At 44.3% G+C, this 144179-nt stretch overlaps 2 protein-coding genes across 4 annotated transcripts; one reads left to right on the top strand and one right to left on the bottom strand.

Annotated features, from left to right (window-relative positions):
* The first annotated feature begins 3953 nt into the window (after window positions 1-3953).
* On the top strand, window positions 3954-49188 carry ZNF395 (zinc finger protein 395). 2 transcript variants are annotated; one of them, XM_047717494.1, is made up of 10 exons: window positions 3954-4050; window positions 33450-33696; window positions 35280-35512; window positions 37364-37473; window positions 41034-41269; window positions 41732-41832; window positions 42535-42814; window positions 44360-44452; window positions 45283-45386; window positions 45617-49188. In XM_047717494.1, exons 2-10 carry the CDS (start codon window positions 33463-33465, stop codon window positions 45726-45728), a joined length of 1503 nt encoding a protein of 500 aa, XP_047573450.1. In that variant the 5' UTR covers window positions 3954-4050; window positions 33450-33462; the 3' UTR covers window positions 45729-49188. The 2 variants fall into 2 exon arrangements, with proteins under 2 accessions (XP_047573450.1, XP_047573449.1); XM_047717493.1 differs by lacking the exon at window positions 3954-4050 and adding an exon at window positions 4058-4213.
* Window positions 49189-50831: 1643 nt separating this feature from the next.
* PNOC (prepronociceptin) lies at window positions 50832-72744 on the bottom strand. Of its 2 annotated transcripts, none has more exons than XM_047719887.1 (4): window positions 72582-72744; window positions 62632-62781; window positions 53995-54444; window positions 50832-51211 (listed from the first exon to the last, which is right to left on the bottom strand). In XM_047719887.1, the coding sequence occupies exons 2-3, from the start codon at window positions 62755-62757 to the stop codon at window positions 54043-54045; spliced, it is 528 nt and encodes a 175-aa protein (XP_047575843.1). In that variant the 5' UTR covers window positions 62758-62781; window positions 72582-72744; the 3' UTR covers window positions 50832-51211; window positions 53995-54042. The 2 variants fall into 2 exon arrangements, with proteins under 2 accessions (XP_047575843.1, XP_047575842.1); XM_047719886.1 differs by lacking the exon at window positions 72582-72744 and adding an exon at window positions 72312-72407.
* Window positions 72745-144179: the final 71435 nt, after the last annotated feature.

Consider the following 144179-nt stretch of genomic DNA (forward strand, 5'->3'; position numbering starts at 1 on the left):
GTTAAGGATGACTTCAAGTTTTTGTGTGTTTGTTTCCTGAGCGACGGACAAAAATGGAATTGGCATTTACTGAGATGGGGAGAAGGAGATTTTGGAGGGAAATCAGAAGTCTGGTTTTGGACATGGTACATTTGAGATATGAGTAGACACCCAAATGGAGATGTCATGTAGGTAATTAATTGGTGACAAGAGTCTGGAGCTCAGGAGGCCGAGTTATTTATAAAATTGGGCTCTGGTGGGAGTGGCACCTGAGGACTCAGTTCATTCCATAGGCCTCATCCTGTTCTAAATAAATGGTTACAAAGTCTTCACCAGCCCTGGAATCTATAAGCATCTGGGGCACGCTTTGAACCAGGGATTGCCCAGACCATGGATGGAATAGATCATGTCAGTCCCCCAGTCCAACTAGCAATTCACTATTAATCAATGTTTAGCAAGTGCCTACTACATGCCAGGCACTGTGCCAAATGTTGGGTATTCAATGGAGAACAAGACTTGGTCTTTGGCCTCATAGAATGTTGAGTCTGATAGGGTATTAGGACAAGAGAAAGGAGATCTCAGTAGAGTGCAATGGGGGTAAGTATAGGGTGCTATTGGACAGAAAGGGGAGACAACTGTTTCTGTCTTGGAGGCTTGAGAAAGGGGTATCTAGGTTGATTCCTGAAGAATGAGTAGGGATAGGTAAAGAGGTGAGAGAGGAGGGCGGAGAGTGGTCTAGGCAGAGAAAAGAGTTTGTATCAAGTAAAGAAAAAGTCTGTTCAGGCAGAGGACCAAAGTTCTGTGTAGCATGTTTGGAGTGTAGAATGAACGGGGTAGAAACATCAGGCGGGGCAGGTAGTGGCTGGAGAATTAATAAGGAGGCTCACCATGAAGGATCTGAATGAGAATTGCTGGGACTTTATTATAAAAGCTATGGGAAGCCTTTGAAGAGTTTCAAACAGAGGAAAGAGGCCACAGTAAAGAATGAAACGGGGTGGGGGGGTGGCAGCCAGAATGGGAGCAGTTACACCAGGGGATTGGGGATAGTGACAATCTCAGACTCAAACTGCCCTAAAAATCACCTATAAACGTGTCCATATAGTAGGAGGCAGAGCCTGGGTCTGCTTTGCTTAACCTCAGCTAATGGGAGATGCTTTCCAAGAAGCTAATGATTTAATGGGAAAGAGGTACAAGATGCCTGCATTGTAATAGGAGGCTAGAGTATGGGAGGAAGCAAGGTGAAGGGCAGTTCTAGGATGGAACAGCCTCCAGAAAGGGCAAGCTCTAGTCATAGGGGAGCCAAGACAGCAAACCAACAAGTCAGTCTTTCTACAATTTGCTTTGTGTAATGTGTGTGCTATTCAGGGTGTCTTTAGGACAAAAGGCCTGGATTCTTTGTGAGGGTGCTGAGTGCTGGATGTGTGTTTGGTAATGGCTGTTTGTGATGGGAAATTCTCTCCGAGTCTGTGTTAATGCGAGAAACTCTGGAATGCATACTGTGCAAGTATGTACCTGTAGTGGCAAGGAGTATGCGTGCAGTTCACGCTGTGAGAGGGCTCATGCCTTCTGCTGGCCTGGGTTCATAAGCTTGTCTCAAACAGCATAAGCAGCGGGTTCTGTTCAAACTTAAAGATTCTTTTGGTTCACTTTGCACACAGCAGGAACTCACATATTTGTCAAATAAATGATTGTTTCCGTTTTATTAAAGCTCAGTCATCTGGGGAAATATAGAGGTTTGGTTACAAGTTTGAACTAGATGTTTTAAGAAAAATAAACAGCCCAGCACCAACATCTCTTTACAAAACCTAGCAGTTTAAGCACTGTCATGGAGTTTATATGCTAGCTGGAGTCCTACCTAGCGTAAAAAGCTTTCACTATTTCATATTATTCAATAAACATCACCAAACACCTCAGCCACGTAGGCAGTGTTGGGCTGTTGCTGCTGAACTCACTTCCCTTTCATCTGAACCACCTTAGTCTGGGTCCTGCAATTAAAGCTTAATTATGTGCTATCTCGTATTGTTCCTTAATTGTTTCATGTGCCTGAATCCACTTTCAACCAGGCTAGCTATATGTTCCTTGAGGGCAGGGACTATATTACAAACGTCAGGGTAGGTGAGGAACTTAGCAGAGAGGTGAATATACAGTGAGCGAACACCCACTGTTGGAGGGAAAAGGGAAAAAAGAACATTAAGCTATTTATAAACCACAGTAATACGTAATATATAAAATACCTTAAGAATAAGGGAGTATACATTCTTGTTAATTAACTAAACTACTCTTTTAATAATTAAATGTAAAATTCGAATCTGCATTTTCATGTTAAGGAAAGGTTTTCAGAGCCTTAATGGAATTGCTGTGATCCCCACCGTGGCTTCATTCTTGTTCTTTTAAATGCAAAACAAGAATGTCTCCTTGAGGATGAGAGTTGAAAGGTAGAATCTGTCTTTGGCGAACTGTTGGAGAGCAGAACTCTCCTACAGCAGGATTTCTCAACAGTGGCACTCCTGACATCTTAGACCAGGTAATTCTTTGTTGTGTGGGGGCTCTCCTGTGTTCAGGGTACTTAGCAGCACAGTTGGCCTGTACCTATCAAGTAGCACTCCTCCCCTCCTCTGGGCCTGCCCCCTCATCCCCCAGCCCAATAGTATCCAAACCTTGCTAATGTGTCCTGGGGACAGAATCGCCCCCAGTTGGAAATGTATGTCCTATAAGAATTTGATCCTACTTAGATATTTTTTTCTATGTAGTTGGTGGGAGAAGGGGGAAAGGAAACAATATTTATTGCTTATTTGGTATGAGCTAGGCACTATACCTATGCTTTCTATTTCAACTTACGCATAAAGAAGCTGAGGTTCAGAGAGATAAAAATCTGCTATCATAAAGATAAGGCAGTAAAATCAGGACTGCAAACCAGGCTTGTCTGACTGCAAAGTTTAGTCCTTTCCAGCACACACCCCATTGCCTCTCTGCAAGAAAAACAGCATACCTCAAGTTGAAGAAGTGCAACAAGTATGTTCAAAACTATTTAAAACTTTTTGGGGGAGGGGAATTATTTCTTCTATTCTTTACATTTACTTGAATATAAACGTATATTACCCGTACCTATAGACTCTGGGGCCCCTCACTACCGTGGTAAAGCTGTGGTCTTATCTCTGAAAAACATAGAGCAACACAATGGAACAGCTTCAATTCTCCTCGTTACAAATTATACAAAAGCCAGAGCCTAACGGTGCCAAAAGCAACTGGTATCGTTTACATAAGGGCTGAAAGCTAATAGTTAACTTTTTTCATTTAATTCCAGAAAGAGTAAATAACACCTCATTTTACAACTACGAACGGGTAAAAATCGAATAAAATGCCATAAAATGGAGAGGAAACCATTAACCCAAAAAGAAAATGAAAAGGTTGGCTCCAGCGCTCCCTCCCTCTCGCGCTTTCGCTTGCGCTGGGAGCGGGTGCCGGCTGCACGGCCTGGGTCTCTATCGCCCTCGCCAAACTCCCGTACTTGGTGCCCAGAGCTCTCTGATTTCCTTTCCCGCCCTGGGGCCGAGCTCGGCCTCTCTCGGAGAAGCCCATTCCAGAGCCAGGCCTGGAGAAACAACAGCAAAAAAAAACTTTGGCTCGGTTTGCGGTTCACTGAAAAAAGGCAAACATTCAAGTTTGGTTTGGGGCTGTAGCCGCCGGTTCCGATTTTGGGGTGGGGGTGGGGGGGGTGTCACAAGTCGGTCAGGTTCAAGTGCGCATGTGCAGAAGGAGTCTCTCGGGCACTTATTGAGCGCCCACTGTCTACCGGCGGCCGGGGGTGTATATCCCCGGCGCGCGGTGGGTGTGTGGGGAGGCCGCGGGCGCGCGTGGCGGGCGGGGGCGCGCAGGCCGCGTGCGCGCGCGGCGCCTGTGGCTGGGGAAGGGGGCGGGCGGGAGGGGGGGGTGTGTCCCCGAGGCTCGCTTGTTCGCTAGCTGGCTGGCGCGCTCCTCCGCTCCCTTCCCGGGCGGGGAATCCGGGCCGGGTTGTGGCCGCGGCCGCGTACGTGAGCGCAGTGTCCTGGAGAAGGAGGGCAGGCCGGCCAGGTGGGCGCGAACGGAGCCTCGGCGGGCGGGCGGCCGGAGCGGAGCGGGGCTGTGGGCCGCGCCGGGTGGGCGGGCGGGTGCCGCGGCAGCTGCAGCCCCGAGCCGAGCCGAGCTGTCCGAGCGGGAGCTGCCCGGCCCGCGCTGCTGCTCGTGGCGGGGCGAGGTGAGCTGCGCGGGGACCTCGCGGAGCTGCAGCCCGGGGACGGGGGCGGCCCGGGAACTTCCCACGCTCTGCACGCCCGCGGGGGCCGGGCTGGCGGCCTGAGGGCACGGGAGGCTGGCGCCGCCGGGTTAGCGGCCGGTCGGGACGCGGGGGCGCTGCGGCAGTGCAAGTGCCCGCGCCGGCTGGGTGGGGGGGGGGGGGGCGCCCGCCCTCCCGTGCGCCGCCTTGTTTTTCTCGCCCGCCGCGGGCGCTCGCAGAGGAACCCCCTCCCCAACTTTGAGCGCTTGTCCGGAGTCGCCTCTCCGACGGAGACGGACCTGCCCCCTCCCTGACCCTTTCCGGCTGGGCCGCCAGCCCAGCCCTCCCGACGCCCCGCGCGTGCCTGCCCACTCCACGGAGCGAGAGAGCGCCGGGCTCCGGGACGCGCGGCGCGACACACCCTCCAGCTCGGGGGTTGCCCCCCACCCTTTCTGTCCCCTTTTGTCCACCCCCACTTCCTTCCAGGCGGTTTAACCTTGCCTTTCCTCACCGGTGGCCCCTGGCGCCCCTTGGAAGGGGCACTGTGGGCATGTGGGGTGCTCGGGTGGGGGCCTGGCCCTGGAGTTTGTCATATGCAAACAATTCCAAAGACAGAATTTTCTTCCCTGTCTGGGAGTTCAGGGCTCAGCGCCTTCACTTTAGCATTGACTCAGAAATCTAAAGAAGCCCACCTGCCAGCCGGTGGGGTGGCACTGCCTCCTTGAGTTCCGGCAATCCTGGGCAGTCCTCGGTGGCTTTGGAACGTTTCCCTCAGGCGGGCGTTTCCGTGATGTCAGGCCGCCACTATCTTCTTTACACTCCTCTTTTTACAAAAGTGTCCCTGCTGCAGTTTGCCTGAAAGTGAGTGAGCAACAGGTATTGAAGGCTTTTTTGACACCCTCCTGAGGTGTTGTGTAAACAGAGGTTCTGGGTCTCAAGGAACTTGAAACACAGGGAAACAGCAATTAAGTTCAACTCCACAGGTACTTTTGAGGGGCTGCTGTGTTCTCAGCAGTGCCAGGCTCTCAGGGAGAGATGGTAAGAGGCACACAAGAAATCTAAGGCCTCAGAAATCCTTCTGACCAGGTGGAAGTGATTTCAGAACTAAAGTTCAAATTAATGGGCTATGGCTGCCTAAATTACTCTAAATGCTGGGGGGAGGAGGAGTATCAAAGGACAGTTAGAGTTGGGGGGCTGGATTAAGGGTACTGAGTTATGAAATAAGTTGGGCAGTTGGAGGATAACTCACTGGCCAAGGCCCAAAGGCAGGAGAGGGAGAGGTAACAGGTGCCAGAAGAGAGTAGGTTCAAATAGTTTATCTCGGTGAGGGAGGATACAAAAGATAGATGAGATGATTCCTTCCAGAGTTTATAATCTTGACGAGGAGACAGAAACCCTTGAGCATGTGTAATAAGACCTTAAGATAAGGCACAATTAGCTGTCAAAATGTGAAGTGTGGAAGAGATGCTGTTGGAGCTCAGAGAAGAGGGCTGTGGGCAGGAATCACCAGCACTGTGTTCCTGGAGGACAAGACCCTTAAGGTGGGTCATGAGGTGCGATTGAACATGGCTTTCCTGAGAGACAGGAGATGGGCTTGGCCAGCCAAGGGAACGTTTCCTGAGCAGGAGATAAAGATGGAGAGGAACAATGGTTAAGATTGTGAAAGTCCTAGAAAGTCAGACTGGGGAATTGCACTTTACCCTGTGTGTACTGGGGAGACATGAAAGGTTTTTGAGCCCGAGAGTGACGTAATGAAAGGGTGTTTGGAAAGGTTTTTAAAATAATGTTCAGAGTTGAATCAGTAGACTGTTACAGTTGTGGAGTGCTCAGAGTTTGGACCAGGATAACTGGAGATGGAAAAGAGGGTGGATTTTAGAAAAGCATTACTGTTGAAATAATCTGTTGATAGGGGCAGGGTGAAGGAAGGAGATGAATGGAAATTAATTCTTTGTGGAAATTGATTACACGCCAGGGCCTTGGAACTGCTGTCGTTGGTAACTGGAGAAATCGGAAATGTGTGTTTTGGAGAGAAGCAATTGACAGGCTGCAGAGGTTTCTCGTATTTGCCAAGACGTCCAAACACAGGTGTCCTGCAAGCAACCAAAGCTCTGAGATTGGTGGGAAACCACGCTGCCAAAGCTGGGAGAGGGAAGGCACTCTGAGTGGGATGTTGTCTTGGCCAGAGGTCATAGGTCCTACTAGTGGAGGATGCTCGTGAGTGAATTGGAAGACTCTGTTCTGTATTGCCATTCAAATGACATTGCCAGGTCCTGAACCTGAAGCTGGCAGAGCAACTTGGGATTGGAGATGGGAGGGAAGAATGGAATTTGCTAAACACAGAAATTGTCGGGCTTTGAAACAAGTTGAATAATGCTCTCTGCCGAGACCTTCAGGCTAGTCCTGGTGTCCCTTCGTAGGAGTGTGCAGGGGGAAGCCATAAGATGGGGGAGCAGCAAGGTGACCAGCAAGGAGGGAATCTGGGGCCTAGGGAGGCTGCCTCTCCCAGGGCCAGGTCTGTCCTAACCTGTGCCATTGCTGGTTCCCAGGAACCTGCAGTGAGGAGCTGGCACCGGTTTTTTCTTGAGCTCTGAATTCCTCTTTCTTGTTGCAAGGGTGGCTTAGGGTGATTTGACGAGCAAATTCCCCAAGCCTCAACTTGCAACATCTGAGGGCTGGCGAATTTGGAGGATGATTGCAAAAAGTTGCAGAATGGAGCGGAGAATGTACTTTAGAGTTCCTGAGCCTCCTTGTTTTTCTGAGATGCAGGATCAGTGAGCTAGCAGGGGAAGCTGCCTTGTGTGGGCAGAGGCGTCCATCAGATATTTTTCTTTATCAGGAATATATGACTGTCAAAAAGGATTTCATGGAGCAGTGGTTGAGCTAATTTACTCTTTAAAAAGTAGTGGGTTTTTTTTTTTTTCTTCACTGTTTTATCTGTGACCTACATTAAGAAATAAAATTTACATCATGACCTAGGCACAGTAAATCATGTATGTAAAAATCTAATTTAAGTTCCTGAAGTACTCCTTTTTTTTGCCTGGTGCGATCTCCTTTGGTACTTTTATTTTCCATTCTTTTCTTTAAAGATTTTTATTTATTTATTTGACAGGCAGAGATCACAAGTAGGCAGAAAGGCAGGCAGAGAGAGAGGGAGAAGCAGGCTCCCTGCTGAGTAGAGAGCCTGTTGTAGGGATCGATCCCAGGACCCTGGGATCATGACCCGAGGCTTTAACCCACTGAGCCACCTAGGCGCCCCCATTCTTTTCTTTTTCATTGAAAAATGCTTGCTGTCTCCCACTCAGTTGACTTAGCCACTCTGTCATGGATATAACCCAGTTTGGAAAACACAGTTATAGAGAATTTTCACATCTAGTAAGTGTTTATTAAGCTGCTCGTGTGCAGGGCTCCTGTTAGTAGTGCAAGTGGAGGGAAGCATGAGGAAGAGATTGAACATTTACAGGCTAGTTGGAGAGAGAAGGTATACCTATGATTAAGGAGCAAGGCAAGATGATTAAATGCCAAAGTGAAAAATAAGTCCCTGGAGGGTTCATAGGAGGGGGCAAGCAGCTTGGGCTGGAGTGGCTTGGTAACACTTTTGGGGATCGGGAAGTCTGGGATGAACTCTTGGTGTGTCACATGATGCCGCACAGTTCGGGGGCTCTGTAACATGGACAAAGGCTTGGAGTTAGGATGTGCACAGTGTGTGTAAGAGTGAATAAAAGAGGGTTCTTATTAGAGGGTGGGGAGATGCCGGTCTGGAAAGGTGGGTTAGGATCAATGTGTAGGGGTTATAAACCAGTGACCCAGAGAATGTGTTCCGCCTACAGAAGGGTTATAATTTGGAGTACACAAAGGTTTTAAAAAATTGGGAACGATCCAGAAAACCTCTGGATTGGGGACTCAAAGAATCAGAACAGGCAGTGAGTAGTGGTAGCCTCCAATGGACAGGAGACAGGCCTGGTAGTTCCCCGTTATCATATTCCCAGCACCCCCTTCTGCTTGAGTGTGGTCTCTTTACATTCCCTATTTAGTCTGTAGGCCTTTGGGTTTGTGACCTGATCTTTCAAAAGACTTAAATGCCAACCTAGGGAATTTGGGATGGCTGTCCTGGCTCTGGGTGGCCACTGGGTGATTTGGGTAGGAGTGTGACATGATGGAATCTGAGATATTTGTGTGCGAGTGATTTGTTTTAGGCAAATCAACAGCACTTGCCGAGTTGCTGCTGGCTAGGACTTTGAAATCTTTTTCTGATGATTGGAATGGTACTAATTAGGGCTTTGGGCTATATTGTGTATTGTGAGGCCAACTTCTAGTGACCCCAAGATCTCTCAAGCCCTCTACTTTTCTGCTTCTGGCTGGCATGGGTAGATGGTGGCTCCTGGCACGTATCTTCCGAGAATGATGTTGGGGTAATAATTTGGTGAGATGTGAGTCACCACTGTCAAATGCCATATGACATTAGATTCTCAGGATCTTTGGTTATATGAGTCAGTAATAAAAGAACAGTAAAGAGAGGGGCTGTGTCATTTCTTATTTCCCTATTCCTAGGATACCTCTGGGGGCAGGCCTCTGTGGTCCAGAGATTGATAATCCAGGATTCAGAATGACTACGGAATTATTGTTTCAAACCCAGATGTTAGTGCCGATGACCCCTGGAAAACTAGGCTTTTTGGAGACCAGCTGAAGTTGAGTAAATTCAGGTCTCTGTGGTCTGGGGACAGTTGGGGCACCCTGGAAGTTCATAACCACCAGTGATTCTGAGCATTTCCCCAGGTGACAGGGACGGACCAGTGTTCGCCCTGCTTTATGCAGCTTTGCACAATCTGATTACTTAAAATGTCGCTGTTGTGACATTAACAGAAGCCAAAGGTGACGTGCTCTTTGCTTAAAAATGTGAGGCTGTCTGATGTCGGGGTAACCAGAAGTCAGCCTAACAGTATCAAATTGAACCCGTTTCTTTTTTTACACGGTGGTTTGCTGCTAGGACAGAAATGAGGGAATAGCTCTGGCGCACTCTGGCTTTAGTAAAGTGTTGAACAGTTTCTTAAGATATGTCCATATTAAATAAGCAGTGGAATGTGGGCTGGATGGTGTTATTAATTTGACCGTCATATGCAAAAACTGTTAATTAGTGGCGCTGAGTCAGCCTGGAAGGGGGTCTGAAGAGGATCGTCACAGGGTTCTATTCTTGGCCGTGAGCTGTTCAACATTGTTTCCAGTGTCGTGGATGGGGATACAGAAGTTGTTTGTCAGCTTTGTTGACAGCGCAGAGGTGGGACGGGTTGCTTATTTAGGAGGTAGATCAAGGTTCATAGGAATCCAGAATGAAGTTCAAATTAAAAAAGAAATTGAGTGAGGGATAAATATAAAGTGTGATGTAGTTTTTAAAATTTGAATTGTTGATATGTTCTGGTAAGTTAATTCTACTTCTGGAAGCACAGTGAAAACTATATCCAAAATGTGGATGATGTTTATGCACAGGGATTATTCACAGTCTTTTTCTTTTTTTTTTTTTTTAACTCTAGGGAAAATTAGAAACAGGCTAAATGTCCAATGGTTTGACTGGACTGGAAGTAACCTATAAATGATTCTGATGGATATGTCTTTATAATAGAATATGATGAAGCCATTAAAAGTAACGTTAAGGGGATGCCTGGGTGGTGGGTGGCTCAGTTGGTTAAGTGACTGATTTTTGGTTTTGGCATCAGGTTATGATTTCAGGGTCATGAGATGGAGTCCAAGGTCCAGAGTCTTCTTGAGAGTCTCTCTCCCTCTCCTTCTTCCCCTCCCACTCACATGCTCTGTCTAAAAATAAATAAATCTTCAAAAAAACAATGTTTAGGAATAGCTTTAAATTAACATGGGCAAATGTTTCTGCTAAAAGTTAAGGTGCCTCTACAATATGATTTCAAATCCTAAAGAAAGTGCATAGAAAATGGATGGAAGTAAATATACTAATTCTAAGAGCAAATTACCAATACTGAAAGGGTGGATGGAGCTGAGTGACTTTTTTTGCATTTTTAAATTTATTATTTGTATTTTCTATAATGTGTATTTATAGCACAGTGGGGAGAAAACACTGCTATATATTTTTAATGTATTTTTTAGAGCAGGTTTGGGTTTATAGCAAAGTTGAGAAGGTATAGAGATTTCCCATTTACCCCCTGCCCCCCCAACCATGCATAACCTCCCCCACTATGGACATCCCACCAGAGTGGTACATTGTTGAAATTAATGAACTCATATTGACATGTCTAATCACCCAAGGACCATAGTTTACATTAGGGTTTACTGTTGTACATTCTGTGAGTTTGGACAAATATATTAAAGACAAGTATCTACCACTGAGTATCATATAGAGTACTTTTATTCCCTAAAATCCTCTGTGCTTTGCCCATTTATCTCTCCCTCCCCCCAACCCTTGGCAACCACATTTACTTCTTACTGTGGACAGTTTCTCTTTTCCCAAGAGGTCATATAGTTGGAATCATACAGCATATAGTCTTTTCAGACAGGCTAGTTTTGCTTAGTAACGTGCACTTAAACTTCCTCCATATCTTTGAATGGTTTGCTAGCTCATTTCTTTATGGCACTGAAGACTACTCCATTGTCTGGATGAGCCACAGTTACTATGTATCTATTCACCTCCTGAAGAGCATCTTGGTTGCTTCCAAGTTTCGGCACTTCTTATGAACAGAGCTGCTATAGACGTCTGCAGCTGCTGTAGGTTTTCATGGGGATGTATGTTTTGAGCTCCTTTGGATAAATACCAAGGAGTGTGATTGCCAGATCTTAGGATAAGGGCGTGTTTAGTTTTGTAAGGAACTTCCAAACTGCCCTCTAAAGTGGCTGTACCATTTTTCATTTTCCCTGGCAATGAATGAGAGTTCCTATCGCTCCACACCTCACCAGCCTTTGGTAGCATCATGGCTCTGGATTTTGGGCATTCTCATAGGTGTATGGTGGTATCTCATTTTAATTTGCATTTACTTAATGACTGTGATGACGTCTTTTCATGTGCTTTTTTGCCATCTGTGTATCTTCTTTGGTGAGGTGTCTGTTAAGCTCCTTGGCCCATTTGCTAATCGAATTGTTGGTTCTCTTATTGTTGAGTTTTAGGATTTCTTTGTATATTATGGATAACAGTCCTTAGCAGATGTATCTTTTGCAACTATCCCCCCCCCCATTTATCTTTTCATTATCTTGATCACTGCTATTAAAACAAAACATGTTATTGTTCAAGGACAGGATAGGGTAAAGGTAGATGGTTTATTCAGTGACTGATCTTGAGTACCTCCCTACTATATGTCAGGCCCTGGTTTAGGCGCTGGAGTCAACAAAGTAAGACTCAGCCCCTGACCTGAAGCTGGTGATCTAATTGAAAGAGGGAGATGAACAGATGAGTAGACAAGCATACTGTAGCTCTCTTGGTACTCCAGACATGCAGAAGAGGGGCAGATCATGTGGGGGGAAGAAAGTTTTGAGATTGTTCTATTGTTCATGGCTTGATGTGAGCCCAGAGTGGGGTGAGGCTTTTAGAAAATTGAATCTAGTTAATAACTGGATCAGAAATTCATTGATCACAGGATCTGTTTTTAATGACTTCCCTGGTCATTTGACCTTTGGGCCATGATAGGTTTGGGGAGGCATGATTTGAAGGAAACACGAGCAAGCAAGACTTTATCCTCAGGAGGGACCCTAGGATGATGTAGGGTCAGGAATGACTGGAGTGAGGACCCTCATGGGTGGGTACACAATAGTGCTTTCATGTACTTTCATGGTTATCAGGTGTAGGAAAGAGTAGATTTACTCAGTTTTGCTTCCGGTGTTGGAATATGACCAGTGGAGAGAACAATTACTTTATTTTCTCCAGTTTCTAATCTCTCATCTCTGGAATGATTATACATTACAGGCTTCCTTATCTGTACAATGATTACACCGAAGTTGATGAGCTTTAAGTTTCCATTTAACCCTAAATAAGGGGAGAACCATCGTCAGTTCACTATGAAAATGGGTTTGGTAGCTGGCAGAGCTGTCCAACAAGGGAAATGTCTGCCCATGGAGTAGTGAACTTCCCATTGTCCGAGGTATTCAATTTGGGCTGAATGCTGTTGATTAGGGATGCAGTAGAAGAGAAGGACAGGAATTAGGCTGACCTCTGAAATCCTTTCCAGTTCTTAGGGTTATTATATGACTTGTCAATGCTGAAAGATAATGTGGAATAGGGGATACACCTCTGCTTGCATAGTATTTGGGTGAATGTAAGCTCTTTTAAAAATGTTTATAAGTGAATCCCCACACTTTTGGGAGACCCTTCTGGGGTCATTCTAGAGAGGATGAGGAGAACCATTTCACGGTTGGTCAGGGTTGTGGTTGCTGAAAACTGAATTTGGTCTTTCAGAAACATAGGGTGAGGGTGGGCTGGAAGTGGCAAATGATAAAAAGATGACGGTGTTGGGGCACCTGGGTGGCTCAGTGGTTAAGCCTCTGCCTTCAGCTCAGGTCATGATCTCAGGGTCCTGGGATCGAGTCCCACATCGGGCTCTCTGCTCTGCAGGGAGCCTGCTTCCTCCTCTCTCTCTCTCTGCTTGCCTGTCTGCCCACTTGTGATCTCTCTCTGTCAGATAAATAAAATCTTAAAAAAAAAAAAAAAAGATGACGGTGTTGAAGACCAGTGTGTTTATTGGGCAGTTTTATTCAGTATACTTAGTGACTGAAGGTGGGGCCCTTTAACTGAATGATGGCTTGTCCACCTGGCTGTGGTGGACCTGGGAGTGCCCTTGATCATCTCCTTCCTGTTTCATCTCCCACACTGCAGATTTCTATCACCAGCTGTAACGCATTAAAAACTGTCCTGACACCAGGGATCAGGCTGAGCTCCATGATGGCTCTCTAGGTTTAGGGACAAAGAGAACAAAGGGACAAATTTAAAGAAATCTGGAGTGAGGTTTTCCAGGAATGCGCATTTTTGGTTTATAACAGACAATAATGTTTGTGGTTCGAGTTAAAAATATTTACTTTTTCAGTTTATTAATAGCTTACACATAGAAAATACAATGTCCGGGGGCGCCTGGGTGGCTCAGTGGGTTAAGCCGCTGCCTTCGGCTCAGGTCATGATCTCAGGGTCCTGGGATCGAGCCCCGCATTGGGCTCTCTGCTCGGCAGGGAGCCTGCTTCCTCCTCTCTCTCTACCTGCCTCTCTGCCTGCTTGTGATCTCTCTCTGTCAAATAAATAAATAAAATCTTAAAAAAAAAAAAAAAAGAAAATACAATGTCCGTTTCTATAAAATTTTAGTTTAATTTTGCCTAAATTTTACTTAGAGGGCATATTTAGAATCTGCTATGATGATTTAAAAATTTTAGGTTCTCTTCCTGATATTTTTGGGTTACTTTTTGTTGGGGGGGGGGCAGTGCTAGGGGTAAATCCCATAACAAAATTTCTTAGACAGCTCTGCAGAGAGAATGGAGGCTTATCTCATCTTTGGAGAATATCACAAGATGATTTCTGTGTCCCTGTGATCCAGCCTCATATTTTGGCACTTGAAAAATCAGTATTTGGCAAGAAAGTGCTCTCTTTACATGGAGTGAAGCAATTTGGGGGTGCAGGAAGTAGGGGATGACAGCTTTGGGTATATGTAAAAAATACAAGCAGGACGTGGTTTTTTAGAACTGAAGTTGAAAATGTTTTGCCCTTAATGATAAAGGTCTGCTTTATCTCAGTATCATTGGGGCCTCACAGAGTATGGACCATCAGCTGGGTTTGTTGAATCGCTCGGAACTGGTTCCTTGGGCCGCTTACTGGAGGTATGGGAAACACTTAGACTATCATATGCTTTTTTTTTTTTTTTAAAGCAAAGTATGATAAGAAATAACCGTTCACAGCCTTTTTTGTCATTTGAGTGTAGGGAAGCCATAAAACTCTTTTAGTAAAAACAACCACTTTCGGTGGCTGGTTTTTTTTTTTTTTTTTTTTTTTGGTGCTTGCGGAATGAAAAACTCCCTCTCCTCTTTCTATTTTTCTTCTGCTGGAAATGAATTGCTCTTGGTGTGCCGTTCTTAAATTCATGTGTCCTCTATCCATTTTAATCTTGTTATCTATTTTTATGGTGACTGTCGCCATGGTACTCGAGCTCTTTACATAGCACAACAGAGATTTCAGATGTCTGATAGGACAGCTCAAAGTTCTGCTGCAGCCAGCAGAGAAACAGTGTCTGAGGAGCTTTTTTTTTTTTTTTTTTTAATTGAGGTATAATTTGCATACAGTGGAATGCTTAGATCTTAAGTATGCTGTTTAATCAGTTTTGACAAATGCGTTTTGAGACAGAACATTTCTATCACTGCAGACATGTTCCCTGTGACCATTTCCAGATTACTGCCGCCGCCCCCCCAGAAGTACCACAGCTCTGATCTCAATCACCCTGGTTAGTTTTGCCTCCTAGATTCTTAATATTAAAATGTTGGCTTTCTGAGTAGGGCTTTGAAGAGGTGGAAGAGTGTGTTTTTAAAATCAGTATTTTATATGGTTAGGTGGCCCTGGTAAGTAAATAATTTTTGGCGCTCGTGTGCTCATGCATACAGATTCGTCGTCCTCATAAGTCCACGGGATCCAGATTAATGGTAGGAATTCTGATAAGAGTCTGAGGCACAGACAACCAGGCCTAGGGTGGAATGTGTGCGGTTGGGCAGAGGCTGCCATTATTGGCAAGTGTGTGTTAGTTGCCTGTGTTGGAGAGGCAGAATGCTCAGCTAGAACTGCAGTTGCTCCTAGGACATCCCGGTGGGTTTCCAGAAGGCCCCCTGACATGCTTTCTCTCTTTCCCTGCCTCTTCCTTGAACTAACATATAAATTTAATGATCCACGGAGTTACACTGTTGGGCTTGTAATAGTGTAACAAGGTCTGTGTTGCAAAGCCCACTCCCTGCACTGCTGAGCTCTCAGCCTCCTGGAAAGCATGTGTCAGATTCAGATACAAATTGCCCTCAACACTTTACTGAAATGTATTGAAAAGGGTCAGTTTCTTCCTCCCTCCCCACCCCTTCCCCCTTAAAAAAACCTTCAGCTGTTAAATGCAGTTTTCATTACAGAGAATGCATGAATACATTCTCTGTAGAAAACAAAACAAAACAAAACAAAAACAAATGCAGGGACGCCTGGGTGGCTCAGTTGGTTAAGCGGCTGCTTTCGGCTCAGGTCGTGATCCCGGAGTCCTGGGATCGAGTCCCACATCGGGCTCCTTGCTCAGCGGGGTGCCTGCTTCTCCCTCTGCCTCTGCCTGCCACTCTATCTGCCTGTGCTCACTCTTGCTCTCTCTCTCTCTCTGACAAATAAATAAAATCTTTAAAAAAAAAAAAAAAAAACAAAAAAACAAAAAAAACAAATGCAGACTTCCCAGAGGAAACCGAATCTTCTTGACAACCACTCCTAATCGGAGGCCTTCTCCAGAGGTTAACCTCTGTTAGAGGAGTTTGTTGGTACCTAGATGCTTTATGTACTTGTGTTTATATCTATAGAACTTAAAACAAGTTCAGCGCCTTGGCTCCCCTGTCCCCCACGGCAGGACATCTTGGTGATTGCTTCCTGTCCGCCCATCTAGGACTTCCTGATTTTGTCTAACTCCTGCCTCGCAGTCTTGAGAACCTTCCCCTAGTTGATGGGCATTTAAGTTATTTCCAGACTCTCCTGTTACAAAGCTGTTACAGTAAACTTGGCTGCACATGCCTCTCTTTGTTCATCTAGGGTAGATACTAAGAGAAAGCAGTCGCTGGGTAATAGGGTGCTCTGATTTGAAATCTTAAGGAAGATACATTGCAAGGTCAGTTCCTAGCTTAGACCTGATTGTAGGCCAGGACATACTTGAAGTGCGCTCAGATATGAAGTGATTGTTCCCTCCCTCCCTCCCTCCCAGGAGCTTGCTCCTGTTCTCCTCTTCCCTTCCTGTTGACACACAATGTTATATTAGTTTCAGGTATAAAACGTAGTGATTCAATAACCCTGTACTGCAACTGTAGCTACTGTCTGTCACCACACAATGCCATTACAATACATTGACTTCATTCCCTTTGCCGTACCTTTCATCCCCCGACTTACTCGGTCCATAGCTGGAAGACTGTATCTCTCATTCCCCTTCACTCATTTTGCCTGTCCCCCTGTCCCTGTCCCCTTGGCACCCATCAGTTGTATGTTTTTATGAATCTGATTCTGCTTTTTGTTTATTTGCTTTGTTTCTTAGATTCCACAGAGGAGTGAAATCATATGGTATTTGTCTCACATAGCATAATACCATTTAGGTCTATCCCTGTTGTCGCAAATGGCAAGATCTCATTTTTTTTTAAAGATGTTGTTTATTTATTTGTCAGAGAGAGAGCGCTCAAGCAGGGGGGACGGCAGGCAGAGGGGGCAGATGGAGAAGCCCAGATGTGGGACTTGATCCATGGACACTGGGATCATGACCTGAGCCAAAGGCAGCCACTCAGCCAACTGAGACACCCAGGTGTCCCTCATTTTTTTTTTTTTTTTTATGGCTGAGTAATACTCCCTGTATATGTACTCTGCATCTTCTTTATCCATCTGTGGACACGTGGGCTGCGTCCATATGTTGACTACTGTAAATAATGCTGCAGTAAACGTGGGGTGCGTATATATTTTCGAATTAGTGTTTTCATTTTCTTTGGGTAAATACCCAGTAGCAGAATCAGATGGTATTTCTATTTTTAATTTTTTGAGGAAACTCCATACTGTTCACAGCGGCTGCACCAGTTTGCATTCCTGCCAACAGTGCTTGAGAGTTCCTTTTTCTCTATGTCCTCACCAACGCGTGTGATTTTTTACTTGATATTTTAAACATTTTTTGAAAATTTCTTTCTGATTTTAGCCATTCTGACAGATGTGAGGTGATAGTTCATGATGGTTTTGATTTGCATTTCCCTGATGATGAGTGACGTTGAGCATCTTTTCGTGTATCTGTTGGTCAGCTGTATGTCTTCTTGGAGAAATATCGATTCAGTTTCTCTGCCCAATTTTAATCAGATTATTTATTTTGGGGGTGTTGAGTTGTACAAATTCTTCATGTATTTTGGATACTAACCCCTAATTGGATATGTCATTTGCAAATATCTTCTCCCATTCAGTAGAGTTGCCTTCTTATTTTGTTGGTTTCCATCATTGTGCAGAAACGTTTATTTTGATGTTGTCCCAGTAGTTTGTTTTAGCTTTTGTTTCCTTTGCCTTAGGAGGCAAATCTAGAAGAATATTGCCGAGGCCAGTGTCAAATAAATTACTTCCCATGTTCTCTTCTAGGATTTTTATGGCTTCAGGTCTCATATTAAGGTCTTTAATGCATTTTGAGTGTCTGCATTTGGTGTAAGCCAGTGGTCATTCTTTTACAGGTAGCTGTCCCTTCCTCCCAGCACCATTTATTGAAGAGCTCTCTTTTCCCTATTGTGTATTATTATTTTTTAAATTTTTATTTATATTTTAAATTTCTTCTCAGTGTCCACCCTATTGTGTATTCTTGCCTCCGTTGTTGTAGATGAATTGACCATACAAGCCTGGATTTGCTTCTGGCCTCTTTTCTGTTCTGTTGATCTAGGTGTCTGTTTCTGTGTCAGTACCATACTATTTTGTTTATTGCAGCTTTGTAGCATATCTTGAAATCTGGGATTATGATACATCCAGCTTTGTTCTTTCTCAAGATGGCTTTGGTGTTCACAGCCTTTTATGTCTCCATACAAATTTTAGTATTGTTTGTTTTAGGTCTGTGAAAAATGCTGTTGGTGTTTTGATAGGGTTTGCATCAAATCTGCAGATTGCTTTGGGTAGTATGGGCATTTTAACAGTATTAATTCTTCCCATCCATGAGCATGAAATATCTTTCCATTTGTTTGTGTCATCTTCATAGTTTTCAGTGTGCGGGTCTTTCACTCCTTGGTTGAGTTTCTACCTAGGTATTTTACTCTTTTTTAATGTGGACATAAACAGAATTGTTTTCTTAATTTTTCTCTGTGCTACTTTATTCTTAGTGTGTAGAAATACACCTGATTTCTGGGTATTAATTTTGTATCCTGCAACTGTATTGAATTCATTCATAATTTCTAATAGTTTTGATAGAGTTCTAAGGGTTTTCTGTGTATAGTATTAGGTCATCTGCAGATAGTCACAGTTTAACTTCTCACCAATATGGGTGCCTTTTTTCCCCTCTCATGTCTGATTGCTACGGCTAGTATGAAGCAGTTGTTTCCTAAGACTAGGGCAGGGTTTAACTTGTGCTAGGTGGATGGCTCCCTGGCCACCCGTCTGCCCCCGCCGGCTGTAAGTCAGGGCTGCTTGGCTACAACAGGTGGTGTTGGGAAGAGCCCGTCTGAGCCCCATCATTCATTCTTTCCGGTCTCCCTGAGGACTTTGGTCTGCATGTTGGTCGTGGTGTGTGAGAGGAATCACAGGTTGGATGCGTAGCACATTGAGGACTCTGGATGGCAAATTCTCAGTCCAGTTCATTTCCAAACTGGAGACCTTCAGTGCATCTGTAATTCTTCTCGGTGACATCTTTAGAATTCCAAGTGTGGCTTAAATGCTCAAGCCAAGGGCGAGGCACATTTGGAAGCAGTTTAGCGTTCTTAAAAAAATCTAGAACTCTGTCATATTACATTTATTAACAGTTTCATTTTATTTGGAGAAGGATGATGTGTGTCTCTCTGTATTTACATTTCTTGCCAGGATCTCTGGATTTCCGAGAACTCCCTAGAAATCATGAAAATTCATCATGTCAGGCCACATCCATGCCTTTAGGAGGCAGTGTGTCGAGGGAGGACTTGGCTGTGTCTCTCTTGAAGGCACCTGTGTGCTGGTGCTGCTGGTCACCTCATTGGTGAGAGGCAGGGCCCTTTGCAGCTGTAAGTATTACACAGGGATTTGCCTTCAGATCCTTCATGCAGATGTTAATGCAAATGGTTCTGGTTCTGACCCGAGGGGGACCCCCCTGTTGCATTAAAACTCCTGTCCAAACCCAGTGATGCATTTACATAGTCTTCTTTTGGGGTGTTGAGGCATACCCTCCTCTGGTCTCCCTTCAGCATCAGCAGATGGTACCTCTTCTGTCATCTCAGGATTTGTTGACAAAGTTGGCACCCTACCTTATCTCAGGGCCCTCCTGGCCTTGGTCTTTCTGGCCTCCTTAGCATGTCTGCCCCATCACACAACCCATTTAGGTGACTGTCCTCTGGTCTTACAGGTTGTCTTTTTTGGTGGGCAGCAGCCAGTGTTCTCAGTATGGATGAGTCTCTAATTTTATGGGGAAGGGGTAGGTGGGTAGTATGTTTTTAGTACTCTTGCCGTACAAAATGGTTTGTCCGTCTGTCTTTTGGCCTTGGTGATCATAGTAGTATGACAGTCTGATCTACCGTTACATCGAGGTCCTTTTATGAGGTTCTGACGATTACCCTAGAGCTTTGACATGGCCTTGAGTGTTTTTTCCTTATATGTATTACATTGCCCTTGTCATTGTTATAATTTACTGGCTGCTTTTACTCCTATTTGTTCAAAGTTTCCCTTGTAATCTTCCCATAAGTTTGGCTTAGCGCTACTCAGAGTTTAGTGTCTTTTTTCTTCTCTTTTTTTTCTGCCTATCATGTATCAGGTACTCTGCAAGGAAGGGACGGTGCTTAGTACCTGATGTGCATTTTTTCACTTTTTTTCCTAGGCTGCTTTGTCAGACCCAGTGAATCCGAATCTCCAGGAAGAGGAGCTTGGGGACCCTTTAAAACCGAGAGACTGTTGAAAACAAAGCTGCATTGCTTCCCCAAAGCCCCAAATTATCTTTGGAGTAGGAGCCAGCATTTTCCTCCTTTTATAGTGAGGAAACAGACATAGCGAGGCAGGTGATTTGCCCAAGGTCACACATTGGGAAGTTCGAGTTCGTTTGCAACCCTGACTCTTTCGCTCTGCATTCTCTTGGGGGTATTTATAATAAGTATTAGATAATAATTTTAGTCCAGACCCTGAGTGAGCCCCATGCTTGACACTTTGCTCTCACAATGCCCATTTCATTTCCTCTTCCGCGGACTGAACCACCACCACCACATTAACCTCTCAGTGACTCAAGTTTTTCTTAACAAGGAGCCTGTAAGAGGTCATGTAGTCTAGCCTCTTCCTTCTCTCCTCGATGCATAGGTCTTCCGTATAATACAGTAGAAAGCAGAATCTGAATCAGACATATCTGAGCCCCCTTGGTTCAGTCACTTTGTGCTCTGTGGCCTCGGGCACATGACTCAACGTGTGTAAGCCTCAGTATCCTTACCTGTAAAATGGAGAAGACAGTGGTCTTTCTCTCATGAGATTATTCGAAGGGTGAAATGTGATGCAGTACATGAAATGCTCAGCAAGTGATTGGCACATAAGCCTTTGGCAAATAATGGCTATTGGAACCTTCCAGAAGGAGCATCAGTCTTCAAAAAGCTGTTTATTATAGAGAAGATCCCCCTGTTTTTCTCTTTCCGGTTTATTCTGGAACAGTTCTAATGATGTAGTTAGACGCAGTTTTGTTTCTTGTGTACATGGAAGTGCCTTTTTCCTCAAAGGCTCTAGTCCTCTGGTGGCCCCCAACTAAGTGTAGTCTACCTGTCAGCCCGCTACGTGGGCGGCCTCCTTGATCGTCCTTGAAGCAGGCAGGAGCTCAGCAGTGCCATGTAACCATGGCTTGTGTGTCTTGGCCTACCGAGTGCTGATTTCATTCTTCACTTCCCTCGAAACTCATGAGTGTGAGCCATCTGGTCTCTGTGATTGATCCACATTTATTTTGTCACTTTGGCTTAGACCATCCTCACCAGTGAGCACTCTGCCTGATGCCATTAGCCTGTCCATTTCAGGGAAGACATTCACAAGTGGACACCCTGATGTCCTGAGCCAAGACTGGGGTGAAGCCGTATTCAGCCAGTTTCTCCGTCTCTGTTTTGTCTTTGAACCCAGCCTCAGCCGCACAATTTTTGGGGCATGAAGACTCCCGAAATAGCCATTCTCTGGAGAAGGGTACTCCCTGAGTGGTTGTGCTCTGGGCAAGCCCCTCCCCCACGATGTTCATTTTTCACCGTGTATTTAAACAGTCTTCTTGACAGTGTCTCTACTTGCTTCACTTAGACTGACTTTCTGTTTTCTGGAGGAGTGTGTCTGTCTCCCTCACCCTCCAGTCACCCAGCAGACTTTTTTTTTAAATATTCATAGCATACTTTCTTTCGGCTTAATTAACTTATGTCAAACACTTAAAATTTTAACATGCACATTCATTTAACTTTTTGAGCTTCATCCTTTTTTTTTTTTTTTTTTTTTATCAGACTTCCATGTCAGAGAGTGCTGGATGTTTTTTGCCTTTTCCTGAAATAAGCAAATTCTGATGCATTCGTCTAATTATACAGCACAAAGATGTGAGCGTTGCTCTGGAGCATACTAAGTGTTTGTAGAAACTCCTTGTGCTGGAGGTGTGGTCCAGGTGGGAGCTCCATTCGCCCAACATTCTTTAAAGGCAGGGGCTGACGCTTGGGCTTCTTGGTTGTTCTGGGCAGTTCGTCGGTTCAGAGTTGGCACCTGTGTGGAGCATCAGCATGTTTTTATAAACGCTGTTTGTGTTCTGGGGTGCCCCTCTCCCTCTGTCTCTGGGCAGTCGGTGCTGAGTTGTTTCCCCTGCGGGTCTGCCCTGGCGTGGGCAGAGTCTGGATCTTGGACAGCTGGAATCCGAGACTGAAGTGTCTGTGGGTGGGGTACAGATTGGGGAGGCTGCCGCTGGAGGGTGCTCGGGGAGGCCGGTGGGGTTCCGCCTTAGGGAGCTTTGGCAGCAGGCCCAGGGCACCAAGAGAGATTTTGGCTTGGGGGAGGAGGAATGGAGCGGGATTTGGGCTTGTGTGTGAGCGGGTGGGGTGGGGGTGGGAGCAGGTCACGTGGGCGACGGGTAGTGGCCTGGGTCCTGACTTGGAACTGTAGGGGCAGAGCTGTCTGGCTGGGTGTTGAACTCTAAGCCCTGATCCCTGGGGTTGTTCACTGGAGCCAGCAGGCCTCCAGATAGAACCTTTTGGACTTCTGGGTTCCCCTGATCCTGCTGAAATCAGTTTTGTTGTGATTTCCGTTAGTCAGTGGCTCACCCATGGTTTACTTTTGGATTTCCTTTGGAGTCAGTAGTTGTATTACTGGTTCTGGTTGAATATCCTTTGCTGAGTGCGATTCCCAGCTGCCAGTGCCACAGTGACCACTGAGCCTTCTGAGCTGCCTATTGTGTAATGAACGTGGCTAATCTAACACCATCTAGAGTAAGGGAATAGGGCAAGGGAACGCATCTGTCAAGTGCTGGGTACTTCCAGATTCTGGGTATGTTTCTCATTGTCTACAGGTGAGGCAGGAAACGAGGCTCCAGAATGGTGGCTGAGTGTCGCAGGTCACACAGGTGGAGGTGACTGGCTCACATCCCTGTCTACCATCTGTTCTTTCCCTGGAGAAGTGCCCTTGCAGCGAATGCTCCTCTGCGGGCTGGCTGTCCATTTTGGTGAGGCGTGTTCAGCCCCTCAGCATCCTGCAGCCTTTCCCCCTCTGCCATGGCACCCCTGGGGGGATAGGAAGCGTTCCTGCTGGTTTTGGAGGGTGCTCCCCTCTCAGAGCAGAGCAGAGTCTCCCAGGAGAAGATAATAGAACCACAGGGCGAGGGAATGACCCCCCCTCCCCCCCGCCGCTGTCTGGAAACAGAAAACTTGATAGTTCATGGGGGAATGGGAATATAGGGAAAAGTTGGATTAAAAGTTGGTCTGTAGAAGCCTGGCACCCCCCTACTGCTCAGACAGATCTGTAGCCGTTGGCCAGCCAGCCATTCTGGTCTTAGGTTCTGGTGTTTAGCTCCTATTTCAGGATTTAAGTGCTTCCAGCTACTACAATATTCTTTCGTGCCAACATTACATGTTTCTTGTGATTTATAATTTCTGAGATTACAGTTTACTTCCCATTAGCTTACATTTTAGACTGGTGCCTCCCATATGACCCTTGGGTTCCTGAGAGGTATTTGGGTAGGTATTCCCGGTCCCTTTCCTTACCTATTAACCTTTCTTGGTTAGGTGTCTCTGAGTTGACCAATCTTGTCTGCATGTGCATGGTTTCTTATCTTTAATTTGGGGTCTCACACTGGTGGTGTACCCGCCAGATCAGGTGGCACCTTTCTTGGGCACCTGAAGCCCTGTGTGCTCTGATTAGCCCTCACAGGAAAGGGCTACTGCCCTTTTATTAACATGCTGGTTCTAGCCAGGCAAGTCAGCAGGTGGCTGTCACCCTCCTTACAAGCTCCACTGTTGTGACGAGTATTTTTTCCAGTTTTATTGAGGATCAGCTGAGATACATCACTGCATAAGTATACAGTGTGATGGGTTGCTTTACACGGATTCAGCTAACATTTGTCTTAATGTTGATTCAGTGAAAAGAAAGAAGGAAGGGAGAAAAGTGTTCTTTTTTTTTTTTTTTTTTAAAGATTTTATTTATTTATTTGAGAGAGAGGTAGTGAGAGAGAGCATGAGCGAGGAGGTCAGAGGGAGAAGGAGACTCCCCGTGGAGCTGGGAGCCCGATGCAGGACTCGATCCCCGGACTCCGGGACCATGACCTGAGCCGAAGGCAGTCGTCCAACCAACGGAGCCACCCAGGCATCCCGAAAAGTGTTCTTGTGATGAGTACTCTCAGGCGTTACTCTCTTAGCACCTTTGCTGTAGATCACATAGCAGTGGTAGCTCTAGCCTTTGCGTGGGATGTCACATCCCCCGTACTTATTTATCTTATCACTAGGACCTTGTGTCTCTTGGCTACCTTCCTCTGATGCCCTGCCCCACCATCCCCCTGCCTCTGATAACCAAGGGTCTGATCTCTTTTTCTCTGAGTTCTTGTTTGCTTGCTTGTTTTGCTCTTGTTTTTATTTTAGATTCCACATGGAAGTGAGATCATACCGTATATGTCTTTCTCTGACTTATTTCACTTAACACAATGCCTTCAGGGTCTGTCCGTGTTACTGCAAATGGTGGGATTTCCTCATTTTTCATGGCTGAATAATAGCCCACAGTAGACACATACATCTTCTTTATTCATCTGTCGATGAACATTTAGGTTGTTTCCATGTCTTAGCTACTATAAGATAATGCTGTTGTGAACACAAGGGTGCAGATATCTGTTTGAGTTATTTATTTTTTTTTTAACTTTTGGATAAATTCCTAACAGTGGAATTCCTGGATCATAGGGTAGGTCTGTTTTTATTTGTGAGGAACCTCCATACTGTCTTCCCTAGTGGCTGTACTGTTTACATTCCCGCCAACAGTGCACGAGGGCTCCCTTTTCTCCCCATCCTTGCCAGCATTGGTTACCTCTAGTCTTTTGGAAGATGACTCTTCAGACAGGTGTGAGGTGATACCTCATTGTGGTTTTACTTTGTGTTTTCCTGATGATGAGCAACGTTGACCATCTTTCTATCTTTTCATGGCCCTCCATATGTCGTCTTTTTTTTTTTTAAAGATTTTATTTCTTATTTGACAACAGAGATCACAAGTAGGCAGAGAGGCAGGCAGAGAGAGAGAAGGGGTAGCAGGCTCCCTGTTGAGCACAGAGCCCGATGCGGGGCTTGATCCTAGGACCCTGTGACCATGACCTGAGCCAAAGGCAGAGGCTTAACCCGCTGAGCCACTCCTCCATATATCTTCTTTGGAGAAGTGTCTGTTTGGGTCCTTTACTCATTTTTGATTGGGTGATTTGAGGATTTTGTTTGCTCACTCTTGAGTTATATGAGTTCTTTATATGTTTTAGATATTAACCCCATATCAGATAATATGGTTTGCAAATATATATATATATATTTTCCCTCTTCTGTAGGTTGTCCTTAGGGAATGTGATTATTCATTCAAATGACTATTGAAATCCAAATAGTTCCTACTTCAACCACTTAAATGAAAAAAGAAATATAGAGAGAGTGTATTTCTCTGCCTTCCTAAAGGAGAACATCAGAAAGCCTTTTTTTTTTTTTTTTTTTTTTGTCTCGGGATTGGCACCTTGGGCATCATTACTGCACAAACTTCCCTTTCTGGCATGTGTGCTACTCAGGGCCTTATGCTAATGGATTGTTAGGCTTTTTAAATTCTCACCTCCATGTTTCATATTTTTGGAGGTGGTTGTTTTGTTGCCAGCTTGTGCTTTTTGTTACCGTAAGTGCTTCTAATAGGTCCTTTCTTCCCAGTGAAACTCACACTTTCCTCTTCACAGTCTTAGGAGGATCAGACAAGGCCATGGGAAGGTATGGGGGTTGTGAACTCCAGAGCCCTCCATCCTGAGCCCCCATCCTGCTGCTGGGTCTCTGCTTGTGGAAAAAACAGAACTACTTCAGAGAGGATCCAGGAAAGCTGCAGATGTCACAGCTTGTTAGCTTGGACAAATAACATGACCTTGAGGAATCTCAGTTTTCTGAGCTGTAAAATGGGGATTGTATTGTCCCTTTGTATTTTCTTGAGTTTCCGGGAGGTCAGGAGGCAAAGGAAGTCTGCCAATGTGTGTGTTAAAGGGAGTGTAAACCCAAGAGCCATTCAGACAACCCCTAGTGGTTTGAGTTAATGAGCAGGTCTCTTGTATGCTTCCTTTAAAAACTGCTGGAGAGAATGGTTAGTTCTCTAGGAGATATTCAGTTCCTGGTTTCCTTCCTCCTACTAGGCTCTGGGTAAAATGCCGAGTCAGCAATCACTCCTCTCCCCACCTCCTTCTGGAACGCTCACATAGTTTTAGCATAGTTCAGATCAGGTTTAACCACAGTGCACGCACACACGTACACATGTGTGCTCTCCCTCCCCCCATGCATGTATAAAAACAGTGCTACACAAACACTCTGCCTCACACAGCATATTCGCAAGCACGTTTTTACCTGTGCCTTCTTCCTTACATAGAATTCTCTGCCTGTTTTCAAGAAAACACAACAGTCTCAGAACTGAGTTCTAACAGTAAACCTCCACCTTTGCTTTTGATAATCTGTCGTCATTTTAGGGCAAGCAGCAGGTATATTTCTTAGGGCACATTATTTTTGGAATCTGGGGCTTTCCTTACCCATAGGGATATCACCCACTTAAAATCCTAAACCTAAAAAAGAAAGAAAGAAAGAAAAAATCCTCAATCTGATGGATAAGCAAGATTTTTGTCTGTGTCCTCAAAGGGCTTACAGTCTAAGGGAGATGCAGTCCTCCTGGCACTAGTAGACATTGTTACAGATTACTGATTACCAGCACCCGTGTGCTGGGTACTGGCCTAAGAATGTGTTTTAATACCCAGCAGTGTATGCAGGAGACAGCAGTGCATGATAGGCACCTCGGTGGTTTTGAAAGCAAATGGGGAGCTAGGTGTGAAGGAAGGGGAAGTGCACTTGTTTCTGGGTAGGACTGTGAAAACAGCTTTCTTTCCCTGCTTGTCGTGCAAACAGAATGATCTCCTTGACTTGGACCGAATGATGGTTGTGCAGTCAGACCAACAAAAGTGTTTGCTGATCATGGTCATTTAGCATTTGCTGGGGAAAATTCAGTGTAACCAGATCAGATGACCTATTTCTATGGCCCATCTGCTGGAATATGAAAATAGCACTGCTATTTGGGACTTTTACTTTTTCCTTCCATTTTTCTATTACATCTATTACTAACAATAATGGGAAGGCTGGGTGCTCACTTAGAGGGGATGCTGTGGGGAGGATTCCAGCCCTGAATGGGAGCTGAGCAACCTTTAAGGTCCCTGTCAGTCTTGCTGGTCTGTAATTTTTAATTTTGCTGATGGTCTAAACCATCATACACAGATGGATTGTAATCTAGCTTTTAAAAACCTACAGTAAAAGATGATAATTAGAATGCCCTGAGAATCCGGAGAGTCATTTTTCTTTCTTTTTTTTTTTTTTTTTAAAGATTTTATTTATTTATTTGAAACAGAGAGAGAGAGATCACAAGGATGCTGAGAGGCAGGCAGAGAGAGAGAGGAGAAAGCAGGCTCCCCGCTGAGCAGAGAGCCCGATGCGGGCCTCGATCCCAGGACCCTGAGATCATGACCCGAGCCGAAGGCAGAGGCCCAACCCACTGAGCCACCCAGGCGCCCCGGAGAGTCATTTTTCAAACAGCTGATTTAGAAAAGTTGTCAGTCACTAACATGCTCAGTGCGTTATATCTTAAACTTGTATTGTGAAAAATCGAAAATTTTGGAATGGTGTAATAACCTAACTTGAGGGGTCTAAAAGTTTTAGCTGAGGCCCTTGACTATTCTCAAAGGGGTTTCTGTGAAAAGCCAGGCTGCGTAGAAGCTTCTGGAAAGAAAGGTCAGTGTATGCCCAGTGAAGTGAGTATTTTTTTCCTTTTTCTGGAGTAGGCATTCGGGGGGGAGGGGGGTGGAAATTAAGTCTGAGAACCACCAGGCAGCATTTGGGTAGTGATAACATAGGGTATGGCAACTTATTTTGCCAGGGCTGAAGGTGACCAGAAGACTAAGAGGACCATAGATGTATTTGCATATGATCATAAATATGTTGTAAATGCACATGGCATCTCTCAGCAGGGGTCATCCCTGGCTAAGCATTGCTGAAAAATGAATTGTTTGGGAATCCTATATCCTGATAAGTTCTGTTGTAAAATGAAAGCTGTGGTTTGCTACAATATTTTGACCTTTGGATGAGCTTAGATAGTCACTTGAAGAAAATTTTCAAGTTAAAACTTTGTAGATTTACGGGACTCCTGGGTGGCTCAGCCAATTGGGCGGCTGCCTTCGCTCAGGTCATGATCTTGAGGTCCTGGGATTGAGTCCCACATCAGGCTCCTTGCTTAGCAAGGATCCTGCTTCTCCCTCTGCCTGCTGCTCCCCTGCTTGTGCTCACTCTCTGATTAAAAAAGAAAAATAAACCTGGCGATTCACAGACCTGTACCCCTGGGGATAAAAATATATGTTTATAAAAAATAAAAAAAAAACTTTATAGCTTTAAAAGAAAAAAAAATTAGCTTTCTGATAAGATACTAAGAAGGAAACACAAAATATTAGCCAAAGAACGAAAAACTCAAACTGTCGTTCTGTGTAGTAGTTACCAGTGGAGATCATAAAATGGAAAGCTGAGGTTTAGTAGGGAACCCAAAACTCCTGGCAGAGGGTTGGTGTCCCTCCCCATGTTCATTAGACAGGCAGCAAGCACCCGAGATTTAACAAATGGGAGTCTTATTCCAAGCTTCATTCTCCTTCAGCAACAACAGCACCCCCCAAGAAACCTCATTAGGTGTGTGTTGAATCACCTTGACTTATGACCTGCCTCCTGGAAGTGCAGCTAGGTGATGCCTGGCTTGCTGCAGTGTCCTTGGGTAGGAGGAGAGAGCAGCCATTGTGCATGAGCACGTGTACACACACACACACACACACACACACACACACACACACACACACACGCACGTGCTGAGACAGGTGGTTGTCCAGCAACAGTCACATGTCAGATAGCAATTTGCAACTCCGAACCACAGAAAGGGGTTGTTTTCCTATTCTGTCTGTTCCAGTCATTTAACTGATGGCAGATGTCCTCAGGGCTATTAGTATATCAGAAGTGTTTTGCTGAGGTTAACCCCTTTTGGACATTGACCAAAATACAAGGGCAGCCCCCCTGTGTGTTAATGACAGCAGCAGGGATGAGAAGCACAGGAAGGCTCAGGATCCCTTTAAAACTGTCCGTCAGGGTCGCCTGGGTGGCTCAGTGGGTTAAGCCTCTGCCTTTGGCTCAGGTCATGATCCTGGGGTCCTGGGATCGAGCCCCGAGTGGGGCTCTCTGCTCAGCGGGGAGCCTGCTTCCTCCTCTCTCTCTCTGCCTGCCTCTCTGCCTACTGTGATCTCTCTCTGTCTGTCAAATAAATAAATAAAATCTTAAAAAAAAAAAAACTGTCAGCTGGGAAGGCGTTTTTAGCATAGGTTTATGCTTCCATCAAGGAATTCCATCACTAACTTCATAAAGTGGGATTGGGGTATGTGTTGAAACACTGTTACTGTTACCCTGAAATAGTGGTTTCTTGGGTTTCTCTTTGCTACATTAGAATCCTATAGCAAATTAGGGCATGGCTGTTTATATGGACTGATTGCTCCCTAGAAAAAAACCAAAAGGAGTGAATAGAAGTAGAGATGAGGAAAGAGGGGTTTGAAGGAGGCTGTAGTTAGACGGATAGAAGTGTGCTGGGAGGGAAGGTGGGACCCATTTCCCTGGAGATGGAAATTCACAAGTGATCCTGGCAGGTCAGTGTAGATCCAGAGCTACCTTGGTCCCCTCACTCACCTGCGTGACAAACCCCTGTAGGTGCTACAGGTCATTTCTGAATCCTTGAGGGACTGTGTTGATTATGGTGTGCATAAAGCCATGTCCATAAAATAATGAGAATAACGATGAACCCAAGAGAGGCATCCGTTCACCCCTGGCGATGCTGCCCGGTTTGTATTTAGTCTAGATTTGTATTCTTCAGGTCCATGCTGTCCATCCCCAGTATAAACTCAGCTAAAATGTTCCTTAACTTTTGGGATAGTCATGTTATCTCTTTGTGCCCTCCGAGAGGCAGTATATGTGTAAAGGTCTTCCTGAACCACTAAATGATTAACAGTGGCTTGGACTGTTTAACAGGGTCACGCTAAAGCATTGACCTTTATTTCGTAGGTCAGAGGCTAAGTGGAGAAGAGATTTTCAAGGAAAGAAAGTGCACAAAGAAATGGAAAAGAGAAACTTGTAGGAATGGGAGCTAATTTTTTTTTCTATTGAGGTTCATTGACATAGGAAAAAAAATACTGTGTAGGTAAAAAGCAGCTTAATTGACTTGTATTTTAAGAGATCCCACACGTACTAGAAATACCCCACCCAGAGCACTGGTTCCTATTTGTGTAGCCTCCCCAAGCTAACCTCCCTGGTGCTCAGTTTCCTCATCAGAAATAGAAGACTGTTGTTGCTATCAAGTCATTTCTGAGGATTTAATTAAGTACAGTCTGTGAAAGCTAGTACTTAAAAAAGGCAGTTTCCCTTCCCTTTTTCTCTTCTGCTTTTAAAAATTAAGATGTGGGCATCCTATAAATAAATCAAATAATAAAATGCATTTCAGTGGAATTGGGCCAGTTAAAGGAGAAAGGCCAGGGAATGCAAGCAGATGCACGTGAGGATGAGCTGGGAGTGGACAAGTTCACCAGTTTGCACAGATCCAGCAAAGGGTTCACAAACCAAGGGAAAAGTATTCTTTAAATTTAAAAAGAAAAAGGCTTAGAAAAACATCGTCAGAGTCTGTTAGCCAAATATTTCAGTCCCCATCTGAAGACTGGAAGCCCAGGAATTTTGGAAATACTATCCTTTCTTCATTTTCAGTGGTAGAAACCTCAAACTTCCTGCTGTGGAAAGTGGGGGGTGGCCACTGTATTTTTTTTTTTTGTTAAGGAAAGGGTTGGGTATTTTTTTTTTTTTTCCCCTTCTCGAATGGGTGCTGCCATCTGATGTCTTCAAGTGGCATTGCAGTTTCGCCTCTAGCTTTTAGGAGCCCTCTGAAATTAACCTGAAAGTGACAGGTTCTTGTTTTTGGCTTGAGGCTCCAAGGATGAAGGTGGGTGACTGCTCTCTGAAACTGAGTTAGCTTGGATATATCATTTTTTTTAAGTGGTAAAGAATTTATTCCTTAAATTTTTCTTCCTTTTATGTGTTAAAGCTTCCCAATAGTGTTCTGGATGTGAAGTCACCAGACAGCTAAATAGGAACTCTATAGGATGCTGGTGACTCTAGACTTTTATTATCTGTACTTTGCTTTCTAGGGAAATCATGGCGATAATACCATGCTATCTGATTCCATCTGATTCTGATACCATGCTCTCTGAAGCTTGGAATAAAATATATTTCTAAAAACGAGCCAAACATTTTCCCTCAGTATTTACATTAAAGATTTTACTTATCTATTTATTTAGAGCATGAGTAGGGGAAGGGACAGAGGGAGGGAGAGAATCAAAGCAGACCCTGTGCTCAGTGCTAAGCCCGAAGTGCTTGTCTGCATTAGGTGTGAAAGTAATGTCTTATGTATGTACAAGAGGTGTTCAGAGATGAGCTGTCCAGATGACCTGGGAGTTGGACTTGTTACCCCCAGTGGGAAAAAAACGGGACCATTTGTCATCTTTTTAAGAATATGAAAGTTAGGGGCGCCTGGGTGGCTCAGTGGGTTAAAGCCTCTGCCCTCAGCTCAGGTCATGATCCCAGGGTCCTGGGATCGAGCCCCGCATTGGGCTCTGCTCAGTGGGGAGCCTGCTTCCTCCTCTCTCTCTGCCTGCCTCTCTGCCTACTTGTGATTTCTGTCAAGTAAATAAATAAAGTCTTTAAAAAAAAATGAAAGTTAAGTCTCTTATAGAATTATGTGGAAGTCTATGTCCACAATGTTCATTTCGGGGCGCCTGGGTGGCTCAGTGGGTTAGGCCTCTGCCTTCGGCTCAGGTCACAATCTCAGGGTCCTGGGATGGAGCCCTGCGTTGGGCTCTCTGTTCATCGGGGAGCCTGCTTCCCCCCCACCCAGCCTGCCTCTCTACCTACTTGTGATCTCTATCAAATAAATAAAATCTTTAAAAAACAAAAACAAAATGTTCATTTCCCTGAATCTGGAACTAGAGTGGACTTTGTCCTAATAACATTACTTTGTATTTCTGTCCCACTTGGCAGGTTGTAAAGAGCTTGTACAGCAATGTTCTCATGTGCTCCTCCAAGGTGCTGGTGAGGGGAACATTAGTGTTGTGACTCTTGGGTGAGGACCCACAGGCTCCGAGTGGGTCCTGCCCAGGTGGCCTGAGGGCAGCTCTGTGTTTTCCCTGCATCTTACTTAGCAGGGAGGCTGCAGGTCAGGGGAAGGATTTCCCGAGTCAGCTTGTTGACTGATAACAGATCACTGAGGGATCTGGAAGCTAGAGTTCTTGTTTTCTGGAATGGTGTAGATGCAACAAGGTCAAGGAGTGGCCAGCCCAAAGAACTCCTGAGGGTCCCACCCAGCCCTGGGGCTTACTGAGTGCCTGGATGTTTAGAACCCCTCCTCTCAGGCAGGATGGTGTTGGCTAATGAAACATCGATTCAATCTCCTTCCTAGCTTTTCCCTCTCTAGAGTGTGGAAGGCAAGTGCTACCCAGTTCCCCGCTTTCTGCAGTATGATAATTGGGGGTACAGAGATGCCTCAGAGTATCTTGAAATGACACGTGCTATTTTTCACAACAGCTCCTGTTTATCGTGGGATGAACCCACCAAGGCCTGGAATAGTCTTCCTTGGTCTGGATCTGGGCTGTGGTCCTGCGATTCTGTCACCCCTTAGTGCATTAGTAGCCCGATGCCAGGTGCTGTTGGAGAGAGTCTTCCGGCCACTCTGATTCAGTGAGGAGAGCCAGATTGGAGTCGGGAAACCAGATCTCTTTCAGGCTGTAGCACCAACCACTTTTCTTGCTGCGAACAAGTCTCTTAAGCTCTCGGCGTTAGTTTCTTCAAGTGTAAAAGGAGGAGAGGAGAGTTAGCGTCTCATTTCTGTGGCTCTTCACAACTTTGAAGCCAGCTAAGCTGGAGAGTCTGCAAGTCTCTGACAGATGTCCTTGTGCTCTGACTTAGCGATGCCATATATAGGAACCTGACCTAAGGAAGCATCCTTGGTGTGTGTGTGCAGAGGTTGAGCTCAGACGATGCTCCCTGCAGGCAGAGCAGATGAGACAGCAGCAAAGGGGACCCAGCCCTCAGGGACAATAAAGGGTTTGTTAAGTTAGCAGTGATGCACCTGCTTAAGAAAATACGGTGTGGTTTTGTTTTTGTTGTTTTTATTGAATAACGTTCAGTGATAGGGTAAAACCTACAGAAGCTTTTTAGTGAGAATTCAGTTTACCTAACCATGATCCCCTTTTTGTAGAAATAGAAGAATGTAAATGTATATATTGAAGAAGGCGTGGAACGTTCCGTAGGAAGATTGGGGATCTCTGGGAGGCGGCATCTTGAGTAATTTGTTTTTCTTTGTGCTTATTAGTATTTTCTAAATGTCCTGCTGGGAATGGCTGTTACTTGTGTAAAAAGAAAAGGAACTGTAGAAGCTGCTTTAAACTGTTTCATTTACTTTAACAGATGCCTGCAGATGCCTGCTGCATGCAAGGGGTTATACGGAGAGCTTCCTGATTCCTCCAGATAATGAATAAAGGACCCTCTGTCTCCTTTGCCTCCCCAGGAAAGGCAGCAGAATGGCCAGCGTGCTGTCCCGGCGCCTTGGGAAGCGGTCCCTCCTGGGAGCCCGAGTGTTGGGGCCCCCCGGGGCCGCCCCACCCTCAGAGCCTCAGACTGAGCTGCTGGAAGGGGCGGCTCCCCAGCCCTTCCTGGCCTCCAAGGACACTTCCTGCCAGGAGCAGGCCAAGGAAATCCTCAAGGCTCCCAGCACCTCAGGCCTCCAGCAAGTGGCCTTTCAGCCTGGGCAGAAGGTAGGTTGAACCCCCAGGTGGACAGTTGTGTGATCTTCTTGGGGCTGCCAGCAGTACCCTGAGTGGCAGACCAGAAACTCCCAGGCACCAGTTTGTGTACAGACATTTTACTTGCAGCCCTGTGGGCCCCTGGAGAATGAGCCATCTTTTTTTTTTTTTTTTTTAAAGATTTTATTTATTTATTTGACAGGCAGAGACCACAAGTAGGCAGAGAGGCCGGCAGAGAGAGAGAGAGAGAAAGAGAGAGAGGAGGAGGAAGCTGGCTCCCTGCTGAGCAGAGCGCCTGATGTGGGGCTTGATCCCAGGATCTTGGGATCATGACCTGAGCCGAAGGCAGAGGCTTTAACCCACTGAGCCACCCAGGTGCCCCAGAATGGGCCATCATTAGTAGACCCAGGGCTCCTCCATGACAGTGCTGTCCGGCATCTGTTATTTTGGAGTTAGGCCTACTCAAAGCCTCAATTCAGAGCACAGCAAGGGCTCTGTTTCTCAGTCTCCCTCCATTTCCAGCTTGACAAAACAAGAAGCTTAGGCTTGTAAGAGACAGATAATACTGCATCTTTGAATTCCCTTTAGACATTTTCAAGAGGCAAATGTGTTTAGTCAGAACGATGTTTGTGTTTCCTTTTCCGCTGGTCCCTCTCCTTGTGGCAGGGCCCAGTCATCCCCTGTACCTGATGTAATCACTAGGTCCAAGTGCATTACCTTCTCAAGGGCCCAGAAATAGAGACTCTACCTTCTCTCTCCTGCTGATGCTTGTGTTGTCCAGGGCTCTCTTCCCATGATAGAAGGTGACCTGCCAACTGCTAGGCATCCTTGAGAGTGTGGTTGGCCCACTTCTCCACCCCTACCAACTTGTCCTCAGGTAGACTTAGAATTCTTTGAAGGGAAAAATGCAGGGTTGATCAGTTCAAGGTCATAGTTGGGGAAACATACAGGCAGCAGATCCATAGGACTTCAAGGGCAAGCCAGAGCAAGTCATCAGGAGGATGGATACATATTCCAAAAGTTCATTTGGTTAAGAATTTAATTCATTTACATTTAAAGTAATTATCAATTGGTAAGGACTTCCTCTTTTGTTATTTGTTCTCTGATTGTTTTGTAGTTCCATTGTTCTTTCTTCCTTTCTTGCTGCCTTCCCTTGTGAGTTATTGATTTTGTTTGTTTTTTTGTAGTCTGTGCTTTGATCCTTTTCTCTTTCTCTTTTGTGTATCTACTAGAGGTTTTTTCTCTCTGGTTACCATGGAACTTAACAGAAAACATCTTATAATTGTAAGAGTCTATTTCGAGATGTTAATATCTTAACTTTAATTGTAAACATATTCCAAGATCAGAGAAAAGTCCAGAAACTGGAATGTTTGCTCTCCCTAGAGAGTTTATATAAGGATCCTTTTGGGGAGAAACTGATCACTGTGGCTCATTTGGGTGCTCAGGTGGGAAGCAGGCACCTGGGAACAGCTGCTTGCATTAAAAATGAGTCAGAGACACAGTCTGTAGCCGTGGATCCTGGCTCTTAGCACTGGGGGCGAGCGTGGCAGAACCACTGCATACTGACTGCCGGTTGCTCTTTTTCTCCCCTGCAGGTTTATGTGTGGTATGGGGGTCAAGAGTGCACAGGACTGGTGGAGCAGCATAGTTGGGCAGAGGATAAGGTGACGGTCTGGCTTTCGGATCAGAAGCTACAAATCTGCTGTAAGGCGGAGGAGGTGTGGCTGGCCGAGGCCCAGAGCTGTGTGCCCCAGGCACCTCCTCTGGAGCCGGGAACCCCAGTACCAGCCTACAGGCCTGTCTCCAGAAACATTGATGTCCCAAAGAGGTTTGTGTGGGAGCACCTGGGCTCTGGGCTCTGAAAGTTACATGGGTGGTGGGGTATGGGGTTGTGGGCTCGCTTGTGATGGAGAAGGAATGTGAAAGTCCTGGGTGTCTAGTTGTCAAGATACTGGACAAATGGGATACAGAGAGGGGGGCATCCTTTAAAAAACAACAACCCCAGAACAGCATCTTTTCTTCTGTAACTCTAGTATGGGTGGTACATCTTTGGTTGTGGCTAAGGGCTTTTATGGCCCCTTTCATCCTTAAATTAAAGTTAGTAGTTTTTCATGATGAAAGACAGGAAAAAATGGCTTCGGTCAGGAGTCTGCAGACTTGTTCTGAGTGGGCCAGGCAGAAAATCATGTTGCTTTATGAGCTAAATAGTCTTGGTCCCGCCTGCTCTGCTCTGCTGTGGCCGTGCCAGTACAGCCATAGATGATACATAAACATGAGGCATGGTCATGCCCCAATAAAGCGTCACTTAATGGACACTCAAGAGTGTCATTTTATGTAATTTCCATGTGTCACATATCAAGAGAATTCTTTTGATTTTTAAAACTATATAAAAATTGTGCCATTCTTCGCTTGCGAGCCACATAAAAACAGGCAGTGGAGCATTTGGCCCACAGCCCACAGATTGCTGACCCCTGGCTTAGATATTCAAAACCATTGATGAGTGAAGAATGTATATATTACTTTAGGATTGTATGATACAGTTTTCCCTGAGACTATATATATAGCTTCTGATTTCTGTATTAGGTACTCAAGTGTACATTGATCTTCTAAGACCAAGAAGGAAAATCTGCCAGTGGAGATTGCCTTCTCTAGAGGTTGTGCAAGCAGTTAGGTCCCGTTCCACCCCTCCTTCTGTGTTTGTTTGTGGCTACTGCTGATACCATACATCCGGGTCCTCAGACCAGACCAGAGCAGTAGTTGTTGATTGTGAATTCAGCTGACAAAGAAATTGTTTTGCTCTTCTTCTATGGAAATAAATATTCAGAGATCACACAAAAAGGGGACACTAATTTGTTTAATCTATTACTAGTCCTGGTTTAACTGCTTCAGACCCAGTCGCATACTTCAGTGGATCTCAACAGTCAAGAAGGAATTCATACAATCCTTTGAAATAGTTGAGCCACCTAGAAATTTATTTCAGAGTAACTTTTCATACTTTAGCAGTAACCTATAGACAACTCTGAGTTTACCCACATAATGTAACTTTATATGGATTTTGAAAAAATTGTATGTAGAATTTTACAGAACTCCACTGGCAAAAGCATTGAGATTTGCACCAGGAGATTTATTTTAGTGTTTCCGGTGTACTTGCTCATTGGCTTGTGTACTAGGTTCAGAAGCTGTCAGAATACGTCATCATTTTTCTCAGGGGAGGGGAAAGGAACTGGTTAGTATAATTGCTCCCTCTTTAATTTAAATAGAAAAAAAAATAAATAGAAGATGGGGAAAGGAAGGTAGTTTTGGTGCTTTTGAATTCCAGCAGGCATCTTTTATGCCCGTGGTTGATTTTATGGTGTCTGCTCTTTTTTCCCCTAAATGAAGTTCCCAACTTTAAGTCCCAGTGAGAGGTCTGACATGAATTTAGGGGAGAATGCAGACGCCTCCCGGTGTCCACAGTGGCCTGGGACCGACCTGCTTGCACCGGGGTTGACTGACTGTAGATACGCAATTCTGCATGGGTATTTTTCATGAAGAATGAGGAGAGACCTTCATGCTTTATTTAGCACGCACACTGGCTGATTGGAGTGGGGGCATGGGGGGGACAGTCCAGAAGTGTGAACCCATCACGTGCCCCGCTGTGTCAGGAAGTAACCTTTGGCACTCACCCACTTGAATCCAGGAAGTCAGACGCGGTGGAAATGGATGAGATGATGGCGGCCATGGTGCTGACGTCCCTGTCCTGCAGCCCCGTTGTGCAGAGCCCTCCCGGGGCCGAGGCCAACTTCTCAGGTGAGGAAGGGGGCCCCTGTGGCGGCTACTGGGTGTGGCGCAAGCCCACCCCTCGCTGCCTCTGCTTGGACCAGCCCATTGCCTGGTAGTAGGATTGCCGGGGTGTCTCCTCACTGGCTCCTCAGACTGGCTGAGTGACATTGAGTTAGCTGCTTCCATTCTTTTTCTTCAGCTTCCTCAGCTGGGGAGGAGTTTCCTGGTGCATTGTGAAGATGATTGAGCCCGAGGCTGAGCCACACTGGCCGCTCGAGTAAGTTCTTCTATGGGAGTAAGTGAGCGAGGCACTTTGGTGGGGGCCTGAACAAGGCCAGTCGAGGAATATTTAGTTCACGAAGGGGAAGCTTACCAAATGGTCCCCTAGTGGCCTCAGAAGATTCACGCCCCTGTTCCAAGTGCCTACTTCAGCCTTGTAAATCAGTGCGGGCCTATAGGCCAAGGACCCGGAATGCACGTGCTGAAGTTGAACGAATCGAATTGCTTAATGCAAAGCAATAGTACGACTTCACAGCAAATTTCTCAATTAAAAGAAAACCTTCTGCCTTGATGCCTAAAATACACTATCAGTAAACACGGGAGGAAGAAGGGTTGCTGGATGCTAGTCGTTTGACAAGACTGGTAGTGAACCTGAAGTTCTTTTCGAAATTCATTATAGGGCTGGCCTAACTTACTCCCAGGGAATAACTTTGTCTCCAATGGGGACATCTAACTGAATTGCGAGCTGCTTAGAAGCTTAGGGGAACATTCATGTTTGCTCAGAGCACATGCCAGGAGGAAAGTGGCCTTTGCAGGTATCCCTCATAAGGAAATGCCATGGATGAAGGTAAATTTAAAGGAGCAACGAGGCAGGCTTACTCTTCTTCACCCAGAGCCTGTGGTCAGTGCTGAGGCTGCTGGAGTGAGTTGTGGCCGTCAGCCAGCCTGAGTGGCGCAAGTCAGCATTGCACACCTGCTCCGTTAGTGCTTGGGAGCTGCACAAGCAGAATGGGGAGGGAAGGAGTCAATTTTACATGTTCAGGAAATTTACAAGCTTAGGAGATCCAGGAGGTTTGTCAACTGCAGGAAGGTCAGAAAGTGTCATAAAGGGAAAGAAAATCAGTGACTCCAGGTGCCATCAGGGTGTGTGCGTGTATCTGTGTGTATCGTACATAAACATACATGATCACACACAGTCGGACGCCAACATATGCACCCCTGACGGATGATACGCCTGATCCTGATTTCTTAGGTCCCTGTTCGACCAGCATTTTTAATTGTCTGTTAAAGATTTTTTCCCATGACAGTATATTTTGGATCCTGTGGTCGAAGTTAGTGGAGAAAGTAAGGCTTTCTTGGCGGCTAACGATACTGACGTCTTCCGCAAGGTGAGGTCTGTACCTTGCTGCGGTCACGGGTACTGTTGGTGCAGAAACCACCTGTTTTCTCTGTTGTCTGTATTATTTTCTCTGTTGTCTGTATTAGGGCTGGCTGTGTGTGTGTGTGTGTGTGTGTGTGTGTGTGTGTATGTGTGAAGAACCAAGGAAATGACAACTCTCTCTCACAAATTTCACTGTAAACCCTCATCGCTATGCATTTGCGGCAGAGCACTTTGTTTTCATGGGATAGGATATTCTGTTAACCTTGCCCTAGAAGATCTTACTGATCTTTGGAAGAGTCATTTCTGTTTGTCTTATAACTTACAGATCAATTTATGATATTAAATATTTTGTTTTCTGTTTTTCTTCCTTTGTAAGTCAGTTGGCCAGTTTTCAGCATTTGAGCCATTTGAACGGTTCCTCTGTGGAAGGCAGCTGTATTGTGTGGTTGGCTGCTGTTGGACCTGCCCTTTCTCGCTAGAGCTCTGATTTCACCTAACGCAGCATTCTGCTCCCTGACCCTTCTTTCCCTCGTAGGTTTCCTGAGTAGACATGTGTGGGCCCTGGACCCATTGGCCTGTTGGTGGCTCCTGAGTTCTTCCCCAGAGGGCTACCCTGTTTTTTTTTTCCTTTCCCTTACGATTTACTTACTTATTTTAGAGAGCGAGAAAGAGAGTCAGCTCGGGGGTGGGGAGGGGCTGAGGAAGAGGGAGACAGATAATCTCAGGCAGACTCCCTGTTGAGCCTGCAGCCCGATATGGGGCTTGATCCCTGAAACCTGAGATCATGACCTGAGCCGAAACCGAGAGTCAGACACTTAACGGACTGCCACCCAGGTGCCCCGAAGGTCTACCCTGTGTTAAGGCCTTACGTGTATGTGTTGAAACTGGGGGTTAAGAAGTCCTAGCTTTGAGACTTAACAGCGATACTTAGGGAAGGAAGAGTTCCTCCTCCCATTCTGTTTGGGTGGGCTTCTCACATGGAGGAGAGCCTGTGTTGGAAACATGTAATGCTGAGAGTCTATTTCAGATGTCTGGATGAGCCTAGAAGCCTTCGGGAATCTGGAGCAGGATGAGAGAAAAGCAGTAGGATTTTTGACCTGGCCCCAGGGGATGTGGTAGTCGATCTCAGAACCCAAGGTTGGGCAGCTCCGTGGGACACCTGCCCATCTTGGCAGCTGGGGCTTTGGGGGACGTGGCCTGTGTACCTACACATGTCACAGCCTTTCCCCTGCTTCTCTTGTGATTTCCATGTGTTAGCATTTCAGATTCTCCTGTCCTATCAATCCAGATTTATGGCCTCGGCAGGGAGAGTCTGGGTTGGGCCTAAAGCAGCCTGGGGACAGGCCATGTGGAGGCTGAGAATTTCGCCTGTGTCCCTATGCAGACTCAATGCTGGGAGCAGGTTGGCAGATGCAGGGTTGTGTGGGCTGGAAGGGCCTCCCCGTGAGCTGTGATCATTCTGAGTTACTCTCAGAGTTGGTTTTCCCTTCTCCAGCTGTGGGATTTACCGGTGAGCACGGGAGTCACAGGGCTGTGGCCACCTTTGGTAAATGTCATACTTCCTGTGGCTCTAAGATCTGGTGGGATTGTCTTCCACATGCAGGTTTTGATGTCCTTGCCTGGGTTTTCATAATCAAAAGGTGTTTTTCAAGAAAGCCTGGACAAGGATCCCTCAAGTCAGCCTTTCCATCTGACTCTGCTGCTGGGAAAGGGTCCCCAGGGAGATGAGGGACACTTGTCTGTGCAAGTTCTCACCTACCCTTCTAGGCCCCAGTGCAGGAGGGCTTTTCCCTCCCCACATCCCCGCTCCTGCTCCTCCCCTGCTTGTTTTTTTTTTTTTTTTTTTTTACATACAGAGTGAGAGATACATTTTAATTAGGTCTTTCTATTAATAATCTGTAAAACAAAGTTGCTGTGTGTCTGTTGGTTAATGATTACCAGCGTGGCTATGGTAGGAAATGGCCACTAGCAACAGAGCAGGGCAACTTCATGGAAGCTCAGAAAAGAGAGGTCTTGGGGGATCCCCTCTGTCCCCCATGGAGTGGCAGAGCCAGAGCCTGGAATTGGATTCAGGAACCCAGACTCCAGACTCGAATTTCATGGTCTCCGACGGGGGCTGTTGGTTGGAATCTGGAATAGACAGAACTGGGCCAGAGGCCCGGCCCGGGCATCACGAGTGACCGCCGTCTGTCTTCTCTCTGATCAGCTGCGCGAGCTGCCGGTGATCCGTGGAAGGAGAGCGGCGACGTGTCTGACAGTGGCAGCAGCACCACCAGTGGGCACTGGAGTGCTGGCAGTGGCATTTCTACTCCCTCGCCTCCCCACCCCCAGGCAAGCCCCAAGTATTTGGGGGATGCCTTTGGTTCTCCCCAGACTGATAATGGGTTTGAGACCGACCCGGATGCTTTCCTGTTGGATGAACCGGCTCCACGCAAAAGAAAGGTATGTGGTGGGGCGTGTGGTGGACCACAGCTGGGGGCCGGCTGTGGAGGGGCGGGGCCCCACAGGTCCTCCGGTCTCAGGCCCAGGCCCCTTTTCATTTCCCTTTGCTCCTGTGTTCCCTTGTGATGCCTGCAGGGGCACACTCCTCCTCTTTCGCACCTACCCCTTCTCACCCCTGCTGTGATCCCTGCCTTGTACATGGCCCTCCTACAGGACTTGTGTGCCAGGGCCACTAGTGGAGGTCTTACCGCCATCCCCCCCACCCCCCAGACTCAGTGCTGCTGCTGACCCCAGGACCGTCTCCTCCTGGCTCCTGGCTCTCTGCCTCTGCTTGTCCGGTCTCTGGTACCAAAGAATCCCTTCCCTAGAGCCTTCTGCTGGGTTCTGTTTGAGGGCGGCCGACATCCCCACAGGGTGAGGATGAGGGGCCTCTCCTGACGCTCCCATCTCCCTTTCTCCTAGAACTCCGTGAAGGTGATGTACAAGTGCCTGTGGCCAAACTGTGGCAAAGTTCTGCGCTCGATCGTGGGCATCAAACGACATGTCAAGGCCCTCCACCTGGGGTAGGTGTCGGCCTGCTTGCTTGGGGAACGCACTCAGGCGTTCCTCTGCCTTTCTGGTTCCCCGTGACCCACAGCCAATAACGGTTCCAAGACCATTGCTGAGAACAGCACCTGGTGCCTGTCCTTCGCTCCTCTGTCTGGCAGAATAGCCTGATGGAAAGAGATCTTTGCTGAGAAGGAAGGGCCCTCTTCTCATAGTGAATGGTGATGCTCTTCTGGGGAGGGAGCTCTCTCCATCTTGTGGATGTGTCTTCCTGCCTCACCTTAGGAAGTAGGCAGTTTTAGGTCTGGGTAGAGATTGGGTAATTTGGTGAGACTTCACTGTGGGCTCCACAACTGCTTCCCGCCAGGGAGCCGGGGTTCCCTTAGCTCTGACTTCCAGGAGGCTGGCCTGCTCATGGCAGCAGAAACAGACCCATAGCCCTTCCCTTGAGGACAGAGTGTGACCACATGCAGGGGCCAGGGGCCCAGAGAGGCCCCGTGGCAGAGCCAGATGACTGAGTGTTGCAGGACGAGAGGTGTCTACGCGTTCTGCGAGAGGGGGAGCCTTATGTGTCAGGAAGAACAGGGTGCACTCCTCTGGGATGCTGCATCAGCAGTGGGGCTCCTTCCCTGACTTGGTTGGGTTTGCCTGAGCAAGCATTCCTTCCTCTTGGGCTGCTGTGTCTGAAGTGACCATCCCCATGTCTCCCTCCCTCACAGAGACACCGTGGACTCAGACCAGTTCAAGCGGGAGGAGGATTTCTACTACACAGAGGTGCAGATGAAGGAGGAAGCTGCTGCTGCTGGTGCCACCACAGCCGACCCAGCTCCCACCCCTGGCATGACCAGCCCGCCCCTCGCACTCCTTCCACCACCTCCTGCAAAAACCCAGTCCTCAGGCCCAGAACACCCTGGCCTGGAGTCTTACCTGCCCTCTGGTGCTCTCAGCAAGTCAGCTCCTGGCTCCTTCTGGCACATTCAGGCTGACCACGCGTACCAGGTGTGGGGCTGGGGCACATGGGGAGCTCGGCCGCATGGCTGGGAAGCTGTTCTGTGTCTGACCTGTGTCACAGGCCACTGACCACCAGGCAGAGGCCTTTGTCTAAATGGCCAATCTCTAGCTTCTACAAAGAAGCAAAGGAAAATGACTTCACACTCAATAAGTGTGGGAATTCCAGAGCTCTCCATTGGTGGCTCTCGTGACTATGACCTGAAATCTGCCTGAATGCCTGAGTAGCCAGGTCGATGGACTTAAATTGGGGAGTTGTTACATCACTGGTTATACAAGGGGATGGAGTCATGTAGTTGGACTTCCCATAGGAAATCCCTAGCTCCTAAAATGGCGTGATGTTAACAAACAGTCAGGATTCCATTTTTTTTTGAATACCTGTTGTGTGTCAAGCATTGGGCTTAGCTTTTCAAATAGAATAAGACATAGTCCCAGACCTTGTGAAGTGCATGGTTTAGCCGGAGAGAGAAATGAATAAGTCTAATTAATTATAATAAATAGAGTACCTTATGAGAGGCAGGAGAGATTTCCTGGGTTCAGGAAGAACCAAGCTGTTGTGCCTGTGGGGGTGGGCACGTTGTCGCAGAGAGGTGACACGTATGGTGACCTTTACGACACATAGCTGGTACTCATTGAATGCACAGCTTGCTTTGTGCCATTAAAAACAAATCCTTGGGACGCCTGGGTGGCTCAGTTGGTTGGACGACTGTCTTCGGCTCAGGTCATGATCCCGGGGTTCCAGGATCGAGTCCCACATCGGGCTCCCAGCTCCATGGGGAGTCTGCTTCTCCCTCTGACCTTCTCCTCGCTCATGCTCTCTCTCACTGTCTCTCTCTCAAATAAATAAAATCTTAAAAAAACAAAAAAAAAAACCAAATCCTTTTCTGCCTACAGCTTGGTTTTATCAGACTCTAGGCTGACTCGCAAGTTAATAATTAAAAAACCATGCTTTCAGTCAGAAAGCCTTTACACGATGGGCCAGCTCTCCTCATTAGAACGAGTGGCTGCTGGGCTAGTTCACATGTGGCCAAGGTCAGGGGACCCTTTGCACAGCTGGCTGACCGTCGAGCTGGGACCTTGAGAGGGCGGCTGGGGCTCTTACGAGCAGACCTAAGCCTGGGCACCTGGCAGCGTGTCGCTTCTTCCAGTGGCTGCCCAGGGACACCATAAGCTTTGTGTGGCACTACCGCATGGACTCAGGAGGCGTGTGGACTTCTTCTGGGCACCTGCCTGTACCATGTTGGTAGGTGAGCGGGCGGAGATGCTAGTCCGCGCTGATGATTCAGTCTGAGGCTGGCACAAAGACCCGCTCTGAGAGGAGGAGTCCAAGAAAACACTTGGAGCCTGGGACTAAGGAGAATAGCTCTCGGACTTGGGCTTGCTGCTCCTCTTTCTTGGGCAGAGGGTTCAGGTGCATCCTGGTATCGTCCGCTTGGAGGTCCATGCTCTGCTGGGGCCCGGGAAGTTACAGGGAGTGCAGGTGGACTCGAGCTTTGCCCGAGTGACCCAAGCCTGACCCGCTCTTGTCTCCAACAGGCCCTGCCGTCCTTCCAGATCCCTGTGTCGCCACACATCTACACCAGTATTAGCTGGGCTGCTGCCCCCTCCACGGCCTCCTCCCTCTCTCCAGTGAGTACGATTTTCTCTGAGCCCATGGGCACCCCCTGGGGACCCCGGAGCAAGCCTGAGGCCATTCCCCCCACCACGTGCCTCCAGCACCCAAACTTCTTGAAGGCCTTCATGCACTCTCCCTTTGCTTTGCACTCCCCAGCGGCTCACAGCCCCTCTTGAGAGGCGCAAGGCAGGTGTGTGCAGAGAACCCAGATTAAGCAGTCTGGGGTCAGCGCCCTGCTGAACCCTGGGTATCTGTGGGTGCTTGTTAAGGTTTTAGTGGGCAGAGGAGAAGAAGGTAGAGAATGTGGGGAAGCTGGAGAGGATGAGGGTAAGCAAGACAGAAGATGGGAGTTCGTCAGGGCCCTGCCTGCGGTGGGTTGCTGAATTAAATGACTTCACACTCAATAAGTGTGGGAATTCCAGAGCTTAGGTTGCTGAACTAAAATCAACCACTTCTGAGCCTGGTGGGTCATAGTCTTAGGAGACACTGTGGAACCTGAGTGCCTGAAGATCCCCCGCTGAGGCATTCTGGGCCCTCCGTTGTTCTCCACATGTGACTCCATGGAAGTCAGCCCAGGAGCAGCCCGCCGGGTGGCCGGGTCAGGGGACTCCCCTGCCCAAGGCGCCTGCTGTGTGGAAAGCATGGCTTGAAGGCCCGCCCCTCACTCTGCCTGCACTCCTCTCTGCTGGGCCCCTGCCCACCTCCACCTGGAGTATCTTACCAGAGAAGGCATCCAAGAAGGGCTCGGCAGGTGTGGCTGATGGCCCAGTGGCATGCTTCTGTCCCCTTTCAGTCTTGCCCTTTTGTCCCGGCCTGTGCTGACGGCCTCTCTCTCTGCGCCCAGGTCCGGAGCCGGTCGCTAAGCTTCAGCGAGCCCCAGCAGCCGCCACCGGCAGTGAAATCTCACCTGATCGTTACTTCTCCACCCCGGGCCCAGAGCAGTGCCCGGTGAGTGAGACCGCAGGCTCCCGGGGCCACCGTCCTGGCATCCGCCCCCACCCTGCCTGCTGCAAGCCCACTGCCCCAGCCTCTGGGTTTCGGGGTTCATTCCCTGCAGTGGGGGAGGCGGCCCAGGGGCCCAGGGACGCACTTGGGTGGGGAGAGGCTTTTGCTCCTCCAGCTGTGTCCCAGGTCTTAACCAGGAGGGCGTGTCTGTACCCTTCTGACTCTTGTGACAGGAAAGCCCGCGGGGAGGCTAAGAAGTGCCGGAAAGTGTATGGCATCGAGCACCGGGACCAGTGGTGCACGGCCTGCCGCTGGAAGAAGGCCTGCCAGCGCTTCCTGGACTGAACCTGTCCCACCGGCCTGTCCTCTTCGTGCCCTGCCCCAACCGGCAGCCAGATGACAAAAGACAGCTGCGTCACAAGCCCTCGGCAGAAACCTAAAAGATGAAGAGTGGACATTGGGAGTTTGGGCTCTGTTGGCTAAGGTTCAGTTGTTAAAACATTTCCCACCCCTTCACCCTTTTGGGGAGCATTTTAGTTTTTTAAAAGAAGAAAGGAAAATAACCCCCACACCAAAATAGGAGAGAGCCAAAACTGACCAAGGGTATTCTGCAGTGAACCAGAGACCAAAGAATTAATTACCCTCTCTTTCCACGTCTCTCTCTAGGGGATTAGTTTGCATGTCTCAAAAGACAGAACAGCTCATTCCATTTCCTGCTGAGTTGGTGAAGTCTTTGCTTTCTCAACTCTTCCTGAAGGGACTGTGAGCAAGATGGATTTACTTTTCTTAAAAAAAAATTCTGGCTGATGAGTCCAAGAGCAGGACCTGTCATGGGTAGGGTGGGGAGAGTGGGGGTGGGGGGAGGGGAAATCTGTGCACTTTTTAAGGTGCAGCCGGCCCCTCTTCTCCTCCCAAATCTGGGAGAAGGGAGAGCCTGTTCTCACCGAGTGGCTTCCGTGGAAGTAAAAGGAAAACCCTTGATGACAACGATTTGAACCTGGGGTCCCTCAGCTGTTGGGTTGTTTCCCAACAAATACTGTATGGCTTCTTCTCAAAGCCCAGACTAGTGGGTTTTTAAAGACTGTCCCCAGATAGCTGAGCCAAAAGGCTATATGAATTCACTTTTTGAAAATGTGGCAGTTAAACACTAACTACCTTGACCATTTCCCCCTCTTTCCTTGAGGAAAAAGCTGGAGGGTTTCAGGATCTGTGAATGCCCTCTGCTGTTCCCTGAGTAAATGAACTCCCTCTTGACGTTCCTGTCTCCAGTTATGGACATGACACCTCTGAAACACTTTGTGTTCTTTTCCCCGTGCATTCAGAGCCTTTTATCTGATTAAAGTTCCCTTCCGCTGGGGGAAGAGGCCCCCTTCGGCATGCCCTGCACAGGTTCCTCTGTCTGGTTTTCCCAGGGATTGTCCTGTTTCCTCCCAAGGCTGCGGTTAGGGGTGGTGTGGGGGGAGGGAAGAGACAAGAAGAGGTAGAAAGGTAGGTGGCAGCTTGTCCCAGAGATGGAGAGGGAGTTGGCAGGTTCCAGATCATTCTCCCAGGAGAATCCAGTTTCCCTTGTGAGGTGACAAGTGGGAAGGACATCTCTCCCATCAGTGTCCACAGCTTCTGGATTTTTATCTGTGTCCTTCCAATCCCTGTGATGATGGGAAGGTCGGTTTGATCCCGAGTAACCTTCTCAGGTTATCTGCTGAGCACTGTTTCTTGCCTGCAGGTGGGAGAGGGAAGGAGCCCGGACGAACTCCCGTGAGGAGGGGTCAGATTAGCAGCTTCTGGGCTTTAGCACTTGTGGTTTCTGGAGCCTTCAAGGACTGAGAGGAGCCTGCATTGGGGTTTGCGAAGTAAATTAGCAAAGCTATTCTGGTTGATGTGAAGGGAGATGTAGGTGGGGAGTTCAGTGCCCTCCCATCTGTGCTTAATTGAGATCAGACATGCTTAGCCCTCAGGGGAGGGCACGTTTTGTTCGGGAGCTCCACTCTCTTTGAAGACTTGTTTGGGAGTTCCTTAGGCCTGCAGGAGCGGGCCACCTGGTGCCACCTGCCCCGGGGCACCAGCGCTGCTCCTGCATCCCAGAGGTCAGGGTCTCAGGATTCCCACCGAGGCCCCTGTCCTGTGGCTGGGCAGCAGTGTTCATCCCCTGGGTGTCACTGAGGCTATCCTCTTCTCCCAGGTGCAATTCCCTGGCTTTCGAGGCTCCTTTGGCCACTTTGCGTGGGAATTGTGCGGGCACTTGACAATCTGTGACACCCTGAGTATTAGCAAAGACACCAACCTTAGAGATAGAATGGTGTGATGAGTGATAGTGGCCCAGCTTTGGTGATGGAGGGAAAGACACCCATGGGGTGTCTTTGGTGGTGATGGGGTATGTTTTTATAATTTAGCAAAAAAAAAAAAATATATGTGGAATCTGTCCCTAAAGCCCGAGACCAGGCCAACAAGAGGCGGCCCAGGGTTCTCCTTCCTGTCCCTTCCACCTCCCTGAGAATTAAAAGCTGACAGCAGGTCGTTGCTTGTCCTGACCCCTCGCTTCCATTCCCTCCCCTCGGTGTCCATCTTCAGATCTTATCAGTGAGGGGAGGGAGTGTTTGGGACTTGAGGACTCTGCCGAGCAGTCTTCCCCTCCCTCCTTCATCACAGCTCTTGCTGAATCTCGTCTTTAGGAAAGCTATTTTCATTTTCCCCCTCAGTTTGGACCGTGGAGCTATAACTGGATGTAAAGATTTCCTCTAAGTAAGGTAGGCTTCTCCTGTCGTTGGTACCCGAAGCAGCAAAGGAAGAGAGAAAGAAAAAAATGGATGAAACAGTTTAAAAACTGAGGGGTTTTTGTTTGTTTGATTTTTGTTTTTTAATGTTTTATTTTGGTGTAGCTTTCCCTGTCCCTGTCAGCTCCTCTCCTTTTTGGTGGTGGTGGCCTCCTCTGGCCTCTGTCTTCCCACTCCTCCATCTTGTGGCTGTGGTGTTGGTCCTTGACATGTGGTCTGTCCTTGGGGTTGCCCCAGTTGTTTCTTCCCGGAGGTTGGGGGTGGCTTGTGAACCGATCAGCGACTATGCCTGTTTTCTTCATCTCCGTGTTTCTCCCTACTTCCCAGCCCACCTGGGCAGCAGACTCTGACAGGAGGGAAGGTTCCATAGATGTGCATTTGGAACTAACAGGACTGATTTCCAAAGAAGTGATTTGGGGAAACCATTTATTCCAGGGATGTTACTCCTTTTGCGAGTATTTCTTGGAATTACCTTTGGAGTCTGTGGTGCCTGCTTTGGACAGCCTTAATGACACGGAAGCTGCACTGTGCTCATTCAGTGCTGAGCCCCTTGAACGATGTCTGTGGTCCAGTGAGATCACAGGGGCAAAGCTCATGGCCTGACTGGTGAGGAAAATAGCTTGGATTTAATTATGTGGCTCTTAAGCTGGTTGTGAAAGCAGTTTTGTAATTTCAGAGTGCGTTCTTGTGCGATATCCACATTGTAGTAGGCCTGTAGCGTGACGTCTTGGAGGACATTATTAATTTGGATTTGGAAAACTTTGATTTGTTTGAAGAAATCTGTCCTGTTACCTTCTGGTCCTCCCAGGTTCTGACCTTACCAGGGGCCAAAAAAAAAAAAAAAAAAAAAGAGAGAGAGAAGAGGGAGATAAATCCCATCTGTGAATTTGTCTTATTGGCGCCTTTTCCCCCAGCTGTCTTCCAAGTATTATTTTTACTGTTAAAAAAAATTTTTTTAAAAATGTGAAATGTAATGTTTTTACAGCAACAATATGAAATATATTTTATAAGGAATAAAATGGTACATTGTCTGATTTAATGTGTGCCTGTCCCTCTACCCCCTCCCCCTATAAAGGATAAGAATTCTGTTGGTGGTAAACAAGTGATGGCATTTGGACCAAGCGTACACATTCATTAGCTTACAATAACAGGGACCATTACCGGGGAGGGGACAAGGCCAAGTGCTTGCATGAATAACCAAGTGCTTACCTGAATAGTCCAATGAAAGAGGTGCTTCCATTATTCCCATTTTACAGATGAGAAGAGGAAGGCACAGAGGCTAAAGAACTTACCCAAAGTCATAGACTGGGAAATAAAGGCACTAAGATTTATTAACTCAGGCAGTAGTCCTTTTTCTGTACTGCTTGTACTACAGGACAGTGGAGAGTATGTTCTTGGCTGTGTTCCTGAGCTTGTTGATGACTTTGGAAAAAGTCGTCTTCTGCTTATGGGATGGGTTCTAACCACAGGGAGCAACACGGGGCACTCCCTGAGTTCATCGGTCCCATGTCCTGTGATGGCCCAAAGGGCTAAATAAAGCTGGTCTGGGTGGGAAGCAGAAAGTAACATCCCATCCTTGCTATACAGGGACGGCTGTATGTAGCTTCCAGGACCCAAGTGTTTCTGGGAGTGGGACCTAGGGACCCCTAATGGGGCCTGACGGTGAGAGTGATGTGCCCCCAGACGCCAGGGCTGGATTATGTCACTCAAGCCCCAGCAGCTGGTAAACCCGGTATGGGGGTGCTCTTGCCTTTTTTCCCTTACCTTGTGGTAGAGCAGAGGGCTTCTTTCTGCCCCCTTTTCCTTGCCCCCCCACCCCCCAGAAAAGTCCCAGTAGAATCCATTACTGAGCTGCAGTTTGCCCAAGCCCCTCTACATCGGTTGTGACTTCCAGCTGCACATGCTGCATTGGCACCTCCCAGGCTCACCTTGATGGCTGCATGCACACACAAACTGGAAACTTGCCAGCTTCCAGTTGGGTTTGACCAACAGGTGAGACCAGACTGGAGTTTGAAGGGCCGGGGGAGAGAGAAGTTGGGGCATTGCATCTCTAGGCCATTTCTGCAGCACACGGTGTCTGAATGGCTATGGGGCCCGGGGTTGGGGGGATGGAGCTACAGTTCTCCCTCGGTTCCAGTAGTAACCCCCCTCACCAGGACTCCCCAGCTTCCCGGAAGAGCTCCTTACCCTCCTTTACTGGTTTCCCATCGCTTGGTCTACACTGTAGACGTTTGACTCTCCTTGCTTACCCTGTCTGGGTGTGTTTCTTCGCCTGACAATACCTTAACATGTTGGAGATAAAAATGATACCAGCAAGCTCTTCTAAGCTCTGCCCCTTTCCTTGTGTCTCCACCAGTGGCCCCAAACCGGCAAGATCTGCATCACCTGGTACTTGTTAAAAATGCAAATCCCTCCTGAGTCAGAAATGGGGTGCTGCCCCAACAGTGGTGCTGATCCCGCACTTGGATCCCGAGATGCAGTGCAGTCAGGGCGTTTAGGCTTCTGTGTTCTTGCCCCATCGTGCTTTGTATCAAGCAGGGCCATGTGCTTTTTGCCTCTCCTTCCCAAGAGAGGCAGCTCTGATGGCGTGTCAAGTCTGGGCTTCTCAGTTACCTCACTTAAAAACAGCCAGCCAGTTTATTAACCATTTGCTCAGTAGAAGTTTAATGGAGAAATAGCTGTTTAAAACAATCTGTCCAAAAGAACAACTCTTTTACAAACAAGTTATGGCAGTGACAAGTCAAAACCCCAGGCTTGATTTCCTATTCCTTTGACCCACCCCTGGAAGAAGAAAGGGGAGTGAGAAGGAAAGATGGGGTCGTTTATGTGTTAGCTGGAGGAATTACAAAAATACACTCTGATGTAGCAACAAGGTTGTCATGAAACATGCCATGGTGGGGCGGGGGAGTACGGGTTGGATGGGGAGGTTCTCCGCCCTGGGGACAGGAACGGGGACCGGGAGGCAAAGCCTGCCTCAGTGCCTTGGGAAAGGAGTCCTGATTCCCAGCTGGCAGGTCTGGGGCTGGAGACATGCTGTTTTGGGGATCACTCGGACACCTGGGGAGACAGAAATGATTAAAATGACAAACCCAATAGTTTCTCTGACCTTTCAATCCTATTTGCCTGAGCAATAGCAGGGGGGCAATGAAAAGCTTATCAGCCAAATAAAGAGCTTTTAAAGCAGCAAGTAGGGTTCCCTAACTTCCTCTATATACCTGCTTTTTCTGGCCTCAAGTCTACTGGCAGGACTCACAAAATAAAGAGAAGCTCTGTGAGCTGGGATTTGAAAGGCATAGCAGAGACCCCATGTCCAGAAACAGCTCTCTGATCCCTGGTTTTTGGAATCCATGTGCAGTAATTTCATTTCTTGAGGCTAAATAGTGTCCTCATTTATAGCTCTTACCTGTCTCTGTAAACCGGATTTCACCAGTTCCTCACTGTGAATGAATTTGCTCACTTTCCACTGTCAGGAAGGGCCAAGGTGTGGGGCAGAGGAGAGAGTAGAAAAGGGACAGGGAAAGGGACAGGAACTAGACACCCCCTTGCACAGTTCTGTCTAGGACTGGACCTGCATGTCAATGTCCCTTCTTCCTAACATATCATTACACCTTCTGAGTAGGGTTCTTTATCCCATTTTGGTGTTAGGAGGCCCCACTTCCTAAAGCCTTCCAAGTATAGGTTGGTGTTGGGTATCTCAGAAGTCCAGAACAGCCTGGCATCAGGATCCCCCACGATGGAGACATCTCCGGCATGTGTAGGGCTGGTTGGGGTGTGCGTGTAGGTGAATGAAAACAGGGTTTAAGCTGCCTGGTGTGGATTTGTAAGTACATATTCCTATTGGAACTTAGCCACCATGAATGTGTGCAAAAAAAGGAAACAGAGACGGTTGCAGAAAGAGGAAGGAGAGCAATCAATGATAGACCCAGATGAGCCGGTTAACGTTTCCAATGGTTCCGTTAAGAACTTTATATCTTTAGCAAAGCAGCAGACAAAAGCTAGTTACGTTATGTTTCACTGCCTCTCAGCTGGAAGTTTAATAGAAAACTAGCAAAATCAATTGTCTAGATAGCAGAAATCTCTCTCTCTCTCTTTTTAATTGATTCCTGTTAAAGTGACTGGTTTTAAACTGTCTTTAGGTAAAGAAAATAATTGTGGTTCGGAATTAGACAAGAGCCCCGGTATTCCTTAAGAGCCACTTTAAGAAGAAAGAATGTCTTAGATTTGAAAGAATTCAATCCATGCCCCTTCTGAAGGATATACTGTGTTAGGTACTGTGCAAATATGGCTTAGGAAGAAATAGGATGCTTGTTAAGGATCCAAGAGTATGACTTCAAAAACAATGCGGATTAATTCAGGGCCTTTGGAGATTAGTCATTCTGCTAAAATACACATGGCTGCCTTCTCCTCACAACTTAATACAGATGTCTGTATTTGGCAATGGGCCTTCTGCAAACCAACTTACCTGCAAAGAGCTATGTGGGCTGTCCCTATGCTGAATTGTGGGTGCCAAAGATTAACATTTTTATTAATATCCTTTGAAGAGTATTAATGATTTGGCGACCTTTGACATATGGGAAGCACAATAAAACAACATATATAGACTTTTTTCTTTTTTTTAATGCCCCGAGTCAGGGAGAAGTCCCTCTTGGGTAATGTTTGGGGAATGTTTTTGACCAACTGATTAGTTTTTTCCATTAGGGTAATTTCTAGCCAGTTAAAGAAGAGGTATGAGGCTCTGTAGATAATCAGATTCCCATATATGAATTAAGGCACACATGCTTGATGGGTGGGATTTTCTTAGATTTTTCAGAAAATTCTACTGAGCTAGTTTCCTACGCCACTTGAAGTTCTGTACAGGTTGATGGGCTGGGAAAAGTGGAGTTTGTAACAACTGGGCAATAAATTAGGAGTTTTGATGTTTTTTATCTGATTTGTAATACAGGGCGTGTATAAGCATTCCCACGGTGTGGGCGGGGGAGGACAGGAGGGAGAGAGGAGTGAAAGCAAGCAAGGAAGTAAACAAAAATAAAACACAAATGGCCGCTGGGGAAGAACTGAAGTGAAGAAAGATGACGATCTCTTAGTCTCTGTTCTAAAACTACTTGGTCAGATGGGCCACATTCTCCACACCTTGCTCAGTGATGTTGCCACTGACCTCAGGGACACTGAAAAGGTGGCAGGATGGACAAATGAGGAGTGGAAGAGAGAAAAGCTGAAAGTGTAACTCCTGGTCCTAACGAGAACTCCTTGACAGGTGGAAAGTGGGAAAGGGCAGTGGTTTCCGTGGAATCCAGCCCCCTTGAGATACAGGGGGTAGGGGAGAGGAGAGCTAATCTGTCTTCGAAGGTGAAATAGCAACATCACGGCCACAGAAATCAGACTGCAAATGGCTAGGGGTAGGTCCAACTATAGGTTCTTAGAGATGGTCTCTGAAGAAAGGTGAACTGAACGGTTGCTATGGCAACTGGATAGGCAGATTAGTCCACTTAACTGTCCCCATAGTAACTGAGCTCCTGGAGAGCTATAGAGGAATTAGTTATCTTAACATGCTACTATTATCCCCATGGTAACCAATCTCTAAATGGCAGTGGTCAGCCTTAAGGAACAATGCTAGGGAAATCTTTGCTCCCTAGAGAAGGGGTGGGTAGGAGGCGGGTGGGAGGGTGGGGAGGGAGGTGAATATAAACCGACTCCGCCTCCCAGGAGCCGAACACCTTGAGGCGGGGTGCAGTGTGTGGATGTATTTGGGGGCTAATGTGCTTCCAGGCATGGGAGGAAGGCTAAGACAGTTGGGTATATAAGGTTTCTTTTTACCCCCAGCTCATTCACACCCAACTCACTCATGGTTGAAGGGGATGCGGTGCAGCTGGGAGGGGCTCCCCTTCCGGCTACACATGACCATTCTGATTCAGGGTGCGCCGGCGCTGGCTGGACTGCATGCTCAGGACCAGGTACTGCCTCATAAACTCACTGAACCGCTTCTGGTTGGCCAACTTCCGGGCCGACTTCCGGGCCCCGGTGAAACCCCCAAACCTCTTCTGCAGCTGCTTCCGCTCCATGTCTCCAGCCGCATCCATGCCGGGCTCTGTCTCTTTCTGGGCTGGGATGAGGCTCCTGATGCGAGGCATACGCTTCAGCTCCATCTCGGAGGCGCTTGGCTGGTAAAGGGCAGCTGCCACGTGCTCTGGGTCAGCAGGGCTGAGCTGCCAGGAGCCCCTGGCCATGACCTTGGTGCATGGAGTCCAGAGAGGGCTGCTGAAGACCTTCCCTTCACACTCAAGGATGCACACCTGCAAAGACAGAGGTGGGAGAAAGGAGAAGGATTGGGAATGTCTCTTAGTCCAATGCAATGAGATAAAGTCCTTCCACTGGATACAAAATCCCCATCAGTACCAATGCAAGTGATTCCGAAGCATCTCTTTATTAAGGACCGTGTAGCGCTTTCACATGGTGTTACTTAGGTTCATAGAATTTCAGAGTTGCAGAGATACAGAAAACTATCTGCCTCAGCTCTGTCATTTCACAAATGAAGAAACTCAGGGCTCAGAGAGGTGAGATTAATTTACCCAGGTGACACAGAAAGTTAATGCAGAATGAGTGCCCAAAGCTTCACCCAGTTAGAGGCCTAGCTGAGTTTTTGGAGCCAAGCACAACTCACTTGTTGGTCATGCATAAAGAATTTTATTTTGTTCTCTTATCAGGCTTGAGAGAGGCCAGTTGATTTAAGAAGGTGTGGATGTCAAAGCATGTACGTAAATCTACCTGGCTATTTTAGGATCACCATGTTAAGATGAACCCTGTGTTGTTCATTTTTCAGCCCACATATACTAGTTATCATTACCTGGGCTTCAGTTATGGAAAACGAGGCTCAAGACCCTTTGGAAGGTAGGCAGGTTGGCATTAAGGTTTAGCTGGGGAAGAGGGGCCGACAGATGCTGTTCAGTGGACCTGCCAGGCCCCTGGCAACTTCTAGTGCTGCTCTGTCTCTGCAAGTGTCTCCCACTTCTAGTCTAGACCAAGAGGCTGACCATGATGTTTCCACACCCCTCCTGAATGGTCTTGACCTTGGCCCTGCCTCCCGTATTCCTATCTCTGATTAGGTATTTTGGAAGCCTCTAACCTCCAACTTCTTTTAATATTGCTGTTTTGGCTTCACCCCAAATGCTTCTCTGTGTTTCTGTCCTTAGCCAGATGAAAAATCCCACTTCAACTTGACTTTGCTGTCATGGACAGCCATGGAGCTCTTCATCAAACCTTGGAGCTCTTACCTGGCTTACAGGGCATCAAGAGTTACTGCTCTGTCTGGATAGCTGTGGGACATCAGGAGACTGGTGTGTGTGGCTGGTACCCCCTATCTGGGGAGCAAAGCCCTAACCCTGGTGTTCAGAGTGGCATAGACGCCCCATATGGGCAAAGTTTCCAACCTGATCCCTAACCAAGGAGTGCGATGTGACTGCAGCAAAATCATACTCCTCACAGCTGTCTCACCATACCCCTCAAAATGGCTCCTCCAGTCCTACTTCTCCTGCAACTCTTTACCACCCCTGACCCTGACCCTCGTTTGTCCTCGCCAAGCTTCTCCAAGATGTGGTCTGCACTCATGCCTCCGTCTCAGCATCTTCCATTTTTGCCTCATCTCCTTGTAATCTGCTTCCCGCCCTCATCTTCCACTAACTGCCTTCTCGAAGACCACCAGTGAATTCAGTCACCAGATACAATTAGCCCTCATTCTCAGACTGTGCTGCCTTTGGCAATGCAGACCACACCCGGCTGAAATTTCTCTGACACTGCACTCACGTCTCAGACTGTTTGTGCTCTTTCTTCCTGTATTCCTAAGATTCTATCTTTAAGATCCTTTTCATCTCTCTTTATAATCTGCCCCTTGGTGACTGTTCATTGCTGTGATTTTGGTCATTTCTTTCAGGGGATCCCAGGTCTGTACGTCCAGCACCTGACATCTATTGAACTCCCGACACTTCCCTGATCCCTGTCTGGTACATCCACCAAAGTGTCTGATTAGTACTTTAAATGTAATTTGTTAAGAATTCCCTTCTGGGGGCACCTGAGTGGCTTAGTGGGTTAAGCCTCTGCCTTCGGCTCAGGTCATGATCCCAGGGTCCTGGGATCGAGCCCCGCATCAGGCTTTCTGCTCAGCGGAGAGCCTGTTTCCTATTCTCTCTGCTTGCCTATCTGCCTACTTGTGATCTCTGTCTGTCAAATAAATAAATAAAATTAAAAAAAATTCCCTTCTGGGGCAGAGACTGCCAGTTGTCCGTTCCATACCATCTCCCCTCTTCCTTCTTAACAGAACGCTTGCTTTCTTCCTGAAGACCACACATAAGTTTCTCAAACACCTTTGTAGCCAGAGGCGGTTGCTGACATAAACCTGGAAGTGACCAGGCGTGGCTTCCGGGAAAGCAGAAGGCTGACTTACCTGGTGAGAACATCCTTTTCTCCTTCTTTCTTCCCTTCCTCCAGGCTCCTGCTTAGAATGTAGGCATTTTGGCTGGTGCTCAATTGGCTATTTTGATGTCATGAAGTGACTCAGGGGACGGAAGCCCTGTGACAGGGGTACCCGTATAAAGGTAAAGTAGAAAGAGAAGGAGCCTGGACGTTGTGGCAGAGCTGTCATTCTGGCCCTGAATTGTCTACCTCCCAACTTCCTCACAAGGAACCAAATCTCCGTCTTATTTAAGCCACTGTCACTTTAGGTCTTTCTTACTAGCAGGTGAATTTAATTATGTGATATACAGTCTCCGCCTTAAGTCTGCTCTTCTGCTTGGTCTGGGTGTGAATTCAAATCCTCTCAGAACTTATTTATTTGAGAGTGAGAGTGAGAGAGTGGGGGTGGCGGCGGGCAGAAGGAGAGGGAGACTAGCAGACTCCCTGCTGAGCGTGGAGCCTGATGCCAGGTGGGGCTTGATCCCATGACCCTGAGATCATGACCTGAGCTGCAATCAAGAGTCAGATGCTTAGCAAACTGAGCCACCAGGGTGCCCCTCAGAGTTTTGGACGTTGGGGAGAGCATGTGCTAGGGAGAATGTTGAGAATTGTGTAAGACTGATGATTCAAAGACCTGTATCCCTGAAGCAAATAATGCATTATGTGTTAATTAAAAAAAAAAAAAAGACAGAATTCAAGAGCCAGTTAAATTCCTGAGGAATTAGAACAAGGGTTTAAAACTTATTTTTACAAAGCTCAGGTAATTCTGGGCTATCTTTGTAGGTTTGGAAACCACTGACATAGTCCATGTTCCCATGTTATGATGAGGTTCAGTAATGTGTCCCAAACTATACCGTTAGACAAGATATTACCTGAACAAGAACCCAAATGTCTTGAGTTCCAACCCAGGACATCTCCTATTCCATGAGCTCTGTGCCCTTGCAAGGCAAATCATTGCACATGAGTACAAGAGTAAGGGTTTTGCGAGACTAAAACATAAAGCTCTGATGGGAAAAGTGCTCGTTTTCTGCCGGACCAGAGAGGAGAAAGAGACAGAAGCCAGTGGGAGTGCCGCTCTTCTTCTCCGATAAGTTTTCTAAGGTGCAGCCCTTGTGGAGCCCCCCCCCCCCACCTGGCTAGCCAGAGGTAGTGACGGTGGTCCCTGCTGAGACACAAGTCGTGAGCATGTCTTTTCCATTTCGACTTTCCTCAGAGATGCTGACAGAACTAGTATCAGTGCCAACTCATCAGAGTTATGTAGAGAAATCCCTTTTTCACACCCACAGTGTCACTGGGTACGAAAGAATGAATGGGAAGCGGCTTCTGTAGGTGGGGAGGGCAGACCTGAACACAAAGGTAGCTACAAACCTGGGGGTTCTTCAAGACTTGCTGCTGGTTTGTTAGAACACAGATCCTTAACCTATACTCCTGGAGATGCTCATCTAGTAAGTCCAGGGTGGGGCCCAGGAATTGGCATTTTTAGCAAACACCCAGGTGAGTCTGAGGCTGGACTGTACTTTGAGAAATCCTACTTTGGAACTTGCCCTGAGGAGGAAGGGGTCATCCCGCAATACAGCGGTTGGAGTCTCCTTCAGAGGGAGGGTTGCTTGGGTCTGTATTTAGCTTGCTCCTGAAATACTTTGAAGAAAAGCAGGTAGAACCAACTTGTACGCTTTCAGATCATCGTCCTACTGGCTGATTACTCTAAAGCCCTGGATATCTAGTGGGGGCAATTTTGTCCCCAGGGGACATTTGGCAATGTCTGGAGACATTTATGGTTGTTATACGGTGGGTGGGGGAAGGGATATGCTACTGCTAGCCAACGAGCAGAGGCCAGGGATGCTGGCAAACAGTCTACACTGTGCGGGTCAGCCCCCTGTAATTACCCAGCCCAAAGTGTCTGCAGTGGTGAATGGGAGGAGTCCTACTCTACAGGGTCAAGGGGAGAGCAGGGAGGCACGGGGAGCACTGGGAAAGCCGGCAGAAGGGTAAAACTTTGGAGCTCACACGGACTTGGAGCAGACTTGGTCCACTGCCCACAGAATAGGAGCCCCAAATGCTTGTGGAACGATTCTGCTCCTTCCATTTACAAGAACAGGTGGAGGTTGTTAAGCCTAGAGGCTATTAGATCTTCTGTGAGCCCCTGGGTTGCTAAGCCCAGATGTAATTAGATTAGGTGTCAATCAGAGAAAATGCAAATCTATGATCAAGCCAGATGCATGGGCTATACAGAGACTCAACATACTGTTAGAGGAATTAGATGCGAACAAAATCATCTCAACTCTTGATTTAGGAGAAGGTTTTGGGCAAATGCGAGGAAGCCAAATTCACAACAGCATTTGTAGCAGCAGATGGACAAATGAGCTTAATGCCTAACCCTCCGGTCTAAGGGACCCACCGGCCTCTTTCCAAAGATTGGTTAATGGCCTAGTAAGTGAGCTGGACACATTTCCCAGCCCACACGGATGACATTGCTATATTAAGCCAGAGCGTGGATGAGCATCTGGAAAGTCTCAGACTGGTGCCAAATTGATCTGTAAAGCTGGGTTTGTGAGGAAACTGAGCAACGGGCCATTGGATGTCTGGGATCGAACATTAGGGAAACAGAGGCACGTGAGCCCATTGGAAGGAAAGAAGAGGCTCATCGAGATTGCCAAGTTTCTGCCCCTAAAGAATCAAATCACTTCTGACCAAGAGATATTTGCGAGCTGCTTGCTGTAGGAGGTTCTGTTAGAATGTCTGAGGGCTAACACTAGCAGGCAAGCAGATGAATAGTGCAAGAGAAAAACATATGAACTCCCACTGCAAATCAACTAGTAAGAGTTTTCATGTATTGAAAGGTAGAAAGCACTAGAAGTTAGTTTCTTTTGCTATTAATCAAGTTTCAGGAAGTTGTAAATTAATTTCCCAGACCTTGAGGGTTAACTTCTCATTTGTCTCTAAAACAACTCGGTGAGTCTAGTTGTTTCAACATAAGCTGATGGCGTAAGCACCATTCATAATGAGGAGGAAGGATGCCCAAGACATCGCAATGGGTTTGGGTGTATGAGTCATTTACCGACCAGAATGATAGTCTAACAAAAAGCCAGCCATACTTGGACCATTGACCTGAAACATGGAACTTCTTGATAAAGCTAAGGATGTCAGGGGTCCTGGGAATCGCTCAGTATTACATAATTTAGTGGAGGGATTGGGAAGGTGATCCTTGCTGAAACATCTAAGATCCCCCAGCCCCCATAATTCACAGAGTTGGAAAAGGCTTGCAAGATTTGGAAATGAGATGTGGTTGCCAACATTCTAAGCATTTCACCAAACTTTTAAAAGTAGGTTAAAAGTGAATACAAACTAGAAACAAAACAGTCAGGCAGTCAGGTCCTCTGAGGGTCAGCAGGCACTTTGAAGGATTTATCCCTCACTGTGAGGCTCTAACTGGCCATTTTCTGGCCTGTTTCAAAGAAGTATCTATCAGTGTTGTCTGGACCCGAGAGATTTAAGATGGTAGGGAGGGATGGAAACACACTCCAGATTCTCTTGCGTCTGCAAGGTCTGGACCCATTAGGAGACTAAAGGTCTTGTAGTCTTACAATTTCCACGGCTCTGTGTCAGGCTCTGTGCCGTGCACTGTGGATCGCCAGCACAATCAGAAAAGGATGCTCATACCTTATGGTGAGAGACTAGCAGACACAGGTATCTGTGAGCATACAAAGGAGCGAGGGGCTGGCAGTATTGGGGGCAGGTGGAGAATCAGCACAGTGTTCTCACAGGTGAAGTTTAATCTGAGTTTTGAAGTAGGAGTATTGGATGAAGGAGGATGGAGAGAATCTTGGGGGTCACTTGTGTTTATGGAGTGGGGAGAGGAACAGGAGCCCAAAAGGAAGTAGAAAAAGAGGAGGCAGAATTGTGCATAACTTCCCATCTCGTCCAGATGGCAAATTGAGAATTGAGCAGAGTGGTGATTATCAGATTATCAACTGGTCACTGGTTTACACGTAAAGTAAGTTGTCTGCTCTGTTTACTAAGACCAGGGAAAAGTGGTTTGTAGATGCACTTTTAAACCTCTCTGAGCTGCACAGCAAAGGCCTGTGGGTCTTCTGTGTTCCCCCAAACTGTTTTCTCAGTTCCTTATATGCCACTTGCTTCCCGGCCATGCATTTGCTTGGGTGCTCCCTGCCTCCCTCCACCCCCTGCAGCACTCTCCCTGCCTCTTCGCTCCCACTCCTTAGGTCTCCTTAGACATGTCTGTTCCTCTAAAAGCCCCAAAAGTCTAGGATGGGGGCTACTTCTCTGTGCTTCCCCAGCACCCAATAATTAATCCCTCTTGGAGGGATTGTGGTATCTTCTTTCCCACTGCTTGCAAACTCCGTCCATCTGCTTACCTTTGGATCCCTTGGCCTGGCTCTGGTCTCGGCATACAGTAAATGCTCAGAAAAACCACAATGGATGAATGAGAAGGAAGTATAAACTTTGGATGGGTTATCTGGGGATGCTCTTCATGACGTGGTAGTTATTATTGTTCAGAAAATAGGCTCAAAAACCACAGAGCAGGTGTGGGAAGAGCTTGGTGTTTGGGTCTGTAGGGGCTGCATCTGCTCATTGTCGGTGAGCTAGCCCACGTGAAGGTATGGTCTATGTTTGCACACTTGCCTTAAGGGACTATTGTTACTTTTGGTTGTTTTTAAAGGCTGAGGAGTTTGAGGGATGCCTGGGTGGCTCATTCAGTTAAGTGGCTGCCTTGGGCTCAGGTGATGATCCTGGGGTCCTGGGATTGAACCGTGCATTGGAGCTCCCAGCTCAGCTGGGGGTCTGCTTCTGCTTCTCTCTCTGACCTTCTACCTGCTTGCGCTCATGCTCTCCCTCTCAAATGAATAAATAAAAACATCTTTAAAAAAATAAATCTGGGGCGCCTGGGTGGCTCAGTGGGTTAAGCCTCTGCCTTCGGCTCAGGTCATGATCCCAGGGTCCTGGGATCGAGCTCCACATCGGGCTCTCTGCTCTGCGGGAAGCCTGCTTCCTCCTCTCTCTCTCTCTGCCTGCCTCTCTGCCTGCTTGTGATCTCTGTCTGTCAAATAAATAAATAAAAAATCTTAAAAAAAAAAAAAGATTCAAGTCATTAAAAAAAATAAAAAAATAAATCTTAAAAAAATAAAGATTGAAGCGTTTGAAATATGACATCTTTTTTTTTTTAAGATTTTATTTATTTATTTGACAGAGAGAAACAGTAAGAGAGGGAACACAAGCAGGGGAGAGGGAGAAGCAGGCTACCCCGCTTGGCAGGGACCCTGATGCGGGGCTCAATCTCAGGACCTTGGGATCATGACCTGAGCCAAAGGAAGATGCTTAAAGACTGAGCCACCCAGGAGCCCCCAAATATGACATCTTTTGAAAGAAGTCTGACTACCAAGAAAAAATAATTGAGTTATGCTTTATGTCATAGAGGAATAACTATTTAGACTGACATGAAAGCATTGAGAAAGCAATTTATTTAGTGAAAAGAAATCTAATGCCAGATTTGCACCTCAAATTCAAACCTTAAAGTATGAGGAAACATTTAGGGATTCATTGTAGAATTACCTATAATACCAAAAATGGAGGGCAAAGTGCATGTTCAACAGGAGGGGAAGAGTTAAACAAACTAAGCTGTATTCATAGAAAGAAAGAAGTTAAAGTAAAATAACGTGGGGGAAATTATGCTGGTATAATATAACAAGTGAAAAAACTAGGGTTCTTTCTCTGACAGGTGGGATTAAAGATAATTTTCTTTCTTATAGGCTTCTCTGAATTTGCCAAAGTCTCCAAAATGAGTGTGCATTATTTTAATAATGGGAACAAAACAACAGCACATGCAGGCCTTTATTTGAATGTGGAAAAGTGGAAAGATGTCAGAGTATGCACTTAGAAGATGCGGAGGGTCGGCTTCTGGGGCCTGCTGACCACGTGACACCAGGTGAGTCACATGACCTCTGGGCAAGGCCGGAACTTCTCATTCTGGGTCTGGAGGAAGGAGGGAGGAGAAGAGGGGATGCCCCAGGGCCTACCTCAAGGCTGAAGCTGTCGAGAGCCGGGCGGAGCTTCTCTTGGCAGGTCAGACAGTCCTTCTGGCAGCTGCCGGACACACTGGAGAAGAGGCTGAGCAGCAGGAGGTCACAAAGCAGGATTTTCATGGTGCAGGAGCAGGAAGCCGGGGGCTAAAATGCTAAATAACAAGGGAGGGTGGGCGGCCATTAGAAGAGCCATTTTGTGGGGGCCTCACATCGGGGGATGCACCAGAGGAGATAGCACCAGAGCCCAAGATTCCCCTCCCAGAAGGACGTGGGTCATCGAGGATACAGGGGGCCTGCCCCTTGGGGCAGGGGCTAGTGTCTGGGCTCCTAGGGAGAGCAACCTTGTGATCCTTGCCACATAGCTGGCTTCAACCTGCATAAGCGTTTCCAGGGAGCTAAAGGCCTCACTTTGCCACTTACCAATGTGGGACCTAAGATGGTCTCTCCAAGCTTCAGTTTTCACAGCTATGAAAGGGGAATGGCGGTACTTGTCTTGGCACAGGGCGGTTGCAAAGACATGAAATCCGTAAGGGAAGGTTTGCAAAGTGCCGTGCGAGAGTGAGATTTATGAATGACTTGTGTACTTTGTCTCTTCCCCCCCAGCCTTCTGTCTCAGCCAAGGATGACCGGCGTGCCAGAATTTGCTCTTCCCAGAAGCCTCCCCGCTCTGGGCCCTTTGTTTTCTGGGCGAGGTGTGAGCTAGCTTCTTGATCCCAGGGACTCTGTGCTCACCACGCTAGTCCATGCAAAACACAGGTCCGGGTATATGTGGTTCTTTATTGAAAAATGAACCAAGACATGAAGAAATAGCTCCAACCATCATTAGTTAGATCAGTCATTGACATTCTTTATGTGGGATTGCCTGAGAGATATACAGTTTTTCCTGCTTCTCTTTAAATTTACTCTGTGATCAAGCCTCCTGAATCAGAAAGCTATTTCCTTGGACTGCATCAGTTTGTGTCCCTGTATAACAGCTTTACTTGGAGGATTAAGTGGAAAGGGGAGCAAGGGAACTTTCTGGGAACGTTGCGAATAGTACTGAGGTACGGGTCACAGGGGTATGTATATTTGCTGAATCCCATGGAATTGTACATTTAAATCCTGTGCATTTCAATGTGTGTAATTTTACCTCAACAAAGAGCCCAGCCTAGAAAAATAAAAATTATTGTCTTATTGCTTTTTCATCAGACTCTACTGAGAAATAAGCCTTGTTTGTCAAATGCAGCCTACAGACGGGCTTCAGCATCACAAGAGACCAGAATGTAGGGTTCTAACCCTGAACCTAACTCCTGAAAAGTTGGAGCTGCTTTTTTAGCAGGATCCTCAGGGCATCCAGATACATGCTAAAGTCTGAGAATCCCCGGTGGAAGATGGGCATGGAATGGAGCAAGTCAACAAGAGAAGGAAGGGGGTCCTGCAGTTGAATTCACCACTGGCCTTGTTCTGTGTCATCCAAGTAGATCATAACAAGAGGATGTCCACGAAAAGATACTCAATCATGTTTGTTAAGTCCATGAGGGGACATTTGAGATGGGTTTTGAATGAGTGACAGTTTGCCAAGAGGAGAAAGAAAAGGGCATGTGAGAGGCCCAGGAAACAGCCTTTGGAAAGGCTTAGAGGTGTTAGGACCACAGCCTGTGAGGGGGTGGCGAGCAGGCTGGTGTCCCAGGGCCACCTGCCTTCACGGCCTAAGGGAAGTTCCCTGTGGAAAGAGAAGTTTCGCTCAGATGGAACTGGCCCTTGTTTGCCATCCAAAGGATTTGGGCTCTACCCTCCAGATGATGGGGGTTCCAGGGCTAATGAACAATGAAGACAAACCTGATACAAAGAAACCTCTCATATGCATTTTCTTCTCTATCCTAAGGGCCAGTGCCTTAGTTGAGACTTCCTATCTTGGTTATTGTGATGACCTTCTAATTAGTCCAGCTAATGATCTGGCCTCCCACCAAGACATTTCCAGATCTGATGACGTCACTTCATACTTAAATCTGATGACATCACTTCATACTTAAACCCCACTGGGACTGCGTACTGCCCCGGCCCGCATTTTCTAACTTTGTCTCCTGTTATTCATACTGGCATCCCCTCTGGTCCTAGTGAATCATGGAGAGTTCCCATTTCTATCCTGTCCTTAATGCCTTTGAACCTTGACACACGTTCTTCCTTTGCCCAGAATACCTGTCTCCCACTCATACTGGTACACACCTCAAGAATTATCCCCTCTGGGAAGCCAGCTCCGACCCCTGGATGGAGTTGGATGAATTTCCTCTGCTTCAAGGCATGGGGAAGCAGCACATCACAGTGGGAAGGAAGAGAGCCTCAGGAACCTGTCAACCAGGCACAACAGACCTGTGTCCCCGAGCTGTGATTCGCATTTTCTCATCTGCTCCACACTACAGACCGACTGGGTCCAGATCCCATATCGTAACTCAACCCCTCAGCTTCTCATCCATAAAACCTGGACAATCGCAGTACTTGTCTCACACGGTGATGAATGTGTTGGTGTTTGTAAGCAGTTAAAACAGCCCCTGGCACATAACCAGTCCTGAATAAAAGGTTATAAAAGGAAGAGCCCAAAGCATAGCCTTCACTGTATGATATCGTCATTGTCCCTTGCATGGCACTTGTGACATTGTACTGTAAGCTTGGACTTCTGTGTCTGTTTGTCCCACTGTATGGTGACTTCTGAAGGGCAGAGACCATGTTCTATAGTTCCCTGTATTTCTGGCACTGAAGATGTGCTCAGAATGTTTGCTAAGTATCTCAGGAGCATTCTTCTCCCTAGCTCACGGAGAGTTGAGGAGTGTCCAGGAGCCTCGGCCTCACAGGGCCCAGGAATCTAATGGCACAGGAACTGCTTCAGGATCTGTGGGACTGACAGCATGTCTCTTAGGTGAGTGTTGAGTTCAAGGGGGTTGGGGTGGGAACAGTGTCTTCCAGAGTGAGGCAAGATGCCATTCTCATCCCGAGCCCCACGCACGCTATGGCAGAAGCCTGGTTACAAAGGGCTGTGAGGCGTGGTTGGAGTAGTGTCCTATGTTAAGTTTGCAGGTCAAATAGGTGTCGGGGGGCACCTGGGTGGCCCAGTGGGTTAAAGCCTCTGCCTTCGGCTCAGGTCGTGGTTCCAGGGTCCTGGGATCGAGCCCTGCGTCGGGCTCCCTGCTCAGTGGGGAGCGTGCTTCCTCCTCTCTCTCTGCCTGCCTCTCTGCCTACTTGTAGTTTCTGTCAAATAAATAAGTAAAATCTTAAAAAAAAAAAAGTTTAAAAAAAATAGGTGTCGGTACACAAGCTATAGAAGCTCATTGCGCAGGTTCTTTTGAAGAGAAAATACGTCTTGAATTCCGAACAGCCGCCATATAAACACGTGTTTTAAACTGAGGACTGCCCATGTCTTTTGTTTAATTTGAGACTTGCCTTTCCATTTCTTATTCTACTAAATTTCAGTCCCTCTCTTTGGGAGACATGTTTGTAACATTTGTCCAGAATGGCATGGCTGTGCCCTCTCTGGGCACATGGTGGCAGTGTCTGCATGTCGCAGAGGAAAGGGAAGGCTAGGAGAAGAGGGACAGGTTCCTTCCTCATACACAATTGCAATACATAATGTTTGCATAGGCTGAGCTGATAAGTTGTGACAGCTGTTAATGAAATGCTCTCCGGCTGAGGTTTTTCATGAACCTCATTAACCACGGCTACTTGCACATTCAGGAAATGCCCGGTGGACTGACTGATGTTTGTTATCTCAAATTCTGGGTAAATGGGTTTTTAGGGTGAGGTGAAGAAAGAAGATGAGCTCCTGGGACATTTAGCATGTAAAATGCGTCTGGTAGCTTTCCCGCATATAAAATGTGAGCTGTCCTTGGTTTGGCACTGGGCAAACCTTCTCGAATCTACTTGGCATTAGCTTGGCCTTCCCGGCGGGTCCACGGGACACCTCTCTCTCAGGCTCCAACCTCCCTACCCTCTCTGTTCCCCCACCCCTCACTCTGAACAAGTGACTCCATCTATTGTTTAAAACCCATCCATACACAAAGCTCTTTATTATCAGCAATTCCAAGAATCCTTAAAATGGGACTATCTCCAAGGTCTATCTCCAAGGCTGTCATATTTTGGTGAGGCCAATATAAGTGAAAGCTCAAAATAAATCTAATTATCCTCACAGAGCGGACTGTATTTTGTTTTTTTGGTACTCCTCACAACACCTAGTACCATTGTGTTCTAGGTTGAATTAGATGGTGAACTGTTCTGGAAGCTCAGTAGAAGTTTTTCATTTTTAAGAAATCTCCACGACATCAATGTGCTTTTTCTTGTAGCTCTGTGTATCAGTTAATACCAAGTAAGGTGAAGGGTGGGTAGCTAATTGATTCATGATTATTAATATATTAATATTAATATATTCATAAATATAAATAAATATACATTTAATCTTTACCCTCTGCGTGATTCTGGGTGAGTTATTTTACCTGCAAGTGTTTGTCTTCTCAACTGCAAAATGGGAAGCAGGACAGGCGGTGGAGGTAGTTTATTGCAAGAAAACGACCATCAGTAAATAGAACTGCCCAGAATACGTTTGAATTTCACCTGGCTTGTATTTCGCTTGGTGAACCAAGCGAAATACTCTCAGCTAACACTTCCATGTGGTGCTGCTGTAATCTGGACATCTCTTATTGAATAAAGAAATGTTTAATTACCTCTTCTTTCGGTAATGACACCTCATAAAGTTAATTGTGCCTTGTTGCTTATGGAGATAAAATACCACTGTGTTTTAGCCTTAATCTATTTGCATGTAATCTTGCTTCCCAGGGTAATATAATTAGTTGCTTATCTGTTTGGAGGATTACGTATGAAGCTGGAAGTTAATTGAGTTTCATCTTATGGCCTCTGAGAAAGACTGTTTAAGTTTGGTGCTTTTAGTGGAGAAGGGGGGAGGGACAGCCTTCCTGCTAGAGGCATGTACGTGTACGTCTCTGTTCTTTTCAGCAACCACGTGTGTAGATATTATTCTTTAAAAGTCACAAAAGATTCTTATATTCTTCTACAATCCTCGAACCAAGGGTTAAGAACATACTTCTTTTTAAGAGGAACGTAAGTTCATAGGGGTTAAGCAACTGGGCTAAGACCATCTAGCTTATAAATAGCAGAGCCAGAACTCAAACTCTGACATGATGACGTCAAACGGCGTGTTCTGGAAAACCATAAACTCTACGTACTGCTTCTGCTTCGGAACGGTTGGCCAGTTCTGGAGGGATCTCACTGGGCCAGTCTCTGTTTTCAACCGTCATCTCCTTACTCTCATATTTAGAATACGACATGCCAGGCGCTGAGCTAATTGTTTTCTAAGCTCCATTCTGTGGGGTAAGTGCTATTATCCCCATTTTACAGTTGAGAAGACAGAGGAGTAATGACTCAGAGTGGCAGAGGGGAGCCACAAGCCCATCTGATTCCCGAGCTCCTGCTCTCACCAGGCCACTCAGGGATCTCTGTTGCTGTCTGTCTCTGGGTAGGTGAGTTCATCCTAACCATCCCCTTCTATCCTGAGCTCTGGGCTCCCTCTCACCTATTGCAACGTCCTTATTGTTGCCTGTCCTTCCCAAAGGCATTTCTTATTGCCCATAGGCACAGGGGTTTGTCTTCCACACACCTCATTTCTTTGACCCATCTTAGACAGGAGTCCTATATGGGATTTTGCTAGTTCACCAGCTATTACTGAGGGAGGCCTCTTTAGTGGCCTTTCCTCCTTTCACTTACATTCAAAAAGGTTCTCCTTCTGCTCTGAATTTCCACCTGCAAAGAGGGAGCGAGCATAGAGGAGGTGGAGGGCACAGCGTGTCCCACACCCCCTACAACAGACCAAATAGGGTTGGTGCTGGTGAGCAACGAATGAGCCAGAGCTCTGTGCTTAGAAACGAGAGAGTCCTGGGCTCCAGCCTCTGCTCTCTGTTTCCCTGTGGAAACTCCGGACCTCAGTTTCCCCTTCTCCAGAAAGGGGCAGTTGGGTGAGATGGTTAGTATTTTTCATTTTTTAAGTGGCCAGATATTTGTGCTGTCCTGGGAAGGGGAAGCAAGAAGGGAGGAGGGAAGAGGAAGGGAAGATGAGGGTTTCCTGAGGAAGTGGCCTCAGGGCAGCAGCCCGGGCTCAGGAGAGGACCTGGAGAGGCGCAACAGACACATTTCCTGTCAGGGCTGCCTCAAAGCTGGAAAGGGATCCCTCTGAACTTTGATCTTCCTGATTCTGGCCCATGGTTCCACATAGGCGGTCAAAATAATTTAAATGGATGTTTAAAAGCTTTCATTTACTTTTATATTAAAATCACTGAATGTTCTTTCATAAAGATTAGAAAATACGCATAAGCCAAAGAGCCATGAATCCAGACCAGCACTCTCCAGACTTCTTTAGCCTTCGGCCCCCAGCAATCAAACAGTTGTGAGCACACATTCCCAATTGACTCGTAAGTTATATACTTTCTAAAACCCACTAACGTGCCAATTAGGAAAGATAACAAAAAACAAGGCTTCAGTTTCCCAAAGCCCAGCGGATCACGGGGGCATCCACACCCGTTTGGGAGACCGCTGGCCTAAACTCGTTAGCGTTCAGCTGCAGGGATGCGAGTTCCTAGGAAGCTGAGGACATTCTGACACTTAGCACTACAAGCCTCCTATCATGAATGTCACATGCGCTTCTTGGCTGAACGAATGAAATGATGAATGGGGATGGGGGGTGAGGAGGAAGCTCAGGACGAGTGTGGGAAGAGGGGAGCTTGGCTCTGAGCCTTGGCTATATGATGATTCACTGACATTTTCACCCAGACTTAGACTCTTTGGGAGCAAACCTTTCACTTCATCTGCCAAGCCAGGCCCTTCAGAGCTGGGCAGGCCTCGTTTCTGCAATGCTGAGGGAGCAGCTAACAGTTGAAAACCCACAAGATCCCAGAATGTCAAGACCAAACGTGATTGGAGCCTATCTAGGGAGATGCCCAGAAAATCGGCTCGACCTCAAAACTGGTGTGCCCCAGATCTCAAGGTCTGTGGTTAGTAAGAAACCCTCAGGATAGAGAGTGGGAGCACGTATAGGCGTTGAAATAAAAGCGTCGAGAAAATCCAATTTGCTTAATGAGTTCTCAGCTGTTGAAACTGCTCCAAGATGCTGTCGGAAGGACTCCTGTTTCCTGAGAAGGGCCCATTCCCTTCCTACAATGTCTGATGAGTAGCTCCCCCCCGACGCAGTTGCAAAATTTCTGTCCTGGGCTTCAGGAGCCGTGGGGCTATGGAATGGAGCTCATTGAACCCTGTTGATAAAAGCATAGAACACTCACCCTAACCTTCACACCCCTACCACGCCTGGATGTGTGTGTGTTGGGGAGGGGGTGTTAGCATAAAATAAACATGTGGACAAGTTTAGTTCACTTCCTGGCACATAGTAGGTTTCAATCAAGGCTGATTCCCTTGCCCTCTTTTTGTGGCTTTGTCCTGGCTGCCACCTCCCTCCCCGAAGCCCTCAACCCATCCAAATTCTGCCTCCTGGCCTGCCCAGTTTGAATCTCCGGAATCCGGGAGCAAGTGCCCCTTCTTCCAAATTCCCCCAGCACTCGATGTCTGGACCATGCAATTTAGGACTTAATTACACCCAACCTTGCGTTGTCCTCTAATTGTTTCACTGTGTTTGTGTTGTCCGACCCTTGCCCCCATTAACTGGTGAGCACCCTTGGCCCAGAGGGGGTGATGTGCAGAAGCCAGGAAGGCTGGACTCAGTCCTCCCAGGGCTCAGACTCCCAGACACAGTGCGGAGCCGAGCTCTCAGCTTCAGTTTCACCACCTGCAACGCGGAGACAATGACACCAGCTCACTGGGCTGTTTGCTGGGGATAATGGGTGCAAAAGCTCGAAGATGTAAATCGTTGCATGAGCGTAAAGGGCTGTTATCATCACCTCTGTTGAATCCACCAGAACACCCCCCACCCCCACTCTGCCTCTCCTGCCTGGTAGAGTGTGGATGATAAATAACGGATTGATTGAATGCAGAATGGCTTTGTGACAGCTCCTGTCATCGGCTCCAGAGAGCACGGGTTTGAGCCTAATCCTGCAATGACTCCCTTCATTGAGAATGCAAAATCTCCCGCATTCTCTGAATCCCTGAGTACCTTCAGCCTTCAGCTGCTGAAGCAGGGGCTGTCACCCTCGTGGAGAACAGAACTGCACCCCTAGACCCCAGGCTGCAGCATAGGACCCTCGACGGGGCAGCACACGTGGGCTGGTGGAAGCTGCTCCTTTTACTGAGATGGTGGTTGAGGATGGTCTCTCCAGGCACCCTCGCCTGCAGAGGACTCAGCAAGCCCGGAGGAACACTGATCCTTTCTGTTCAAGATATCACAGCATCAGTGGAAGTGTATTGACTATTTCCCTGCCTCACTTTATAAATGGGAAAAAGGAGTGTGCATGCGGCAGCTACCCACAGGCAGTGAGAAAGAGCAGCAATTTCTTTGGGAGGTTTTGATAAGAAGCCAGGCAGTTACTTTCCCCCCATCTATGTTGAAAACTCTGGTTTAGGCTTGCTGGCAAATGCCATGCAAAGCTCATCTTTTGTTAGTCTGCTGAACAATGTTATTGGTTATAATTGGGGCAATTATGGGCTGCTCGAGGAAGCGAAACACAGATGTTTAAGCCCAGGATCAGGGTATTCAAGTCCAAAGCAGCTTGCTTTAAATAGTCCATCTCCCGAATCATCCTGCTTTACTTGAAATTCCCCCAGAACTTACCCGTGTTCAGAGTGAAATGTGGGGAGGAAAGCATGGGTAATGAAGGGAGGGGAAGTGAGATATGCAGAGAGATAGAGAGAGAGAGTGAGAGAGTATTTGTGTGTGTGTGTGAGAGAGAGAGAGGGAGAGAGACGCACAAAGGAGACAGAAAAGGAGGCTGAGAAAGAGCGAGAGTTTGGATGACTTCTGAACGTCATATTCAGCAGGATTCAGCAGAGACCTTTAAGAGGGAGAGATGGGCAGGAGGAGAAACACGCAAAGAAAAAGAAGAAACCACCACATAATTCAGGGTCTGGACGTCCAAGGTCATTCCTGCGGAAATCTATGTGGGTCTCACACACAGTGGCCGCGTTCCGCACTGTACCGGTCGAGCGTGACGCCCCGGGTCCCACTTCCCCCACATCATTACCAGCAATTTCTATTCAGTGCGTAAGGGAGAAGGGTTCCCGTAAGACGGAAAAATCCCACTCCAAATCAAGTTCAGGGGTATGCTGAAAACCAGCCTGAATGCACTCCGCACTCCGAGGCAAGGGAAGAAAGGAAGTCAGCCACAGAGAGGAATCACGCACAAGCCCCCTGCCCCAGTGCCTGCTCCTCCCCTCTTCTCACTCCTGCATCCACCTTTTCCCAGCAGATAACAACGACATAGTCGGACCACAACCGGGTAATCAAAACTTTTTCTTATCTCCAAGTTCAGCTCCTTCTTCTGCATCTCTCTCTTCAGGATAAAAACCTCAGCTGTCCCCTCCCACCCCTTGTCTGAGCACTGAAAGTGAGAGGAATGGAGAAATAATTTTCCAGGAGGCCAGCAGCATCCACCCTGGACAAAGGAGAGAGGGTGAGGAGAGAGCCCCTGGCTGCTGTGTTTCTTCCCGGGGCTCCCAGCTGTTTGTCTTGGGGCTGGGGTTCACATGCAGCTGCCTACCTGAGAGCTGTGGGTAGCCTGGCTCCTTCGGCTGGGAGACTCGGTTCCGCCGGATCAGCCACACCAGCGTATATATATCCTCCCCCCACCCCACGCACAGCCCTCCCCTTCCCTGCCCACCTCGATGACACATACACACGCTGACCCCCTTAATCAAGCGAGCAGCAGAACCTACAATCCTTCCTGGCTGCTCCCTGCTCCCCCCACCCCCACCCTGGCTCTGTGCTCAGACCTGTGACACCCCCCCATCCATTTTCAAGCCTGCTTTACCTGGACTCTCTTCTGCCAGGATCCCCCAGCTGCTTTGCCTTTGCTTCCAGAGGCACGGTGAGGACTGATGGGGAGCTCTGGCAAGTCAATCAGAAAAAAAGGCTCCTGGTGACAGTGATGAGGCGGACCCCAATCCTGGAGTCTCCTTGAACAACCTTTTTGCCTGAGGAGTAAAGAAGAGGGACCGGGCAGAAGGAGGGGAATCTCACGCCAAGCTCCCACAGGCACAGAGAAGCCCAGAACTGAGCTAAGCCAAGCCCCTTCCACTGTCCCTACCCCACAGCAACTAGGCCACTCAGGGGAGAGGCTCTTACCTTCCATGGGTCCGCCAGGAGGCACTTTCGCAGGTGCCCACAGCATGACACAATGTAAAATGCTGAGCCTTTACACTCAGAAGGAAGTGTCTGAAATTCTGGATCTACTGTCAGAACAAGTTACTTCTCTTGGGGAACCTTGGGTTCTCCTTCTGTAAAATGGGTGTGATACCTCCCAGGACCATTGTGGGGAGAAAAATGAGATTCTATTAGTATTTGGAACATATGAGACCTTTAATAAATGAGTTCTGCACCCCCTTCATCCTTTTCACATTAAATAATACCCACCAAATCTAAAAATCCCGTCAACATCTAGTGTCACAACAGAGTACTTTCAAAGCTGCTGCTGAATCTTAGGGTGTCATCCCCCTTGGAGTCTCAGATGCTGTTGAAGATGCCCGCACCTCTCAGGGCCGATCCTCCTTCCCTTCCCCGTGGGGAGGTAGTTCACGGTCAGCCCACGCAGGCGATGCTTAGGTCCCCAGCGTCCCCAGGTTATGCTGTGCTTCTCTTTGCCCCAGGAAAATTGCAACGTGATTTTTTCCTTGGCTCTCCCCAAAAGATGCAAAAATATTACAGAATCCCAAGATTTGAGCCCATGTTGTACAAGGAGTTCAGGTACCCTCGTGTGGGGCAAGTCTGGCTCTTTCATGGACCTGAGATCAGCGGGGAAGGTTGAAAGAAATCATTTGCTTTGAAAAAACTGCTTGACTGCTAATCCAAAATTGGGTTGATTTTTGTTGTTGTTGTTGTTGTTGTTTCTCTAGGAGGGGGAGGTGATGGAAATGCTCTGGAATTAGATAGTGCTGAGAGTTGCACAATGTAGGGGATGTACTAAAAACCACTGAATTATGGCCTTTAAAATAGTGAATTTTATGCTATGTAAATTACATCTGGATCAAAAAAAAAATAGAAAGTAAGCAAGTAAGAAAGCACCTGCTTCAAGGGAAGAGCAACAAGTTCTAAGAATAACATTTCCCTGCCATCTGGATTCACAGCAAAAGGGTCTGAGAGACCAACACACCCGTGATTTTCCACTTAGACATTGATTGCCCGAAGCTTACACTTTGTTTTACAGGTCAAAGCCACCAGTATGAACTCAGAAATTAGCATGACTTGTGGTCAGTTTTACATCCTGGTGTATGGGCGGGGGGGATCTGAGGCTTGGGGCTTGATTTCACACATACTGGAGCAGATATTCCTGGTTGCCTTTCTGGTACTCATTCTTCTATCCTTCCTTACTAAACAGCACCCTTAATTTTATTCTAGGGGGCAACGTGTTCTGCTAAAAGGCTCCAGGTCTCAGCCTTCCTCCCAGCTCAAGGTAGCCAGTGAGAATCAAGCTGCTAGTCATCGGGTGGGGCTTCCAGGAAAGCTCTTCTAAAGGGGGCCAATTCCATTAGAAGGAGCCCTTTCTTTGTCCTCCGACCTGCCTGCCGGGAATAAGACTGTGATGGCTGGAGCTCTAGTAGCTCTCTTGGTCATGAGACAACTTTGAGGATGAAAGCCATGAACGAAAGATGATGAAGCATAAAGACAGGATGATTCTGGGTCCCTCATAAGTATGCAGGTGCCACGCCATTCCTGGATTTCTGACCTCCAACTTTTTTTTTTTTTAGAGAAACCTCAGGTATCTATTTCAAATATCAGCCAGGGTTCAGTTAGCTTTTGCTTCCTAACAAGCCACACCAAAGCCAGGGGCTTGAACAGCAAATCCTTTATTTGGCTCATGACATTGCAAATGGGCAATTTAGGTTGGGGTCAGCAGGCTGATTCTTTTGGCTCCGTTTGGCTTCCCCGTGAATCTGCAGTCAGCTGGGGGCACTTTGGTTCTCCATGTGTCTTATCCCTCACCTTCACGTGTCTCTCGTATCCCTTCAACAGGCTGGTCTGCATGGTCTCATAGCCAGGCCGAGGTGCAAACCCAAGCAAGCACAATCAAGCAAGGAGACAAGGTAGTATCCCTTAAGACCCAAGCTCAGAGCTGGCGCCCCATTGCTTTTGCTGCATTTACTGGCTCAAAGTGGTCCCAAGGACAGTCCAGACCCAAATTGGGTGGAGACTACAGAGTTACAGAACCAAGGGGGTGGCTACACAGGGGCTGTTTGCTGGAGCCATTGATAACTTTCCTATTGTTTTCAAGATTTTATTTGAGAGAGAGAGTGGGAGAGAGCGGGTACGAGCTGGGGGGAGGGGCAGAGGGAGAGGGAGCAGCAGACTCTCTGCTGAGCAGGGAGCCTGACACGGGGGCTCCATCCCAGGACTCTGGGATCATGACCTGAGCCAGGCAGATGCTTAAATGATTGAGCCACCCAGGTGCCTCTGAGCCATTGATAACTTTAATCTACCATGTTTTGTTTAAGCCACTGATTTTGATTTTTTGTTACATCCAGTAAGGAAATCATCTTAAATGATATACCTGCCTTTGAGCACCTCGTCATTCCCACAGTTTTGGTAGCCAAGTGCTTTTCTCCCTGTGCAACTAAGGGAAAGGAAAAGCAAGGGCTAAAAGCCACCACTTCTCTGAACTTTTTTTTTGTCATTTGCCAAACGACTTGGGAGTTCTCTTTGGGTTAAATGAAGCCACATATTCTGATAGGCTGTCTCCTATAAGGCATGGAGGGGAAGGGCAGGGACGAGTCTAGGAAGGGACTTTACAACCATTGCTGTGTGGGGGCATAAGAACCTTGCCTCTCAGAAAAGCCAGAGCAAATTAGAAAGGGTGCAAACCACATGGTCCTCACAGTCAGGTAAAGGTTTTTGCCGGGCACTTTGCCCCCAATCATGGCCCCTCCAGGTCCGTGGGCTTCCCTTGGGTGTGATAACTGGTCCTAGAGAAGCGAGCTGCCCTGTGTTCTTCTGACAGTATACATTCATTAAAATCGTTGGAGAGGAAAGGTGATGTAGCCTATCTCTAGTGATCAGCAGGCCACGGTCGTTCCGTTCTGCTCATGCCGGCTTGCTGTCCTCTTGCAGGAGAGACACCCACGCTAAGGTGGCTGCAAGAATTAGACTCCATTCCATTCAGATGGGTAAGTTATTTTTAAAGATTTTTTTAACTTATTTATTCGACAGAGATCAGAAGTAGGCAGAGAGGCAGGCAGAGAGAGAGGGGGAAGCAGGCTCCCCGCAGAGCAGAGAGCCCGATGCGAGGCTCGATCCCAGGACCCTGAGATCATGACCTGAGCCGAAGGCAGAGGCTTAACCCACTGAGCCACCCAAGTGCCCCCAGATGGGTAAGTTTTGAGGTTGCTTTAGGGGCTTTTAAAACAGCCACCTGAAAATTTCAGTAGAGGGAGTATAAGGGGAAGACGGCAGTCGTAGCTGGGCTCCCACGCTGAACTCCTGGAACCTCCACCCACCCAGCAATTCTCCCCTCTCAAAGTAAAGAGCCTCTCACCATCAGGTGTTTGGCTGCTCAGAATCCCCTGATTAATTATAGTACCTGTAGCCAGTTGGTCTCCTTAGTAACCATGCGAGCAGGGTCCCAGCTGGGAAAGCGGCATCTTATTTCCCTCTTCACATTTTAAAACGCCGCCAATCTGAACACAAAAAGACTTTTAATTAATTAATTACTTTTTTTTAAAGAGAAAAACAGTGTCCCCATTGCTACGAGAACTTTCAAGTATTTATGTTTTCTTTTTTCTAAAGGACAGTGGACACACAATGTTACATTAGTTTCACCTGTACAACATGTGATTGGACAGCTCTGTAGGTTACGCTGCGCTCACAAGTGTCGCTGGCATCTGTCACCACACAGCGCTATTACAATACCATTGACAATAGTCAATAGTGTAACTGGAAGCTTGTGCCTCCTACTCCCCTTCACCCATTTTGCCAATCCCCCATAAACCCCACACCCCTCTGGCAACCACCAGTTTGTTCCCTGTATTTATAGCTCGGTTTCTGCTTTTTAAAGTCTATTCCTTTGTTTTTTTAGATTCCACTTATAAGTGAAATCATACAGTATTTGTCTTTGTCTGGCTTATTTCACTTAGCATAATGCCCTCTAGTTCCAGCCACGTTGTTGCAAATGGCAAGATCTCATTGTTTTTTTGTGGCTGGGTAATATTCTATTGTATATAAATCCCACATCTTCTTTAACCATTCATCTATGGATGGACACTTGGGTTGCTTCCGTATCTTGGCTATGGTAAATAATGCTGCAACAAACATAGGGTGCATATGTATTTTTTAATTAGTGTTTTTGTTTTCTTTGGGTAAAATACCCAGTAGTGGAATTACTGGATCATAGGGTAATCCTATTTTTAATTTTCTGAGGAAAATTAAATCTCCATAGTGGCTACACCAGTTTACATTCCCACCAATGTGGGTTCCTTCTTCTTCACATCCTCACTAACCCTTGTTATTTCTCTTTTTGATTCTCTTTTTACAGTCTCATAAGTGTAAGGTATTATCTCATTGTGATTTTGAATGCATTTCCCTGATGATTAGTGATAGTGAGCATCTTTTCATGTGTCTGTTGGACATCAGCCTTCTTTGGAAACTGTCTATTCAGGTTCTCTGTCTATTTTTAATTGGATTATTATTATTATTATTATTTTTTTTGGTGTTTGTTGTATAAGTTCTTTATATACTTTGGATACTAACCCCTTATTGAATATACTTTAGCAACTCATTCAATAGGTTGCCTTTTCATTTGTTGATGATTTCCTCTGTTGTGCAAAAGCTTTGTATTTTGGTGTATTTTTGGGGGCTGGTTTACATTTGCTTTTGTTTCTTTTCTCTTTGGAGATATATCTAGAAAAATGTTGCTATGGACAAATGGATTTTTGTTTGCTTATTTATTTATTTAATACATAGTGGGCATTTTATACATAGTTGGATTTGATTCATTAATATATATATATATTTTTATAAACATATAATGTATTTTTAGCCTCAGGGGTACAGGTCTGTGAATCGCCAGGTTTATACACTTCACAGCACTCACCAGAGCACATACCCTCCCCAATGTCCATAATGGACAAATGGATTTTTAAAATTTATTTATTTGAGAGAGGGGTGGGAGGAGTAGAAGGAGAGGAGAGAGAAACTCAAGCAGACTCCGTGCCGAGCATGTAGCCCAACATGGGGCTCAGTCTCACAACCCTGAGGTCACAACCCGAGCCAAAACCAAGAGTTGGATGCTTCACCGACTGCACCAGGTGTCCAGGTGCCCCTGGACAAATGGATTTTTAAAATGAAGAAGCACTCATATTTCTCCACAACTTTGCTTCCAATCATGAATGGGCTTTTGAGCTATTGACGGAAAGTTGAATTTTAGTGATCAGTAAGATAAGTTTTAAATGAAGAGTTAGTAAATATAATTTCAAGGCAAACAACCAATTATAACCTTCACAGGCATAGGTTGGGCTACTCAGATATCCAGCCGAGTGCTGTGCTAGGTGAGGTGAGAGTGAGGGAAGGGCCTGGATGTCCTTGCCTTGAGAGGTGTCCTGGGGGACAAGCCAGGCTAATGAATGGTGGCCTGGACAGCATATACTATTGTAGTCCAGACAGCTTAGGAATTAGAAAGCACACAATATGGTACTAATTGTAGATTAGATTGGAAGTTAAATAGACATTCAAGTGAAAAGGAGAAGATGCCATGTTGTTTATCTTCTGTTTTGAAGGAAACGTTAATTAAGATGTCAAGGGTTCCTAGCAGGATCTGAGTGGGCAGGAAAGCGACAGCAGGGCTTCAATAAGACTGAGTATGAGCATTAGGGGGGATAGCTGTCCGCTGGGGCTGCCACTGCAAAGTGCTATGGACTGGAGTGGGGGTGGGGGCTTCAGCAATAGGCATTTATTTTTTCACAGTTCTGGAAGCTGGAAATCTAAAATCAAGTTGTCTGCAGGGTTGGTTCCTCCCGAGGCCTCTCTCTTCAGCTTGCAGGTGGCTGTTTTCTCCCTGTGTCCCCCATGGTCTTCCCTCTGTGTGTGTCTGTGTCCTAATGTCCTCTTCTTACAAGGGCACCAGCCCTATTGGATTAGGGCCCATCCTAGTGACTTTATTTAACTTTAATCACCCCTAGAAAAACCTGATCTCCAACTACGGTCACATTCTGAATACTGGGGGTTAGGATTTCAATATATGATCTTTTTTTTTTTTTTTTTTTTTTTTGGTGGGGAGAGCCTGATTCAACATCTAACAGTGGGAGGGGGTGGGATGGGAAATGATAATGTGCCCATCAGATAGTGAGGATAAAAATCCAGAAAGGGAACTAAAGATCACTATGGTTTGGTGGGTGACTAGTGAGCACAGTGGGCTCCTTCCATCCTCTAGCCCCCAGGCCCAGACACTGGTATCCCTAGACACCAAGCCCATAGTGTCTGTCTTGCTTTGCCATGTCACAGTGTGCCTGGAACACCCAGGTGGTTTTCATGGCTATGTTTCAAGAGTCCAAGCACCACTGGCACGTGTATCCCAACACTTGAGATGTGAAGAGCAGAACAGATTCAGACATGCCACGCTCAGAGTAAGAAGGCATCTAGCCACTTCAGACACTTTGGATCATGGTTCCTGAAAAGGGTGTAGGACTGTGCAGGTTTTCCTTTGGGGTCAGCATCTGAAGGCCAGGGGATGGCTCCAATATCCTTATGTTCTGTAACTCCCCATAAAGAAGCGGATGTTCTACATTGTGGGCACAAACCCCTCTCCAGCTTGTTTCTCTCCTGGACTGATTAGGCATGAGTTTCGCATATGAGCCCATTTCCTTCCACAGCTCCACCTGGTGTGGGAACTCTTAGGTCCCCCTCCAACCCAAATCTCCCCTTGAGCTTTGGATGCCATATTTCTAGTACTTTCAGGAGGTTGGTACTCAGATATCACCTTGGTGCCCCTAAGGATACTATCATATCTCCATTAACTAGTCCCTGCCCAGTTTTCCAGGGTCAGCAACAACATTCTCCCAGCAGCCCAGTGTTATAACCTGAGTGGTCTTCCCTCCTGCTCTTTCTCCATCCTTTGTATTCAGGGTATTATTGAGTGTAACCATGTCATCTTTACTGCTATTTGTCAGAGTCGCAGCTCTCCTTCTCTCTTCAATCTATCCTGTATACAGCAGCTCGCATAGTATTTTCTGAATGGTTTTTCATTTTGCTTCAATCCCTTGATTTAAAATTCTAATTTAAAGGCAAAGAGTGGTAGGGTTGGAAGATAGTGGGGGGAGGCACCGCACAGCTCCTTCGACTCTAAAGACCTGGGTTTGAGTCCTGGCTTAGTCCCTTCCCTGCCATTATATTATGACTTTGGCCAAGTCACGCCTGCTTCCAAGACCTTGTACTCTTATTCTTTAAACTGGGCATAGTGATACCTAACAACAGTGCTGTGAAATTTATACAGTTAATTGAAATGAAGAGACTTTGAAAACTCTAAGTTACTTCACAAATACAAAATATAATGATTACCCCTCCAGACTGTCTCAAGTACAACTACCTCTTTTTTTTTAAAAAAGTTTTATTTATCTGAGAGAGAGAGAGAGAGGGTGTGTGTGAGCAGGGAAGGGAGTAGAGAGAGAATCCTCAAATAGACTCCCCACTGAGTGCAGAGCCGAATCCCCCAACTCCAGTTCAATCCCAGGACCCTGAGGTTGTGACCTGAGCCAAAACCAAGAGCCAGCCACTGGACACTCACCAATGAGCCACCCAGGTGCCCCTCAAATACCACTAGCTCTTATAACTAGTTAAAAATTGACCTTTTCGGGGCGTCTGGGTGGCTCAGTGGGTTAAAGCCTCTGCCTTCGGCTCAGGTCATGATTCCAGGGTCCTGGGATCCAGCCCCGCATCGGGCTTTCTGCTCAGCGGGGAGCCTGCTTCCTCCTCTCTCTCTGCCTGCCTCTCTGCCTACTTGTGATCTCTGTCTGTCAAATAAATAAATAAAATCTTAAAAAAAAAAATTGGCCTTTTCCTTTCTTGAACTTCACTTCCATAGCGCTTTTCTGGACAGTTGCTTATATTCAGATTTGCTGTTTGTGTTGTGACTCCCCCCGCCACCACAGTTCTCTGGTGAGGTGAGGTTGGAGGGGTGGCGGCGGTGGGTCACATCTTGCCTCTCCAGGAGGACTGTAAACCACCCAAGGGAAGCAAGTTATATTCTCTTCTATTTCTCTCTGATTGAGCACAGTGCCAAGCACTCTGAGCTCAACCCGTCCCACACACCAGTGGTTGAGCACCAGTTCCTTGTTGATACACACAAGGGACAGGGGTCTTAGACAAGAGACTGAATGACGTAGAATAAAAATCCCAGCACTCAAAGAGCTCACAGTCTAGCTTGGAAGATGAGCTGCAGGAACTAAAAAGGATATAGAGTTGACCCTTGAACAACACGGGGGGTAGGGGTGCCAACCGTCCCCCTTCATGGAATTGAAAATCCACAGGTAACTTCCAACTCTATCAAAACTACTGATCGCCTCCTGTTGACCAGAAGCCTTACTAATAGCATAAACAGCACATATTTTATGTGTGATATGGATTACATATGGTATTCCTTTCAATAGAGTAAGCTATAGGAAAAGGAACTATTTTTAAGAAAATCATAAAGAAGAGAAAAATATATTTATGGTACTGTACTGTAAAAAAAAAAAAAACCCGCATATAAGTGGACCTATGTATAAGTGGACCTGCACAGTTCAAATCTGTATTGTTCCAGGGTGAACTGTATAAGGCTGTAACAGTGTCGGCAAAAGCCACGTGGGCATTGAAGTGTGATGGACGCCCTGCTGGCTGGAATGGCATGAGAGCCCTGGCCACCAGGGAAGATTTGAGCTGCGCTTTGAAAGATGGCTGATGTCCGGATAGGTGGAGACGGGGGAATATAGGAGACGGTGGGCAGGCTGGGAGGACTGGAGCCAGGGAGTCTTCTTTGTAGAAGCAGGGGAAGGGGCTGCACATGCAGACTGGGAAAGACAGCAGAAGGCCTTGAATGGTGGCCTCAATAACTGGTACCTTGACAGTCAGAAAAGATTGAAGATTTTTGCACAAGGGGTGATATGCTCAGGGCAGTCTTTTGGGAGTATGAAGCTAGGGCTGGCACTAGATACTTTGTGATCAGAGAAAGCAGGAGAGTATCTCTCTGAGTAGGTGTTCGTCCGGCTCCATGTGGCTGGTTCTGTGTGGATGACTGCAGCCTCAGAGTCCCACTTGAAATAGTCAAGCAATCACACTGAAAACTTCCTATTTTTTTTTAAGCAAATAATGCCACATGAAAATCTCCCAGTCTCTTGACATTTCCAGTTTCTAGACCAACTCACCTCTCTCTTCACCACCACTATCAGAGCCCTAAGGGTCAGGCACAGTCTGAGCCTGTGCCTATTGGAGAAGGGCCCGTTCTTCCTCCCTCTCTCCAAAGAGTTCCTGGCTTAAGGGTTGTAGAATGCCATTTCATGAAATTGTGTTGTTGTTCAGGCAAGATGACTATCTTTCCAAAGCCATTACATGGCTCTGGAAGGGGAAAACACAAAACAGATTTTTTTTTGAGAAAGAAAATTATTTTAGTCCTTTGTAAAATAAAATAATGGATCTCCAAGTCCAATTTTTCTGCATCAGTTAAAAGACATTTCCTAAGAACCTTGTTGTAACCTCTCCCTCCTGCATGCCCTCTGCCCACCCTGGGTCTCTGCTGGCCACACACTCACACACACACACACAGCTGGTACGTCCATCTCTGTCTGCCATCATTACAATCAAAGAGCTTTTGCCAGCACCCACATGAGCTGGTGTCATTAGAATTGCTTGCAAATTATATCTTGTTGAATCACAAGAGCGCAGTGCCTAAAAAAAATCCAAAGCCCCTTGGTCGCTTAGGATAATGAAATTGTTTCTCTGAGGGAAAGGTAGGTGATTAACCTCTTGTGTCACATAATAACATAACTGAGAGCAGATTGCCAGGAGAGGAACGTTTTCAGAAGCTAACCGCTGCTTGCCAAACCTTGACTCTGCCTTCTTTTGTCACGTTGCCCACCAATGTGAGAGTTATCCAGGCCAAGGCCCCAGGAGTTCAGGCTCCTATCCTAATGACAGATAAGACTAAATGAGAATGGGACTCCCCCCTGAGGTAGCACATCTGTATTCCAGGCTGCCATGCGGCCTCCGTGGGGCTGCATCCAGGACCTGAATGTTTTATTGAGGCATTAATAGTGAATTTTCTGCTTGGATTCCTTGCTGCTTGGAGACAAAAGGCACCAGAGGGCTCTGAGTCAGAGCTCAGGGTTGGGGTGGAAACCTGCTTATTTGCATTCCATAGCTTTGTGTGTATGCAGTTTAAACACACATGGACCATCCCCTCCCTGCCAGCATAACTGTACATATATTCTGGTTCATTCATTCAACAAACATGGACTCAGGGGCAGGCGCTATGCTAGGAGCTGGGCACTGAGGAGACTGAGATGGGATCCTGGCTGCAGGATCCCTTGAAGCTTGAAAAAGGCATTTAGGATTAACGCAAAGCAGTATATGTGCCAAATATTCATAGATTGCAGAGGGTTTTAACTTAATAAACAGAATATTCAGAGGAGAGAAGTCAAAGGAAGGCCAGATGATTACAACTAGATAAATGATATAGATACGGATTGGAGGAAAGAAGAAGGAAATCATTGATATGGTAATTTTTCCTTCCTTTCAAAATTTTGTTTCATGCTGTTACAGTAACATTTACATAGTAAAATGGGAAGAAAATACTTAAGGTTAGGTGAGAAGACCTTCAAGATCTATCCAGAGTCTTTGCAAGCAACACAGCATCCTCTCATACTGAAATGTTTGCTAAATGAATGTTTCATCACACAAACAATGATCTTAATCATTTCCAGAGATGGAAAGATAACTTATGGAATAGAAAGTGGTATTTTCCCCCAAAATGAACATTGTCATTTTTCTGACTCCATAAGAAAAGTGTGTTAAAAAAATAGACTATACCCAAAAAAAGCATAAAAATGAAAGTAAAAATACATCCAGAAACCCACATAGATATAAGTCAACTGATCTTTGACAAAGAAGCAAAGGCAATACAATGGAACAAAGATAGTCTTTTCAACAAACAGTGTTGGAACAACTTGACATCTGCACGCAAAAAATAAATGCAGACATAGACCTTACACCCTTCACAAAAATTAACTCAAAATCCATCGTAGACCTAAATGTAAAACACAAAACCATAAAACTCCAAGAAAATAACATAGGAGAAAACTTTGATGACCTTCAATATGTAGATGACATTTTAGCTATGGTACAAAGGAACAGTCCATGAAAGAAAGAACTGGTAAGCTGGACTTCATTACAATTAAAAGTTTATTTTCTTCAAAAGACAATGTCAAGAGAATGAGAAAAAAAGCAACAGACTGGAAGAAAATATTTGCAAAAGACATATTTGATAAAGGACTACTACCTGTAACGTATGAAGAACTCTTAAAACTCAACAATAAGGTAACAAACAACCTGATTACAAAATGAGCCAAAGACTTCAATAGATACCTCACCAAGATATATAGATGGCAAACAAGCACATGAAAAGATGTTCCACACCATATGTCATCAATGAAATGCAGACTAAAACAACAATGAGATGCCACTACATTCTTCCTGGAATGGTCAAAATCCAGAACACTGACACCACTGAATGCTGGTGAGGACATGGAGCAACAGGAACTCTCATTCATTGCTGGCGGGAATGCAAAATGATATAGCCAATTTGGAAGACAGGTTGGTGGTTTCTTACAAAACTAAATATACTTTTACCATATGATGCAGCAGTCTTGCTCTTTGGTATTTCTCCAAAGCAACTGAAAACTTCTGTCCTTACAAAAACCTGCATACAGATGTTTATAGCAAGTTTATTCATAATTGCCAAAACCTGAAGCAGCCAAGATGCCCTTCAGTAGGTGAATGGATGTGGCACATCCAGACAATATTACGGAATATTACTCAGTGCTTAAAAAAAAAGAGCATTCAAGCCATGGAAAGATACGGAGGAAGCTTAAATGCCTAATACTAAGTGTAAGAAGCCAATCTGAAAAGGCTATTTACTTTATGAGTCCAACTACAAGACATTCTGGAAAAGGCAAAACTGTGGGGACTGTGAAAAGATCAGTGGTTGTTAGGGGTTGAGACGGAGGAGGAGGCATGAACAGGTGGAGCACAAAGGATTTCAGGACAGTGAAGATACTCTGTATGATACTAACATAACAGATGCACAGCATTTACATGTGTCTAACCCCATAGAATATACAACACTAAGAGCGAACTTCAAAGTCAACTGTGGACTTTGGATAATTATGATGTGCCAGGGTAGTAGGTTCATTGATTATACCAAAGGTATCACTCTGGTAGGGGATGTTGATAGTGGGGGAGGCTATGTATGTGGTAAAATTGATGTTATGTGTATTTTACCACCACAACAAAAAAACATGTTCAATTAAAATAAAACTGTACCACATCCTCCCTACCCCCCCCACACCTTGGTTACAAGTGCCAGAAAACCTCACTCAAATTGGTTTTAACAAAGAGGAGGACTTCGGATACAGGAACACCTCCAAGAACCTGATGGAAGGCCTGCCATTAGCTTTCTAGGGTACAGAAACCAAGAACCAAAGCTTTGGAAACAAGGAGCAACTCTTTAGGGATCTTTGTCTTTTCTACATTTGGGGTTACATGGTCTCTCTCTTTTCAGCATCATTCTGGGCATCTCTTTCTTTCATCTTTTGATTGGGGCTTGTTTTCTCTGATTTTCCAAGCATGTGGTAGAAGGTGGCTGACCTCAGCTTCTGGGTTGACTTGTTCTTTAAATTTTTTTTCTTTTTTTCTTTTTAAAAGATTTTATTTATTTATTTGAGAGAGAGATCACAAGTAGGCAGAAAGGCAGGCAGAGAGAGAGGGAGAAGCAGGCTCCCAGCTGAGCAGAGAGCCTGATGCGGGGCTCAATCCCAGGACCCTGACACCATGATGTGAGCTGAAGGCAGAGGCTTAACTCAGCCACCCAGCTGCCCCTATAATTTTTTTTTTCTTAAAAACAACAACAACTCAATTTTTAGGTTTAAGTGACCAACCTAGAATGACTTAACATTTCTAAATCCTAATTACAAATACCCAAGAAAGAGGTTATTGATCTCATTTATTATAAAAAAAAATTTCAAACCCATAGAAAATTGGAAAGAACAGAACAATAAGCCTTCTATCAAATTAATCAATTGTTAACATTTTTCCATGTTCATGTGCTTTCTCTTTCTCCAAACACAAACACACTGCTTTTAGGGTGAAACATTTATAATCAGGCACATTCAGGGTGGTCTGGCCAGAGAGGTCTATGGCTGGCTGAACCATTTGAAAGTATGTTGTAGATACCAAGACACTTCTCCCCGAATCCTTCAGCATGATTTCCTAAGGGAGAGATGGTCTTTTGAACTATATCTTTATTGCACCTAAGAAAATTAACCACGATTCAACAACCTCATTTAAAGTCTGGCTTATGTTAAAAATTTCCCAAGAGTCCTACATTTTCCTTTGTAATTTAAAAAAATATTTATTTATTTTAGAGAGAGAAAGAGAGAGCAAGGGAAGGGGCAGAGGGAGAGAGAATCCTGAAGCAGACTCCCTGCTAAGCACAGAGCCTGATGTGGGGCTCAATCCCAGGACCTGAGATGAGGACTCGAGCCAAAACCGAGAGTCGGATACTTAACCGACTGAGCTATCCAGGTGCCCCTGCAATTTTTTTTTAAAATCAAGGATCCAATAAAAGTTTTTATATTGTATATTTTGGTCATTTAAAAATTTAGAACAGTCGTCCTGCCTTCTTGTGTTTCTTGATATCGATTGTTTTGAAACATTCTGTCCAGTTGTCATATACAATATCCTTCATTCTGGTTTTGACTGGTGTTTCTTCATGATTAGATCCAGATTAAACATATATATATATATTTTTTTGATAGAACAGCTATCTAGGTGATACTGTGTACTTCTTATTCCATCACATCAGGAGGCAACTTCTGGTGATACCAAGTTTGATTACTTGGTTAATATAGTAATAAGTAATATAAATAATATATAGGTAATAAGTAATAATAAGTAATATAAGTAATAAGGCTTGGTGAAGCCTTTCCATTATAATGATACATTTTGACATTCTAATCAATAAGAAATCTGTGGGGTGATAACATTGAGACTGTCCCTACAAGTTTTAGCCAATATTTTTTGATGATCTTTGCCTGAATCAGTTATTATTTTGGAGGTTGCAAAATAATAATTTTCTATCATTCCTTCTTTATTTTTAAATGGCATTCTTGTAAAGAAGAGCTGTCCTCTGTTTTCCTTCTCTTGCCCACCGCCTGCCTCTTCTTTAAGAATGTTTTAGAATGTATATCTTAAAAAAAACCCAACCTCAAAGTATTGTAAACACTCATAATAATTTTTCTTTTTGGATACTCAGATTGCTTCCAAATTTGGCCAGTGAGAGTCCTTCATGTTCTGAGCCGATGCTGTTAATCTCTGAACACTGTGTGGTCTGGCACAAAATGTTCCAGAATTATTTTGCAGTTCCTTGCCCCAGATCAGGAATCAACCAAAAGAGAGAATCTAAACGACTTAACATGAATCTGTTACCCTCATCTTTGGCCCCAGTCGCTATGGAGGGCATGGGAATGGAGTAAGGGGCCCCATAGAAAAATCTTCCTGCCTATATGAGTGTGTTGAGTGTGTATATGTATGTGTATGTAAGTGTGCATGAGTGTGTGTGTGTCTAGTGGGAATAGGGATACCCTTGGGTGCTAGAAAAATCTGAAGGTTTAATATTCCAGGACACCAAGATCGAGGCCAATGCCTAGCCCAAGTGTTCTTCATGTTCCCCTTTTGGGACATCTCCATCCCATCTTTCCACTTCAAACCTACTTTTGAATTTCATTTGAACTGTGTTTTACCTGTTTGAAAATGCTGATGGGAGCACAATAGTTTTATTTGTTTGGGCACCTCATCTCTCTAGGGATCCACATTCAGACAGGCTCTCAGAAACTCAGCTAATATTTGCTGATCTCCCACTACATCTCTTGATAGGTGATTTCACAGACATCATCTCATTTGGACTTGAAAGCAACCATGCCAAATACATACTGTTGTTCTCATTTTACATGTGAGCAAAGGAGTGTCAGGTTAAGTGACATGCTTAAAGTCACATGCTAGTAAGTAGCAAAGTCCAGACTTGAACCCATTCTTCAGACCCCAAATGTGGGGGTCTCCTGTACCTTGTAACCCTGTATGTGAAAACAATCTGATGCCCTGATACAGTCAATCACCAAGTATGTTCTGAGTACCTGCTATGTGTTCACCTCTGTATCAGGCACGTTCAAGGATATATCATTTATTAGGCACTGACTGTGTGCAGAGTGTTAAATTCATTAATATATCAAATGAGTGGAAGGCATGATTCCACTATTCAGAACTTTATACTCTCACATGGGAGAGAGGAGAGACAAACATGGAAAGATTCGTATAAGGAAATAAATGCAGGTTAGCTTGGACAATGGGAAAAAAGTGTCATAAGAATGTCTAAAGAATAGATTCTGTAACAGCCATGGTATGTTATTTCAACTTGTTTGAAGATTTTGAAAAAAATTATTGACCTATGAGCCAAAAGACTTTAATGATAATTAGATACTCCCTTCTTTTTAATTGAAATATAATTAACATACAATGTAATACTAGCTTCAGGTGCATACCATATTGGTTTGACAATTCTATACACTTCTCACTGCTCACCATGATAAGTTATTATAATATTATTATAATATTATTGACTCTATTTCCTTTCTCTAACTTTCATCTCTGGGACTTATTTATTTTATAAGGGGAAGTTTGTACCTCTTAACCCCCTTTATCTATTTTGCTCATCATTTTGCCAATCATTTCTCTGACAACCTCCAGTTTGTTTTCTGTATTTAAGAGTCTGTTTTTTGTTTGTTTGCTCATTTTTGTGTGTGTGTTTTTGTGTTTTTTTCATTCATTTGGTTTTTTTTTAAGATTCCATTTATAAGTGAAATCATATGGTATTAATCTTTCTCTGTCTGACTTATTTTACTTAGCTTAATACTTTATAGGTCCTCCATATTGTCACAAATGGCATTCTTTTTTTTTTTTTTACAGCTAAGTAACATTCTGCTTTATATATACAGCATCTTTTTTTTTACCCATTCATGTATTGATGGACACTTGGGTTACTTCTATATCTTGTGTATTGAAAATAACACCCCTCCAAATGTCCATCCTTAGAAGAATGGGTAAAAAAAAATGTTGTATATAAATTAGATGCTTTATTTATTTATTTGCTTACTTATTTATTTTTAGATACTTTTAAATTGAGCATCTTCTGTGTACCAGTGTTGTGTGCTAATCTGAGCCTATCAATAACCACTGTAGTGGCTGGACCGGCCCTTGTGGTTCTTATTATGATTGCAAGATGCCCTTTTAGCAATAACCATCAGGAAACTTAAAAAACAAAAAACAGATGTTTATTATTTATAGGACCTGGAAATTACATAGCATACCCAGGGCCACAAAATGAGGTCATAGGTAGAGAGAGTGGGGCCTGGGGTTCAGCTTTCATTGGGGTAAAGGGTGGGGGCCTAGGGTTTCACAGGCTCACTTCTATTGGCGATTTTAAAATATGAGTGGGAATTTAAAGTAAGAGAAGAAAAAAAAAGCAAATGGCCCAATGGTCAGTTATTGAAAGCAACCTAGATATCTAAAACAAGTAGCCTCATTTGCAGGAGGTGGCCCTGGTCTTCCTCTACTCATGTGGCTGGCGATGTGTTTATTCGAGATAGCCATCTTCTGAAGATGCTTCAAAGTCAAAGCTTACAAAAAAAGAAAAGCAATGGTCAGGGCTTACACTACAAGCAGGTATGTAATATATGGCATATTCCCTAATCCTCATGGCACCCTGCTCTGGATGGGGTGTGTCCTTCCAGAGTTCATATGTCGAAACCTTAACCCACAATGTAACTATATTTAGAGGTAGGGCCTTTAAAGAGGTAATTAAAGTTAAATGAGGTTGTAAGGGTGGAGCTTTGGTCTAACATGACTGGTGTCCCCATAAGAAGAAGAAGAGACATTGGAGATGCATGCCCTTGGAGGAAAGGCCATGTGAGGACCCAGGGAGAAGACGGTCATCGACAAGGCAAGGAGAGAGGCCTCAGGAGAAACCAGCCTTGCTGCCACCTTGCTCTTGCACTTTCAGCCTCCAGAACTGTGAGACAATGAATTTCTCTTTTTTAAGGTAGCCAGTCTGTGGTATTTTGTTACGGCAACCCTAGCAAGCTAACGCAGACCTATTCAAGGAAGGCAATAGGACCTCTACTTCTCAGACTCAGAGAACAAGGTTCAGAGGTGCAAAGAAACTTCCCTAAGTTCCTACAAATAGGAAGTAGTGAGAGCAAGAATTCAAATGCAATTCTGTTTCACCCTGAAGCTATGACTTTTTTTCATTGCACTCTCCTTTGATCAATGGAGGAGCTTCTTAGAACAGTAATTCTGGGGAGGGAAAGTTCAGGGTGGGTTGGAACAGAAGGGAAGGTTCCAGAAGGTAGGTGGAGCTCTAGCAGGACCTGAACTCTCAGGACACAAGGAAAAATAGTCGTCATCAAGAAGGCTCAATGGCTTATTTATCTTTTAAGTCATTCTGTGAATACAGAAGTGAAAATAAAGGGATAGTGAGAAACAACTTTATTAGATTTTAAAAAGAGTCCAAACATGGTAAACCTCTTCATAGCAAGTAAATTTTTGAGGCACAAACGTCATTGAAAATGAACAATGCTATCACATGTCCTTTTAGCAAAATGGGATAGGCCAGATTCTTGTCACAAATTAATTCATGAAGAAGTCCTTCCTATGATTGACTAACTGGATGAAAATACTGTATTCCCATCATGTCTTTAAAAATACATCATTCAGGGGTGGCCTGGGTGGCTCAGTTGGTTAAGCATTGGACTCTTGATTTTGGCTCGGGTCATGATCTTGGGGTCTGGGATGGAGCCGCATGTTGGGTTCTGTGCTCAGGAGGGAATCTGCGGGAGATTCTTTCTCTCCCCTCTGCCCCTCCCTCTCCTCACTTTCTATCTCAAATAAATAAATCTTAAAAAAAAAAAACATTTTCATATGTGATTCTAAATTTGAGAAAGATCATTAGAATTAGAAATACTGCCATCTGAGGACTCACTGTCTGAGATTTCACTTAAAGGATAAATTTTACCATCATTATTAGAGTCTAGAGTGCTGCTGTCTCTTTTCATTTCATCTTCTGGTTGTCTAATAATTTGAAGTGTCTTCCCCTGTGCATTTTCTTTTCTTTGCCTTTAAGAGTAGAAAATGAGGGGCACCTGGGTGGCTCAGTGGGTTAAAGCCTCTGCCTTCGGCTCAGGTCATGATCCAGGGTCCTGGGATCAAGCCCCGCATCGGGCTCTCTGCTCAGCAGGGAGCCTGCTTCCTCCTCTCTCTCTGCCTGCCTCTCTGCCTCCTTGTGATCTCTGTCTGTCAAATAAATAAATAAATATTAAAAAAAGGAGTAGAAAATGAAAAATTCTGAATTGTCATTTGTTTTCAGTGAAGTCTAAATGCAGACTACAAAGATGGTATGTACTGCCTACTTTTATGCCCCTGAAAGATAATACATTTCTTTTAGCAGTAAGAAAAACTGAAGGGTGGTGATTTCCTCACTACTGGTTCATCTTTCTTGACAATTCCATCATTTGCCCATGTAAAAATTATGATTATTTTTAGTATAGTTGGGAACAATTATGAGTAATGATGAGGGATAATGAGTAACAATAATTCCAGGTAATGGAATAGTAATGTGTTCGAAAATACTGGAAAAAATAAGATCATTAAGATCCCACATTTGATCTGACACACATTGCCCTTAGATAAAACACTTCATATGGTAATTGCAAGCTAGAATAAGTTTTGTGTAATTAAAAAAATATGTAAATCCCATTTTTAATCTTTGGAAGACCTCTAGGAAAGAAGGCAGTCATAAAGTACCAATCCTCATAAATAGTTAGAATTCAGAAAAACACGAAAGGGGAATTCCAGCTGTGTGGGTCAGGGCTAGGAAACACAAAGGGAAAGGCAACACAGTGCTGCATAATGGGAGTTGGTGAGTAGATCGGATTTATCACAACTTGACGTTTTGTTGGAAAATAGGGGCTGATGATGGCTACCAGCCACTTGAGTAATGTGGGCTCTATCCTGTAAGTCATGACACAGTAATTCCAAAAGATTTTGAGAAGGGGTGGCATGATAATGTGCAAACATTCCCTGGGTGTTTTCTACTATAATTGTGAAGCTGTATTCCCAAGGGACAAAATTAGTTTTTGACATGTAATAAAAATTGTACCTAAGAATCTTAATATTCAGTTCAGAGAATTATGTATTTATTTTCTAGTCCTTCAATAGTGTTTCATTCTTTTTTAAAAAAAGATTTTATTATTTATTTGGCAGAGAGATAGCAAGAGAGGGAACACACAGCAGGGGGAGTGAGAGGGAGAGTGGGAGACAGAAAGCAGACTCCCATTGAGCGGGGAGCAGAGCCTGTTGTTGGGGCTCAATCCCAGCACCTGGGATCATGACCTGAGCCGAAGGCAGATGCTTAACGACTGAGCCACCAGACGTCCCTGTATTTCATTCTTTTAAATAAAGTAAAAACCTACATGCTGTCTTCAAAGCCATTTAAAACCATACACATACTAACAATCCATTTCTAAGTTAATACCCATTTCTTTGGGAGTTTGCACTGACTCCACAGGCCTTGAATGTTTCAGGTGCCAAATTGTTTTGCCAGTAGGGGATGTGATGACGAGATTCTAGACTCTTTACACTCGCAAAGGCAAAGCTTAAGAGTGAATGTGATTTAAGTTCTGAATGGTAGGAGTGGTAGATAAATTGAATATGCATTTGTTTTCCAGTTCTGGAAGAGTTTCATAGGGAAGAAGCTTATGGAACCATTATCCCAAGAGGTGGTAGTTCCTGACAAAGTAATTTCAAAGATTAAGATAAATGTGGAGATGACAGTCATAATTGGCTATTATAGAAACCCAAGTGCCTTGAGTGGCACTCCCCTAGAAGCTATTGTCTGGGCCATAATTTCCAGCTGCTTAGGCAGAGTCAAACCTACTATGGCCCTTCTCATATTCTTGGGAGGCAGTCTGCATTAAGAGGGGCAACTCAGAACACAGGCCCATTTCTTTCTTTCTCCCTCCCTCCTGTTCTTCCTCCCTCTCTTTCTTTCTCTCTTTTCATTTCTCTTTCTCTTTCTTTTCTTTCTCATATCTCTCCCTCCCTCCCACTTGCCCTCCCTCCCTCCCTCTCTCCCTTCTTCCCTCCCTCCATTCCTTCCCCAAACAATCATTTATTGTTAACTGGACTTAGGAGGTGGTTCCTGCTTGGGGTACCTCACAAGGTTGCCATCAGATAGCAACTGGAACTGGAATTATCTCAAAGATGTTAATGTTCTCTGGTAGGACCGAGACTGGGCTGAGGACTTGGCCTCTCCATTTTTTGCTTGGGTTTTTCTCATTACAGTGGCTGGGATTGAAGAGCATCCCAAGAGAGGAAGAGCCAGGCTAAAGTGCTTTTATGACCTAGCCTTGGAAGTCATACAATGCCACATTTGCCCATCTCTTCATTAGAAGTGGGTCCCTAAGTCCAGCCCAATTCAAGGACAGGGGAAGTAGACTCTACCTCTTGACAGGAGGCTCACTGACTTAAAAAGTGCTGGTTTTCATTACCACATGTTGATAATCATTATACCTAACATTTCTCTCTTGCCAGTCAATCGATCATTCATTCACCAAATATTTATTGTGTTTGTATTTTGTCCGTTTTTGACATTCCAATGGGGCCTTATTGTTTCAAAGCATTATCTATTTTTTCACTTGGTATTCTCAACAGCCAAGTATAATACACTGAGCATATTTTATTACTTCAGTTTTTTCAGAGAAAGCAACAGAGTAAGGAACTTATACATAGGGTCCCTAGCTGGTGCCTGGCCCAGAGGTCGTTCAAACCCAAGTCTGCCCTGGGACCATGTTCTTGCCCCTTACCATCCACACCACCACCATATCCCTTTCTCTCAGTGTGTCTAACATTGGGGAAGGGGCAGACTTCCAGACAGACTTGCTCTGAAGTCACATGTCCTATGTACTGGGTGACCACATTATGGGACACTTGAGACTGAAAGGCAACACCAAAAAGAAACACTTGGGAGTGAAAAATAATACTACTAATAATTATACTGTGATGACAGGCGTAGATCAGAAATGTTCCAGGTAATCAGGGTATATGGTCACCCTATCCACATAGTCAAACTTCATTGGCACCCAAGAGTCCTGTGTTTTTCCACCAAAATCCTGGCTTAATTTTTAAACTTCTCATCTCTTAAAACGAACCCCACAACTGCTAAAAGAACCATCAGCTTATGAGTGATCTACAGCTTCCCACGATAAGGCACAGGGGCACCTGCTTACTTACACACAACTGCCTGATCATCTCCCAGAACCTGGCTCATCCCATGTGAGTGGAAGCCCCAGTATGGGTTTGGGTAAATGGGCAGAGGCCTGTAGAGAGACTGTCCAGTTGTCCTAGGCTTCCCTTCTGTGCTGCACTGTGGGCTGGGGAAGCAGGAAGACCATAATCTCGAGAGCTGGAGTTGAAGGTGAAGGGGGGTGACATGGGGTAAGGGTGGGAAAAGAAATCCTGCCTGAATGGGGGCCTATAGCTCAAGCCAAGAATTAGGGTGGGCAAGTCAGGGATGAATAAAAGTCCAGAGACAAGGTGGTTGCCAGTTGATGTGGGGTGTGGCAGTGTGGGGCCGGGGTGGGGGTTGGTGGGGTGGCGGGGGGGGGGGGGGGAGGCAGGTGGGGCCGGTTGGCTGCTTCAGAAGGAGAGCTGAGAAGTCCGGGCTGTGAGATTTATTAGGAACTAGCATCTGTACAAGAGAAGGAAGGAAGCCAGATTGGGCAGAGGAAGAAGTCACAGTGTGATGCAGGTCTGATAAAACCCTGACTAGCTCACTGGTAAGTTCTGGAGTGAATCCTGCCCACCAGCATTGGCCCTGTTAGGCAGAAATGTCTTGATCTTTATACCCTGCCTCATTTAGTGGATACAGGCTGCCCTGGGAAGGGTGTGACCTTGGGTGGCATGGACTTCTACAGTTGAGGCAGACCCTGAAGGCACTGAGAACTGTAGGCTGTGTGCTGACCATGCTTCCCACAACTGGACCAGCAGTCTTTCCTGAAAGGGAGTCTGGGTGCACATGTCCATGACGACCCTTGGCTGTTGTAGGAGGAACAGAAAATGAAGGGGAAACTTCTATTTTAAATTAGGTGTGATTTCAGATTTAGGAGACCCAGATCTGGTACAGATCCTGGTTAGTTGTGTGACCCCAGGCACGTCTTTGCCTCGCCCTGGACTCCTCCTTCCCACCTGCAAAAGTGAGGAGAGCCCAGTAGGAGTTGGAGCCAGCCTCCAAGCAAGGTACTCCCCAGCTCAAAGTTACCTGGGCTAGGCAGACTTTTCTGCCTCCTATGGTGGGTTGAATTAAGCATTTTTGCTTTTGGTTGGGGATATTTGTCACTGGCTGTTCAAAGTAAACTAGAATACCCCCTGGAGAATAATGTTTTAAATGGAACCACAGAAAATTTACTCTATTAAGTGGCTAAAGAACAGAGAATCCCTAGGGAGTGATCAGACGCCACTTGTCACACTTGGAAAAGATTTAGCCTTTTCATTAATGGGAAAGGGTGTAGAGTTGTGGTTAATAACTGCAGTGTGCCGTCCTTAGCATTTACTGACAATGTTTTTGTGTCTTTCCTGTCCTTTGGATTTTACTTCCTTCCTGAAAACCTGTCACTGGCCTCTTTTGTGTCTTGTAAGCATCAACTTTAAATTGCACATTTGACGTGGAAGGTTTGTTTTTTTTTTTTTTTTTTAACCGAATAGATTATCTGTAGCTTTCCATTATTCTTATCTCCTGTTCCCGAGGTAATTAAAAGATGGCTGTGCCATTGAGCGATTTCAAGCGTTTCATCCCTTTATCTACAGTTTTTATCTTTCTCTGTGCGGCTGAATATCCTCTTTCCTCTAGCTGAAGAAACGTTGGCATCTTCACTATTTCTGGCAGATTGCTGGTGGGAAGGATGGCAGGTCATCCTGGGACCTGCGAGTTCTCTGGGCAGTCAGGTTGAATGAGGTGAGGTGGGAGCTTTGGCTGGCGTCCTAGAACATTCTGTCCCCTGTCTTCCCTGAGAACAGGTGGAAGATAAAGGGGAACCAAGGGACTTGGGAAATGGAAGTCTCTGCAGCATGTGGAGTTCTGCTGGGGAGAGATTCAGGGAGCTGAGATTCCTGCCAGGTTGGGGAGAGTAGAAAAGTCTCTTTTGGTGGAAGGGCCACCTCTAGTGCTGCTGGTCTTCAGTGATGGGAGGGGAGAAAGGAAGCCAAAAGTGGGGACATGTCCAGTTGATAATTGTCATCTGTATGTTAATCCTAGGTTTCCTGGAGGTGAGTTGCAGGCTGGATTTTGAGGAAGAGGAATGTAGACTAATAAAAGGGAGTCAGGCAAATGACATAAAGAAATACCAGTCGCAGGACCCAGCCAGTCACTCATATATGTTGGAAAATGTATCTTAGCAGTTAGCAAAGCCCAAGGGGGCACAGAACATGGATGAAATAGGACAACCATTCTGACAGTAATCAGAAGTCCTTTCTCTCCATTTTCTGCCAGGAATCTGAGAGGTTGAAGTGGGAACCACATGAGGTTCTTGAACCAAAGGGAACATGCATTTGAAGCGTGATTCTAGCAGTCTCTTGGGAATGGACCGCATGTGGAAAAGACTGATGGGTAGGGGAGTGGCACACGAGGGAAAGTGGTGGAACATAGCTAGGAGAAAAGGGAAGGGGAGGTGCTGCACGAATGTGTCCACTCTTGCTTAATGTCATCAATACCTTCAAAGCTGGACCTCAAACCCTGGTAATATCCCAAAGAGCTCCGTAATGAACCATATCCAATTTCACTGCCCTGACTCTAATTGAGTCCATTAATAATGTGATTTGGACTCTTCTATGGGTTTCCTACCTTCCTGCCTCAACTCCTTCTTCTGATTATGACTTCTTCACAGTGTCTGGAGCAGTCTTCCTAAAATACAGCTGTGATTTCTCCCCTCTGGCTGACAACCTCTTCACATCTCCCCCACCCCTTTAAGTGTGGCTGATTTCCTTAGCAAGCACTAAGCCCTCCAGATTACTTTTTTCTTCTTAGGTCCTGTATGCTTTCTCCCCCTGGTCTTACAGAAAGTCACAATTTTAATTTTGTTGCTTCTGTGTCCTAATTTATAGCTTGTACTCTGGATTAGAACCCCCTTTTTTCTCCCTCCCTCCAACCTCAGCTATAGAACTCTTACCACCCCTAAGGGCAAGTTCTTATGATACTTTTTTTTTTTTAAAGATTTTATTTATTTATTTGACAGAGAGATCACAAGGAGGCAGAGAGGCAGGCAGAGAGAGAGGGAGGAAGCAGGCTCCCTGCTGAAAAGAGAGCCCGATGCGGGGCTTGATCCCAGGATCTTGAGATCATGACCTGAGCCGAAGGCAGAGGCTTTAACCCACTGAGCCACCCAGGCGCCCCAGTTCTTATGATACTTTATTCAAACAGCTGACCAACTTCTCTGGCCAGAATTCGTTTTCTTTTTCGCTCCTCTGCTGCCATAGCACTATTTTTGCATGTAGCCCAGTTTGCTTTGTTTATTGGTTCTTTTCTCTCTCCTTCACAAAGTGCTGGTAATTAAGGACAGGGTTGGTATCTGATTGATCTCTGTATGCCACACAGTATCTGGGGTCTCTGGGACAAATCATTATAACTGTTACTACTCTCTGCCTTGAAACTTTAGCATCATTTATTTTTGTCCTACATGCTATTCGTCTTGGGGACCAAGGTCCCTTCCACAAAGTCCTGATTCTCCACAGGGCCAATGCTACTGTGTTTCCAGTGTTCCCTTGTATGTATGATAAGAGATTATATCTTTAGCTCCACGTGGTAACCCACCAGGGTCAGAAGGGATAAATCACTGGACAAGGACCCTATCCCCAATATGCAGATGTTAAAAATGGACATCGGTAACTGCTTCTCAATGGGACTAAGGATAACAATAAAATTATGGGCAAACAAGCACTTACAAATAAAAGTTTAAACCTCAAGATAAAACATTTAGATGATCCTTTGCTCATCATTTGATTTTGTTGAAAGTATTCACTTCTATTTATCATCTATAATGTTAGAATTCGGGATCCTCAGGAGAATTGTCTGACCCCCTCTGGAGAGTGTGAGGGGTGGACAGAAGTTAGGGGGCTGGCCCAAGGTCACAGAGCTAGTGGGTGTTGCACTATATACATGACACAGCATTAACCCAAATACAGAAAGAAGGAAGTTCTGATTGAAGCTAGCAGTGCTAACGTCAAGATTTCCTTCCCAAACAGTTAGATCTGGCGTCTTCTCAACAGGCTATTAAGCTGATTGCTGAGGCCATGGCTATTGATTAAATGGGTCACTTGACTCACCTGTACCTCTTTCCAAACTGACACAACTATTTAGACTCAGCCTTTGGGGTATCATGACGCAGCTAGCTTACAAAGCTGCACCGCGGATGACAGCAGTGTGAAAAGGCATGGCCAGGAAGACATAAGCTCGCCTGTTGAGCCCGCTTGAAGAGTTGTTGAAAGGTTAAGAGGTAGTGGGTTCGAAATGCACTCATCAGCTCCCAACAGAGAGTAAGCATTTAATGAATGTCACCCACTGTTCTGTTTTTTTCACTCCACATTCCAGAACTGTAGTGTGAACTACTTTTCTATCATCTCAGAATATGGAGCTGGAAGAAACTTTTGAGATCTAGTTTAACCTATTCAAAGAGGAATTCCTAGCAGATGGTCTAGAATAGAGTCTTGCTATCCATTGAGTCAGACCTATTGCATTTTAATAGGATTTTTAAAATAGGAGATCCTGTTAAAACAGTCTAGACACCCTTGAGCAGGACAGCGGTTCTAACTACTCCCCCACTGGTTGGCTTTGTTAGTTCCTCCTTATGCTGAGTCTAAGTCTTCCTCTAGTGATGTGTACCCCTTTGGTTAGGGTTTGGCCTTTTGGTACCACACAAACATGGTCTTCCCTGCTTTCTTCAAGGGCAATCTTTCAGTTATTTGGCGACAACCATCATCTTTCCTCTGAGTCATTTTTCTGCCTAAAGGAGGCTGATCCCTTCAGTTGTTCATCATGACCCATGACTTCCTGAGCCTTCACAATCTTCCTTCCCTGCCTTTGGGCAATTTTTAGGTCCATAATTAATGCAGAGCCTCCTTCCTAAAAGGATTAGAAGTGGTTTGTGATGACATCAGTTAAAAAATGCTATAAGGTTAGGTTTTATTCCTATATTAAAGGGAAACCAGGATAAAGGGAAATGAGGAAAACAATATGAGAGCTCTAAGGACTAAAGCAGCTGATGTAATCCAGCATAGAATTTGGCTCTGGGCATCCGAACAGCAAAAGTAAAAACAAAAGGACAATAAATTGTGGTTACTTATTGTTAGAAAAGAAGGAAGCATACAGAACTCTCTTGGGAGATGTGTTTTTTTAAACTGAAAACTTCTTACCCAAGCCTTTTCTTTCTAAAGTAACTTAATTTTGGAATAACTTTAGATTTACAGAAAAGTTGCAGAGGTAGTAGTGTTCCTGCAGTCTCCTCACTCAATTTCTCCCAACTTTCACATTTTATATAATCATGGCACATTTGCCCAAAGTAAGGAATTAACATTGGTACTGTGGACCTTAAAAGTAAAACAGCCAGTTATTTTATCAGGAAAATGGGTTTATTTGGGACTAGTAGAGGAATTGCAATTTGGGACAATCTATAGTAAAAGCAGGGAGTTGGGAGGGGTAATTATAAACAAAAAGTCCATTGGGATAGACTAGAAGTTTGAAATGTAGTGACTTTTCTTTGACCGAGTTGTGACAGTTTCTCACTCTTTTTGCTGGTCAAGGAAAAAGTCTTCTTTCATTCTGCTGGGGTAGTAAAGTAGCAGCTGAATATCGGTTGAAGATTTTGCCCAGAAAGAGGATAATAGCTGATCCAATAAGGACAAATGACCAGTACCTCCAGACTCAGCCATAATGCTGTCAGAGATGGAGCAAATAAAAGATGTCAAGGGATCATTTAACTCACCTGGTTGGCTATTTTGATTATTACTGTCAAATTCTAGAATTGTTACCTCCTTTTAGGAGAAAGAAGTTACAGCACGATATTTTTCTAAGAAATCCGGACCCAAGAAATGAATGGTGGCAGAGGAACTAAGGGGAAGAAGTTGGATATCTCTCAAAGGTTATAAACCAAAGGGAATAAGTTCAGAGACAGGAACCTGTTGAGGTTTATTAGAGAACTCCAGTTTTTGGACCGTTTTAGTACTCCAATGCAGGGATTGCTTTGTAGAAGTTAGGTTGAGCATCAAGAGTATAGCTCCGGTGTCAGTAAGACACCAAGAGATAAGAGAGAGATTAATTCCCAATCTGGAGAGTTGTTTCTCCAATTGATTAAGAGGGAAGATTGGGAAAAGCTCTTGTTGGTCCTCAAATTTCATCGTTGGGAATTAGGAGGATGTTGGAAAGGCTGGTTAGAGGGTTGAAGGCTCCTGGAGCACTTAACTTGGTAAAAATCTTTTTCCCAGTGTCCTGGCAGTTTTTGCAATGATGGTGGAGACGATGAGGTTTTTGGCTTTATTGGGGTCTCCATTTGCCAGAATTAAAAATTAAGAATTTTGGGGTCTCCCTTTTAGTTGAATCATCTAGGGTGTGGGTGGGGTGATTTGTCAAATTAACTAAATCTGGAGTGGATATAATTTCCTATTCTATCTTGGTCCTTTTAACTAAAAGACAAAGATCCTGGTTTAGCCTCTCAATAGACAGAGACCTAAGCTACTACAGGGAATTCAACATTGAAAGGAAGACTAGATTTGTAATTGTCATGAAAGCTTCATCAGGCTTTTGTGTCCAAGCCTGAATTTTGTTTCAATCAAGGCTTAGGGCAAGGTACTGTTAATTGCTTGCTGGAGATTTCTGGCAAGTGTTCTAGCATCTTGCCAAAAGTTAGGGGTCATTTTCTTTAAATCCCTTTGAGGATATTCCCACTGGGGCTAATTTCATCTGATGTTTGGCCTGACCCTTACAAACAAGCATGTGGACTAATTAATATACTCTAAGAAACCATGTTGGTAAGTTTGACTATGCTGAATTCTTCAGCAAACCTGTGGGAGTCCTTATTTACTTTTGGACACTCTTGATGACTTACAGTTCAGCTTTAGTCCAGAGAGCACAAGTTTGGGATTTATTTGGATCCTCAGAAGACTTAACTCTAAAGGAACAGGTTTTAATGGGTTCAGCAAAGGAGGAAGCTGGGCGAATTTGGGAGGAAAAGGGAAGTTTGGTGAAAGGATTAGAATGAAGGAGTAGGGTTATAGAAGAAGTGGGACAGTGCAGAGGAAACAGAGAAAGTGGCATCAGAGGTGGGTTGTGAGTACAGGATGACTGCTGCAAAGGAAGGGGGAAGGCCTCAGGAGCCATTTTGATGATGACTACTTCTTCTTCTCCTCTCCCTCCTCCCCATCCCCATCTTCCTCCTCCTTCTCCTTCTTCTTCCTCTTCTTAGCATTTATTTATTTATTTTATATATAGAGAGAACAGGAGTAGCGGCGAAGGGAGAGGAAGAGAGAGAATCTCAAGCAGACTATGCATTGAATATGGAGCCCAACACAGGGCTCTATCTCAGGGCCCTGAGATCATGTCTGGAGCCAAAATCAAGAGTCAGGTGTTTAACCAACTAAATCACCTAGGTCCCCCTTGACTTCGATTATTTATTTGTCTCAGTTAATTTAGAAATAGTATTTTGCAAAGAGGCAATTTAGAATCCTGAAAATATTTGGGCTCCTCAATGTACCAATAAAAATAGGCATCCCTTTCAGTGTGTGTATGTGTGTTTAATTTTGGAGCTTTCTAATTTAATTTTGAGAAAAACAAGTTTGGGGAAATCAAAACTTCCCCATAATGGTCATTTAAGTTCTAAATCATCTTTAGCCAAGTTGGTCTATTTAGTTAAGTATGAACATGAGGAGGGACCATTGTTTTCAAACATAAAGCTGGTCACTGTCCCTGAAGGGGGATGTCCTCAGAGCATTTAGATGACTGGGATTTTCTCTAGGGTATCCCAGGGTTTTTCTCTAGAGCAAAAGAAAAACTAAACAGCCTGGTTCCAAGGGAGTGAAGCCAAATATCAGCATAGTTCCCACAGGAACAGCCTGATTCCAAAACATTTGGGCCAAATGCAAGCACAGTTCCAGTGGGAACAGCCTGATTCCAAAGGAGTAAGGCCAGTGTGAAATGAGTACTCACAAAAAAGACAACACCCTTAATTCCCCACCCTCCTCTGCCCCCCAAAACAGGTCCCAAAATAAAGCCTGGAGAGCTTAGATGCGAAGAGGTCAGGGCTTGAATTCAGAAGAAAAATTATCCTCAAATTCAAGAGTCTATGAGAAGGAAGTGAACTCAGTGGGCTCAGTGGATACTGCCACCTGTTTGCTCACTGGCCTCAGAGTTGTTGGGGGATCTTCTCTGGAGGCTCTAATACCATTATTTGGTAAAAGCAAAACATGCAGCTGTTTTACCAGCAAAATGGGTTTATTTGGGAATAGCAGAGGAATTGCAATCCAGGAAAAGCAAGCTATAGCAAAAGCCATGGGCAAGTCCAAAGAACAAAAGAGGATGTCCTTCTAAAGAGGAAATGGGATGTTGGGAGGGGCTGCTATAAACAAAAAATTCTTTGGCATAAACTAGGAGCTTGAAGTATAGTAGCTTCTCATTGGTTGAGTTGTGAGAGTTCTTCATTGGCTGGGCTATTGCCAGGCAAGGAGAAAATCTTCCTTCCTCCTGTGGAATAGCAAAACATAGACTTCTTCCTGTTGAGACTGCAAAGGGTTGCAACGTGTGGAAAAGTGTGAGAGCTCCCCTCCCTGGCCTCTTGACTCCATTTTATTTGTTTATTTATTTATTTTAAAAATTTCTAAAATTTTTTAATAAACATATAATGTATTATTAGCCCCAGGGGTACAGGTCTGTGAATCGCCCGGTTTACACACTTCACAGCACTCACCATAGCACATACCCTCCCCAGTGTCCACAACCCCACCACCTTCTCCCTACCCAACTCCCCCTGGTCACCCTCAGTTTGTTTTGTGACATTAAGAGTCTCTTATGGTTTGTCTCCCTCCCGATCCCATCTTGTTTCATTTATTCTTTTCCTACCCCCAAACCCCCCACGTTGTATCTCCACTTCCTCATATCAGGGAGATCATATGATAGTTGTCTTTCTCTGATTGACTTATTTCGCTAAGCCTAATACCCTCTAGTTCCATCCACGTCTTGACTCCATCTTAAATGAGATTTCCTATATTCATTTTCACAGTACATAACTATTAACTAAACTCCAGAGTTTGTTTGGGTTTCACCAGTTTTCTTAACTAGTATCTTTTTTTTTGTTGTTGTTCTGTTTCAATCTTGAATATCACATTGAATTTGGGGATCTGGTTTCTCTAGTCTTCTCTGGTTCATGAATTTCTCAGGCTTCATACAGTGTTTTTATTGTTGTCGTTGTTACTAAAAAAGTTGAATAATTTCCTTAATAACAAGATTTTAATAAAAAGCAGAATCACATTTCATATAACACCTCTTGTAATGATGTTCAATAATAGTTGATGTTAAAACACTTAAGTGTACTTCAATGAAGATGATTCTGTAGCTCAGGTTAATGGGTGCCAAGTTGAAAGACTTTTGCTGGTTTGACCTGAACAATAGGTAGACTGAAGTTAGCTGTGGATGACTCTAAGCCTTCTTTAAACATCACATCTCTTAACAAGACTTTCTAAAAGAGTCAGAATATGTGATTCAAGATTATATTCTCTAACAACGGCCTGCAGTGGTGGTGTCTATACTGCTGAATCCTCATCTTTTGAAAAATCAGAGAATAATATGGTAGCTTTTCATCATGCTGATATAAAATCTATCCTCTTGGTTAAGTTTTAAAATTCACTCTATGCTGCTTTTCTTTCTCTCCTTCAGACTTAGGAAATGAATATTCTCTTCCAAAGTGGTGTTGTTTTTTTTCCAAGTTGCTTTCACCTCAGCATGAGTGAACAATGAGAATTAATGCCAAATCTAATTCCCTATAGGAGACAGTTCATGGAAATTATATGGTGGTGATGTGGCAGTTGTTAATCAGGCTGGAAAAAAGGGGTTTCAAGAATAATGTACTGTAATGGACTAGAAAATGCGGAATATTCAGAGAAACTGACACTGTGGTCTGGTTGAAGGAATCCTCTGGCAAAGCAGCCAAGTGTTTTGCCGGAGTGAGAGTCATTCACTGCTGATAGCATGTATTGGCTTACTTCACATGGTTTGTTATAGAATTTTGTGAGTTTGACAATATGAATGAGTTCTTCTGGTCTAGATGAACAAATGTCAAGTATTGGATATGCAGTCTGGTTTCATTTTGGCCAAAATATTCATATGTAGAAACTGGAGTAATATTCCAATCTCAAATGGCTCTTGAAATCTAATATTACATGTAAAATAATAGAAAATTCTTTATTATCATGTGAGTTGCACATTAAATACATTGATTTAATTCATTAAGTAATTGTTTTAGTCCTGTAGGGCTGCTATAATAGAATATCATAGACTGGATGGCTTATAAACAACAGAAATTTATTTTTCACAGTCCTGGAAGCTAGAAGTCCAAGATCAAGGCACAAGGAGATTCAGTGTCTTGTGAGAAACAGTTTCCAGGTTAATAGGTAACAGTCTTGCTGTGTCCTCATATGGCCATAGGGGCAAGGAAACTCACTGGGATCTCTCTAATAATGGTGCTAATCCCATTCATGAGTATTCTGCCTTCATAACCTAATCCCTTCCCAAAGGCCCCACCTTCTAATGCTATTACACTGGGGATCAGGTTTCAAATATATGAATTTTGGGGGGCTCAAAAATTTGATCTATAGCAGTAATCATGGAACATTTGTGGGAGGATTATAAAAAAAAAAATAGAGGGGCGCCTGGGTGGCTTAGTCAGTTAAATGTCTGCCTTTGGCTCAGGTCATGACCTCAGGGTCCTGGGACTGAGCCCCACATCGGGCCCCTTGCTCAGCTGGGAGTCTGCTTCTCCCTCTCCCTCAGCCTGTTTCTCCCAAATTGTGCTTTCTCTTTCTGAAATAAATAAATAAAATCTTTTAAAAAAAGTAGACATTTCAGTCAGTTGGAAACTGTTTAGCTCAACAAATAATATTTTGTGGACATACCAAGTGGCCAGCATTATGCTAGGCACTGGAAATACATAAATGAATAAGACAAAGTCCTCCATCTTGAGGAGCTAACGGCTTAGAAGGAGACAGTGCAACTGAAGTTCAATATGGTGTGAGGGAAACATGATGAGAAGGGCATTTACGAAGTGCTGTGAGAGTACTCATGAAGAATATTCAAGCCAAACTGGAGGTTTATGGACAGTTTTTTAGAGGTGACACCGGATCTAATCTTGAGATAAAAGAAAACTTGGAAGTGAGATGTAACAGCATCAGTAAGACTACATTGGTGTTGGAACTACAAGCAGTTCTATCCTATTCAGGTGTAAAATATGTATCCGTAATTGGCGGAATGAAACTAAAGCTTGCACCTTGTCTGTGGCTGATGGAATATCATGAAGGGTTCCATCAGAGTGTATTTTTATGTGTTAGACAAATGTCTCTGGATACCATTTGAAAGATAAATTCCATGGAAATAAGACGGGATGCAGAGGACTCTGGAAAGATGTTGGCTGGAGTGCACTTTTATGACTGCTTGTCCCCTTCTCTCTGCTGGGATCATCAACTAATAAGAAAATTGTGTTTCACTTCTGGAGGCTGGAGGGGAATCCCAAACACATCTGAGGCCCTGAGTATGGGAAAAAGTATGGGTAGGGACACTATTATTTGCAATATTGGAGAAAAGCTGAAGGGCTTGTGAGAAAGCCAGACTTTCTAGCTAAGGCAAAGCCTGAGCCCACTGATCCAAAGGGCTTAGACTGCTGGTTCCATTAATCCTTGTCTTCTTCAAAGGGAACTTCTTTCCTGGTTGAACTGCTTTCTCTCCACATAGTTGTGTGAGGACTCTACCTCCTGTAGTTTCTGAGAAATTGGGTACCTCCTCAAGTGCCTCAATCAAGAGGGGCCTGGGTGGCTCAGTCAGTTGAGCATTTGACTCTTGATTTTGGCTCAGGTCATGGTCTCAGGGTGATGAGATCAAGCCCTGTGTCAGGCTCCATGTTGAGCAGGGAGTCTGCTTGAGATTCTCTCTTTCCCTCTCCCTTTGCCCCTCCCCCTGCTCACACACACACACACTCTCTCTCTCCCTCTCTCTCTAAATAAATAAATCTTAAAAAAATTTTTAAATTTATTTTTTATTTTAGAAACAAGGAGAATGCCTGATAAAGAATGTACGTATGTATGTATGTAGTGTTCAGTGATTTGCATATAACACCCAGTGCTCATTATAACATATGCCCTCCTTAAAAGATGTCCCAGCATGCCAGGCCATTTGACTCAGCCATGCAGAAGAACTGGTTCCTTCCTAAGCAGCCAGCTCCCCACTGCCGGCAAGAGCCCAATATCCTAACCTGCATTAAGTGATGCAAATAGACAAGGAAAGCCCCTAAATTACTTAAGGGGCTCAGTAGCTTAAAGACAAATCTGACCAAAGCCTGACTTGGTTCTGATTAAAACTCAGGAAGAAACAAGAGATTTAAAGAAATTATATAAGTCTTATGGAGATATTAGACTATATTGCAAGGGAATGTTCAAAGAGCCAAAAAAAAGTTTCTGGAATGATAAAATTATTCTAAACTGAAGAAAGTGAACAGAATACCTGAAAAAATGGAACAAACATGATTGATTTAGTAATCTGAAAGATCAAAAGGGGAACCAGATCTATAGATTATTGTGATCCCTGCTCAGCTGTCACGTGATTAATAGGGATTTTTTTTCAAAGGAAAAAATAGTGGGCCATATTATTCTTATGTTTTTTACAAATTTATAAGCCCATTTATGATTTTAACTGACACCTTACTGCATTATTGTTCACCTTCTCAAAGGTTGTATATTGGTGGTATTTTGTGATTTCATCTCTTATAACATTTCAGTGAATAGATTTCAGTTCTTCTAGGTCTATATATTTACATGTCATTGGTATGTTATTATATACATTTGTTGAGTTTTTTTTTTGCATTCATCATAGTTAGTTTTTTTTTTTTTTAAAGATTTTATTTATTTATTTGACAGAGAGAGATCACAAGTAGACGGAGAGGCAGGCAGAGAGAGAGAGAGAGAGAGAGAGAGGGAAGCAGGCTCCCTGCTGAGCAGAGAGCCCGATGCGGGGCTCGATCCCAGAACCCTGAGATCATGACCTGAGCCGAAGGCAGCGGCTTAACCCACTGAGCCACCCAGGCGCCCCGATAGTTAGTTTTTTAAAAAAGATTTTATTTATTTATTTGACAGAGAGAGAGAGATCACAAGTAGTCAGAGAGGCAGGCAGAGAGAGAGGGGGAAGCAGGCTCCCTGATGAGCAGAGAACCCAATGTGGGGCTCGATCCTAGGACCCTGAGATCATGACCTGAGCTGAAGGCAAAGGCCTAACCCACTGAGTCACCCAGGAGCCCCCATCATAGTTAATTTGTATTGTAGTGTCTGGAAAACCAGTGGAGTGAAGAATAGGAGAACATTTTATATCAAAACTAGTTGGAAACAGTAAAACCAATATTCAAAGGAGTATTTGTACTTTAAAATATGTTGTATTTTCCTAGCTTACCAAGAAGGATGGATGGCTTGGAAGTGGTTCAATGAAGCATCAAAATAGAGGTGAAAACAATAATGTAAACACTACAATTCAAATGTAGAATGTACTAGAACAAGTAAAACTGCACAATTTGTTAGAAGAGAGGTGCAAATAAGAAGTATGACAATAAATTAGAAATTGGATTGTGTTGGGCAGGTAATCCATTTCCCCCCTGGTCTTTAATATGTTGTCTGCTATGAAACTTTGTCAATAGTGCTATAGAGCTACTAAAATTCTTGCAAATGAAAATTAGAAACCTCTTTAGTAAACCTCCAACTGATTGATTTTGATGCAAAAGACAGAAGAGAGACCAAATCTAGAGGCATCTTTCAGAAATGCAATCACAGCAAAAAAAAAAAAGTATTACATTTAAAAAATATATTTTTATTAACATATAATGTATTATTTGCCCCAGGGATACAGGTCTGTGAATTGTCAGGCTTACATACTTCACAGCATTCACCATAGCACACACCCTCCCTAATGTCCATAACCCAACCACACTCTCCCTACCCTGGTATTAGTCACATTTTTTTTTTAAGATGCCATCTATTTATTTGACAGAGAGATCACAAGCAGGAGGGGGTGGGGGTGTGAAGCAGGCTCCCCGCCAAGCAGAGAGCCCAGGACCCTGAGATCGTGACCCGAGCAGAAGGCATATGTCCAACCCATTGAGCCACCCAGGCGCCCCAGTTACATTTTTGATGGGACACTTGTAAAACCAGCCAAAAGCTGATGATAAATATGCTGGAAGAGAAAGCATACCAAGTTATTGAAAAATTCATTAAAAAAAATCCTGCTGTTGAAAAAACTGATGCTGTTGGACATCAGAGGCAATGTGAAAAAGCAATTACCATCATGTATGGTTGGATGAAACTACTGATGTATAGAGTATGAAATAGCTCTTGGTATAGGTGTGATATGCACATAAGGTAGAAGTGCTTTGAGACTTCTTGTCATCTGAAAAGTACATGCTGCAGAGGAGATTTTTCATTCCATAGCTAATTAGTTCATGAGTGATGGTTTAGATTGGAAATGAAATGTTGAGACCTTCTCTGAACATACTTAATTAAGTAGGTGTAAAGCAAGAAGGGGCATTCATTGCTTGCAAAGAAAAGGGTGGCATTCATTGCTTGCAAAGAAAAGGGTTTGCTTGGTAATGTCATCCACACATTGCCCTATTCACTGAGAACAGCTGGTGGCCAAGTGTCTGCATCCTGTGTTAAGCATGTCTTTCATTTTCTGTTTGCTGATGCTTTGACATCTCAGGCCTTGCTAACACTGGAGGGACCATCCCTCCCAGGGCTAGCCAGTTCCTTGAGATAGAAAATGACTCCCGTGTGACCATGACTTTCAGATGGAAACCAACCAATCCAAGTCCTTACTCTCAACCACCTCACTTACTAGGCTCTCACACCTTGGGGGCACTATACACCTGCTAATCACTCCAGGACCAGCTAGCAGACAACTAGGGATAGTCCCTATCCCCAGAGCCTGATGAAATTATTCTAGCTAGCCAATCCTGCCTGGTTTACCCTGCCTTACCTCTTCCTTCCCATGTAAGCCACAATAAAGGCTCTTGCCCACATTCCCCTCCCCGCCTTACCTTTGCTGCATAACCAACCCTGGTGCTTCTTCATCTTCCCCCACTCTCCCTGTAACTGTATAATAGTCTGTCTTTTCAATGGCAGTTTTCTCCTGATCTGTTGGCTTCACCATACCTGAATAATCATAAAGCCTACATTTTCAAACACAACTTGACCTTGATTCAAGGTTAATAGAAATAGTGAAAGTGGTAAATCCATCCAAATTATGCCCACTGGCAGCATATCTTTTTAATGTGCTATGTCAAGATATGGGCTTCTAGTACAAGAGTTTTTCCACACTGAAGTACCCTAGCTGTCAGAGAAAGCAGCTTTCAAGAGTTTTTGAAATCAAGAATAAAATAAAAACATTTCTTCAGGACACTGATAATGTCATAAACTCCATTTCTAAGACTTCAAGTGTTTTGCTCAACTGTGTTTCTCTGCAATGTATTTATTGTCTTTAAAGCCTGAGCCTATTGCCTAAGGGCTGAATGATCATGAATTTTAATATTGAGGATAAGATATCAGAATGTGTCCATGGTGCAAATAGCTCAGTTGCAGAAAGTTTGTCTTTTTTCCATCACTTGGTGATTTTCTTCTCAGGGAGAAAGAAATCAATGACATATTATTGGGCATATTTTTAAAATTACCTCCAAGGGTTGCAATGGAGCATGAAAAGCTACTTTCCAAAGAGTAGATTAGGAATCCATTCAGCACCAATTCCCAAGCTGAGAGTCATTCCTCCAGCTTTTGAGTGTGATGTGCTTATTGACTTAGCATCTGATGGAGAGCTGAAAGACTTTAGTGAGTCATCTCTTCATGATTTCTGTGTCCCTAGTCAACCCAAATATCTAGCACTATCTGACAGAGCCAAACTCTTGCTGCCATGCTCAATAACATCATTGAAACTTAGAATTTTATAATTGGGTGGGAATAGAGAGAAGAAACCAATTAGATATAGAATCTGGTGGCACAAAATCAAAAAGTCATCAAACCAAAAAGTGAAAGATTTCAAGTCGTTATCCTTTTCAACTGATCTGAAGAAACAATATTGATTTTAAAGGTTTAATTTTTATTATTAAAATTATGATGACTCTCTTTAGAAATGATCTCAAATTTGGCGCATTAAGTGGTATGTGGATTCCCAAAGTCAGAGAAATCCTGATTTAGTGTAACAGCTCCTTAAAGAATTGCTCTTCCATTCCTTACTGGGTTAAGTACATTTCCTTATTCCCCTAGAATCATTTCTCTTTCAGGTGGGCCTGTATTAGGGTTCTCCAGAGAAACAGAACAAATAGATTGATTATTTATTTATTTATTTATTTAGGAATTGCTCACATGATTATGGAGGCCCAGAAGCGCCTAGATCTACAGTCTGAAGGCCTGAGAACCAGGAGAGTCAGTGGTGTAAATTCCAATCTGAGTCCAAAGGCAGAAGAAGGCTGACAGCCCAGCATGAAGACCATTAGATAGAGAGAAAGCTGATTCTATCTTACTCAGCGTTTTGTTCCATTCAGGCCCTCAGTGGATTAGATGAGACCCACCACATTGGGGAGGGCAATCTGCTTTACTCAGTCTGCTGATTCAGATGCTAATTTTACCCCATACACCCTCACAGACAAATTTAGAATAATATTTAACCAAATATCAGGGTACTCCATGACTCAGTCAGGTTGACACATAAAATCAAGCATCACAAGGTCCTCAGCCGTCCCGAACAGAGAATTATGTGTGGCCATTCCATTAGTCTGCCACAGAAGATATGATGGAATGCAGCAGGGAATAGAGCTTAAATTTTCTTTCCAAGAGGCACCACAGCCCATATAATTCCTGTACTAATAGGCTTCTGTCATGACTGTGCCATCAGCTTCTTAGGTATGTCCAGAACCGAGATGTTTCTGGATTTCTCCTTCTCAGGAAAGACTTATATATCAAAGTGCTTAATTGTAATCAATAGAAATTGATTCTGATTGATGTTAATGGCAAAGTCATCTATTAAAATGATATTGGGAAGGGAATTCTTGTGTACTATTGGTGGGAATGTAAATTGGTGCAGTGACTATGGAGGGCAGTATGGAGGTTTCTCAAAAAATTAAAAATAGGGACGCCTGGGTGGCTCAGTTGGTTAAGCGGCTGCTTTCAGCTCAGGTCATGATCCCAAGGGTCCTGGGATTGAGTCCCACATTGGGCTCCTCGCTTGGCCGGGAGCCTGCTTCTCCCTCTGCCTCTGCCTGTCTCTGTCTGCCTGTGCTCGCTCGCTCTCTCTCCCTCTGTCCCTGACAAATAAAGAAATAAAATATTTAAAAAAAAAAAAGCTCTGGGTAAATTGAGCCCATCCTTAGCTAAAAAAAAAAAAAAAATTAAAAATAGATCTACCATATGATTCAGCAATTCGACTTCTGGGTATTTATCAAAAGAAAACAGTCACTAGCTCAAAAAGATACCTGCACTTCCATGTTCATTGCAGCATTATTTATAACAGCCAAGACATGAAAACAACCTAATTCCATCAATGGATGAATGGATAAAGAAGATTTGGTATATATATATAGAATGGAATATTATTCAGCCATAAGAAGGAGGTCCTGCCATTTCTAAAACATGGATGCAACTTGAGGGCATTATGCTAAGTGAAATAATTCAGACAGAGCCAGACAGTACTATTTGATCTCACTTGTATGTGGAATCTGAAAAACAAACCAACCAGAACTCACAGATAGAGAGCAGGTGGTAGTTGTCAGAGGCAAAGGTTTGGGGTTGGGGTGGGGGAAATGAGTAAAGGTTGTTGAAAGGTACAAACTTCCAGTTATAAGATAAATAAGTCCTGGGGATGTAATCTACTGCATAGTGACTATTAATTAATAATGTATTATTATTTGAATATACTGCTAAGACAGTAGATTTTAAAAGTTCTCATCACAAGAAAAAATCCTAATTATGTATGGTGTTGGATGTTAACTAAACTTATTATGGTGATCATTTTGTAATATATATATAAATAATATATACATACATACATATATATATATATATATATATAATCATTATGTTGTATACCTAAAACTAATATGTCAGTTATATCTCAATGAAGAAAGAAAATATAAATAATAAAATAATAATTCTAAAAAAATGATACTGGGTAGCTCAGAGAAGCCCTGGGCAAGGAAGGGCTTGGAAAACTAGGCTTGTAGGCTACAGAACCAGGAGTCATGATTAAAATTATGTCTTAGATCTATTTGTGACTATCACTGCTGACTTACATCAAGCACTCATATGTAGGTAGTGCTACTAACACTTTTGACAACGGACAGAGCAATAGCACTGCTGCCATGTGGTTCAGGAGCTCTATTGATGCAATGCCTCTGTCTCCAGACAGAATTCCCCTTGGTTTTTACTTCTTTGCAAAGTGCCTCTGGCTCAAAGTTTGGTGCAGATGCTTCAGATTGGTAGAGTCTAGATTCTGTGCCTGTGACTATTGCGAGCAGGGGGGGTGGGTCCTGGGAAGTAAATTTATGGAATTTTCGAAATGCTACTAAAATGGCAGTTGGGTTCTGGGTTCTACCAGAAACCACAATATGGCAAATGTTCTGAGTATGGCTAATATAATGAGGACAACATAGAGTAGTAGTTAAGGGTGTGGACTCTGGGGTCAAACCCTCTAGGTATAAATTCAGGGTCTGCCACTTACCAAGGGTATGGCTTTGGTTAAATGATATAACATCCCTCTGACTGAGTTTCCTTCATCTGTAAAAGGTGGAGAGTAATAGAACCTACCTCATAAGGTTGCCATGAAGATTTTATCAGTTAATATAGGTAAAACATTTGAAACAGTGCCTGATATATGATAAGCACTTAATGAATGGTAACTATAAAGATTGGGAGTTCAAATGCTGTGTGGCTAAAAAGTTGAATGTCCATCAGGGTCCACCAGTTTTGTTGTCCAGGATTACATACACACACCCTTCTTCCTATATTTATATTTCCAAAGGTAAATTTAAGACCTCCAGGCTTACATAATACAGCAATAGTACAAGAGAAAATGCATCCATCAAAGAGGATTGACTCAAATACTCATCAGTGATCACATCTAGTTCTATGACAGGATCTTGGGATAAGAGCCATTCTCATAGTCTATCCACTATTAATCCTATATAGTTGGCAAGGAAAAGGGAGAGGGACACCAGGATAAATTAATTAAAACACAGTAATGTTTATTTGACATGTCAGAGCAGAACATATGGAGAGATGTCATAGTTCTTGTTTCTAAATTACTCATGAAGCTGTGGTTGATAGGACTATCCTTCTATTGCACCATCCACTCTTTCTTCTCTTTGTTGTTGGCCTGCTAGCACTTCAGTTGATTGGGACTTGTCAATCAGCAGACTGACCCAAATCTTCATTCCTGAGAGCCTAAAATTTTGGTAGCCTGTTTCGGGTAGCTCTGGTCCTCCATTAACTTAAACCACTGTACATATGTATTAGGATGATTTGTCTGCAAGTGCTAGAAAACCCACTTAAGTTGCTTACAAGAAGATGACGTTCATTCATTCAGTCATTTGAAAACTGTTGATTGCATGCTAACTGTATAGTAGGTACCCATCCAGGTGCCAAGGATTAGCAATGAACAAAATTTCCTGCCTTCATGAAAAATTCTGGTTGGAGGAGGTGGGAAGGAAGAAAATAAACCAATAAATTATATATATAGGTTATTAAGTAGTGATAAGTGCCAGGGAGAAAAACAAAGCAGGTAGGTATTTTAATAGTTATTTAATAGTTATTTTTATTTCCTATTTTTAGTAGTGTGGTCAAGGAAAGATTCCTTGATTAGGTGACATGTGAACAGAGACCTGGAGGCAATGAGGGAATGAATTATACGAATATCTGGGGGAAGGGTGAGTTAGACTATTCTGACAATCTCCGGTTCTGAAAATAACTAGAAATGTTGAATTAATGTTTTAATATAAACTTCTCATCTTAAAATAGTTTTAGGCTTACAGAAAAATTGCCAAGCTAGTACACAGAGTTTCTGTTTACCCCCATCCAGTTTCCCTTATTGTTATTATCTTTCATAAGAATGGTACATTTGCCAAAACTAGGAATGCAGCGTTGACACATTACTATTAAATAAACTGTAGATATTTTTCAGGTCTCATTTGTCTTAAACTAATATCCTCTTTCTGTTCCAGGATCCAATCCAGGATACTACATTGCATTTAGTTCTTATGTCTCTTTCTGATCTTGTCTCCACCTGTTCAGGTTGCTTTAACAGATTACTGTAGACTGGGTAACATAACAGATAACAGAAATTAATTTTCACCGTTCTGGAGGCTGGGGTTTCCAAGGTCAAGGCACTGGCAGATTTAATGTCTCATTAGGACCCAGTTCCTTGTCCATAGACAGCTGACTTTTTGCTGTGTCTCCACATGGTGGAAAGGCAAGGGAGCTCTGTGGCGTCTCTTTTGTAATGGTGCTAATCCCATTCATGAAGGCTCTACTCACCACCTCGTCACCTCCCAAAGACCCCATCCTCTAGTACTCTCTCTATGGGGGTTAGGATTTCAGCATATGAATTTGGGGGAATCTGTAGAAGTCTTCCTTTGTTTTTCATCACCTTGACAGTTTTGAGGAATACTGGTTAGGTATTTGCAGAATGCTGCTCAATTTGATTTTGTCTGATGTTCTTGTTACAATTAGGCTGGGTTACTGGTTTTGGGAAAGCATACCAAAGAGGTAAGCCATTCTTCTTGTCATATCATATCACAGGGTACACAATATCAACATGATTTATCTCTGGTGATGTTAACCTTGATCAAGGTAATGTCTACCAGGTTTCTTCAGTATTGATTTGCCTTTCCCATCCCCCTTTCCACACTCTGAACTTTGGACTCAAATTGTATATACAGTCCACAGTGGGTTCCAGGAAGTGGGGGCAAAGATTACAATGGTTGATTAAACTCCACCTCTTGAAAGGGGTATCATCTAAATAAATTATTTGGAATTCTTCTGTAAGGAAGACTTGCTTCTTCTTCCCCATTTATTTATTTATGAAATGACTTACTTTTTTTTTTGAGGGTTTGTAAATTTTATTTTACTTTTTCAGTGTTCCAAGATTCATTGTTTATGCACCACACTCAGTGTTCCATGCAATATGTGCCCTCCTTAATACTCACCGCCAGTCTCACCTAACCACCTACCCCACTCCCCTCGAGAACCCTCAGTTTGTTTCTCAGAGTCCACAGTCTCTCATGGTTCCTTTCCCCCTCCGATTTCCCCCAACTTGCTTTACTTATTTTTTAAACAGATTTTTAAAATCTCTCTCTTTTTAAAGAGAGAAAGACAGCTAGTGAGAGAGAGCATAAACTGGGAGGAGTGGGAGAAGCAGGCTCATCACTGAGCAGCAAGCCCAGATTGAGCTCAATCCCAGGCTCAACCCCAGGACTCCTGGATCACGACCTGAGCTGAAAACAGATGCTTAACCAACAGAGCCACCCAGGCACCCCTGAAATAATTTACTTTAGATTATAATGCAGTACTATGATTGCTTTAGCTTTGGCCAACTGCTCAGACTTTGGCCATTGGGAGCGCCTTCAGCTTGGCTCTTATGACCCTTTGACATGTCCTCTTCTCTTATTTTTTGAACACTTTCTTACTTTTTGGCACAAAAAGCACAAGATACTCCAGATTCATCTTGTGTTTTCCTTGCCTCAGCCTTAGAATAAGCCTATTTCACTAGGAATTCTGGTTCCTTTTAATGGAGAATGGTATTTAGGAAGCAAGATTTGGTGCTGGGTGACCTTGTTTCTAGTTGGATGTTACTGCTTTTGGGCTCTTCCACAGACAGAGCCAGGAAATGTAGGTATATATACTAGCTCATGTGTGCACATGTAATCATTTCTGTATCTGTAGTATGTATCTGTATCTGTAATAAGGTTGACACGAGTTCATACCAATGTCTTCAGCTTTAATCCAGTATCTTTATTCTAGTTTTCCTTTCTAATCTGTAACTTCTCTATGCAACAACAAGAAACCCAGCTTCCAGTGGCTTGATCCAGTCCTGCATTTACTGCTTTCCTCTGATGGAGCTGGGCTCACCCAAGGTCACTTGCTAGGTGGTTTAGAGAATGTCTTGTTCATAGGCACTTCAGCCCTCATGGCCTCCTGGGGCCCCATGTCTGGTGTTTTATTCCTCAAAAAGAAATGTTACATACTAAATGAGGTTTTGCCTCATGACTTTGGGGCTGCTGCTAAGATTCTCCACCTTGGGAGAATAATGCTGTGGTAAACATTGGCCTATCAAGTGCTTTTATTTAAAATTTTAAATAGCTAATATAGTCATATGGTTCAAATACAAAAGTATAGGTACACAGTGGAAAATCTTGCTCCCACCTAGGCTTGCAGCCATCCAGTTCCCTTCTCCACTGCGATCTTTGTTATCAGTTTCTTATGTGTCCTTCCGGAGATAGATGACTTTCTTTCCAACACAAATGACAATTACTATCCTATATGCACTGTTCTGCACCTGCTTTTGAAATTTTTCTTTTCTTAAAGTCCTAAATTGAGAGCTATTTCATTCTTTTTTAATAGTCACACAGGATATCATTGTATGGGCATATCATACTTTATTTAACTAATCTTTATTGATTGTCATTTAGGTGGTTTCCAATCTTGTGCTTTGGAAATGCAGCTGCAATGAATAATCTTGTACAAGTGACATTTTGTGTATATGAATACATTTGTATGATAAATTCCTAGAAGTGGAATTAGTCAACAGATATTACATGAGTAATGTGTATGTATATAACTGGATGGATATAGATAGATATCTATATATATCTCAAAATTACTCATATCTATATATGAGTAATATATTTAGTCCAATTGCCCTCCAGGGAAGTAGTTTGAATTTATGCTCCCATCAGCATGTACATGAGAGTGCCTGCCTACATAGCCTTGCCACACATTGTGTTATCAAAGTTTTTGATCTCTTCCAATCTGTTAGATAAAAAATGGTTTCTGATAACCACAGAAAGACTTGTATAGGAATGTACATAGTAGTCTTACTCATAACAGTAAAAATCACATGTATCAGTTTAAAAAGGCTGTGAAAGTCATGTAGCTCCCAGAAGACCACCTTCCCCAGTGTCTACCTCAGAGAGGGCTGTGGAGGAGAAGGGGCATGAAGTTTCTCTCAGAGGCCAGGACAAGAGGTCACAGAGGCCAATGGACAAGGAGGATCATTCTAAGGCAGAACCAGGGATTTCTAGGTTAGCAGAAGACACTCTTCTGCCAATGAGTGTCTGTTCTATTCATCTTCAGGGGAATATGGCACATGTGATGGACCAGTGACTGCTTTATGTTTTCCATTTCCTCTTTTCAGGAAAATGTTATTCACTTATCCTATTCCTTCCTTATCACTATTTTATTTGGTGAATTATTCAATAAGGTGTTTTTAGCTTATAGGTCATAAGACCTTGAGAAGGCACATTTGGGTCTAAGATCCTAGACTTGGACCCAGTAACTGGATCAGATATTTAGAAGGTGATTGGTCTTATGTATAGACTGTAGCAGACATTGTTAGATCCTTAATAAACATTTACTCCACTTTCCTTTGGCCCTTTCTTTATTGCTTACAGAACTCTAATTTTGTTGAGGAGTTTGGGGGAATGGGGGAGATTGCCCAACTGTAAATATGAGTCATGATGGGTTCACTTCAGTCCAGAGAACTTCAGGGAAAAGTTTGGCTTTCCTAATAAATAGAATAGATACACTGGTGCAGTCCTTTCCCTCTTTCTCTACCTAGATGCAGACAAGATGCTTAGAGCTACAATAGCTACCTTGTGACAATGAGGTGATGAGTAAGGATGATGGGGCAGAACATGATGAAGAAACCTGGGTCTTTGGCCTCACTGGAGTTCTACATTAGCACTGTAATTCTTTTTTTTTTTTTTTAAATTTTATTTATTTGACAGAAAGAGAGCACAAGCAGGGGAGCAGCAGAGGGAAAGGGAGAAACAGGCTCTCCGCTGAGCAGGGATCCTAGTGTGGGACTCCATTCCAGGACCCTGGGATCATGACTCAAGCCAAAGGCTGATGCTTAACTGACTGAGCCACGCAGGCACCCATTCCTGTAATTTTTGTTTCCAGATTTGTTTTTATATGATATAATTAAAACCTTTATTGTTTAAGCTACTATTGATATGGATATTCTCTAACTTCCAGCTGAAAGCTTTCTTAATGGATACACATGGACTGCTTAAGTCCCATTCATTAGCAATAGTGGGATTTTTTTTTTTTTTTTTACTGTCTTAGGTTCTGACCATTTCAGATAACCAACCCCTCAGATTCTTCTCCTGGTTTCCCTGATGGCCTATTGCCCCAACCACCCTGCTTCTTGTGTCAGTTGTCAAGAACTGTGAAAGATGTGAGATTTTGTTTACTTGCAAGCTAACAAGTCAGCTTGCCCATGGATGCTGGCAGAGGACATGAGACCCCTGGGTCAGAGACAAGGACTACTACTCACTGCGATGGCAATATCCAGAATATCAACATTTACACTAATTCTTAAGCCTCAATTCTCATAGGATAATGTAAAGAGATCCAGATGATATCTGCAAACACAGTGGGATACACTTCAAGAAAGGAATCCCAACTTTAAATAAACTGAATCTTTTATAATGGATGTGAGCCTGCCTAACTTTTGCCCTGGAGGGAGGCATTGTCTTCATCATACCAGACAATAACAAATCTGCCCTGCCTTCTGCTCCTGAGGAAGACCCCATATTTTCCAAGGCTGTTGACTATACAAACATCCTTGAACAAATAGTCTGAATTGAGTCAGAATCTCTGCTCTAAGACATGCAAAAATATGGGAGAGCCATGAACAATTGTGTCTTGTCATCATTCTACATTCTTAGTTACAAGTTGACTCTGGCTGGTGTGAGCAGGAGAATAAACTTGTTAAAATGATATAAGATACAGTCACTTTAGAGGACTAGGTATATGACAATATCTCGTAGATTTGGAAATGCTCATATGGTATGACCGAGCAATTTTACTCCTAGAACTATATCCTCTGGGAACCTTTGTATATCCACACCAGGAGATATATACAAGAGGGTCTGTAGGAGTATTATTTATATTAGCATAAAATTAGAATAACTTACATGTCTGCTTATAGGGGGATATATAATTTGTGGTATATTCATTGAGGGAAGTTCTATAGGGTCACAGCAGTACAAATGAATGAATATCGAATGAATATTGAATGAATATATATACAAATATATATAGTCCTGGTAGAATTCCATAATCATAACATTGAGTGAAAAAAAGCCAGTTGCAGAAAGACATATATAGTAAGATACCATTTATATAAAGTTAATATATAAGATGATCACTCTCTAGTGCTTAGGGCTACATACATATGTAGTTAAATATTAAAGATGATGAGATTGCTAATACCAATTTAGAGCAGTGTCTTTTCCTCCCTGGGGAAAACCAAGTGGGATTTAACTGAATTGTCAAAGTTTTACTTTTAAGGTATTACATTTTGCTCTCTAAATTAAAATTTTATGAGAAATATATTGGTTAGTTCACTGGAGTGGTAGAGGCATACAGACGTAGGCTCAGAGTCTGCCAGGCCAAGACCGAGACCAAGGGCTAAAACCCCAGTATGTCCCAGTACAGAGCTGGCCTGAGGAGGGCACCATTGCTGGCCTGTTGAGCACCGGACTATCTGTTGCAGCATCAGAACCATTGGCTCTGGACACAGGCAGCCACCACTAGCCCTGTACCACTCCTACTCTAGAATTTCAATCTTGTTTAGTTTTCAGACAGAATCATCTGTGGTCTTTACCTCACTTGCTCCTGTTTTAAAGTCTAGAGTGAGTATACATGATTGACAGAGCTTGGCTATATGTCCATGTTCTAGTTGTGTGGGAGGCTAAAGAGATTACCAGCTGGCACTTTCAGCCTCCATAGTGGGAGGTACACTCTGCTTCTCACTAAAATTTGTAAAGTTGGGAATTCCCCAAAAGTTGGATGAAGGTTCTTATTCTGGATGATCCAAAAGTCAAAACGTCCATGAGAAAGCTTTAAAACAAGTTGTCAGGTAGAGTTAGTTTAAAAAAAAAAAAAAAAGCATCCTAGGTAGAAGAAAATAGAAGAAATGAAAATATTTAAGGGGTGTTTTTCTAGAACATAAAAAATAGTAGGATTTTATTAATTAAAATAAATTTTAAAATAGTAGTATTTTATTAATTAGCATGAATAGTCTAAATTTTGTCTGGTTATAAGGAGTACTGAAATCTTAAGTTCTCTGTTTTTTCTGTTTAGTCATCATCATCATTTTTTTTTTTTTAAACCCAAGTGATCTTCCCATTAGACAATAGTCTCTTTAAAGTCAAAGACCATTCCTTACCTTGGAGAGACACCATGTTTGCTATGGAAAGTCTATTGGCATTCAGGTCAGATGGAATTAGCTTGAATCCTGGGTCTACTGATTAGTAAATGATAGTGGTTGTGTAAGGCAGCCTCCTCTCTGTGACATGGCATTCTTGTGAATAAAAGGGAGATTGCACCACTTTTCTATTTGGTAAATACTATACCCAATATAGGTAGGATTAGAGAGTAGACGTTCGGTAAGTGTTTCCTTCACTACCTTATGTTTAGGCCCTTTCTGTTCCTCCTCAGGTCCTTTTGTGAAATGAATGAACTTAGCTTCATCACATCTATGGATGTGTTTCTAGCCTTTCCTGCCATATTTGAGCTGATTTCTATAGCAATTTTGGTAACTTGGTGTAGTACCCTTTTTTCATGACAGTCTTGAGGAGATTATAACATGGAAAAAGGACTTCACTGATGCTAGTTTTTCCTCATTCACTAAATCGTTCATTTGACAAATGAAATACCAGATATGACAGGCTCTAGGGATGAATTACACGAATCTCACCATCATGAAATGTGGGTTATAACAGGAGAGTTGGGCTTGTGAATTGCTATTGTATAACAGTAAGAGTTAAGCAGTAGAGTTAAGCAGAGACAATGAGCAGCTCTCATGGCCATCTATCTTAGGAGTTCAACAGATGCCATTTATTTATTTATTTATTTACGATTTTATTTATTTATTAGAGAGAGAGAGACAGCAAGAGAGGGAACATAAGCAGGGGAAGCAGGAGCTGGAGAAGCAGGCTTCCGGCTGAGCAGGGAGCCTGATGTAGGGCTCGGGTCCCAGGACCTGAGCTGAAGGCAGATGCTTAATGACTGAGCCACCCAAGTGCCCCAACAGATGCCATTTTATTCCATTATTAGGCCATATAATTCTTAGGGTTTTTTCCCAAAACATGGGTGATCAGATAATGATGTTTAGTTTAATTATTTAATCAGAATATTTTTAGAAGATGACATCCCTATACATGCTTTATCAACATGCTCAAGCCACAACTTTCACTTTACTTCTATTTACCTGTCTCCTGCTCTTGAGTAGAAATTAGTCAGGTCCCATCTCAAATTTCCTGCTTCACCTAGTTTCAAGAAGCTCTATTCCCTGAGTTTCATCTTGGCTTCTTCCTACTGAGAAAGATCATGAGTGTAACAGTTTCCACTGAGAACTAATTATGAAGATGGCAGTGAAATTACTATATCAACAGTCTCATTAATGCAATCACTTGAGATAAACCGGATGGAAATTAGTGAAGGCTGTAATGTAGCAGGGGATTGGCCCACCAGAAGCACGGGAGGGATTGCTGAGCCCATCTGGTTCCAAAATCTGATGCTCAGTCCCGAGGAGGAGGGTGGAAAGAAGGGAGACATTGGACTTTCAGCGAGCCTTTAGCTCTTGAAAAGAGGAGAAACCATGGAATACTAAGCAGTTTAAATGAAAGAATTAAAGCAAATGCATCGACAAAACTCAAAACCATTGTGGAAAGAAGAAAGCTAGTTGAGGAATAATGTAAAAGATTTTCAAATCTACCAAGCAATGCTTTATGATACTTACATGTGTGTACCCAAGTAAGAAAACTATCAAATACACATAGAAATGACACATTCTGAGTTCAAGACCGTAGTTAATTCTGGGAGGAAAGAAGGACTCAAGTATTATCATGCTTTAATTATATTTAATTAAAAATATCAGGGCTCCTGGGTGGCTCAGTTAGTTAAGCGGCTGCCTTTGGCTCAGGTCATGATTTGAGATCCTGGGATTGAACCCTGCTGCTCAGTGGAGACCCTTCTTCTCCCTCTGCCTGCCACTCTGTCTACTTGCACTCTCTCTCTCTCTGTCAAATAAACAAATAAAATCTTTAAAAAATATCAAAGATTTGAAGCAAATTGAAGAAAAATGCATGAGGACAGAAGCTCTGCCACCCTATGTATATGGTCAAGGTGACATAGGGAAAAGTGAATGGAATTGGATGGAGTGGGCAGTGGTGGTGGTGGTGGGGTGATGGGCATAAATCTGAGTCTTTTCTCTGTTATGGTGAGATTGTGAGACCTCAGATGAATTTCTTCAATGAATTTCTTCGAGCCTTCTTTTTGTAGAATGGAGAAAATCATACTTAGCCATAACTTCTTTGAAATGTTTCTGTGAACATCCTTTACTCAATGTATATAAATACATCCTGAAGAATGTTGCAAATTCTCCAAATGAGGGATTTTTAGCAACTAGTTAGAGCTTTGGAGTATATTATGGTTAAACCAGGAAAAGACTGAGGTTAGCAACTGGTCTATTTATCAGTAATACAAGGTGTTAGACATAGGAAACAGAGTACTTCAAAAAATGTGGGGGAAAACCTAACAATGTGGAGTTTTAGGCTTGAGGAGAAATAGCCCTAAAACTCCACCCTATGTTCCACATTCCCACCCACTCACCATCTTTATGGTTTTCCCATCTCTATCCACATTAGTGCTCATTGGAACCTTCCAGAAGGTGTGTATATGCTCACTGTTGTGTATACGTTCACATATACATACATATATATGCTTGGGCATACCCTTGGCTAAAAGGGCAGAAGGTGGGTGGGAAAGAACATCTGACATTACCTTGAAGTGAAATGACCTGATATTACCTGTAGCTAATTACCTGCTCTTGCTCAAGAGTATGAATACTTGTACAAGGTTCACTTGGATGCATAAGGCCTAGGGCTCTCTGTCCAAGCTTTCCCACTAGGGTAGCTTACTGGAGGCTCGGAGTGCACACAGTTATACTTTAGTGATTTTTACTGCAGTCTTTCCTTGAAAGATCGTCACTTCAGTGACATACTTGTCACCAAGGATTTTGACTAAAGATTTTGGGCTAAAAGAACTTCTGACATGGTTGTTTTCTCTATTAGTTTTTGTGTGTGTGTGTGTGTGGTTTTTTTTTTTTTTTTTTTTCATTTGTCTCCACATGTCTGTCTCTGGCTGACTTTTACTGTTCTTTTTATTTCCTTCTAAGTCTTTCCTGTCATTCATTCCCCACACCCCTTATTTCTCCTCCAAGCCCTTTGTTGCTACTATGCATACTGTACCTTACTTTCTTGGATGTCTTTTCTCTTTTTTTTCCTTGTGTTGGTGGCTCTTTCTCCCTTTTGTTTTCTTATTTTGTGTTTTTCTGAATGTCATCTGATGCCAATTGTTTGGGGACCCCAGACTACTCTTTAGGCTTGATGGCTTGGAAGTCTTTCTCTGTTGAAATGTTACTCATATTCAAACCAATTAATACTGTTTCCCTGTTGTTCTGCAGGAACACATTTTATCTTGAGCGTGCCAGGAAAAAGCAAATATGAGTCACCATTCATTTTCTTCTGAATGCACCATGGTTCTCCTAACTTTTACAAGACACCAAGAGTGAGAGAAGTTTGTTGTACTGAGTATCTTTCCCCCTTGAGATTATGCTGAGCCATGGCTGAGGAAGTGACTTTCAGGGAAGTAGATCCCAAGAAGGAGTTACTGGGCGAGCAATATGACCTTTCCGTTCAGACGTGATTATATTTTTGGGAGCTCAGAGAGCCGTTCAGCAGAGAGAAAAATCCTCATTTCAGCATGAGCATGTCCCTGCAGATGGTATCAGGAAGGAAAAGAAGCAACAACAGAAAAAAAATGGTTTAATTTTTCCTGAGGTCCTGGGTGGTAACTTGTTCAGCCTGTACTTATTACACTGGAATTGTGAAGTGAAGATTGAATTTTCTTGGGCTCCTGGAACGGTTTAGCAAGCTACCCTCCACCCCCCCCGAACTGACAAAAGCATGGACCAAGGCACTGAAGAATGAAACAGGTAACTTAAGGCAGTTTTCAATGAGTGGAGTGTGGAATTCAAGGCAACAAGGAGGAGCCTCTGCTTCTCAACTGGGTCTTAGAATTTTTTGGTCAGTCTTGGCTCAAGGCATAGAGGCTTCAGCTGCCAATTCACACTCAGATGTCTCTCTAGGTTTTAACATCAGAGTTGTGTCCAAGGCAGTGGTAAAACATTATTCTGATCAGTTCACACCCATACACGTACACACAGTATGGGTCATGCAGCCATGAGGAGAGATGCAGCCTTACACACATACCCTGTACAGAATGTAGACAGATTTACCCTCTCTTTGGAAGTGGCCTTGCCCTCAGGCCATGTCCTACGGACTTTGATCTGGTGCTGGCTTCTTCTTGCCAACATGCCTAATGAGGCCAAGTAGTTACATTGTGCCTCCAGATCCTTACAGCCCCGTTGTATAGCTTCCGACCCATTCTCCTAGTTTCTTCATTGCTCTTTTCTGCTGCTCTTGTCCCACTTAAAAAGAAAGAAAAAAAAAAAAAAGAACCTGCCTCTTCCCATTCAATCAAAGAGCAACTTTATTGTTTCAAACACAGAGCTATGCATACAGAATAATACAATGAAAACCCACATACTCATTATCGAGCTTCATCAAATCTCTATATGAAGCTATATTTGCAGGAGAATTCTTTACAAGAAATTGCATGTTATAGATATAATGGAGGCCTCCTGTATACCCTTCTCAGATCTTTTCCTCTCCCTCCCTCTCTTCCCAGAGGGGATCATACTCATGAATTCAGCCTTTGTCATCTCCATCTATGCTTTTATATTTTTGCCACATATGCTATGTACCCATAAACATTATAACGCATTGTTTTTCCTGTTGTAAAAGTTTATACAAATGATATCTTGTTGGAAATGTCACACAGTATCTTGGTTCTCTTGCTTAAAATTGTTTCTGGGATTTATTCAGAGTTGATAGATGTAACTCTAGTGCTTTCATTTTTAAATGCCAGATGGTGTTGCAATATCTGAACATAACATAATTTACCCATTCATTCTTCTGTGGGTGGCCATTAAGTTATTTCCATTTTTTTGGACTATTTCATACAATCAACATTCTTATACATGTTCTTTTGTGCACATATGTTAGAGTTTCTTTAGGGCAATTATAGGTTTTTAAACTTGCAGATCAAAGAGTATGCACATTTTCAGCTGGGCTAGATAATGTCAGATGGCTCCCCGAAGTCATAACAATTTATACTCCTCTGTGTAGTATATGGTGTTTCTTGGCTTTCTTTTTCTTTACTAACCACTTCATCCTCAGATTTTACATGTTTTGCCAATCTGATGGGTGGAGGGCATTTCACTGTTGTTTTATTTTGCATTTTCCTCATTGCTAGAGTTGTTATATGTCTGTTTGTGTGTCTGTTGCTACTGGGATTTCCTCTACTGGGATCTGCCCATCATACTCTGCCCAGTTTTCCTATTGGATGTGATTAGCACCCTCCCTCTGAGAAAGAGAAAAGCAGCCCCTGACATCCAGGTGCTGGTCTAGTACTATTAGCGAGGCCTGGTATTCTCCTGTTGAATATACTGATTTCACACAATGCCACTCTGGGACCATGATTGGTCAGGATGAAAACAAGAGAACTCTGTACTCATGTCTGAACACAGACAATGCATGAACATTGTTCAAGCCACAAAAATACAATCCCCAACCCCCATGCCCAGTGGTAGGCAGAAATCTAAGTTCCCTCACTCAGGGACAGAATTCCCAGCCCCTGGTGTACACACACTTCCCTGTAGTTATCAACAAACACTAACCTAGGTATTGTAAAGGGATTTTACAGATGTGATAAAAGGCCCAAATCAGGGACACTGTGGTGGCTCAGTTGGGTAAGCATCTGCCTTTGGCTCAGGTCATGATCCCTGGGATCGAGTTCCTCATCGGGCTCCTTGCTCAGCGAGGAGTCTGCTTTTCTCTCTGCCTGCTGCTCCCCTGCTTGTGCTTGCTTGCTCTCTCTCTCTCTGACAAATAAATAAATAAAATCTTAAAAAAATTAATAAAGTCCCAAATCAGTGACCTTAAAATGGAGACTATTTGTGTCCCAAATGAATCCTATGAAACATTTATTTATTATAAAAATTTTTTTTAAAGATTTTATTTATTTATTTGACAGAGAGAAATCACAAGTAAGCAGAGAGGCAGGCAGAGAGAGAGGAGGAAGCAGGCTCCCTGCTGAGCAGAAAGCCCGATGTGGGGCTCGAACCCAGGACCTGGGATCATGACCTGAGCCGAAGGCAGCGGCTCAACCCACTGAGCCACCCAGGCGCCCCTATTATAAAAATTTTTTAAAAAGATTTTATTTATTTGACAGAAGAAGACTCTCTGATGAGTAGAAACCCCCAAGGAGGGCTCAATCCCAGGATCCTGGGATCATGACCCAAGCCAAAGACAGATGCTTAACTGAGTGAGCCATCCAGGCACCCTCTACGAAACTTTTAAAAGCAGAGGGTTTTCTCTGGCTGACTACAGATGAGAAAGCCAGGGACACACTGGCCTAGAAGAAAGCAAACATCCATGCTGGGAACTGCTTATGAAAACTGTACATGGGAGGATGCAGGGAGCCTCAGGGTCTGAAAGCCATCCCTGCCAGCAGCTAGAGGGAAAATAGGACCTGAGTTCTCTAGCTGCAAGACAATGGATTCTGCCAATAGCCAGTGAGCTGCAAGGAAGAGCGTGAGCCTTCAAAGAGGATGACAGCCCTTACGTGCTGAGACCCTGCACCATCACACCTGTGTTCTCACCTACAGAAACTGATCATACACATGTGCTGTTCTATGCCACTAAGTTTGTGGTCATTTGTTTCAAAGCAACAGAAGACCAGTGCTCCCATCTCCCAGCTACTGGGAGTGCCTGCTGCATCCTTGCCACTGACGGCTTCAGTCTCAGTCTGTCTTCCTTCTCTTACCTAAGATTTATTAAAATACCCAATCATAGAACTACCTCTGCTTCCTGACAGCATTCAGTCCAGAGCAAAACTTTGCTTACTTACACCTACCCCGAATCACCCAAGACAAACCCCCATCCTGTTATTAGCCTTTTCTTCCACTCTCTCACTGGGATGCCCCACAGTTCCCCATGATGTCTGTTTCCCTTCCCTGTGAGGTGTGATAAACCCAACTTGTTAAATGACAGGTGTGTTCCTGCTGTCTTTGCCTGGAGGACACTGACACCCTGAATAGGGTAGGCACCAGAGCTTCTGAAGCAGCTTGGGTACTCACTAGCTATATGACCTTGCTGAGTCACCTCTTTTGGGGGAATCTTAGTTTTTTTCTGCTGTAGAACAAGAAGGTGGCGCTAGTTGATCTGGAGAGAAACCATGTTGTAGAGTGGAAAGACCTTGGGACTTTGATGGTTCTAGGTTTAATCTCTATTCTGCTTTTATTAGCTATGTGGCTTGGGCTACACATTCATCTTTCTGAGCCTCAGTTTCTTCATCTCTAAATTGGGATCAACAAACCAAACAGGTATAGTATGAGGATAAATTAAATGTAAGTCTCCTGGATTACACAGATGATCGCTCTAATGGCTATACTCAATTTTAAATGCACACAAACTTTATAGCAATAAAAAGTATTTTGACAATAGAGTATTCTGATGTTAACTAATGCTTGTTTTGATTATCTTAAGGTTACTGTTCTAAATGCCTCACACCAGCAGGATGTTAACAAAGGTGTGGGACAGGCAGTGATATATGTATTTCTTGACACCTAAAAGAAGAATACATATCTTTCTATCAGGACAACCTAGAAGATTCCCAGTGAATTTCCTTTTGCTTCTCTTTTCCAAAGGACTCAGCTCTTATGTTTTATGATTATATGCTATCACCTTTGTGGGTATGTATTAAAGCTGTGGTTCAATTTTTTTTTTTTATCACTAATGCCACTCACACACATGTAAGGAATCTTACCAGGCTTTGACTCTCTGGGTTGTGGGGTCTCGTTAATCCTACATGTACCATGCTCATTCAATTCAGGAGGTCCTTTCTCTTTCTCTTCCTGGGGACTCCCAAATAGTGTCTTGGGGCTCTCAATTCTCATTCTTTCTGGGTTGTGGCTCACTGCACTGCAGCTTCAGGCTCAGGCTTGGCCCCTGCTCCCTGGAGGTCTGGCTGAGCTGTCTGCTCCCTCCATCATTTTCAGATCAAGGCCGTGTTCTTGTTAGGCTTCAGTTTTGCAAATGCTTTGCATTTGTCTGCGAGGTAGACATATGGGTCTCACAGCAATGTTGCTGGGGTCCTAAGGGATGACAATGAATGTGACCCCTCTTCCTGTTCACCCAGAGTCCTTTCTCTCAGCAGATGCACTTGCCACCAAGATGTCGGGGTTCAGATGGATTTGAGGAAAAGCCACCACCGCTCCTATCCACCCCTCAGGTCTGTACCGTATCAAGTGTAGCTTATCTTGTCCAACCTTTTTTAGAGTTCCAGAGAAACAGAACCACCAGGACAATATCTTGTTATAATAAGAAAATGGCTCATGTGACTGTGGAAATTCAGAAGCCCCATGATCTGTAGTCAGCAAGCTGGAGACCCAGGAGAGCTGACAAGAGTGTGAGTACGAAGGACCCGGAAGGCTGAGGGTGTAAGTCTTAGTCTGAAGGCAGAATGCTGATGTCCCAGTTGGGCTAAGGTTGTAAATTGTCCCTTCCTCTGCTTTTTCTTCTGTTCAGTCCTCCAACACATGGGATGAGGCAGACCCACACTGGGGAGGGCAATCTGTTGTACTCAGTCTACTGATTCAAATGGTGATCTTATCCAGAAACACCAACACAGACACACCTAGAAATGCTGTTTAACCAAATATCTGGTCACCCTGTGACCCAGTCAAGGTGACACATAAAAATAATCCCCCCAAACCTCTTCTTTAGAGATGACATCTGTGTGTGCCCTTGAAATCTCTACCTCCTGGAACATCATCGTCTGCTAAGCCATCCAGTTCTCTGGACACATTTGAGTATCTCTGAATCTAATTAATCAACAATTCATTATTTTGACACATGTTTAGGGAATACCCCTATGTATCAGGTATTACTCTATGTGCTGGGGATCCAAGAGGAACAGGAGAGGTAACATGGCTGCTGTCAGGTAGCCTACATAGTGACAGAGATAACCAATGATCAAGAACAAGAATAAATCTACAAGATAGTTACTAAGTTTGATCAATGCCAAGAAGGAAATAATTAGAGAGGGTAAAGTATAGGGGATGAGACACATGCTTAGACTGGCCAGGTGTCTTCATTTGCTTGGGCTCCTGTAACAAAAACCATATACTCGGTGGCTTAAACGACAAACACTTATTTCTCACAGTTCTGGAGGCTGGAGGTTTGAGATCAGGGTGCCAGCATGGTTGGGGTCTGATGAGGTCTCTCTTCCTGGCTTGCAGAGATGTCTTCTTGCTGTATTCTCACACAGGGGGAGAGAGAGAGAGCTCTGGTTTCTTCATTGTCTTATAAATACACTAATCCCATCATGGGAGCTTCACCTGCAGGACTTCATCCAAATTGTAATCCAAAGACTCTACCGCCAAACCCAACAATACTGGGGCTTAGGGCCTCAATATATAATTTGGGGGGGGACACTTATTTAGTCTACAGCAGCAGGTAAGACTTTCCTGGGGAGGAGTCAAAGGGAGGCAGATGTAGAACAAACATGGGATTTGCAGAGTCAAGGAGGAGCTGCTGATCATACCAAGTCCTAAAGGCCTTGGTCAAGGCATTTGGTTGCATTCTAGTTATTAATCTGAGGCAAATGAGTTATGTGAACTTTGTCGTAGTTAGAATAAAGGCTAGGCTGATGTAACAAAGCAGTCCAAGGACATTTAGTGGCTTCAAAAACACAGAAATTTTTTCTTCTCTCATATTAATGTCCAAGGTAGGTAGGTGGCCTCTGTACCATGACTTCATCCAGGAGCCCAGGCTAGTAGGTGCCATTCTCAAAAAGTGACATGGAAGTTGCACACATCACTTTCAACTACAGCCCATGGGCTGGAACGAGTCCCGTGGGCATACCTGACAGTAACAGAAACAGGGAGATGGTGTCTCTAGCTGTCCAGCCATGTGTCCTGGAAAGTGGGGAGAAAATAACTGTGGGGACAACTGGCCTAGTGGAATCTGTCACATCTCATTTAGTGATGCTAGAGGAGAGTATATAGCTATGAAGTTTTACATGATTTCTCTGTTAATCGATTAATTTTTTTGTTTGCTCCAGGAGTCATCTGTGAAAGGAAGATGTATTCTATTCTTGGAGTGAAGCCCTGGGGTAAGATTCAAGGCTGTTGATGGGGAGGGGGTTTGTCAGGAGACCGAAGCTCAGAACGCTACCTGGGGCTGTAAGTTAATTGAGCGGAAACAATGATTTAGTCAATTGTCATTCGAGTCAGACCATATGTCTGACACACTGTATCATCAGAGCCAAGGCATTTTGGGGGAGAATGATTATTCCCATTCATTATATGCAAAGATTTTCGACATTTCAAAATCTCTGGGTTACAAAGTTGCTGAGGCAGAACCTGCAGAAGATAGAGTAATAATTGAAAGCTACTTACATGATATGTTTTAAATGAGCTCAACCTTCTACTTCTAGGCATGTTAAGAAATCTCAAATATTGTTTTCGGCCAGAGCTAAATTTAGAGCCCCTAAGATAGATGGTTCTGTCATGCTCTCGCTCAGGTAATGTTAATGGTTTCTATTGTTTAATAAGTGCTACCACCAAGAGCCAACTGTAGGCATGAGGCTGACAGGTCCTTGTAATCATTTTACTGAAACCTCACAATAACCCTGGATAAGGTTCCTGATTTAGTAAATAACAAGAAACCTAGTTAAATTTGACTTTCAGATACATAATAAGTAATTTTTCATAGCAAAAGTATGTGCCCAATATTGCACAGAGCATACTGATACTAAAAAAAAATGTTATTTATCTGAAAGTCAAATTTAACTAGACATCTTGCATTTGATCTGGCAACCTCACCTGAAAAGGTGCCATTATTTTTCACGTGAGGAAATGGGAGATTCAGGGAGGCTTACGTGACCTCCTTGGGTCATGTAGCCAGTAAGGATGAGTACAGAATTTAAACACAGTCTTTTGGATATTTAAGTTCATGATCTTGCCAGCACATTGTGTTACTATCCTTTAGACTGCTCCTTGAATGCGCTTGACCTGTCCTTCCAGTCTTAGCTCACCTGTCCTGTACTCAGCTCCAACAGAACTCTGCTGGCTGCCAGGGCTTCCCTGTCCTCAAGAAGCTCCCATCTATGGGAGGCCAGACAAGGATCCAGCTTCTTACAATACAAAGTGATAAGGACACGCCGGGATGTCTCAGTTAGTTAAGCGTCTGCCTTCAACTCTGGTCATTATCCCAGGGTCCTGGGATTGAGTCCCACATTTGGGGGGGGGGGGTCCTTGCTCAGCGGGGAGCCTACTTCTTCCTCTGCCTGTTGCTTCCCCTGCTTGTTCTCTCAAATAAATAAAATCTTAAATAAATTTATTTATTAAAAATTATTTATAATATATAATATGTTATATTATATATAGTTATTATTTATACATTTTAATTATTTATATTTTATTATATATAACATATAATAAAATATATGTTTTAATTATTTATAAATAAATGTTTATATATAATATACGCATTATATATTAATATATATTATATATAACTATATATAGTTGTATATATAGTTATATAATAACTATAATACATAAATAAAATCTTTAAAAAAGTGATAAGTGAGGGGGATCAGTCAAAGAAATAATTTATTCTGCCCAATAAAATACCATGGATTGGGTGGCTTAAACAATGGAAATTTGTTTTCTCTCTGTTTTGGACGTTGGGAAGTTCAAGATCAAGTTGCTGGCAAGGTAAAGTTCATTCTGAGGTCTCTTCTCTTGGCTACCTCCTCCCTACATCACTCATATGACCAATTCTTTGTGCACATGCAGAGAGAGAGAGGAGGGAGAGAGCGAGCTCTGGTGTCTCTTCCTATGAGGACACAAATTCTCTCAGATTAGGGCTTCATCTTTATGACTTCATTTAACCTTAACTACTTCCTTAGAGGACCCCGCTCTAAATACAGCTACACTGGTGATTAGGGCTTTAACATACGAGTTTTGGGAGGACGCAAACATTTAGTCTGTATCAGAGGGATAGTGAAACAGGTGACATTTAAGCTAGGTTTAGAAAAGTAAGCAGGCATCAGCAAAGGAGGAAGAGAAAGTGTTATAGGTGGAGAGGACAAAACTATGTTCTGTCTTGGAGGAACAGTGAGCAGTCTCCTGGCTCTGCAGAGTGACTCTGAAGCTTTTGTGGACCAGAACATCACCTGGGAGACTCGTTTTCAATTCTGTATCAGTAGATGGGCTCAGGAGTCTACCTTGACCAGCACCCAGGTGATCCTGATACAGATGGTCGACCAGCCAACACGGAGAAACTTGGTTCCAGAAAGTACCTGGAAATGAAGCTGAAAGGGCAGACTGCATCAGGTAGTAAAGAATTTTTATTCTAGGTCAAGAAATTAAGGTTTTTTTTAAATAATAAAAACGTTATACCCTCCTAAGGACAAAGATCAGGATGAAGCCTCCCCAATAATAATATTTCTTGAAGTCTGACTTTGAAAAGGTTTCAAATAATAAAACTATAGCCATTTTGATAATTCATCTAGATGGGATGTGATGGGAGATTTTCACCCATAAATCTGTGACTGAACTTAACCCCGTATCAGCTGGAGACAGGGAAGCTGGCCAGCTGGGCATGTGGGTTGACTGACTTTTAGATACTTCACTTCTATTGTCAGAGGGCTGGACCAAACATTTTTCTTTCTTGTAGAATTTTCAGGTGACTGAGCCAGAACACTGGTGAACAATTCTTTCAGGCTAAAGAAACAATATATCTGCCTTAATATTATTTTGAGAAAGGACATCCAGTGGATTAAACATAAATGATACTATAATTTCTCTTTTCTGATTTACTCATTTGAATAAGTATATACCTCTTTAAGTAAATTAGAAAAACACTGAAAAGTAGAACAAAAAGTTCACTCCTATTATTATTAGCCAAATAAAATCCACTACTTTTTGGTTTTAAAATGGAAAATGTTTGTATTTTAAATAATCGATTATTTGATGTTGCTTCCTGTTTGGACTGGCTTAGTATGCAAATGTCCCCGGCTTATCTCAACAAACATGACTTTTTTTTTTTAATTGGACCTGAATTGTTGACCTAGTTTAAATTATATTCAATTTGAATGCCTGCCGTGTGCATGGTATTGAGTTAGATCCTATGATGGTTACAAAGATTAATAAGACACAGCACTTGACTTAAGCAGGTTATAAACTAGTGAAACAGCCAGACCCATGTAGAACATGGTGGAAGGATAATATGGGGGTAAACAAAGAAACATGCTGATTCCATTTGATACATTTATGTGTAGGGTGGGAGTTAAGTACATGAACAGAATTGTATTTTTGTTTTGTCTTCTGTTTGTTTTTGTTTTAAAGTAGGCTCCATGTCCAGCATGGAGCCCAATGAGGAGCTTGAACTCATGACCCCAAGATCAAGACCCAAGCTGAGATCAAGAGTTGGACACTCAACTGACTGAGCCACCCAGGTGCCCCAGGAAAGAAGTTTTTGAGAAGTGGCATTGAGCTGGAACTGAAAGGGTGCCTTGGCCTTCAACTGTAATCTGAAGAAAGGAAATCAAATATGTGAAAATACATAGTACTGGTCTTGGCAAGGTGGCTGTCATACTTGAGTAAGCAATGAAGAAGGCAATGGGTCCATCTGAATTCCAAGTGGCTCCTCACTACAGGAAAAGAAGAGTCAACGAAGAAGAGGTTATGTTTCCTTTGGGGCTTTGGGAAGCAGTGAGGGTCTCTGGACACACGGGTGGTGGCCGAGAAGGAGGAGGACTGTAGGAAGAGTGATGTGGTAGGCAGGTAGAGAATGGTATGTATGTGGCATGTGTACATATGTGTGCATGTGTGTGCACGTGTGAATGTGTGTGATCAGAAAGAGGGAAGGAGAGAGATTGATTTTTGGAAGTTGTTATTGTGAAAAACATTTGATAAAGAGAAACTCCAAAGAGAGTTCTAGGAAGCTTTCTGTATGACATACCTTATAAAGGTATGTCTCACCTATAAGATTATTCTTTAAAAATTTGGTGTCAGATACTTGTTATTCTTGGATGAGTTGACATGCAGAGTCAGGTGGCCCATTATAGTCTGATTTCCTGTATGCTTTCTAAGATTGGGCCCTGAATACTTCCTCTTTAAAAAAAAAGATTTATCGGGGCGCCTGGGTGGCTCAGTGGGTTAAGCCGCAGCCTTTGGCTCAGGTCATGATCCCAGGTCCTGGGTTCAAGCCCCACATCGGGCTTTCTGCTCAGCAGGGAGCCTGCTTCCTCCTCTCTCTCTGCCTGCCTCTCTGCCTACTTGTGATTTCTCTCTGTCAAATAAATAAATAAAATCTTTAAAAAAAAAGATTTATTTATTAGAGAGAGGGTGTGAGAGAAGGCAAGAGTGTGAGGAGTTGGTGGGGAACAGAGGGAGTGGGAGAGAATCTAAAAGCAGACTCTCGACTGAGCTGGAGCCTGTCATGGATCTCATTTCTAGGACCCTCGGATCATGACCTGAGCTGAAATCAAGAGTCAGTTGATTAACCATTGAGCCATCCAGATGCTCTGGGCCCTTAAAACTTTCAGTTAACTGAGATGTATTCATTTTCTTGTTCTCTCACGCTGGGTCAGGTATCAATTGCTGCAGCAGAGCACCCCAGGTCTCTGTGGGTAAAAACAACTATTTTGCTGCTTATGAATCTGTGGGTCAGGAATTTGGGCAGAGCTCAGTGAGAACAGCTCATCCATTTCATGATGTCCTTTGGAATCCCATATACCTTCCTCACATAGATGGAGCATCCGTGTGGCTGTCAGCTGGGGGATCTTGGGTCTCTTTCATATGACCTCCCTCTCTCTACAGTCTCTTGTCCTTAGGGGTCTCTTGCTCTATGTGTCCTCTTTCTCCGGCAGGAGAGCCCAGACTTCTTTCATGGTGGTTGTGTAAAAAGAAAGAGAAAGTGGAAGCTGCAGGCATCTTAAGATCTAGAACCCCTCCAGTGTCCCTTCTACCACATTCAGTGGACCAAAACACATAGCAAGGCCAGCCCAGATTCAAGGGGTGAAGAAATACATACCACCTCTTGGTGGGACATGCTGACAAATGCTGTGGCCATGATTTTGAATCTACCAAACTTCCCAACAGCATCCCCAGGGGCTTCTTTCAGCATCCCTGGCACTGCCTTCCCAGGAAAAGTCTCCAGGCTCTAAAGCAGGCAGCCTCCACTTGGGAAGTTTGCTCAACAACCAGCCCACACCTTCTGCAGATGGGGCAGGACCCAAAGTAGAGACTCTGTGTGTTGTATCTTCATGGGTCTCCTTTCCCTTCCAGGGAAGATCTCAGTTTCCTGGAGAATGAGGACATCCACTGGGGCATGATTAAACACCAACTTCCTTCCAGTCTAGGACTTCATAAAGGAGTTTCTTAGACTTTTTCACTCTACTAAGTTTGCATAATGAATGTTATATGTGCATGTCCATCCAAAAAAACTCAACATGTGTAGGGCATTTCTCTTCTGTCATGCTGAGACTTGTTACTTCAGGTTCTCTCCGAAGGCCACCATGACTCATGCTGACAGGGTCTCCATTCCACTGGACCTGACACTTCCCATTTGGCTGTCCTCTTGAGGGACACATTTGCCTTAGTTCTAGAGTGACCGTTTAATCCACACTGTGCCTGAGCCCTTATAGGCACCATTTGAAATCCTGAACTCACCTCAAAACAGGATCACGCTTTGTTGCATTTCCTAAGACAGCTCTCATTCCACAAAACATGAGTAAATAATGTCAGTTTTCCTCAAATTGTCCTGGAGAGATGGAGGAGATGGTTATAACATTTGCCGCATGATGAACTTTAACTTAAAAAAGTCTCACTTAGTTACTTCTTTCCACCCTCCCACCCCCAGCTGTTGGTTCTTCTTAAACTACCAAGCTATCCATCTCCACCTAGTCTCTTTCTTTCTGAGCTCTGTCACCCCAGCTCCTCTCACACTGGGTCTTCCTGGGGCTTCTCTCAGGTTCTCCTTTTCTCAAACAAAACAACTCTGTTTCTCCAGGCTGCATCCTGGCACCATCATCCCATGTAAATTGGTGAGGGACTGTAGATATGAAACAACTTTTTCCCATCTCAAATAAGTTTTTTCCTCCATGTCATTCTCACACATATCGTATGAATTTCCTATTGCTGCTGTCACATATTACCATAAATGTATTGGCTTAAAGTAACACAGCTTTATTCTCTTACTGTTCTCCATGCCAGCAATCTGAAATGGGCCTCCTGGGGATAAAACCAAGAAAGGCTGCCTTGTTTCTGGAGGCTCTAGGGGAGAATCTGTTTCCTTCCTTTTCCAGAGTCTAGAGACTAGCAGCATTCTTTGGCTCCTTTATCTTTTTTTTTTTTTTTTTTTTTTTTAAATTTGACAGAGAGATCACAAGCAGGCAGAGAGGCAGGCAGAGAGAGAGGAGGAAGCAGGCTCCCCGAGAGAGCAGAGAGCCCGATGCGGGGCTCGATCCCAGGACTCCGAGATCATGACCTGAGCCGAAGGCAGCGGCTCAACCCACTGAGCCACCCAGGCGCCCCTGGCTCCTTTATCTTGAAAGTGTAACATCTTCAAGTCTCCCTCTGACCCTGATGCTCTTGTTTCACTCTTACGTGGAATCTTGTGATTCCATTAGGTACACAGGGATGATCCAAAACAGTCTCTTTATCTCAACACCCTTAATCTCATGACACCTGCAAAAGTCTGTTTTTCCATGTGACACAACATAGTCCCAGGTTCTGGAGGTTAGGATGTGGATATCTTTTGGGGGCATTATTCTGTCTATCACAGACATGTTATACATTCACTAATATATGCTTAAAAGATTTTTGAAAATGCATCAGAAGGGTACTACAAACAGTAGTTAGCTGCTGGGCTGGCAACTGAGAAGGGAGGGAGACTTTTACTTATTTTGTGCATTTCTATAATGCTTAAACTTTTCCCAGGTGCTTGTTTTATAGGTGTATATGTGTGTAATATATATAATGTACTATATATTATATGTGTTTATACATGTGTCATACATAATATAGATACTATATGCCATTGTACATATGATCTATACTATGCATGTATATAAGATATATTACACATGTATATTTGTTTCTTTTTTTTTTTAAGATTTTATTTACTTATTTGACAGACAGAGATCACAAGTAGGCAGAGAGGCAGGCAGAGAGAGAGAGAGGAGGAAGCAGGCTCCCTGCAGAGCAGAGAGCCCGATGTGGGGCTCGATCCTAGGACCCTGGGATCATGACCCGAGCCAAAGGCAGAGGCTTTAACCCACTGAGCCATCCAGGCGCCCCTGTATATTTGTTTCTTAGGGTTGCCTCCAAAGTACCACAAATTGGGTGACTTGAAACAACAAAAATGTATTTTCTCACAGCTTGGGAGGCTGGTGGTCTGAAATCAAGGTGTCAGTGAGGCCACGTTCTCTCTGAAAACTGTAAAGGAGAATCCCTCCTTGCCTCTTCTGGTTTCTTGTCATTTCCCGCAAGCCCTTGCTTTCCTTAGCTTGTAGATACATCAGCCACTCTGTGTCTATCATCACATGGCTCTCTGCTCATTGTGTGTCCCTTCACATCGTCTTCCTTCTGTGAGTGCTTGTGTTCAACATTCCTCTATTTCGAGAGGACACCTGTCCCCTGGATAAGAGGCCCATGCTACTCCAGTATCCAGTAAGTACTTCATCTTAATTGACAAGTACAATGACACTCTTTCCAAATAAGATAACGTTGTGAGGTACTGGGGGGTTAGGACTTCCACGTATCTTTTTTGGGGGATACAATTCAACCCCTAGCTATATACACATTATGTAATCCACATGTGGTATTATTTATATTTAATGCAAACCTTATATATTCTTGTGTTATATAATACATATACAATGCTACTTATGTACACACATATACCTATATATGAAATAAATTTCATGGTGTATTTGGGAAATGAGAACAGTAGTCATGAGCACACAATGTATATAGTTGGAGGAGAAGTCTGAAAGGGATCTTCAAGTATCTCTGGATTTCTATTCCATAACTCGAAGAAAGGCCTTGATTATTGTTCTCCTTAAATAGAAGAGATTGTCAAAGTTCTACTTGTAATTTGTCAGTATACCTTCTAAATAATATATTTTGCAAGGTTTATGCTTTCTGCCTCTAGAAATAATACATATTATTGAAAAAAATTAGAAAATTCAGAAAATCATATAGTAGATAGAAGGAAATCACCCATAATCTTACTACCTTGAGATAGCCACTCCTAATGTTATATAATAAAATGTTAATGATGAAGTATTTGAAAATACAAAATATTTGTCAATATATATGGGTTATGACACATGATAATAAGATGAACACTTGTGAGCCCACCATCCAGCTTAACAACTAGAAGAACATTATCAACAGTCCTCAAGGGCCTGGAAACTTCTGGTGCCTTCTTGCCATACCCAGCTCCCACCCAGCTGGCCACACACCAGCTTCTCCGCACACTACTGCCCCAAGACACAGCCGTGAACATATGTATGTAGTCTAAACATGATTTTGTTTAGTTTATGTTTAGATTTGGTTGCTTTGAGCTGCATAACTAATGTGCCATAAGTCGGCTGGCCCTTTGCTCCAGAAGCAGACATTATTTTTATTACACTGGACAGGAAGCAGAACTGACTAGATCTGGAGGGAGGCACTCCCAGATCTTCCAAGACTGTTCACTAGGCAAACATCCTTGAAAAAATATTCGAGCACCAAGAGCCGTCATCATCTTTCCCACAAGACACACAGGACTGTGGGAAACCCACAGATAACTGTCTTTCCTTTTTTTTCCCTACCTTTTAAAAAATTATTAACATATAATGTATTATTTGTCTCCAGGGTACAGGTGATAAGTGCCTTTCAACAGAACTTTACCAGCAGACAAGGCAGGAGGCAAGGTGTCTGTGCTCAGGGAGTGGACGTTTTAGTACAGAAACAGGTCACAAGTACACACATGAAACAGGTTATCTTTAGTGCTTTTAAGGTGATAAACAGGTTGTGGAGATAGAGAAGAACACAAGGAATGGTGTGCTTAGATGGCAACATCAGGCAGGCTTCTCTCAGGAGGCTACATCAAGGCTGAGAGGCGGAGCATACCAGTTGCAGCAAGCACATTTAGGGAGAGGGAACAGCCTCATGTTCCTGAGTTCCTCTGTTCCTCTGAGTCCTGAATGGGGACTCAGAGGCAGAAAGGAGATTGGTGTGGCCACCAGAGAGGCCAGTGTACACGGTGGACTGTGAGCTGGGGAAAAAGGGGCAGAAGGCCTTGAAGCCATGGAGGGAAGTTTGGATTTTAAGAGCACACAGAAGGGTTTTTTTTTTTTTTAATTTTATTTATTTATTTGACAGAGATTACAAGTAGGCAGGAGAGGCAGGCAGGGAGAGAGAGGAGGAAGCAGGCTCTCTGCGGAGCCGAGAGCCCGATGTGGGGCTCAATCCCAGGACCCTGGGATCATGACCTGAGCCGAAGGCAGAGGCTTTACCCCACTGAGCCACCCAGGCGCCCCACACAGAAGGATTTTGAACAGAGGTGTGAGTGGGTCTGATTTGCATTTTTTTTTTTTCTGATTTGCATTTTTACCAGGCTCACTTGGCTACTGTCACAGAAGGGCTTAGGAGGGACTTCTTTGAACATCGACAGGTCCTTATAATTTCTGATTGAATTTTTAACTTATTAGCCCCATCTGACATCAAATGGGCTTTGACTTACGTATTCCCAGAATTAAAACTGACTTTTAAATTTCATCACTGACATTTTCTGCTGCTACTGATATAAGTACATCACTTTGACTTATTTCTCTTTTATACTCAGACATTTGTGTGTACTCGTTCGGGTTAGTCCAGCAAGGCTCATGAATCCCAGTGTAACGTCCTTCAGGAAGGAAGAAAAAGGAAATGCCAGATGAGCAATTTATACTTCTCGCAGCATGTGGGCCTCCAATCACAAGGAATGCTACATGACTTTCACCCTGCGAGCTGTATCAAGAAGGTACCTATGGGGAAAATGGCCAATGATTTAGTTCTTTGAAATAGAGCATTTTCAAGTGGATATGCTTGAATCCTATACATTTGCTCTGAGGGTTTGGTTGAGTTTGGTCTGCAGGACTTGTGACCCCCCCCCCCCCCCACCAACAGTGTGGATGAGGGTGAACAAGTAGTCACCAGAGGCCAGTTCCAAGCTGGGGATTTCTTTGAGGGCTCACAATGCATTCAAAATATGTACAGATTTTCACACTTTGTGCTATAATATAGCCTTTTTTTTTTTCTTGAGAGAGAGAGAGAGTCTGTGCACCTGGGGGTGGTGAGGGGCCACCAAATACCTTCTGAAGATTCTTTTTGTTTTTGGAAAAGTGGTCTGTAGATAGAGTGAACTGGAGTTCTTGGCCATAGTCTTCCTCATTTGTTACAGCTTTTCTGCTTTGTCCAGGCCCCTCTTTGCACAACTTGTTCCCATCTCGGGCTCATTGGTACTAAAAGAATGTATTAGTTAAAGTTCTCCAGAGAAATAGAAACAGAACATCTCTGTCTCTCATCTATTTACCATGTCTATCTATCTAATCTATCTATCTACCTATCTATCTATCATCATCTATCTACCTATCTATCTATCCAACCATCTGTCTAGATTAACTCTAAGGAATTGGCCGATGTGAGTGCAGTGGCTGGCAGGTCTAAAACCTGTGGGGTAGGCTGGTAGACTAGAGATTCAGTAAGAGTTGATGTTGCAGTCTTGAATCTGAATTACACAGGGCAGCAGGCTGGAAACTCAGGCAGAATTTCCATGCTGCAATATTGGGAAAAATTGCTCTGGAAAACTTGTCTTTGCTCTTGACACCTTTGACCTTTGACTGATTGGATGAGGCCACCCACATTATGGAGGATAATCTGATTTTACTCAAAGACTACTGACTTAAATGCAATCAATCTAATAACTAGACAGAGGTGGGAAGACGGCAGAGGAGTAGGGGACCCTAGTTTTGTCTGGTTTTTGGAATTCAGCTAGATAGCTATCAAATAATTCTGAACACCTATGAACTCAACTGGAGACCTAAGAAAAGAATTGCTACAACTCTACGAATAGAAAAGCGACCACTTCTTGCAAGGTAGGAGGTGTGAAGAGGTGATATACCAGAAGATAAACTGTATGGGTAGGGAACTGCCTTAAGCCAGTTACCAGAGAGTGATACAGCAACACAGCATGCAAAATTGGAATTATTAAAAGCCTGCTCCAGTGGGGGATGTCCCTGCCTGAAAGGTGCTTAGGTGGAGAAGTAGGGTGGAACCCCAGGTGGGGTGGTGTGGTCTCAGGATCCCCTGGGTCACAAAAAGAATGGAGGTGCCTGAGTGCAGTAGAGTTCACAAACATCAGAGCGGAGAAGCCAGCAGCAAACAGCAAGACCAGCTCAGGATTTCCATAAACTGTGAACCCCTTCATGATTGGGTGACTGCTCCCCAAGCAGAGGCCCAGCAAGTGGCAGAACCCTGGTGAGACCTTCTTCACTCCCCCAGGAGGAGTGGCACGGGTGTGTGCCATAAGAGTTTGTAAAGTTTGGGGACTTGAAATGAGTTGCAAGCTGGAGTTAAAACACTTGGTCATAGGCAGAGTGGGGATGGAAACCATGGAGATGAGTGATTGACTGTCTGAGCGCACACTGAGGAGTGGGGGGAGCCTTCAACTCCAGGGCTAGAGATGGGGCGCAGCCATTTTCAACTCCCATATTGGCTCTGGATTTGCTTACACTGAGTCTGGCCCCCTGGGAAGGTTCGTGCTATCTCACCCAGGGAAAGACAGCTGAGAATCAGTGCAGCAACAGGCCCTTTCCCCAGAAGACCAGCAGGGACTTCCAGCTAATACCATGTTTACCAAACACACAGAAATACAAACTTCAGCACTAGGAGAAAATTGTATATAGAATTTGTGTTTTCTTCCTCATGATTCTTTAGTCTTTCAATTTAAATTTTTTTCTTTTTCAACAAATTTCTTGTTTTATCAATTCCTTAAGTCTTTTTAAATTTTCATTTTTATATTTATATTTATGTTTTATTTCTATATATTTTACATTTTTGGCTTCCTCTCAGTTTATTCAATTTTATTTTTGTAAAAGTTTTTCTTTCTTTACAATTTTGGGATCTAGTTTCTTCTAACAGACCAAAATACACCCAGGATCTAGTGTATAGCTCTGTTTTATTCACCTGTTTGATTATATTCTCTCTCTCTCTTTTTGGTTTCTGGTCTCTTGTAATTTGTTTAGTGTATATTCTTCTGAGGTTGTTGTTGCTATTTTTGTATTTTGCCCTCTGGTTCATTTCTTCTTCTCTGAACAGAATGACAAGATGGAAGAACTCACTCCAAAAAAGAAAACTAGAGGCAGTATTCACTGCTAGAGACCTAATCAGTATGGATATAAGATGTCAGAACTAGAATTCAGAATAACAATTATAAAGATACTAGCTAGGCTTCAAAAAAGCATAGAAGACATTAGAGAATCCCTTTATGGAGAAATAAAAGAACTAAAATCTAATCAGGTCAAAACAAAAAAGCTATTAATGAGATGTAATAAAAAAAACGGAGGCTCTAACTGCTAGGATAAATGGGACAAAAGAGAAAATTAGTGATATACATAACAAAATCATGGAAAATAAAAAAAAAAAGAAAGAGGTAAACAACAACTGGATCATGAGGGGGGAATTTGAGAGATAAATGAAACCATAAAGTGAAATAATATTAGAATAATTGGGGTCCCAGAGGAAGAGGAAGGGGGGGCAAAAAGTATATTTGAGCAAATTATAACTAAGAACTTCCCTAATCTGGGGAAGGAAATAGGCATTCATGTCTAGGAGTCCCAGAGAACGCCCCCTCAAAATCAATAAAAATAGGTCAACACGTTGACATATAATAATGAAACTTGCAAATTTCAGAGACAAAGAGAAAATTCTGAAAGCAGCTTGGGACAAGAGATCCTTAACCTACAAGGGTAGAAGCATAAGACTAGTGGCAGACCTATCCATAGATACCTGATAGGCCAGAAAGGACAGGCAAGATATATTCAAGATGCTAAATGAGAAAAATATGCAGCCAAGAATACTTTATCCAGCAAGGCTGTCATTCAGAATAGAAGGAGAAATAAAGAGCTCCCAGGACAAACAGCAACTAAAAGAATTTGTGATCAATGTCAGCCCTGCAAAAAATATTAAACGGACTCCTTTAAGTGAAGAGAGAGCTCAAAAGTAACATAGACCAGA

This window comes from Lutra lutra, chromosome 2, assembly GCF_902655055.1.
Source record: "Lutra lutra chromosome 2, mLutLut1.2, whole genome shotgun sequence".
Lineage (NCBI taxonomy): Eukaryota > Metazoa > Chordata > Mammalia > Carnivora > Mustelidae > Lutra > Lutra lutra.

Excerpts from the sequence above, each read along its gene's own strand:
- ZNF395 (XM_047717494.1), top strand. The coding sequence starts at position 33,463 with ATGGCCAGCGTGCTGTCCCGGCGCCTTGGGAAGCGGTCCCTCCTGGGA. Across the intron at positions 41,833-42,534 it reads GTCAAGGCCCTCCACCTGGG|AGACACCGTGGACTCAGACC; the intron begins GTAGGTGTCGGC and ends CCTCCCTCACAG. Across the intron at positions 44,453-45,282 it reads CGGCCTCCTCCCTCTCTCCA|GTCCGGAGCCGGTCGCTAAG; the intron begins GTGAGTACGATT and ends CTCTGCGCCCAG.
- PNOC (XM_047719887.1), bottom strand. The coding sequence starts at position 62,757 with ATGAAAATCCTGCTTTGTGACCTCCTGCTGCTCAGCCTCTTCTCCAGT. Across the intron at positions 54,445-62,631 it reads TCGACAGCTTCAGCCTTGAG|GTGTGCATCCTTGAGTGTGA; the intron begins GTAGGCCCTGGG and ends CTGTCTTTGCAG.